Source organism: Spea bombifrons, chromosome 2 (genome assembly GCF_027358695.1).
Source record: "Spea bombifrons isolate aSpeBom1 chromosome 2, aSpeBom1.2.pri, whole genome shotgun sequence".
In the NCBI taxonomy this organism is placed as follows: domain Eukaryota; kingdom Metazoa; phylum Chordata; class Amphibia; order Anura; family Pelobatidae; genus Spea; species Spea bombifrons.
The window spans coordinates 132,157,916-132,287,722 of NC_071088.1; the positions used below are offsets into that span (position 1 = coordinate 132,157,916).

The 129,807-nt window shown below is 39.8% G+C and overlaps 5 protein-coding genes across 5 annotated transcripts in view; 2 read left to right on the plus strand and 3 right to left on the minus strand.

The window, feature by feature from the left end:
- Nucleotides 1–39,518: 39,518 nt before the first annotated feature.
- On the minus strand, nt 39,519–63,742 carry PANX1 (pannexin 1). The gene is made up of 5 exons (XM_053456538.1): nt 63,442–63,742; nt 44,805–44,944; nt 43,344–43,564; nt 41,654–42,318; nt 39,519–39,895 (listed from the first exon to the last, which is right to left on the minus strand). The coding sequence occupies exons 1-5, from the start codon at nt 63,620–63,622 to the stop codon at nt 39,816–39,818; spliced, it is 1,287 nt and encodes a 428-aa protein (XP_053312513.1). The 5' UTR covers nt 63,623–63,742; the 3' UTR covers nt 39,519–39,815.
- Nucleotides 63,743–69,872: 6,130 nt separating this feature from the next.
- On the minus strand, nt 69,873–94,094 carry HEPHL1 (hephaestin like 1). Its single transcript, XM_053456534.1, has 20 exons — nt 93,905–94,094; nt 85,705–85,949; nt 85,035–85,247; nt 84,754–84,930; nt 83,863–84,117; nt 82,909–83,074; nt 80,286–80,425; nt 79,265–79,396; nt 78,511–78,722; nt 77,830–77,977; nt 76,429–76,641; nt 76,047–76,257; nt 75,602–75,741; nt 74,886–75,026; nt 74,115–74,221; nt 72,783–73,005; nt 72,539–72,678; nt 71,424–71,583; nt 70,879–70,908; nt 69,873–70,792 (listed from the first exon to the last, which is right to left on the minus strand). The coding sequence occupies exons 1-20, from the start codon at nt 94,063–94,065 to the stop codon at nt 70,593–70,595; spliced, it is 3,414 nt and encodes a 1,137-aa protein (XP_053312509.1). The 5' UTR covers nt 94,066–94,094; the 3' UTR covers nt 69,873–70,592.
- A 10,284-nt stretch (nt 94,095–104,378) lies between these two features.
- On the plus strand, nt 104,379–113,136 carry LOC128474253 (transmembrane 4 L6 family member 1-like). The gene is made up of 6 exons (XM_053456543.1): nt 104,379–104,531; nt 108,644–108,826; nt 110,778–110,843; nt 111,819–111,964; nt 112,093–112,279; nt 113,015–113,136. Exons 2-6 carry the CDS (start codon nt 108,656–108,658, stop codon nt 113,027–113,029), a joined length of 585 nt encoding a protein of 194 aa, XP_053312518.1. The 5' UTR covers nt 104,379–104,531; nt 108,644–108,655; the 3' UTR covers nt 113,030–113,136.
- Nucleotides 113,137–115,815: 2,679 nt separating this feature from the next.
- Nucleotides 115,816–121,466, plus strand: LOC128473873 (high-affinity choline transporter 1-like). The gene is made up of 8 exons (XM_053456097.1): nt 115,816–115,993; nt 116,204–116,317; nt 117,750–117,905; nt 118,400–118,548; nt 118,798–118,941; nt 119,481–119,634; nt 120,572–120,789; nt 120,939–121,466. The coding sequence occupies exons 1-8, from the start codon at nt 115,816–115,818 to the stop codon at nt 121,464–121,466; spliced, it is 1,641 nt and encodes a 546-aa protein (XP_053312072.1).
- Nucleotides 121,467–125,894: 4,428 nt separating this feature from the next.
- The window catches only part of LOC128474247 (high affinity choline transporter 1-like), an 11,180-nt gene continuing 7,267 nt past the window's right edge, over nt 125,895–129,807 (minus strand). The window contains exons 5-8 of the mRNA XM_053456537.1: nt 129,351–129,494; nt 128,947–129,100; nt 128,161–128,378; nt 125,895–126,749 (exon numbers count right to left, since the gene is read on the minus strand). Of these exons, the coding sequence (XP_053312512.1) occupies nt 126,240–126,749; nt 128,161–128,378; nt 128,947–129,100; nt 129,351–129,494 (1,026 nt within the window). The 3' untranslated portion in view covers nt 125,895–126,239. The remainder of the gene's footprint in view (nt 126,750–128,160; nt 128,379–128,946; nt 129,101–129,350; nt 129,495–129,807) is intronic.

Sequence of the window (129,807 nt, forward strand, 5' to 3'; positions counted from 1 at the left end):
ATTGCCTTTTCCAAGATTAATAAATGTTAGCAATTTCATACCATTAACTTCTGAGATTAAACCCCCGCAGAACTACACTAAATGGCATGAGGGGATTTTGGGTTTATCATAATATGTAATTCGATGTCTCGTCAGAAAACTCTGGGATTATTGAAAGGTTTTTGTGAAAGTTTAAACAAAACTGCTTACAAGAACTTTGACAGATCATCATTTTTGAATTGTAGGAGCATGGATGTAATTACTTGTAGATGTAAATTATAATTTGGGGGGGGGGTTAAATCCATGGAAGTATGTTAGAACCTGACACAAATTCTTGACACAAATTCTGTTACACAAACTCTGATATTACAATGTTTCAACAATGACATTGGCACATATTACAATTGAATCATTGTTTCTCTCAATTGTACTGGTAAAATTGGAGTTTTAACCAAAATCCATCTGTTTATATAAACCATAAACCAAGGCTTTTTTCTTAACTCTATTCTCACCAATACAGAGTATGTATGTATATGTATGTATGTATATATATATATTATTTATTTTTTTTTTTAAAAAAAACGTTGAGTTTAGTATTTAGTATTAATTGTTGGGGGAATATGTTGGGAGAGTAGGAAAACACATTTAGTAAAGAAAGGGTTAAGGGTTCAGAGAATGGCTGTTAAATGCAGGCCCATTAAGCCATTTTAGCCACTAATTGTTGGCTTCTTTTTTTATAGAAAGCTTAAGTGCGCCGGGAGGCCAGAATAATGAAGACAGATCTGCTAAGGGAGACATTTAGAGAGAGAGTAAATGAGAGTGTGAGAGAATGTGATTAACCCCTTAAGGGCAATAGGCGGTCCCTAAACCCACTGAAAACAATGCATTTTGAGCCCGTACATGTACGGGCTTTGTCATTAAGGGGTTAAAAGTGTGAAAGAGCATGAGAAGGTGAGCGTAAGTGGAAAAAAACACCCTTGTTTTTTCATCGTTTTCGTTCGTTTTGTTGGGGTCCCTTCTCATTTCCAGAGATTCATACAAATTGATGAACTTTGCATATTTTGTTCAAATTTAAATTTGTACAAATCCGTATCCACGAGTCTAGTCTCCAATACACACATGTTGCTTATTTAAAACTATAAGCACTTACTTTTATTTCGGGATTTGTGAGCTGTAGGATTGCAAAAAAATGGGCTCTTCTCTTTAAGCAGGTCTGACTCGCTACTTATACTGTCACGGTGCCCCTTCAAAGAAATTCACAACATCATTCGGAAATCTTTCGCATAGCAAGTACATTCTGTACCATAGTTTGGAAAATAAAAGAAACGAAGAAGAAACTGAACACCTTGTGTGTTTTCTCCTTGTCAGGATCGACAGCTCGTGAAAGTGCTTTTCCATTAGGAAATGAAGCATTTTCTCATGTTTGGCACAAAAGGCGGTTTGAACAAATTGTTGAAATCAATGTTTTATGCAGGCAGCTGGCATACAGAGTAATGTAGATGTAAATGTGTCTGAATAAGGCTAAATTGTTGTCATTTTGAAAATTCTCCAGTTATCATAGTTAATTAAAGATACCATTCTATCAATTATATTTCCAGAATAGTTAAAGAAGCAATCCTAACTTGCCATTCACTGTCTATGCACGGTTTTAGCCTTTTATATAGTTAATTCGTTTTGGTCTTGTTTTATATTCAGGATACTCATCACACCTGACTAATGCATTAATCTAAGTGCAGCATCAAAGCACAATAACCACATTTAAGACTATGACCTAACATTTCTCGTCATTTGAGTCTTTTTATGCATTTAAAGGGTTTTAGCGCTCTCTTCCAAGCTATACTTGTTGAGTTTCTTAGTCTTTCCTGATAATTTTTATCATATAAACCACTTAAAATGTAGCAGCCCTTTTCTATATGTTTTAGGAGATGGTGTCTATAGAACTGTACACAATATGTAGGTGAGGTCTTATCTTGCTGGTAGAGTAGCCCTAATTCTACATCTTTCACATATTCCACTGTATCCTAAGTGCGTTATTTCACATTTATCAACATTGAACTGCAGCTGTCACATTGTCAACCATACTTAACATTTACTTTAACCATTAGCAACCAGGAATGTCTACCCTGTTGCTGACATTTGTATTATAAACACACCTTACCTTTTGAGACTTTTTGGAATATTTCTAATAAATAATTGTAAATAATGGTCCAGATTTCTATGGGAATTACTGTTGCCTGACCCAGATAATGAGAGATTCCCTTACGAAAAAATTACTGCAGTTTTTTCTGAAGTAATACTGCTATTTTTTGGACATGAAAAAACTGCAATACTGCACTTTTACTGCAGTATTACTGCACATTTACTGCACTTTTACTGCATTTGTACTTCACTGTACTGCAGTTTTACTGCAGTTATGTTTGTATGGAAGTACAAATGCAATAAAGCTGCGGTACATTGAAGTACAACTGTAGGTTTGCAATATAAAAAAAAAGTGCAGTAAATGTGCAGTAAAACTGCAGTACAGTGAAGTACAAATGCAGTAAAACTGCAGTAAATGTGCAGTAATACTGCAGTAAAAGTGCAGTATTGTAGTTTTTTCATGTCCAAAAAACCGCAGTATTACTTCAGAAAAAACTGCAGTAATTTTTTGTAAGGGCTGGACCTGAATTTCAGACAGCAATCCAAATCATCCCAATGGTGTGCACTGGCCAATCAAGTTCATCCACACAAATCTTGACAAACCATTTTATGTGGACCTTGCTCTTATCTAAATGGTTGCCACAAAGTTGGAAACAAAGTCAACTAGAATGGTTATATATGCCTTAGCATTAAGATGTCCTTGCACCGGTACTAAGCGCCCTTACTCAAACCATTAAAAATAGTCCCAGACTATTTTTCTTCCTCCACCACTACTCTAAAGGAAGAGCAATTTACAACTACTCCAGCCTTGGGCAGCTACACCATTTCATGAAGCTCACAGGGCCCCCAAGGGCAGTTTCGAACTTGGTAGCAAGTGTTGAGAAGACCAGCAATTGTTACATGCCATGTGCTTCTGCGCTAACTTTCGTGTGAGCTGTTTGTTTCCTATCCAAAACTAAAATGTGACCGGAGCAACTCTCACAAGGTAGAAATTGTGCAAACTGAATTGTTGGAAAATGGGCATCCTAAGATGATGCCACGTCGAAAATGCCTGAGATGTGCAGGATTTTAACCGTATCATTTATTTCATCAGTACATCAGTACATTGTGAATCCTGGCTTGGCCAGCTAGTGTATAAATACACCTGGTCAAAGAGGACTATTTATAAAGGATGATCTGTTACAATTTCAGTGAGTCCATGTGATAGGAACAAGTGAACCATTTCACAGATGAGCTGTGTATATGAAGTATGGAGTTATATCTATCTTGTTTTTAAACAAGTTTTTACCTTAGGCCATATGCTGTCTTCAATAAATAACCTGAGAAAACACAGCACCTAATACACAGATAGAAAGCAGTTGATTTAATGTGAGTAATTTAATGTATCTGTAAAAGCGGAATTAAATCTGCCCTTTTGTGGTGGTTCACCGGGAAGCCATGTCTAGTTGTACACAGAGAAGCGGACGAAGAAAGAAGACTTTTTGGAGAAGCTGATGAAGAAAAAGGACAAAAGAATGAGAAGATGCAAGAGAGGAAGCAGAGCTGCGTTGCAAGGAGACCGGGACACGGAAACGGTCAAAGAGAAGGTAGGGAGACATTCAGAGACCTTTGGGGAGTGAATGAGAATCCACTTATTAGAGTGTCTATATCCTTTTGACAGTGTACTTTATTTTATCTCTCTCTTTCCCTCTCTTCCTTCCTGTCAGGGTCCTGGTTTGAGACCCCAACGGAGTCACTCACCTGAGTACCCGCTAACCATGGGTGCCGGGTCCAACTTCCTTTCCCTTTCTTCATTCCTTTCTTTCCTTTTTTCCTTTCCTCCCCCTCTTCCTTCCTTTCCTCCCTTGCTTCCTTCTCTTCTCCCTTTTCTGCCTTTCTTTCTTTCTCTATGAGTTATGTAAACAATATGCCATTTCATCAAACCAAAACATGTATCTACATAACTTAATTTTCTATACACGTTGTGAATTTTAGGGTTGTACATCATACTTACGGTCACCAATATAATAATTAATCCACACTAAACCTTAACCGTGTATGCGGGGCAGCTCTTCTCACTAAACCAGAACTTTGATATGTATATTATATTTACATATTCTAAAAATATGGTATATTCTGTTTTTAATGTTACATTTCCCTTGACGTGATTAATTATGATTAATATGTTTTTTTTAACACAAGTTCGCTTCAGCTGGAATACTGCACAATTTGTCACTCTGTTTTTCCCCCAAGAGCCTGTGCTTTACTATAATAGACGTAAACCCAGCGTTCAATCGTTACCAGCTCCTTATGCCATTCTAGCATACATATTCTTCTTAGGTATAAGTTTGATCTGAAAAGTTTAAAGAAGCAAAACAAAATTGTTGTCATAATGTACACAAATTGTGATTTTGACCATAATTATTTTTTTAAAAAAGCACTTTATTTAGCAATACATTAAGGGGGAAATATTTAAGCTTAATACGTTACGCTGGAGTTAATAATTGTTAATAAAGACCTAGAGTGGATAGTTGATGGGGGGGGCAGGTTGGAAAATAAAAGGAAATAAAAACAAAATATCTTTCTCAATCATAGCTTGAATTAATTAAATTAATATTCAGATTTTGGGGGGTCGTCTTATAATCAGGGTCATCTTATAATCGAGCAAATACGGTATGTTCCTAACAACACTGCAATGGATTCCAAGTAACATATACTATTATAAAGACATTATAAGACATCATAAAAACATATATTTCTGGCACATTCTCCCTTTAAAAGCCAAGCATGTTAGTTCTCCTATGTGTATTCTGGATTTGTGCATTAAGTAAACAATACAGATATTTGACTGCAAATGAAGTACAACAATGAGCTGTGTAAATCATTAGAAAATAGCTTTCAATCCAAAGGATTAGTGTGTAGATTTACAAGATTTTTCCATTAACTAGACTTTTCAAATAGCAAGCCGAAACATCAAAACATGGGAAGGAAATATTATTTATCCATGTAAGTGCAGGAGCTGAGTAACAAACTAAAGGATTAGATAATTTGGGGGTATTAGCCTCAATTACAACTTTGCTCAAAATACTGTATACGTAATTGTATAGCATCTAGACGTGACAAAGATATCCGTACGGTGAGAATGTGCGTATTAATCTGCGGATCCTACTCATGACCTCTTTCCTAGGTAACGTGTGAGATGTCTAGAAGGTCACTTAAATAACTGTAACTGTAGCAAGGCCATTGGTCTGGCTTCCTAGGGGGAAATGTGTCCCAGCTAGGATGTCCTGGATTGCCTGGGACAGTCCCGCAATGGGACTTTAAGTCCCGTGTCCCATGCAGCCTCAATCCAATGCATTGCCCCGGAATGAGAAGTCTGAGCGAAGGAGGTCTCAGCCAATCAGGAGAGACTTGTCAACTCTCCTGATTGCCTGAGAGTTCAGAATAGAGGACTGCATTGGGAGGCGGGTCCCGCGGTCTTTCTGGGGCTGCGGGCGGGAGCGGACGGTCAGGCACTGTACCTGCGGGTCCTGGTAATCCCGCGCAGTACCACAAGGATGCCTTCTCGCTGCTCCATTACAGTGTCTCCTATCTTGCTCCGCCCATGAACAAGGCAGAGTCACGTGATGTGACGTCACTTCCTGTGACTCAGGCTTGTTCCTGGGCGGAGCAAGAGAAGAGACGCTGTGAGGGAACAACTCGAGGGCAGCCTTTCAGGACTGCGCGGGAAATCAGGTAAGGAGGCGGGCGTGATTGGCCACAAATGTGGCGGGAGCGGAACACCCACATTGCGGGAGCGGACGGGAGCGGGATTCAAAACAGCGGAAGCGGGCGGGAGCGGGATTCAAAAAGCCGTCCCGCGCAGGGCTCTAGTTCAGAAGTCCCTCCTTCACACCAAGCTCAGTGTAAGCTGCAGCCAGCACCAGGTATGTGTGTTTGACTGTGTGTATGTGACTTGTGTTTGTCTGTTTGTGTGACTTGTGTTTGTCTGCTTATGTGACTGTGTTTGTCTGCTTGTGTGACTGTGTTTGCTTGTGTGACTGTGTTTGTTTGACTGTGTGTGTGTAATATCTGGTAATAGAGGAGTTAATTCTCTGAATCTGCTCATGCCTGATAATAGAGGGGTTAACACTCTGGATCTACAATTATATATTCCTAATATTTAATATATAATAGCATATATGAATCAATGTGTATGTAATATATATATATATATATATATATATTATAAAATGTATTTATTGTTTAGGTGACGGTGTGTATGTGTGAATCAGTGTGTATGTGAGATATAAATAATATGATATAAAATGTATTTATGTGTATGTGACAGTGTGTATGTGTGAATCAGTGTGTATGTGAGATATAAATAATATGATATAAAATGTATTTATGTGTAGGTGACAGTGTGTATGTGTGTATCAGTATCAATATATTTTATGTGTGTGTGATGGTGTGTGCGTATGTGTGTGTAGTCTCATCCGCTTCATAGTGTGTCCCTTAATGGCAGAAATAAAATGTGGTCACCCTAGTCCCGGCGTCAGCACTCAAAGGCTCAAACGGAAGGTCTTTAACATAATTACACAGATTGGCAAACAAAAAAATCACAGACTAGTAGTCTGCTAAAAGTTGTAAAGGTTATATTTCTTCTTCAAACTCTCCAAGAAGCTTAATTTTAAAATTGTTATAGTAATAATTAGAATATTTGAGTTGTACACTTTGAAAATGAATGGCAGAAAAGCTACACAGGTATTAAATGGAATAAAATCCCACTTATTTTCTTGATTATAATTTCTTCTTGTCCTGCCAACCATTTAAAAATGATCAGTGAATCATTCTCAGAACAAAAACTAAGAATTATAGAATGATTAAGATAAAATGAAAGTATTGGCTCACTCAGATAAAGACTATGCAAAAGCCCTGATTACACAAGACACCTATTTTGTGAAAGCACTTAATGAAGCTCATTTAACACAAATTGTGTATACTTCTAAAAAAGCATTGGATTTAATCATACAAAAAAAATCTTTGATTATGTAAATTAAGTATCAAAGGTAGCTGTAGAGCCTGAACCGTGAAAGAATAGCTCATTACATAACTATTATGAAAGTAACAAAACAGAGCAGGGACTCTTTCTTGATGCCCGCGGGGGCCAGCATGGCCAGAGTGGGCCCTGACTGGGCTCCTGAGTTGGGCCAGGCTTTTTTGGCACCAGTTTTGGTAACTTGGGGGTGGGGTTTAGGGGAAGATTACCTTACCTTGTGTTGTTTGTCCCGCCCGCCCTCCCTGTTTATTGGGGTATTTTGAGGTATTTGTATTATGTTGGGGGTACTTATGCTGTCATAGCCGGGTGGGTAGCTTACCAGGCATCTCGGGGGGGGGGGTGAATGCTCTGGGGGAGGGCATTTGATGGGAGGTTCCCGGTAGGTGGTGCTGGGAGCCTCAGGTTTGGGCATCTTGGTATGCCCGTCCCTGTGTGGTGGTTCCTAGTTTGCCTGGTAGGCTTTATGGTCTTTGTTAATTATTTATGTTTATGGATGTTATTTATTATATTTATGTGTTCATTTGGTAGTCTTTGCCCTGTTAACGCAACAAGGTGTTGGGCCTAAGGGTGCGTGGCATTGACTTAGTTAATAATCAACCCAAGTTTCATGTGTCTGTCGTTATTGGGTTAAAGTAAATTGGGTGGGGGGCCTGGCCCGGAGACCGAGGGTACTTTAGTCATTCTGTGGACACCATTAATGAATCACCTATGTGGAAGGTAGGGTTTTCAACCCTAAGGTTTGGTCAGAACCTATAAAGGCTTTAAATTGCTCAGTGGGTTAAAATGCAGTGCAGTGCCACTGATTCAGCTCTCTGGTACCCAATATATATAATTATATATATATATATATATATATATATATATTATATGTAAAATTAGAAAGGAACTCACCAATATAAGGGTACTTTATTACAGTGACGGGCTAAACAATATACGGTCATATAGTGAGATGGCATCCGAATGTTTATGGCTCAGATGCAGTCGTGTGAAAAAGAAAGTACACCCTCTTTAAATTCTATTGTTTTAAACATCAGGACAGAATAACAATCATCTGTCTCTTAGCAGGTCTAAAACGTAGATAAATACAACCTCACAAGAACAACAACACATGACATATTACACTGTCATTATTTATTCAACAAAAATAAAGCCAACATGTCTAGCATCTTGGGCTGGATGCCTGTGACATACATACATGTAAAAAAACATTGTTTTTTTTAAGGAAGGCATGGTAGATCATGCTGTGCGAACAGATTACACGGTCAACATTATGACTTTGCAATAAAAGGTTTTCATCCAGGCGATGGAATACACAGTGCATGCAAAAGATAGACATCTTACCTAGTTGTTAAAAAGTCGTTTTATCATTTGGCTATTAGCTTTTTATATATATATATAAACACATTCTCTTTGACGTTTTATCCATATAATGTATAACATAACAGATGTACGGAGGTTTCAACACAGAGAATGCATTTTGTCATTTTACTGCAATCTACAGAAACATGATTTTTTTTTTGTGATTGCTCCAAATCCAACACTTCTTCCCGTAATTGCTCCAGTTTTGCTTGGATAAACATGGCACCTGGATACCTATCATTTTCTTGGTCTTGTCCACTCCACTCTGATCACAATCCTAGACAATGCAGTATAAAATAAATCAGCTGTGTTAAAGAACAATGTCAAGTACTTGATTATCAGGACTGCCTGAATCTGCCATTTGCCGTTAACCTATCCTCGTTACTACTCTGTACACTACTGTACACTCAGCGACTACGGAACCCAGAAGTCATCGGTTACTTACCTCCACGCTTTCAAGGCTTGGTTGACCTGGAGGGGAGCAAGGGGAAGGTAGAGCTGGGTTGCGGACGTGGGAATAACTGTGCACAAGGGTGTGACTGGCATCTATTACACCAGAAGTAGGACAGAAAGTTGGTTCCAACCACCACTCCATGCACCTGGACACCCCGATACAAAAGAATGTATGAGTCCTTTAATGTGTTCTTACCAAACGAAAATAAATAAAGCACTTACCCGACACAGCCCTGCCTGCCCTCTACCTCTATGGGCCAAGTATTCTTGCCACTGATTGGCTGCTTGAAGCAGCCAATCAGTGGCAGTAAACTGCTCCCATTGAGTTCAATGGCAAGAACTGTCAGACCATGGTCGGAGAGGACATCTGCAGCAACAGGGCTGCAACTTCTAGGTCCAGTGTGTTATCGTATTCTGTTATGATGAATGCTCATTAAAGGATTCTTTAATGGGAGAGTTAGGGACATTAAACTGACTCACCCCAGTGAACTTATGTACATTGCCTGCGTAAGTAAAACTATACAGGGTAGGAGAAGAGCGAGACTAAAGTCTTATTTTTAAAACTTCAGTTAAAAATGACTCCATTTCTAAGCCACCGGAAACTTTGGAAAATGGACTGTAATGTGAATTTACAAAATAAACGCATAGTTAAGAGATGTCCCTGTTGTTAAGTATTACTCGGTGTTGTCTTTAATAAGTCATAGAGGTAGGTCATTGAAGCCTCATGGGATATAATTTAAAGCAAATCACGATGAATTTAAGGCTTTATGTAGCTATTTTTGTTTTATTCATTTTTTTTATTTCATCATACTGCTTATTTTATAGACTCGTGAAGTGGCAGCAGACCAGCCATATGATGGCTCCAGGTGTGTAACACTACCTTCTTCTCTTTGCTAGGCAATGCGTGGCTGCGCCAGCGGCAGAAGAAAACGTTTTATTTAATCTCGCTCGTATGGCTCTTTGACGTCTGCTACTATCACTAAGAGGGAAGTAAGAGGATTAGCGGCTGTTCTTACGGAAAGATGGAGTTATTTTACGAGTGTAAGGTTTACGAGAAACCCTTGACATTTAAAATTATTCATTTTTAAACAAACTATAAGAATTATATCACTACCAATGACTTGTTTGGTCTAATCCTTGGCATAACCCAATAAATACATCTATTTTTAATACAAGTCTTCTAAATTGTGGCTCAGGCCTGGACTGGCCATCTGGCACACCGATGGGGCGCTATGTTATATACTACTGTCCATTGTACAGCGATATGGAATATGATGGCACTATATAAAGCAATAAATAATAATAATTTATAATAATAAGTTTAAATATTGGAGATGGTCACATTAAATGGCCATGGTGCACCTTAATACATTATTTAGCAGTATCTGCTTCTATAATAATACAGCCCACCCACCGTCAGAGTAAGAACCCAGCAAAATTTGGAACATTGCATCCGAATGTTAGAGAAATGAAATGATTAATGCCTTACATTATTAAATACGATTCAATGTCACATTAGAGAAATCATGTGAAATAATTAAAGGCTGTTCCCATTTATTAAATGAGACATAATGTACTAGTAAATGTCAGTGACCCCATGTCAGCGTCAATATTGATAGAGATGGAAGGGGTCTTCATGCATCTGTTATGACACAGATATTGTGATATTTTAACTCAATTAAGACGTCGTATTACAACCTTCAGCTAGTTTCATTTTTTTTTTCCTTTCCCTGCTAGTGTTCTTGCATTTTGATTTTAAATTATCTTACGCTGACACATTATTTGAATTTCTGCTGCTAAATCCAGGCTGCGTTGCCCCCCGGTAAAAGTAAATAAATATATAAAGCTTCTTCTCTTTGCAGCTAAGTCAAATTTATTCCGCTCGCCCTAACGTGATAATTATTTTAATGGCGTCTGCGCACATTTCAGCTACTCATATCGTCACAGCAGGAGACATTATCCAATCTAGATCAATAACATGGATTTTCTTCTCACACGGGGGCAAAGATGGATATAACAAGATAAAGAGATACATACTTGGGGACCAAGTACTTGTGATATTTTATGAGGCATCCTAGGTGGAAGTCCTAAAAATCTGAGCCCTGAATACAGAGACAACTTTCTTGTTATACTGAGATCATTACTTGTTGAAAATGCGTGGATTTGGTACAGTCAGAGCATACTAAATAATATCCCTATGCAAATGTTGTTATTGCTTGGATGAATTTTGTTATTACTTGCTGGGAGCTGCAAAGCCTATCTCCACCACGTAAGCAACAACAACACCAACTCCCACCACATGCCAAAGGTCCATCAAGATGTGGTGGACGCTCCAGGGACACCAATAGAGTCGATGTTTCCTGGTGAGAGAGGTGAAGTGAAGGCTTGCTTGTCGGGGTCCTGTCGGGGCACGGATTAAGTGCCCTAAAATATAAAATGTAATGTAAATAGCCACTTTATGCAGGATCATTTATAGGATCTTGTATTAAAGGTACATCTGAAATATATTAAGCATTTTTGGCAAATTGTATGAATTATAATAGCACGTTTGTATAGGGAAGATGATTGAAGGTTATATACAATCATTCAAATCTTCAAGTCGCGAGTCCTCAGAAGATACGATACAGAAACCTTTAGGCTAGGTTTCCACTTGGGTTTTTTTAGCTAAAAACGCCTATAAAAACGCCAATAGCGCCACCTGGCGTTTTTTTGTGAAAAACGCATGCAGCCAGATGTTAGCTGTAATTCAATGGGAAATCGCAAAATGCCATTTCCACTTGGCGTTTTTCTGTTTGGCGTTTTTTCAGTCCTCTTTGGCGTTTTTCTGCTTTTTTGGGCTCTGTGGCAGTTTTTCAAAACTGCAGCATGTTGACACTCTGGCGTTTTTTGCAAGAAATCTTGGCTTTTTTTCTCCAATAGAAGTCTATGGGAGAGAAAAAACGCCATGAAAAAGCCATGTGGGTTTATTGCCTTGGCGTTTTTTATGGCGTTTTTTCCACAGTTACAATGCAGAGGATGGACCCAGTATCTGTGTGTCCTACGAGAAATAGGCTGAAAACAAACAGTTTCACACAAAACAAAGTCCTGGACTGGTTCATATTGAATTTTACACCATTTGGAACAAACATGCCATTACAAACAAACATACGCGACCGGATCCTGCGTGCCAAAAGCAACAGCAAACAATTTGCACCATCATTTGGGGCCAATCTTCCCAGAGGAGCAGACATTCGGAATAAAGCATGCCTTACAAACCACAGAAAAGAGACAAAAGGGCCTACCAAGTAAATGACATCAGGAGAGGGCAGATACTTGTCATTTATCCTAATCCCTTTTAGCTGGGTGAAACTTCTAACTTGTAAAGGCTGGAAAAACTGCCTAAGGTCAAAAAAAGCAATTTCCACAGAAAGGCTAAAACGCCAGAAAAAACTCCAGAAAAAACGCCAAAACGCAGGTAAATGCAGTGGCAGTTTTCTTGGCAGTTTTCCTGGCGTTTTTCATCAAGAAAAAAACGCCGGACAAAAACCCAAGTGGAAACCTAGCCTTAATTAAGTCATATGCCAAAAATCCAAAAAGCCATCTGTCTTTTCTACAGAGCTGAATCCCTGGAAATGAGCAATAATGGTGGCAAAAGTGCCTACCAGATGTATTTTCCAAGATAACAAATGATAGGGATGTATTTTACAGAGTCTCATTACATAGTCATGAAAAGTGACTTATAAAATATTAAGTGTATAAATTAAAAATGCCTACACAAGTCAATGTGCTCAACTAAAACACCTAAAATAGGTAAAATTTTAAGTAAAACAATTCCTAGCACTTAGATTTGATAGTATACTTTAAAACACCATGCATTCATGGAAATTTATCTTTTTAGTTAAATATATATATATATATATATATTGGGTATAAAAGGTAAAGAAGATGAGAGCAATCAAGAAAATAATATTTGTGTCTAGTGATGCCAAAATGTCTCATTCTATTTGGCTTTCTCATCAATTAACCCATAATGCATGGAGGTAGCATTCTGTGCCCTGGCCAATGCTGATTCCAATTTGCTTGGTCCAGATAGGTTGAATCTCCACAAACTTATTTTTTCTCTTTATCCCTTTCCCGTTCTCTTAAATATAGCGCTCTATAACACAATACACAATAATAATCATTATTATTATTATTATTAATGCTGGTTCAATTTTCCTCCTCTTTTATTCTGTTTTTTTTTTTATTCTTTTTATATTCTGTTTTTTTTTTATCCTGTTTTATCCTTACTCAATGCATGTTGACTATGTGCTCAGTTCAAGTGCTAAGGCAGGACGTCAAGCATGAATGCCACTTTGTTAATTCGCAGTTCTCCCAATCTGTTTATATCCATACACTAAACATATTTTTGAAAAAGATGATCTATATTTATTGTATTTCTGTATTAGAAGTTTTTGTACAATTCCCGACTGTTTATAACTTTACAAATTAGAAAGTAGTTTGTCAAGATAGATTTTAAACAAATTTGCTTATACTCATTTTGGGGATTTTTCTCTTTTTTTTTTGCATTTCACTTTTATTCAGAGTGTTTTATTCATTTCTCTTCACGCTGCGTAAACACTGGATTTTCTTTTTTTTACTTAACATTTTTGATGGATTCTGTTAGTAAGTTAAGCAAGTCTCTTCTCCCTGCTTGACATAAAAGAAAAAAATACATCTTATAGCAAAGACTGCAATTCTTTTTTAAACATCTTGCCCATTTTATTAGTTTTTTTTATTCTATTGATTTTTATTTTTTTATTGAAGTTTATGCTCAAGGGCCAATACATTGTTTAATATGTATTCTTTACTGAGGTTATAATTAACTACATTGAGACCATATCTGGTTACTTGCTGGCACTCGAAGCACCCGCATAGCAGTAAATCCAACGCTTGATTCGATAGTCGCGGCTCTTAATCAAATAAAAGATGCAAAATCATTACTTTTGCTGATAGATTGCATTGACTACAAATCAGCTTTTGGTTACAGAGTTTGATCCCACACGCGTTTCATGTAGCAAGGCATTTGCTGCTACATGGTAAGTTTAAGAATTCTATAAGAACGAAGGCAATAGCTGGGGCAATACATATCTCGAATCTTAGTTTGTTGGGGGGTTTTTGGCCCGATATTTATTTTTGAAAAAACAAAATTTACAACCATACAATAAGTTGCAATCTCTCCAGTTGAGTTAATGCAAAGAAGAATTGAAATCGTATAATTCCATCTCTTTGCTCAAATAATAATAAATAATACATTTTTTAAAAAAAAAACACTTTTTTAAAAATCATATTGCAAATATGGGCACATCGTGAAGCTTTTGAACGTTTTACGGCAACGCAGAATCCTGTGAACATGGGACAGCATTTCTGGCTCAATAACGATAATAGCTAAAAAGTTCTGGGGCTTGGTGCGCTAAAAGCCTGACTGCTCTATACCATAAAAAAAACTTTAAACAAAATAGTAAAGGAAAAAAAAGGAAAAAAGAAATGAAAACGAATGAAAAGATTAACCGAAAGTATTAAATAAAGTGTAGGGTTTCAGAAAACATATAAAATATAAAAAAACCAAGCATGTGGAGTATCACGGTACTTGGGAGATGTTGCTGAACATAAACAAAAAAATCTCGCATATTTATATTTTACAGCTAATATTTTAAGTAATTAATGACAAATATGGTCCTGAGAGATACACTAGGGGTTAACCTTAACAAATTAACACTTAAATGCTAGAATGTCTCTAAAAGTTTACATTAAATTATTATAATTAAGAGGCCATAGAGGAATAAATAAGCTCAAAGTATAAACTAGAATGATACTATCTAACTGCCTTACCAATCCTATATATAATCCTCAACCCCAGGTTTTATGTCGCGGGGAACCAGGGGCGAGAGTCTAATCATTATGCCCTATTTAATTTCTAGATTCTAAAGCTACGTTTTAGAAATTAAATTCCTGCAGGGCAACTAAACGTAAAGCATCTAAAGTAAGTGGCAAATTACAACGCCCGGGGGATTTTGCTGAAAATATTTTTTTTTTTTGCCAGCAGCAGCAATGGGACCTATTCTGTTAAATAAATCAATGTTTTTAAATTTTTTTAAAGGGTAAATGTTGTGTTGTATGAAGACGATGGAAGCCCCACTTATCCTTAACCAAAAACAAGCGAGAACCCTTGGTCCCGAAGGGGTTAATATCCACAGATTTTAGGATAGTCAAGAAAAAAAATGATCAGTCGCAGAAAAAAAAAAAATTCTACTTATAGATCATATTTAAAATGTTTCTACAACTATATCCTAACGGTGTTATTATTAACCCTTAAGTACCAGCCAGATGAATAAGTGCAATTTGTCATTAATTGCAGGGAACTCGGAAGGTTAATACATCTTCCCAAGAGTATATATGTATATCGTCGGCAATAAAAGGCTGCTTGTCATGTGGTTGTCATCTGATGATTACAAAGCACAGCGCTTAGCCCGTCCCGTATAACTTAATGGACATTCCGCTTTATTCCGGTTATGAACTATCACTGATTGGAGTGCTTTGATTGCAGAGAGAAATCTATGTGACATGTATGGTTCACGTGTAAAGCCAGCTATCTATAATACTCTAACAATAGGAAATTGCACTGCTGCCTACACGATAATACTCTAAAATCAAACATGGTTTGTAGAAAAGACAGCGGATGAAACGGAACGCAGAGTGAAAAGAGAAAGAACATTGGCTGCTAATGCCAATGATTGTATATTGTATGGGGGAAAGCGCCTGAAAGTTCTGTTAACCCCTTAAGGACAATGGGCGGTCCCTAAACCCATTGAAAACAATGCATTTTGTCATTAAGGGGTACCCAGTCTACTGGTTGAGACGCATGGAGGTGTGGAGCGGAGGGAAACGACTCCTGTGCAGGTGTCAAACTTTTGCTATGCAGTCATATAAACCAGAATACATATTACCTTTCATTGCCATAAAGGTCGGCTATTACAATTACTTGGTAGTCCTAATTAATCCTGTTTGAGTGAGTGACTTTATCATCCATCCAAGTCCATAAAGCGGAAAGATGATGAGAGACTTGAGTAGATCCATTGGGGAATATTCACATTAGTGAAATGCAGCTAGTTTAGAAACATGAGCCAATCACCAAGGCGCGTTTTAAATCCCCTCAACACCACAAGATCTCAGCAGACCCAGACTGACCGTCTGGCACACTTGGCCAATACCCGGTGGGTCGCTGGATATGTCCGCCCATACGCTACGTGAGCGTGCAGCAGCGTATATCAACCCTAAAGTGCCATGGCTGCCCAGCTATCGCCAGTCTAGCTCTGGTCTACAGGAATGGACTACTTGGCCTATATCATTTAAAGGACATTCTTATTGTCACTTTCTGAGGAACGGGACAATACAAGCTAAAAGAAAAGCCATGAGGGTAGAAAACTTGAGCAAATTTATGTGTCAGTATTAACTTTGACCGAAATGTGTAATCGGGAGCGACGCCAGATACGAGTTTAGTTCCATGCTTCTTACACCTAGCTTTTGTGCCTTAGCCAAAGCATAGATTGACCTGGGAATTAATGGAAGCATATATATATATATATATATATATATATATATGAACAGGCTCCTAGAAAATATATATAATAACACACCTTGACTGCAAATATAGCTCAATAGACTGAAGGTATAGAAATACAGCTTTGTCCGTATGTTATCTGAAAATACCCTCATTACCATTTAATTAAAATTCATCCAGGATTCACTAACTAGAATGTATTGTGCAGAAAACGCTTTATCCGTCCTGCACGCATTCGCACATTAACTCTTTGATTACTAGAAAGGATGTGAAATGATGTTGTACATAAATCCAGCATGTAAAATATAAAACATTTGCTACCATGGACCTTCATAACTTACCATGAAGTCAACGAGCTAACGCTACAACTTCCCTACCAATTCTCCCTTTAGTGAATAAAACCCTGTAGCAGGATCACAAGTTGTACATTTCAAGTGAATCTTATAAAGTGGATAAGAATTGAACAAGTACTGAAAGTTTTGCATTTTAGAAATAACACCGGGCGTGTTAAAGACATTCACTTACTTTTTAGATTAGAAAAGGTTAATTAAACATTTGCGTCCAAAATATTACCGTATACAGTCCTGCTGAATTATTTCATTAGTCAGAGTGTCTGACTTGTTCAGATTAAGTCATTGTATTGTTCGCCACAGGCAGTATGATGAGGAGTCAGGGTGTTTGTCTAGTTCATTAGGCTAAGATGATGAAGCTAGAACACATGCGTGACAAATACACAGCTGTCTGAAAATATCGTAGACTAAAGACATCAAGAAGCATCTGCCGGTGTGAACCAGAAGACCTACAATCAAGAACCGTTGATTTGCAGAAAGCTGGAATGAGTTACAAAGTAAATATTCAGCAGTCCAGTTAGACAAATTGTTTATAAATGGAGATGATTTAGTATTGTGGCTACTCTCCCTAGAAGCCCAGCCAAGATGACTCCAAGGGCACAACGCAGAATGCTCAATGAGATAAAAAAAGAACTATGAAATAACAGCTAAAGGCTTGTTCAGAGATCTTGAGTCTACCATATGCAAAACATTGAACATGCATGGAGCCGATGGGAAGACACCATGGAGAAAGCCTCTGCTCTCCAAAAAATATTACTGAAAGCTGGAAGTTTGCCAAAGAGCACCTTGACACTCCACTCCACCATTGGGAAAATGGTTTGTGTGTACTGATGAAACATAGTAACATAGTAACATAGTAACATAGTTCATAAGGTTGAAAAAAGACCAAAGTCCATCAAGTTCAACCTATATACATATTGTGTCCCTACCGTGTTGATCCAGAGGAAGGCAAAAAACCCTTATGAAGCAGATGCCAATTGCCCCATACCAGGGGGAAAATTCCTTCCCGACTCCAAATATGGCAATCAGAATAAATCCCTGGATCAACGTTCTGTCCCTATTAATCTAATATCCATAACTTGTAATATTATTGCTTTCAAGAAACACGTCCAGGCTCCTTTTAAACTCTTTTATTGAGTTTACCATTACCACTTCCTCTGGCAGAGAGTTCCATAGTCTCACCGCTCTTACTGTAAAGAACCCCCGTCTGTGCTGGTGTAGAAACCTTCTTTCCTCCAGCCGTAGAGGATGTCCCCTTGTTATAGATACAGTCCTGGGTATAAATAGGTCCTGGAAGTGATCTCTGTACTGCCCCCTTATATATTTATACATAGTTATTAAGTCCCCCCTAAGCCGTCTTTTTTCCAAACTAAATAACCCTAATTCTGATAATCTTTCTGGGTACTGCAGTCCTTCCATTCCCCTTATTACTCTGGTTGCCCGTCTTTGAACCCTCTCCAGCTCCACTATATCTTTCTTGTACACTGGTGCCCAGTACTGTACACAGTATTCCATGTGTGGTCTGACTAGTGACTTGTACAATGGTAGAATTATTTCCTTGTCCTGGGCATCCATGCCCCTTTTGATGCACCCCATGATTTTATTTGCCTTAGCAGCAGCTGCCCGACACTGGTCGCTACAGGTAAATTTACTGTTAACCAAGACTCCTAAGTCCTTTTCCATGTCAGTCGTCCCCAGTGTTTTCCCATTTAATACATATTCCCAGCCTGGATTTTTCTTCCCCATGTGCATAACCTTACATTTATCTGTGTTGAACCTCATCTGCCACATCCCAGCCCAAGCCTCCAACCTATGCAGATCCATTTGTAATCGTGCACTGTCCTCTATTGTGTTAACCACGTTACAGAGCTTAGTATCGTCTGCAAAGATTGATACTTTACTATACAATCCCTCTACAAGGTCATTAATAAATATATTAAAAAGAATAGGACCCAAAACTGACCCCTGTGGTACCCCACTAGTAACAGTCACCCACTCAGAGTATGTACCATTAATAACCACCCTCTGTTTTCTATCACTGAGCCAGTTACTTACCCACATACACACATTCTCCCCCAGCCCAAGCATTCTCATTTTATGTACCAGCCTTTTATGTGGCACCGTATCAAATGCTTTGGAAAAATCAAGATATACGACATCCAGCGATTCACCCCGATCCAGTCTTGAGCTCACCTCCTCATAAAAGCTGATCAGGTTAGTTTGACAGGACCGATCCCTTGTAAACCCAATGCTGATATGGAGTCATACATTTATTTTCATTGAGATACTCCAAAATAGCATCTCTTAGGAAACCCTCAAACAGTTTACATACAACAGAAGTTAAACTAACAGGCCTATAATTCCCCGGGTCACTTTTTGTCCCCTTTTTGAATATTGGCACAACATTTGCTATGCGCCAGTCCTGGGGAACAGACCCGGTCACTATAGAGTCCTTGAATATTAGAAATAGGGGTCTGTCTATTACATTACTTAACTCCCTTAGAACGCGGGGGTGAATGCCATCTGGACCTGGTGATTTGTCTATTTTGATTTTTTTTAGGCGGCACTGCACTTCTTCCTGGGTTAGACAGGCGACATGTACTGGGGCATTTATCTCATCCTGCTGTATATTACCTGGCATTTCATTTTCCTCTGTGAATACAGCAGAGAAGAATATATTTAATAGATTCGCTTTTTCCTGATCCCCGTCTATAACTTCTCCCTCATTACTTTTTAAGGGGCCGACGCTTTCATTTTTAACCTTTTTACTATTTATATAGTTAAAGAACATTTTGGGGTTTGTTTTACTCTCTTTGGCAATGAGTCTTTCTGTCGCCACTTTTGCTGCTTTTATCTGATTTTTACATATTTTATTTTTTTCCCGATAGCTTCTTAGTGCTTCCTCACTGCCTTCCTGTTTTAGTAGCTTAAATGCCTTTTTTTGCCATTTATTGCCACCTTTACATTTTTATTTATCCACATTGGTTTTCTCTTGCTCCTGACACTTTTATTCCCATACGGTATGTACTTTTCACAGTGAGAATTTAAGATATTTTTAAAAATCTCCCATTTAGTATCTGTGCTTTTGTTTTTGAGGACATTTTCCCAATTTACAGTGTTAAGGGCTTCTCTTAGTTGATCAAACTTTGCCTTCCTAAAGTTCATAGTTCTTGTGGCTCCTCTAAGAGTTCCCTTATTGAACGACAAGTTATAATGTATTATTCAAACAACGGTTGAATTCTTTGGGAAGAACACGGAGCGCTTATGGAGTAAAAAGAACACCTCATACCGACATGAAGACATCACTGGAAAAACAATGGAAAATTGTGCGTTTTCAACTATGCTCGTCTTTAATAAATGATACCATCAACAAAAAAATGCATAATAAACAAATCAAGTACGTCTTAAGAGCTAATTAAAATATATACCCTGCGGGGCTATTTGCAAATCTTACCCTAGCCTTACAAATACCTCATTAAATCTTTCTTAACAATAGAATAGAATGATCTCAGCCCATTTGAGACTCATGGGTTTTACGAGATTTACAGTATAAAATTATACTCTTTTACAAGAGTATGAGAAAAACGTAATAAAATACTAGATTAGGGGGGTTAAGACCTTTTATGAATAATATTAAAAAACAATTCTGAATCGAGCCAACATCCCAAGACAATAACACGGAGCTACTAACGGACTGCAGGTAGCCGGTCGGTAAAAATAACTCGTGCTCCCAATTTATTTGGTCATTTAAAGGAAATTCCTTCCACACTGGGTATTATTTTTTTTAAAAAATTAGTACAAAATTAAATTACAAAAAGTAACAAGTGGATTCTTTATTAAGCTAAACAATGTGAAAATGTAGAAGGCAAAAACAAGAGAAGTTATATTGTTGTCCAAATTTAGTTTAGTTTTCATAATCATAATGTTATTGCCAGATAAATTGTAAATTTATAAAGTTTTTTTATATTTTTGGTCAGTTTTGTCTTAGTGAATCTGTAACTTTGACTTAACCCCCTTAATGACAAAGCCCGTACATGTACAGGCTCAAAATGCAGTGTTTTCAATGGGTTTAGGGACCGCCCATTGTCCTTAAGGGGTTAAATTCTATGTAACTCTGTTTAAATTCAAATAAGCGATATGTATAAAAAAAAATCCTAAAGTCCTATTCTGAGCGTCTGCGTGATTATTTATCCCCTATTGTTATGTTGCTCATTGTTATTCATTGGTTCGGGCAGCCTTAATAATTATTGTGGCGGATAGGAGAGATCAAGACAGGAAATTAATTAGAAAATGCTGGTCCTGCCACTCTTCGACACACATCAAAGCTTCTTTCATGAACCAAATGATTGCCAAAATAATGACACTGATGCACGAAAAAGGGTATCCATTAATTATCTCCATTAATTAATTCGATTTGCTAGTGTTGTATAAATCAGGTATACTTTCTGTTGACATACAACGGACTTAGCCTGAGTCTTTAAGTATAATTGAAGTGACGTATAGCAATAAAAGGCATGTTTCCAATATGTACCAACATAAAAATGTAAAACTCCAATTCACAATTTATTGTCTACCAAAGATGGTCACTAAAACAAAAGGTTTTATATGATTTAATGGCGACATTGGCCTATTCATCGATCTGGTATTGTAGGTGCTTCAAGGGCCTTAACATGTCAAGGGAGAATTAACACTATATGCAGCACTTGTTCTTTTATCACTCAAGGCAGTAAATTTTTTTTTGACAGCTATACAGTTTCTCATGGCAGACCATAAACTAAAGAAGCAGACGTGCAAATGGGCCAAAAAGATTTGCACAAATTTTTCGGTCACTTTTGGTCCATTTCTTTTTGGTAATAAATCTCCTTTCCTCCTAATTCGGTTTGGCCAAAAATTCGGGGGGTGGGGGGGATTTTTTTTATTTTGGAACAAAATTAATTGCCCTGTGCCCACATTCTCCCTCTCTCACTGACTCTCTTACACTCTCATTCTCGTTCACTCTCTCTCACATGCTCTAAATGATTCCCTGCTGACCACTTCCACTTCTGCCAACCACTTACGCATCTTCTCTTCTCTCTTATGCCTTCAACCGGCTATCTTCAATCTTCTGCCTTAACCCTGCAGGAACTACCGCCACAATGGTGGCTTGCAATCAGGCCCGGACTATTTAACATCCTCCATGTTAAATAAAGTTTTTGTTAACTTTACTTAACATGGAGGATGTTAAAGTTAAAAAACCCCAGATGTTTTAATTTAAGCCCTGTGCGGCCGCAGACTCCTAAGGCCGGCCCTGGTGGGGGCTTCCCGGCCCCTTAGAGTGGCGGACCCGGTCGCAGTTGCGGCGGGCTTAAGGGGCCCTGCGTTAATGCGGCCGTAGAGGCCGCATAGGCCCAGTCCTGACTGGGCCTATTTTAAGGTAGGGGCCTGGAGCTGCAGCTCCATCAGCCCCTAAGTCAATCCGGCCCTGCCGTGGGCCCGGTCGCAGTTGCTGCTTGCTCCGGCAGCAAGGTAAGTAGGGTGAGGGAGGGGGGGTGTATTGAGAAGTGGGGAAGGGGGTACATAGTAAAAAGGGGGGACATAGAAGGGGCAGATAAGATGGGGAGAAGGGGTAGTGTGAATGCGTATGAGAATGAATGAATGAATGAATGAATAAATGTGTAGATGAATTGTGTGAATGCGTATGACAATTAATGAATAAATGTGTGGATGAATTGCTTGAATGATTTGTGAGACTGCATTAATGAATGTGTTAATGATTTGTGTGAATGAGTGAGTAAATGCAAAGATGGTACATGAAGGGTGGGCTTTAACAATAAATAAATAAAAATGGGTTGCTCTGGCTTAAATGCCCGGGCCTATTTTTTGTCCCAGTCCGGGCCTGCTTGCAATGCAATGCAATTGCAATGCTGCAATTGGGGGAGAGGATGTCACCGAAAGTGCCATAATTTTGCTCGGACTCGGGACGACAATTGAGAGCTAGGCATTCTCCAAGATCTGTGCCTGAACACAGATGCTCTACTGGGTGAATGGGTAAAAATTCCAACAGAAACATTTCAAAATCTTGTGGAAATCCCTCCCAGAAGAGTGGAAGCAGAAGAATCTGGCATCAACTACATATTAATGTCTATGTATTTAGAATGGGATGTCATAAATGTCCCTGATGGTGTAATGGTCAGGTGTCCCAATACTTATATATATATATATATATATATATACACACACAGTATATATGGTACTTTCAGATGTACGACTCTATATACTTGGCTCTGCAGTTCGTGTTTGTGTCCTGAGTTCTTCTCTGTATTCTTTGTATAAGAAATAGGAATAAACTTAATCAAGACTAAAAGGACTGGATGTAAGAGTAATTATCTTGCCCTATGCTGTGCGGGAGGCTGTGTCTAAAACAGCAGGCATGTGTAAATAGATAAGCAGAGCCTCACTGGGGGGAAAAATTAGCTCTGGAAATAATTAAATATTCAGGTATTTAATTATTTCCAGAGTTGTTTTTATATATACTGCCTCCCTAATTTGCATATTGTTGTTTCATTATTTTTTATACTACACATAATTGTGGCACCCCTATAATAAACACATCGATTCCTATATAAAGACTTTGACTCCACTCACTTTGACCATACAGCCCGACATCATCCCCATAAGAAACAGAAGAGGCAATATATTAAAAAATATATAATTTACTATAACCTCCAATATATATTTTTAATCGACAACCGCTTAATAAGACAGAAGCTTATATGGACTACCCTGCCACATTCACACAAACTCAGAGTGACCAAAACAGGAAAAAAAAGTATTGTGAAAAGAGGGGATTTAGCAGTCAAATACCTCTTGACCAAATGTTTGAAAGCCACCAGTATTCTGTATATCAGGTTTTCAGGTCTAAATGATCTTAGCTGTGCTTGGAGGGTAAGAAGTTGGGCCAAAAAAGACCAAAGGTGCTCCTCAGTCCAAATGAGTAGTTTAGTAAATAGTACCAGTTCGCTTCTGAAAATCGACTGCATAACCTCTCAATTTATGTAGTCAGCGTCCCGCATCAAATGTAAGGACCGTGTACAAAGTTGGTTTATTATTTGCCCTTCAGTTGTGTGAACAGACATCAAAGAGTGAAATTCTAGTGGAACCAGGGGAGGGCTGGCAGCCTAAGGCCTGGGGGGGGCAAGTCAAGTGAAGTGGCCCGTTGTGCCACGAATCAGCCCACCATACATGCCCATCTTTTCCTGAACGCATATTCATTATAAAAATACAAATATGATTCAAATGTGGTCCAACATAAGTAAATTTAATAGCAACAATGGATGGTAAGAAAAAAAAAAAGCAAAACCTAATGTCCCCCTGATGCTCAGCCAGTTAAATGCCCCCCATGATACTGGCTGAGGATTATGGGAAGTATAGTACACAGCAGCAGGGAAATTGTAAAGGCTAATATGAGTACCCTACCAGGATCACACCTTAAAGTGGGCTGATCGTTTTTAGTTTTTAACGAACACAAAAAATTTTTATATAGCTTGTACAAAAATAAATTGGTTTACTAACCTTCTACTTCCACTTTTGGGGGGTTTCGTCTAGACCTCCATCCCCTGGTAGCAACAGACTGTTTTCTATGTATACAGGATGTCAGTGACACGACATCCGGTGCTCCAGCAGTCTGAGTGCGAGGGGGCGGAGCTTTCACCCCTCACGCTGCTCCCATCACTATGCAGCCATCAGACTGCTGGAAAACTTATCTAAACGGCCGCTGGGTGCTGATGCCACCGGCCGGAGCTACTTTAATCCTTTTTTTATTTATTTAATATGCCGGATCGGCTTGCCATATTAAAAATAAATAAATAAATAAAGTATTAAAGTAGCGCCGGCCGGCAGCATCAGCACGCAGTGGCTGTTTAGAGTTCCAGCAGTCTGATGGCCGCATAGTGATGGGAGCAGCGTGAGGGGTGAAAGGTGAGTGCGAGGGGGCGGAGCTTTCACCCCTCACGCTGCTCCCATCACTTGGCGGCCATCGCATACGGCCGCTGGGTGCTGATGCCACCGGCCGGCACTGCTTTAATACTTTTTTTTCTCCATTTAATAGCCGATCCGGCTTGCCATATTGAATTTTTAAAAAAGTATTAAAGTAGCGCCGGCCGGGGGCATCAGCATCCCGACACAGCCCACCCCTGAGTGGAACCCTACTAGTGATGGTGATCATGCCATTGTTGATCCTTCTATTAGCAAGTCGTATTGTTTTATTTATTGTATACTGTGTATATTTGTGTGCATGTGATCATTTATATATGTATATGTATATTCTGTATATTATATATTCATGGCAACACTGCTAATTTGCATAGACAACACAGAATTATTTATGAGCCATGGCGTCAAAGGCATAGGAGCCCAGCGGGCTATATGTTACTCATGCTTAATACCGCTGTAGCTTCTCACTCATTACATTAATCTGGAAGCCCACTCCGGCCCCATTACTATTAATACATATCCTTAGCTTAGCAACTATATTAAACAATATCACTGATAAAAGCATGTTTTACTACCCCCTCAACACCCTAATGGATTATAAGGTCGCAAGGACAGGACCCTGTTCCCCTTCTGTCGCAGTAACTCAACGTATTTTAATGTTATTGTAACATTTTTATATTTTATCAATTTTAATATAACACTCTCTCTATTGTAATAGATCTATGGAATCCGCTGGCGCTCTAGAAATCTAATGTAATCTCAAAATATTAAAGTGAACCCGTACCAAAATGTCCAGTATGTGACGAGATGGGCTCCTAATAACGGGACATTTCCCAGTGTTATGGGGATAAGGAATCAAAATGCGACAAACCTTGCGTCCGGATTGCCATACGTGTATTTTATTTTCCCCGCATTATTGGTTATAATTCGTTTTGCGTTCTTATAATGAATTTAAGTGAATTTAAGGTCTTAGACTCTGTTCTCCTGTTTTATGGTAACCTTGAATAGGAATGTAACTTGAAATAAAAAAAGAATGTACTTTTTGTGGATCTGCTTTTTGACCGGTCATTGCGATCCTTTGTCGGGGGAGGCATTGTTGCGTATGGATTATTGCTTAATGGAATTTGTAGTCTGCGTTGTTCGCTCGTGTCCTATAGTGTCAGGTCGCTGAGCTGAAGTCTCATTTTTTTAATTTCACACCAGCGTAACAAAAGATTTCTCAAGAGAGTGTAATATTACTGAATAAAGAAAAAATGTTGGTGCGCTAAGCTAGTCACAGGCTCAAATAATACAAATGTGTAATACGAGGCCTACCAAACAGGTGTAAGCATGCTGCAAGAAACAGTGTATTGGCTGTACAATGTATACAAAAAGCAAAAACTGCAGCGCTGAAAAGATCCACTAGAGAAGAGGACAGAGGTATTTGAGTCCCCCAATGACCAGGTTTTCTCATACAAAAGTAATTTTTATGTAATTACATAAGTAAAATCAGGCAAAAGTATTGCAGTGGAGTTAAGACGCTCACATGCTTGGGTGGGCAGATTAAGGAAAAATATGATGCCAACGAGCAACAGGTATATATAAGCAGTAAATACATATACAGGATTTATATAATGATGCTAATGATTGATTGACATAGGAGCAGTAACTTTATATGCAATGATTAATGCTAATAGAAATATCTCAATGATGTATATGATGTCAATGAGCAATAAATGCATAACTTTTGTATATGATGCCAGTGAGCCACCTTTGCTCCCAAACAGCTTGCCAGTGCCATCCTTATGCCCAAAACAGCTTACCAGTGGCACTTGTCCTCCCATCTGCTTGCCAGTGCTATTCTCATCTTCCAAACAGCATGTCTGTCAGAACTTACCACATCCTTGAGGACTTGAAAAGGCTTGAAGAGCCCTGAAGAGCAGCTCCTCATTGTGAGGTAACCAGGAAGTCCTTCCCACGAGGGTCTGCCTGCTACACTCACAGAATCAGGGCTATGGAGGACTCTGTGGGCACAGAGATCCAGATGCTGAAGCTATCCCAGGCTTAATACATATTGTAGTCCATTTTGCATGGACTCTAGCGCATACTACTGCACTCAAATTGGTGCAGTCACTTCACAACGGATTCCTGCTGAACATGTGCAAGACGTTTGCATCTTTATTCTTCCTGGTTTCAGTAGAGGCAGCCAGTAGAGGACAGAAGTCGCATTTTTCTAATTCCAATAAGATCTTAAGCTGCAATATACATGCAGTAATAATAATAAGAAAGGCTCACCCATTTAACCCTTAAACGAGAGCATCAATGCACATTTTTCCTAGGTTTGCAGCTAGTAAGTAAGTAAGCAGAGACGCTTGCCTATGATCACTTGTACTCACCAATGCTTGGCGGCAGCAAAGGCATGACATTTAGCCATATTTAAAAATAAAGAAGAAGAAATTAGCAGTGCTCAAATATGAATTTACAAAAACATACTTTCAATAAACATCAGGATTGAATCCTGTATTTTTGCCACATAAAAAGGTGAGTTCATACATTGTTACTAAACCAAGATAATATGGTTGGTGCTTTGGACAAAAGGCTCATGTTTATTGAGAGTATCTGTTTTTAGGTTGGAGTTTTTGAGTGCTGTTAATTTGTTCTTTAGTTTTGGGGACTAAAATGTTCCTTTAAATCAAGAAATGTAATTAATCTTTGGCCTTAAGATGAACACTGCTAGGATCAAGGAACAAAAACCGGAGACATCGATTTCAGCTGGAAGGCTGTTCCCTGAAAACAGCAACATTTGGTCACCACGGGTTGGAAGGCCGAAGAAGAAATGTCTACAATGCTTTTTATATATGTAAGTTCTTGAATATGCATTATGTAAAATTATGCAAATTAAAGTACATCATTTAAAGTAAGTATCCCTTTAACCAGTTCTACGCACAGTAGCATCTATCAGAGCGTTTAACTAGCTCAATAATTACCATGACCGGTAAGTAAGCCATTCTCCTGTAAGACATAAAAGGATAACCAATTACAAGAAATTAAAGAAATGGTTCCCAATAAAAAAAAAAAAAATCAAGCCTGCACAGTCATTACATTAAAATCCTATTGACTCACTGAACTTCCTGCACGCCAGCTGGCAGCATATTATCTGCCAAAGAACGTCTCCTAATGCAGAATCTAACCGCTTTAATTTACTTTAGAAGAAAAGCCGGAGCCATATTAGCAGTTATAGCTAATACATCTTCTTGAGATTTGTAGAAGCTGGATGTTGACTATGTGCGTAGACCAGGGACATTCAGCAGGTAGCTGCTGAGACAACTAGAACTCTCATGATCCTTATCCAGACACAGGCATACTAATTTAGAAATAATGGCCCCAATTCAATGGACTTCGTGAAACAAAAAACTGCATTAAGCAGACGCTAAATCTAGATGGCATTCTAAAAACATCATGTTCCGCAGTGCGCCACTGATCTACGGATCGGTTAGGGAGATCAGCGATAATATTTTATATGTCACAGTTAGTGTGTCATTCATGTAACAACTGTGGACCTTTCACAGTTACGCTACCGGGCTTCTTACTGGACTTACACCTTCATGACTAGGCTTTGTGTGGCAGTCAGAACATAGCAAGAGAGGTGGTGTAATGGGGATTTATGTCAGAAGAAAGACAGATGGTTGCTCTCTTTAGGTGTGACCATGAAGAAGAGATTCCCTTTTGCAAGAAAAAAAAAGGTTTACTTGTGATAGGGGGTTAAAAAGTTGGAAAGGTATAGAACGTGAAGGGTGGAGACGGGGAAAGATGTTTCTGCAACACTGCTACCCACATGTTTTTAGCCAGAACTGACCACACGGTGACCCCAAAAATATAGAAGGTCTTCTCTACAAATATGAGTTAATGTCAGTGGTCAGTGGCTTTCAGGGACCAGATAAGAAGAATAGCGTCGGTCTCCCCATGAATGCATTGTGTACGGTTTTGGAAGGAATTGTAATAAAAAAAATGAAAATTAACTGGTTTCTTCAAGTATATTGGCTAATTGAAAATACATTCAAGTTATTTTAAGAACGTTTTCAGCACCAGATTATTTTATTATACAGCTATGACAAAAAGCGGTGATGATGACCACTTGCAGATCAACAGAAAAGCAATAAAAAAAAAAAAAAGATCAGACAGAGGCAGCAAATACAGAGATAATCCATCAGGATGAGGGTGAGTAAGTGTAACCGTAAGTGTAAATCAAGGATATTGAAACGTTCTCTCTCTTTCATACATACACAATGGTTTTCAAGGCCTGTTGAAATTTGCCGTTTTTATCATATAAAAGTTTGGTGGCGTTTTTTATCCAATATACTATTCATAACATTTCTGTGTAATAAGCTTTTTAAAGTAGGGGATATTTTTTGACTAGGATAAGATCTAACCCTCACAGCCAAGTATATGTTTGTTATAAATATTGCCGTACATACAGACCATGAGAAGATTTTACTGAATCCTTGAGTTTTAACGGATCTTTGAGTTTAATAGGTTTTGAATTTTTTTTTTCAATAATTTTTTGCAAAAGGTAATGTCTAAAGAGATGATGAGCAATTTCCCTGAGAAATCTGTTTTTCCACCTTGAATTAAAAAGGACGTATTGGGGCCGGATTAATAGTGGAGCACATGGATCAGTTGCTTCTGGCCCCAGTGCTATGAGAAGCCCGTACCTCTCATCCCTTTCACTAATCTGCGGTCTGATTGGGTCTTACAATGTGGCCCCATTACAGCACTGGCATTGATGCTCCTTTGCTGGCACTTTGTACCAGGAAGTGATGTCATTTCCAGGCATGCAGCACAGTAAGGGAGTGTCTGGCCAAGACAGATGTCCTGGAGGCAAGCAGTGGATCTGATAAGTACCTCTGCTCTAGAGCCCCAAGTGCCTTAATCTTGCCTTGGTTGACATAACTAACAACTGTATCAGTTAATGCACAAGTGTCTTGATTTTGTGGGTCTGGTCCAACAATGCAGACGTCTTCTCTTACCTCACCTACTGTGAACCGGAATATCCTGGCAAATAGTTAAAATTCTGGCAAAAGATTTAAAATATTACCATTTGAAATACCCTGGGGTGTCTAGTTTTCCAAAATATATGGTTTAATGGGAGTAAATTAAATTAGCTGGCTTCAAAAATGTCCCAAAAAGGACATGGGAGCAGTTTGACCAGATGTCAAAATTCCACACTAAAATATGCACACCTCCCAAATGTGGTCTTTTAGCCCCCAAACAACTACAACATGGGTGGTGTCACTGTACTCAGGGGATGTTGCTGAACAGATATTGGGGTGTTGTTTGACAGTGACTTACACCAGAAGCTGTAAATTCATACCTTAAATACAATGTGTGTGAAAAAAATACTACCACAAACTTTCACAATTTGATAAAACAGGGAGATTTTTTAATATTATCTGGTGATTTATAGCAATATTTAAAACAATGTGACAAGAAAAATATTGACAAGATAAAGCATTAAGTACTGACCCCACTAAGCTGGAATTTTGTAATAAGTGGTGTGCTTAGTGCCAAGGTAAATTGGTACTAGTCGTGACAGATTAATTTATTCCAAAACTCCATATCTAATGACCTATGGCTTACCATTATTATAACAACTGATATAAAAATACAACTCAAAAGCATATAAAACATTTATTGAAAATAATATACTAAAAATATATATACATGTTCAAACATATTGTTTCAAGGCTATATTTCAAGTATAACTTAACATTTTTAAACTTAATACATTAAAGCTACTTAACACCATCATGACTGATGATGTGAAAAGTAAGCCACAAAAAATGGTCCCATGCAAGGGTGCAGCTAGAAACCACAGGGCCCTGGTGCAAACAATTCCCTGGGGCCCACCACCTTCAACAGCTAGTGTGTACCTCCTTTGCCCCTTTCCAACATACATTCTGGCACACATGTAAACACACACAAATTACACATACTTACTCATACACACTAACACACACTGCATCTACACATACACTCCTAGACATCCATGCTCACACACAATTCTATGCTCAAAATTAGGTCACCCTAGTGAGTATGTCTGTGTGTTGGCTTATGATAGGAGTCAAAATCTAGAAAAGTTAATATTGTGTTGTGTAGTGTAACATTCTGAGGTATTACAAAAAAGAGGGTATTTAGAGGGGAGTAAAAAAGGGAAACAAAGACTTGGAACCAAAACAGGACACTAGTTTTCCGTTAACATTAGGCATTCAAAATGCTGTTTTTACACGTATCATGATGTTCAGCCAACTAAATGGATTACTGAGAATCACAAGATTCTTCAGCAGCTGCAGTGCCAATCAATGATATAAAACTAACCATTGACACTCCGGTTGTGTTCCCTTTCCATACCAGACTGTCTGAGAGTTGTGCTGGATTATTAACTAACCCAAGCTGCGAAACATGTTTGAAATAAAACGACCTTACAGCTACCAGAGTGAAGGGGAGAAGAGAGTAGACCAAATCACTCTGACAGCAAATGGGTACACAGAATTATAAAAAAAGCCCTTTTGCTGGCTACCAGGTTTTTTTTCTGCCTCTGTGTCTAGTTACCCTATTCTAGCAACCCTGTGACATAATTGACTGTTACACATGGTTGAATGGCAGCATGTGTGTTCTCCTTACTACTGAAGAGTAAACCTGTAATCAGGATCAATTAAAAAATTGCTTCACTATTTCAGTTTCTTGCTCGTTTGGCAAGTAGGATTCTAACAGTTGAGCCTTGTTACCAACACTGGCCCTGCTAGAAGAAAATCAGGCTTGGTTACGTTAAGAAAAAATAATATTAGGAAAAACTAATGTCTATTTTATAAATGGCTTAATGTTTTTTGTTTTTGTTTTCTTCTTTGAAGCGTGTATCACATTGATAATTACGGTTATATGGGAAGCCTTTTTTCTGTGGTGCAGTTACTTACCACCAACATTGGACGTCTATTGTTTTTAAACATTTACACAAGATTTAGATTGCAGACGGAAGTAAAAGCATTGATCAGTACATTGATCAGGCAACCAAATATGGTTGCTTGCTACCATTTTACAAAGTGGTATGTTTATGTTTAAAAGAGATTCCAAAATGTGAAAAGAAAAACTAACTAGTTGCAGACTGATCAGCAGCTTCTCTGTAAAATTTTTTTAGGGAAAAATAAAACTACTCCCTGCCTGTAAGCAGGAAAATGGTGGATTAACAGGCAGTCGAAAGATCAGACATTATAAATGTCACAGGTGTCCCCTCCACTTGTCAATCCCCCACTTTATAAGAAAGAAGAATTAAAACAAATTATAGAAAACAGCAAATTAGCTTTTGTGGACTACCACTACTGACCCTCAATTTCGGCATATATTGAGATATATTAAAAACCCATTTTTATATCATGTTATTTGCAGCATGTCTTGCCTCATGCCAGGCCTTTAAATGTAATTTTTCCCAGGTTAAGTATAAAAGGTTGTTATGTAAATCTAATCTGTGACAATTAACCTGGTTAATAGGGTCTACCAAAATGAAAATCACCCTGGCACACAACAAGTTAATGATTTTGGTTTAATGATGCTGATATTATTATGCATTGACTTATGATATCATCAGATTTTTACCAGCATCAGAACAAATCTGCACCGCTAATTAGCCACATCAATAATTCATCTGTGTCAGTGCGGCAATAAGTATGATTCAATAGCCGTTATTATGTTACTAATGATATATTTGTCAAATCTTCAAAGTCTTATTTCAATTAACCAGAGAAGCTCAGCCGAATTTTAAGTTTAATAAAAAGGTTTGCCGCAGTACACCGTCCTGATTAGATTTTTCAGACAGTACCGATATAACTGCCCATTCTATTAGACACGTTTTATATTGTGTTAACCCCTCAAAGAGGGGCAATAAGATTATCTCAGAGGCATAAGTGAAGCAAACAATTATACTCAGTTGTTCCTTTACTTAGCCCATGGTCTCCACAGGGCACAGACATCCTTAACTAATCTGTAATGTCTGGATGACTGGCGGGCTACTTGTAAAACTGCACATATTGTAGTCTCCTTTATCATACTGTAAACTCAGACGGGTTTAGTACATATGTTAACCCGATTTTAATAGACAAGTTCCTCACAGCCTTTTCTCATCACAGACATAATTTACTTGGGGCACAGTGGACACTATATAACCAAAGTATCTGGACACCAAACCATTACAACTATATGAGCTTGTTGGACATCCCAATATGATATCGTTGGCATTAATAGGGCCCCTTAGTGGCTAGAACAGTCTCCACTTTTCTGGGAAAAACACAAAAATTCTGGAACGTTTGCCCATTTAGCCATAAGAGCATTTGCGAGTCTAGACATTGATGTTGGATGAGACGACCTGACTTGGCGTTTCAGCTCATCTCAAAGGAGTTCAGTGGGGTTGAGGTCGGGGCTCTGTGCAGAACACTCAAGTTCCTCCATATTAAACGCATCATGACGTTATGGACCTTGCTTTGTGCACAGGGGCAGAGTCATGCAGGAATAGGAAAGGGCCTTCCCTAAACCGCTGCCACAAAGCTACAGTCTAAAATGTCTTTGTATGCTGTATCATATTTGTATTGCCCTTCATTAGAACTAAGGGACCCAAACCCAGAACGGTAACATCCTACGGCCGTGCTAGGTTTAATGTCACTAAGATCTTCAGTGTGACTCCTTCCGCTGCCAATGTTTGTCTATGGAGATGGCTTGATTTTATACCCCTATCAATGGATGTGGCTGAAACACCTAAACTCAATAGTTAGAAGGGGTATCCACATATACTTGGTTATACAGTGTATCTAAATCACCTTTTCATTTCCCGTTTTTCTCTACATTGATAAAACACGGTACAATAAGCAGCCAATCAGGATGAGGTAGTCGGCTGCATGATGGGGGAAAACCTTTTAAGCAGACGGGACAGGAACGCACATATACTTTATGCAAATATCTTAAACCGTTTTTATTAACTACACACACTTTTGATTAGTGTCGAGTTTAATTTATCGCAATTCTGTACAACATTCTGAAATCTCACTGGCCTGTAATTGCCGGGCTGATGTTTTGATCCCTTTTTAAGTTTGAGCACAGTCTACGTTACGCCAGTCTATCTATACCTGAACTGAAATTATCTGTAAAGATCAAAAACAATGGTCTGGCCAGAATTAGGTTTAGCTCCTTAAGTACCCCTAGGTCTATACCATCTTGTCCTGGCCTGGGCTCTTGTCTGCCTTAACAGTATTTAATTGTTTAAGCACTTTTCTTGTGTCAGCCATGTCTGTAATGGTTCTGTAAAAACATGGGCTCAGCCATCAATCCTTCCTTGGTATAAAACCGAAAAAAAATATTTAAGATATTCCTCTATGGTGGAATAATTTATTTATTTATTTATTTATTTTTTTACAAACAAAAAAAGTTGTGTTTGGACAGAACACACAAAAAAGGCTCCAATAAACTTTACCAACTTTATTGGAATTCACATTTATCACATTCAGCAAACAGGTTAACATTCAAGTTTAGACGTATGAAAAAGAACATCCTAAAAATATTTACAGTATTTACAAACCAGTCATAAAAAAAGAAAGATAGTCAAGTTTCAAGAATGCAGTTTTGTATATTTGTATACTGACAAAAAAACCATATAACTGTAAACTAATTCCTGTTACACTAAAATACCGTATACAGAATGCAAGCTGTCAATTAATATTCCTGAGAAAATAAGACTCCAATGACTAAAATTAATAAGAATTTAAACTGATTTGACAGCGTTAAGTGTTTAAGAAGAGCAGACATGGGGCTGAGAGAGATAGCATGGCCGCTCAGCAACTAATAAGAGGATCAAAAAATTGAAGAAGCTGAAAATAAAAGCTTACATTTACCATGTAAAGACCACCAAATCATTTTAACTCCCATTTGTCATTTTCACATTTTAAACTTTACCAAGAACAATACATTTTAAAGTAACACAATCCAACTAATATCTTAAATATGTCACAATATTTGCAAAAAAAAAAGACATGCCCCCCCCCACCCCAAACATTTCAGATGCACAAAACCAGGATACCTTCATTGGCTAGAGAGTAATTAGAGGTGGACAGCTCATCGAGGCGGTCTTCTGATTCCCCCATTTCCTTACGGCACAGCATGGCGGCTCGAATGGCGGCTTGGTTCTGTGCAACTTAAATCAGGACAGCTGGGAAGCACGCAACCAGCTTGTAAACCGCTAAATGTTACATTCATAAAATAGGTGCAGCTAAACATCGTGGTAACGGTCATTCAAAGAGATTCTGGGGCAAGCTGCCACCACAGCAGATAAAACACCTGGAACGATGCAACCTACACATTCAAAACACAAAATGGAAGCACATATACCGTATTGGCTCGATTATAGGCCGCACCCTAAAAGTTAGAAAAAATACACATTACTGGAATAGTAAAACCGTATTCTACCAAACATTTGTGGTATCTATTATGCAGTTAGCCTACATATATCACATACAAACAGAAAACCAATAGCCATTTTAATGCACCTTACTTATAGATATGCCACTCTGCTCCCAAGATATGCCGCCACTCTGACTACCCCGCCCAGACTTACTAATATTTTTAAACAAATAATGTATAGAAAGTGTTTTTGTAAGGCTCATGTGCTAACCAGAAAAACAATAGATTGTAAGCTTGCAAGAACAGAGCCCCCCGTACCAGCTCCCGTTCATCTTATAGTCCAATTGTATCATTTCAGTTTTAGCGTTATTCCCCATTTTTAATCCCCTCTATAGCAGCGCTATTCCAGTCTAATGTAACACTCCCTATTGCAAATACCCATTCGTTATCACTAGGTATTAAAACTGAAATATTGGCACAAGAAATCAGAGTGGCGTCTATCAGACTATAAATGGTTGTGATGGGTAGTTTCTGGTGAAAAATCTATTTAAATTGCACTCTGATCAAGACTCTCACATACTGCACAGGGTGCTCGATATCCCAATATTGAAGTACCACGGGTGACAGCGCTGCCCTACGGTAACATAGAAACAGAACTTGACGGCAGACCTGACTGAAACCGTAATCAGTCCTTAGTCTCGTCTAAGATCCATGATAGCCATGTGGCTGTTCCAGTAGTTGGCAAGTAGTTTCTTGCTATCCTTTCAGTATAACAGACCTTTTCACACAGCAAGGGGTTAATATGACTATGGCCATATACTTTAACTTGACACAAAGAAATTGCTACAAGCAAGCTATACTTGATTGACTAAAGGTTGCCTAACTCAGCTTAAATCTCACACAGGGTATCTAACGCAGAACTTGGAGATATATTATTTGCCGATACGCGTCTATCGCTATGAATACATTAAACAAATAAATACGCGAAGGCTCAGAGCGCAGATTAATGTTCTACTGCATGCAGTTAATTATCAGGTTGCTAGGCAAGCACATTAAAGGGAATCACGAAATAATACGGAAGGGTTTATGCAACGCTACGTTGTCTCGCCAAGGCGCCGAAACAGCATATGCCGAATCACTGTGTATATTAAATCCAAACGCAAGGATTTTTCACTTAATAAATCCATTAACCGCCCTTGGCTGCCAGATGGACCGGAGTTACGTCACCTTCTAGAGTCTGTTACTGTATCCTTTTCCACACAATAAGTTAAAATATTAAGAGCGCCCTTGGGGCTTACTCACTAAACTGTGAGCTGAAGTGTACCGAGCCGAACCTAGCTTAGCGATTGGTTTCTCCTGCACAAAAACAATTAAAGATCATTTTCTACTCTCTGCTTTTTATCGCCAATTATTTACAAAAGATCGAGTCGGACCTACGAAAGAGTCCTTTGTGCAGACACGAGGAGATATTGAAAGCGCTCAGTGTTATGGGACAGGCAGGGTAGGGACGGCGGCAAATTAAATTAATTATAATTATATTAAAGGACATTAAGAGTACTTTAATATGTGTTCTCTAAAATAAATGAAGGGATATAAAACACGATAAGGAGAGGCTGCAGCATAAAATCCACGGAGGTTTCCACAAAAAAAAAAAAATAATTAAATTAAAAAGAAGGGACATCTCAGCTATCGTATGTATTAAAATGCATACAATGGGTAAAGTGCCCCTTTATGGATAATGCTGGATGAATAAAGTGTTATTCAAACTAGTTTTAAAAGAGACACAAGCTTGACCATCGACAGCCTTAAAGCGGCGCTGTCCACTACCAATACACAAACTACGGCGTGAAGACGTTTGAGAAACCTGTAAAAGCTTTCCAACCAGGCATTGAAAATGCTCTCGTTATTCCGATCATCTATAACATGAAGACGCACCATGCCTGATTGAAGATAAAATGTTTGTTAAAGTAGCCTTCTAGTGATACACAAACTAAGCATGCAGATATTCTTTACTTCTAACCTCCTACTGAAGAATTAGGTCTTCCTACAGCTAACGCGAATACACCGATAAAAGTTAAAGCGCTCCTTAAATGGAGTTTTAAGGCTCTGCCTTTCAGTTTAAGCTTTTTTACTAATATTTGAAAATATACATTTTTGATGATGGCCAAACGGGCAGGTGCTGCTACGCCTACGTAAAATGGTAATTGGTCGGAATCCTATAATTAAATGAATCTGAGAGATTATTTATCCGTGTGTTATCCAGTAGAAAATTACAGCATGTAGCCATTAATAGTGTAGTAAGCATTGATGAGATGCAACGGTTAATCTTATATTAGCCTACAAATTGCAGCACTATGCAAGAAATTTTTTTCCAGTACTAGGAAACTTAACCACAGAAAAATCTTTCCTAAAGTCTATTTTTTTTTTCTTTTGGAGAATTCTAACGGTTAAACGAAAACCTAGTGCCTAAAATACTACAAAAATAGCCCCGATAGACATGCTAATAATATACAATTGTCCGGTTTACTGAATGCTCGAAATCTAGAGCTAAAGAAACAGCATGTCCATCGCTGTATAAAACTCCATCCTGTTGCTTCTGGCCTATCAGCCCCCCCGCTCCCCCAAGGAGTGCCATTTTAGCACAAAAAGCCTTCCAACACTTAAACGCAAAAGAAAATTGAGATTTCACACATGCATTTCAATTACCGCTATATCCGAAGCTGACCGGGTCCTGGCGACGCCGGCAGGCATGCATTTATTTTGTGCAGACCCCGAGCGCCGCGGGCTGAGAAGCGAAATAACCTGTTTTCAGGTAATTGTTACATTCAATAGCTTATAATACACGGGATTATCAGAACGGTTATTGCCAATCGGCTTATTCGCTACAAACTAAATTGACTCCGACAGGCTCGCGTTTTTAGTAGCACTTGACTAATTTAATGAATTTGTAAAAACACACAAATTACAGCAATTTGCGTTTCTCTGGCTATTCGACAGCTGAAGGGCTGCAGATCCCAACCGTTCTCGCAGGGAAGGATTCGCACTTTCACTCCCGAAAGCTAGACGGTATCTCGATTCTATCAACCGAAGCCAAAATGCTTTCCATCCCTGCTTCAAAAGAAGCCATAAGCTATTTTTTAAGGTACGGTGGTATAGAATACGACGAAGAGTTAATCTCCAGAAAATGGTATTTCTGGAACAGTCAGGAAAGGGTGTTTCTGGAGTAGTCCCTACAAAATGAATGCATAATTCAGAGTGGTCATTTTTAAACAAATGTGCAGTAACAGTAATAGAAACCGATAGAAAATACCCTTTTTTATGCAGAAAACATGATTTCAAAAATGTAGTAGCTAAAAAATTGCATTTTACCCACATGCGGTCACCAACATGAAGATGGAAGTCTTAGCACTAAAACATGCGATCCAAACGTGAAGCATTTTGAGTATTTCTATGAAAGCGGTTTATCAAAATGAGTAATTATTTTTGGTAAGGGTATAAAAAAAATAAGGCGGCACCAGTTCATTAAAAAAGACCAGATTATTAAAAAGAATGCATAGACGGAGAGCACTGAAAGCACTTTTTGCAGCCGGATCATCTTTTTATCTTATTTTAAATACTACAAATAAACAGCAGCTCTCGCCCGGCAACTAAAATGCCTCGATCGCAAAATATACTAAAGAAACACGTAAAAAAACACAAAGATTCACAATTTACATTAAGGTGCGGTTCCATGACCGATTCCTCAGGACTTCATCCTACCTTTAGAAAAGCTTTGCCGTATGCTTGCGTTCTGTACTAAAAAAAAGTTTGTTCATTGTGCCCATGCATTATACAGACACCATAGTAAACATTAGTGAACACTACTAGATGTGTACAAGTACCTTGTCTGGGAAACATTATTAACCCCTTAAGGACAATGGGCCTAAACCCATTGAAAACAATGCACGGGCTTTGTCATTAAGGGGTTAAATGTTACATTTGTATAGTTTGAGCTGATGAGAAAGCATTAATGCAAAACACTCATGATAGTTACAATGACAGCACACGGCAGAATATATGGCTTCTTCGCAGAGGGCAGCTCCTGTAAGATATCATTCGGCACAAACCCTACCGCAAGAATGAGAAGCTCGAACCCATCAACGGTCATGCATTCATTCGCACACACTGCCGTTCGAAAAAGTCTGGGGTCACTTAGACACTTTTTTTTGGGGGGGGGGACTGTGTTAATGTTGTAAATGACTATTGTAGCTGGAAACTGCTAATTTTTTATAAATATATTTACAGGCGTACAGAAGGCCTTTATCGCTCCAGTGTTCCAATGGCACGTTGCGTTTGGAGATCCAAGCTTAAGGTTAAAAGGCTAAAACTGATGGTTAGAAAACCCGTTAGCAATTTTGTTCCAGCCAGAAATATCCATGTAAGTCGCTAAGTGACCCCAAACTTTTGAACAGTGGCGTACATTTTTCGAACGTGGCCTCTCTCAGGTTGGGAAGACGTGACACTGTCGGGCGCCGTCCTTTTATTTGCCGCACATTTCAAAGGCTTCCCACGATCAGCACGATGAATCCAACAGTCGCTGTCGAACCTTCTGGTCCTCATTTGAGGTTTTCCCACCATCATTTGCGGACAGATCTGTTGCAAATAAACAGAGATAAACTGGATGTAAGTTACACATTTTCTGGACGCAGAGCTTTCATGCTCGAAATCTGAAACTAAAATTGTTTTAGCCCCTGTGTGGTTTAACGGGCTTGATGAGAATAAAAGAAATCAAATTACATCTCAGGATACAACTAGCTGTGAAATATATAGTCTACAAGAAGACAATTAATGCACAGATTAAAAACATGAAGTACTCAAGAGTCACATGGGGTCATTTCAATACCTGCGTATTAAGATATATTTTCTGTGCAGGACTTCTAATTTAGTCTTCTCAATAGAGTCATTAAGACTCTGCGAAGGCATCATCCTGCTGGCATTACCGTTTACTTCTTGGAACATTTACAATACCAAAGAGCCCATAGGAGGTTTGTGATGCTTGTCACATATCTCGGGTCTCTTCCAATATATGAGGGAGACATTTGGTGCTGTCACAGCCTCAACGGCTGCCAAGAGGGCTTTAACGGCCTTAAAATGTACGCTCTCCGGTGAATCTGATCCAAACAACATAAGCCTGGGGCATCTTAACTTTTAGTCTTAATCATAAGTATCTATTTTATAGAGGGCTGAGAGCCTATTCAGAAACAAAGTGAAAAAATTATATAATATATAATATGGCTTCATATTAACAAGTTAGGAAATGAACAGCCAGAAGATTGAAATAACGTCCACGGTCTCAAAAAGTCAGCAATAGTGTAAGAGGAATATGGTGTCAAAATAAGTTAAATTACCCTCAGGTATTAAAATCTAACTTTGGGATAATGTATTCGCAAAAACTGAAAACAACTCCTTCTTGTGGTAAATGTTATAATTCAACTGAATAGTTTGTTCAATGTCCCACATAAAACTTTTGGAGTTGTGAAAGGTTCAGACAATTTGAGGTGGGATTTCCTTGCCGACTTCTACATTACAAGATGACCAACAGCAACTGACCATAATATGGGGAAGTAATACTACCCACATAGTTGGAAGCATGGCATTGTCCAAAATGTCTAGGCATTTATACCCCCTTCACCATACCAAGACATCTTGGACAATGCTCTGCTTCCAACTTTGTGGAGACAGTTTGGGGAAGACCCTTTTCTATTCCAGCGTGACTGCGCCCAGCGCACAAAGCAAGCTCCATATAGACATGGTTGGATGAGTTTGGGGTGGAAGAACTTAACCGGCCGCACAGAGTCCGGACCTCAGCCCCATTAAAAACTTTTGGGATGAACTGGAATAGAGACTGTGAGCCGGGCGTCTCGTCCAACATCAGTGCTTGACCTCACAAATACTCTACTGGATGAATGGGCAAAAAATCCCACGGAAACACTCCAAAATCTTGCTGAAAACCTTCCCAGAAGAGTGGAAGCTAGAATACTATCTCATAAAAGCTGGTACAATGGTCACGTGTCCCAATACTTTTGTCCATAGTGTATGTACACTGTGGAACTTCCAAGGAGTAGGCTACACAAAGCGCGCCCCATCTGGGAATGCGGTTTCGCGCAGGAAGCGGGTTTATCCACGTGTAGCCACCAAAAGTAGGCACAGAATATTTTGTAGTGGGAAGGGAGTCGGTGGGGAAAAGGTGAGGCCAACCACCACTTCCCTACTTAGAGATTGAAGAATCTGACTGAGCCTCAGGGAAGCACTAGGTATGTAAATGCATGTTTTAATTGCCCATACACAGAACTTCTAGTGTTTTCTTCCTCACATGATAATCACACATGCCCTTTTAAAATAGGCTCTTACCCTTAAGTTCAATCGTCTTCTTTTCAGCGTCTGCAGTTGGTGCCGTTCCGGTTTTGAACGCCGCTACTTTTCCATCCACGGTATCAGTTTTCACGGTTCCTAAAGTGGTTAACAGTTGCATGGTATCGAACACCTCGCCACTGCCTTTAATATTTTCCAACACCCTCAGGCATTTGTACGACTTGAGCTCACTTATGTTTTCATCCAGAAAAAGCATAAAGAGGCCCAGGTCATCGTAACTTTTCGAAGGTGCCTGCTGGACGCTAAAGGTTGGCAGAATCTCGTACACTTTGAGCACGTTCGTTCTCTTCCTAAACGGGACGAGCATGGCGTAGACTACAAACGGCATCATAATGACATAGACAATGAGGTTGATATAACTGAGCAGCTTGAAAACCCCAACAGCGATAAGTTTACACTGGATCAGCGACGGCAGCGTGGTGTCATTCTTTAAAATTCCGGTGCGGATGTTGCAGCTGAACTCGTCTGTCAGAGAGAAAAGGCTGATGTAGTAGCCCAAGTAGATGCAGGCCAGCAGAATAATGATTAGAGTCAGAGATCGGCAGATGAGGTACTTCACGATTAGGTTTAGAGAATTTTTCTTGGTTTTGAGATACTGCTCCACAAACGGATATTTGAAGTGGCTTTCGGAAATCTCCCATGCGCTAAAAAAAAGAAAAAAAAAAAAAAAAAGGGAAATGTCATTTTAAAAAAAAAAAAAAACAAAAAAAAAAACACACAAAATCAAACAATTCTTTATGGGATGGCTTTTGTCATAGAACAGCATAGAACTGATGTCTCTCGTGCTACATTACTGCATTGGAGTTCATGTCTCAAACATTGTAAACGCTAAAAAATATAAAACTTTAAAAAGTTATGTAAGATTTTACCAAGGAGATGAGCAGATCACATATTACAGGATGACACCCTTTAAACTGTGAGCTTTTACCGACACGGTTTCAAATTGTGTAAATGGATATATAAAGGCTACGCACGCCAGGTGTATCGGGAATCCTATCAGTTTAACCTTTTAGTTTGGTGTCGTGTGAATTAAGCCATTTACTGCACCGGATGGCTACATTTTTATCTGTAGTCCTCAGTTAACTTTTATATCTTAAATCGAACAACTAGGGAATATAAACACGCATTGGATAGATATATATAGCTCTAGAGTCTAAGACAAAACCAAGGACTAATTAAGGTCTGAAGACAGACCGCATGGGCTGAAATGGTTATTGGCCATCAAATATGACATTTCAATGTCTATTTAACTTAAGTGGCTGCTGCTAGCAGAGGAATATCTAAGAAAATTAAACAAATGGTGTACAAATTGCTCTTGACTAGGAACAGTATGTTTATTATGACATGTGGCTTAATGATAAAGGTCATGAACATCCCTGGGAACTCTCTGAGTTTGACCCGTTGCCTCCAGGTAAAGCTCTGCTTCGATTTGTTTTACTCTGGGCATGAAGTAGCGTTTGGTCACTCCGTGCCCACTTATTCCCTACTCTCACCTACTCAAGGCAGTTTGGCCCTAGCTTGGCCCATTCACCAAGCTCTTCTCCCAGGCGGAGAACATCTTTGGGAGCCTGCCTAAAATATAAGCTTGTTTTCTTTTGGATAACAAAACATGTACCTGTATCCTATTAGGAAACGTAGAAGGCTTCATCGCTACAGAACAGAAACTCACCTCTGCGCCACGTTTTCATTGATGGCGGGGGAGCCGGCCCCGTCCCTTCTGTCCGAACTGTAGAAGCTATTGGCAGCTTTGATAGCTCGGTTGTAAGATTTATCAAGCTCCTCCATAATAAACTTCAGGTCTGAGCAGAGATGAGGTGCGGCGGTGAAACGCCAGAATAAGGATGGGAGATACAGTAGGATGGCCACCAGAAGAAGAATGTATGGGAAAAACTGGGGAGGAAAACAGAATCATTTTCAAATGATGATTTACTCGTTTAAAAAGAAGGGAAAGAGAGGAATACATAATCAAGGTCATCTTCTTTAATCCTACTAAAAAGACCCGTTTTTGTGCTTCTATACATACACACATTTCAAATAAACCTGTTATTTTTTATAGTTGGTAAATCCTCTTCAAAAATGATCTAAAATATATTTATATCTACACACAGCACTCCGATCCATCCATCATATTTTCGTTCTACAGCAGCCTAACCAATGCCTCAAAACCATGCCCTTTACGCACACAACAGATTGATTGGAAATCTTCTTGAAGTCGCCCCCCGTGTCAAAAAACAACCATATGGGAGAGAAAGATCAGACTCCTATTAACCCCTTGAGAAGAAAAAGTTAATGTGAACGGCGACATGCCTAAAACACATCAACGGTAAGGGAGAGAACATGACCACAACACATTAACGTTAAGGGAATGCACACGGCGCTGTACACGACGCATAAACAGGACATAAGCAGTGCGTCACATAGCCATTTCGCCTTTATATATATATATTTATATATATTATAAACTACAAGCAAAAGGACACAAAAGGACTTAATGAATGCATTCTTCCTGGAGCTCTTTTACTGTAGATACACTGATTGCTATATGTGGAATTGCAAACAACAATAAAGCTTCAGGCAGCGGCCCAAACCAGTCTAGGGGGCAGCTGCCCCCCTGCTAGGACTCCCTTGATGGGTTTTTCAGCTTTGGAGATTGTGCTCAATAAAAGGATTTAACCTTTTTACACATACATTCACTCCAGGATATGGATGTCCTGCTCTGTAATTATCATAAAAATGCATCAAGCTGTGGCATTCTTCAATATTGTAATAATCTTCCAACAATTCACACCAGTTACAATCCTCAGTTGATTAAAGTTTTTAGAGACAGTTCCAATTTAAAAGGTTATTTGCAAAAAGTACAACCCGTTCCCCCCTACACCCAAGGATTAAATTAGCTTTTTAGAATGATTTTCCTTTGAACATCTTGGCTGCTGCCAGGGAACCAATCAAATAAAAGAAGAGCGTCAATGATTAGGGCCACTTCAGAAGGTACTAAAGGTAGACACTGCCATCTAGTGTAAAGTCTGTGCACTGCACCACAAACACCATACTGGCTCTTGAAAACTCCTTCATGCCTATTACAATAATCCAATAAGCGTGATACAAATAGCATCGTATCAATCATTCTTACCTTGTGAAGCCACAGAGGGATGTTGCCAGAGTCACTGTGTGAAAGGTGTTTTTGCTGTACAGCGGCCCAACAGAAAGAGTCCACGTACGCGGCTTGTCGCCATGAAAAGGAACTTGGAGCAAAGCAGCTTATTTGTGCACCTGGGAGAAAAAAACATTAACTACACGTCAGTGATTAGCGAACCAATCCTGCATCTCCTTCATACAAGACATCAAATTATACTAAAGTTGGATTTATACACCCATATTACGTCATTACACATTCCCCAAGCTGCAAACGGGGAAAACGTTTTTACATATTACCTATGTGCCCCTTCATCTTATTCAATTAATGTTTTATTTTTTATTTTTTTAGATGTAATGTAAGGAATTTTAAAGTTATCCTGACCAAGGACTGATTAACGTCTGAGTCTTTACATAAAAACTGGGCAGACTAAATTCTTATCTGCCGACAAATCCTATCTTTTTAATTAGAGCCATCACTAACTGCAGAAGGCATACACTGGAGATCTATTTTGTGGTTGCGCACCATTTTTCACCGGTAATTTACAAGTATATGAAATGTTGTACAGGTCTAGCCATTTTCCTCATTGCCATCTCACTCTCAGTTACACAGTACTGTCATGCGAGAGTTAAAACCAGAATCGTACCCATCAATTGTGTTATTACTGTCTTTTGTCAATAAGGGCTTAACAAATCTGAGAAATTAGGAGCCAGCTTAATTTTTTTCAGGAGCCAGAAAGGGGAAAATCCATCGTGATCAATATAAAACGGCACAAATCTTAGGAGTTAGACTGAAAAATCTAGGGGCCGCGACTACCTGGCTTCTGGGTTTGTCAAGTCATTTAGATTTACATTTGTTAAGTTTTGGCACATAGCCCAAAGATGTAGCCAATGCAATTTAAATCATTTTTTTAATCAAATTACGCCGCATTGCATTGGAATCCCAACGGACTGTCTGCACCGTTCTAGTAGATGGCACATGGACCACGCACTAGAAGTTGTTTGTCACGGTGTGGTTCCTCTAAAGATTTTACGGTAAGTAACGGAGCAAAGCATTAAACATGATGAGACGGCATAGCTGAAAGCTTCATACAGAGTGGATATAAAAAGTCTACACACCCCTGTTAAAATCCCAGGTTCTTGTGATGTTAAAGAATGAGACAAAGATAAGTCATGTCAGACCTTTTCCCACCTTTAATGTGACATATAAAGTGAGAAATTCAATTGCAAAACAAACTGAAATCTTTGAGGGGGGGATAAAATCCCCATAACCTGGTTGCGTAAGTGTGCACACCCTCTCATAACTGGGGCTGTGGCTGTGTTCAGAATTAACCAATCACATTCAAACTCATGTTAAAAGTAATTTCACACCTGCCATCATTTAAAGTGACTGATTAATCAAAAATAAAGTTCAGCTGTTCTAGATATCAGTCAGGAGAAGGGTACAAATAATTTCCAAAGCATTAGATATACCATGGAACACAGTGGAGACAGTCATCATCAAGTGGAGAAAATATGGCACAACAGAGACATTACCAAGAACTGGACGTCCCCCCAAATTTGATGAAAAGACAAGAAGAAAAGTGGTCAGGGAGGCTTACAGGAGGCCGACTGCAACATTAAAGGAACTGCAGGAACTTCTGGCAGGTACTGGCTGTGTGCTACACGTGACAATCTCCCGTATTCTTCATATGATTGGGCTATGGGGTAGGGTGGCAAGACGGAAGACTTTTCTTACAAAGAAAAACATCCCAGCCCGGCTGAAGTTTGCAAAAACAACATCAAGTTCCCCAAAAGCACGTAGAAAATGTGTTATGGTCTGATGAAACCAAGGTTGATTTTTTTGGGCCATAGTTCCAAAAGGTATGTTTGGCGCAAAAACAACGCTGCACATCACCCAAAGTACACTGTACCCACAGTGAAGGACGGTGGCGGCAGCATCATGCTTCAGGGCTGTTTTTCGTCAGCTGGAGCCGGGGCCTTGGTCAGGGTGGAGGGAATTATTAACAGTTCCAAATACCAGCAATTTAGGCACCAAACCTTCAGGCGTCTGTTAGGAAGATGAAGATGAAGTTCACCTTTCAGTACGACAACGACCCGAAGCACACATCTAAATCCACAAAAGCATGGCTTCACCAGAAGATGACGTTTTGGAATGGCCCAGCCACAGCCCAGACCTGAATCCAATTGAACAGCTGTGGGGTGATCTGAAGAGGGCTGTGCACAGGAGATGTCCTCGCAATCTGACAGATTTGGAGCGCTTTTGCAAAGAAGAATGGGCAAATATTGCCACATCAAGATGTGCCATGCTAACAGACTCCTACCCAAAAAGAATGCTCTAATAAAACCAAAAGGTGCTTCAACAAAAGTATTAGTTTAAGGGTGTACACACGTATGCAACCAGGTTATTGTGAGGTTCCCCCCCACACACACAAAGATTTCAGCTTATTTTGCAATTTAATTGTTCACATTATAGGTCACATTAAAGGTGGAAAAAGTTCTGTCTCATTTTTTAACATCACAAGAACCTGGCATTTTAACAGGGGTGTGTAGACATTTTATATCCGCTGTAGATCACACAAAATAAAGTTATAATGGGAAAAAAACAAACAAGTGACACTCATTAACCCCTTAATGACAAAGCCCATACATGTACGGGCTCAAAATGCATTGTTTTCAATGCCCATTGTCCTTAAGGGGTTAAACCTAAGATTTAGGACTATTGTAATAGTGCTACGGAATGAGCTTTGGCTCTAGAAATACATGTAATTTAACAGGCTGGTTCAAAGTCCTAGTCCGACAATTTCCGCACACATTCTTATTGACGCAACACTGACCTCTAGTGGGCAACTGCTTTAATAACAGCAATAACTTGTCATTTAGGATATTAATTGCTTTTATTTATATAGCACCAACAATTTCCGGGGCACTTCATACATTTAAAGCAGGCCCGGACTGGCCATCGGGCACACCGGGCATTTGCCCGGTGGGCCGGGCCACGGCAGGGCCGCATTGACTTTAGGGGCTGATGGAGCTGCAGCTCCAGGCCCCTAACCTACCTACGGCCGCAGTAACGCAGGGCATAAGGGGCACCTGCCCCTTAAGCCCGCCGCAACTGCGACCGGGTCCGCCACTCTAAGGGGCCGGGAAGTCCCCACCAAGGCCGGCCTTACGGGTCTGCGGCCGCACAGGGTTTAAATAAAAACATCGGGGTTTTTTTAACTTTATTTAACATCCTCCATGTTAAATAAAGTTGTTTTTTTAACTTTATTTAACATGGAGGATGTTAAATAAAGTTGAAAAAAAAAACCCGATGTTTTAATTTAAACCCTGTGCGGCCGCAGACCCCTAAGGCCGGCCCTGGTGGGGGCTTCCCGGCCTCTTAGAGCGGGGCGCCACACTCCAGGGGGCGCGACGGGGGGCGGTCCGTACCGGGTGCCGCTCATCAGGGGCTGCCAACTTGCGGCACCCGGCACTCCTCCAGAGACGGACAGTAATGTCCGCCGCTGGAGGAGCAGGCTCGCAAGGGAGCGGTATCGGAGGTCTTTAACAGACCTCCGGTTCCCTTGAGTGAGTTTAAGCCGGGTTCAACCCGGCTTAAACTCACTCAAGGGAGCCGGAGGTCTGTTAAAGACCTCCGATACCGCTCCCTTGTGATCTGCACGACAACAGCTGTTGTGCGCCGGGGTTTGCTGTCAGATCCCGGCGCACAACACTGAAGCCGCGCCCACCGACCCGGTGACCCGGAAGAAGACAGAGAAGACAGAAGAACTGAAGAAGAGGAGCGAAGAGGAGGAAAAGGAGCTGTAAGGAGAAAAGAGGAAAGGTAGGAAAACATTCAGTGAGAGTGGATTGGTATATATGTGTGGATTGGTGTATATGTGTGTGGATTGGTATATATGTGTGGTTTGGTATATATGTGTGGTTTGGTATATATGTGTGGATTAGTATATATGTGTTGATTAGTATATATGTGTGGATTGGTGTATATGTGTGGATTAGTGTATATATGTGTGGATTGGTATATATGTGTGGATTAGTGTATATATGTGTGGATTGGTATATATGTGTGGATTGGTATATATGTGTGGATTGGTGTATATGTGTGGATTGGTATATATGTGTGGATTGGTGTATGTGTGGATTGGTATATGTGTGGATTGGTATATGTGTGGATTGGTATACGTGTGGATTGGTATACGTGTGGATTGGTATACGTGTGGATTGGTATACGTGTGGATTGGTATACGTGTGGATTGGTATACGTGTGGATTGGTATACGTGTGGATTGGTAAGTGTGTGAGAGTGATGGGTGTTATGCTGTACCATTTCCAATGTCTTTTTCATGATCTAATTATGCTCTAAAAGTACATCATAACTCCCATCACTCTATACTGTTCCATACAGTGGCAGAGCTGGGAGGCAGAGGCCTTGCACCCCCACCACAGGACTCCTGAAAGGTAAGTGAACTTTAAAGAGGGAGAGGGTAGATAGTTAGGAGGGGGTAGTTGCGGCAGGCTTAAGGGGCTCTGCGTTAATGCGGCCATATAGGACCAGTCAGTCCAGTCCTGACTGGACCTATTTTAAGGTGGGGGCCTGGAGCTGCAGCTCCATCAGCCCCTAAGTCAATCCTGCCCTGGCACAGGCGCGGTCGCAGTTGCTGCTTGCTCCGGCAACAAGGTAAGTAGGGTGAGGGAAGGGGGTGCAGTGAGAAGGGGCAGAGGGGGGTTAGATAGTGAGAAAGGGGGAGAGGGGATAGATAGAGGCGGTACATATTGAGAAGTGGGGAAGGGGGTTACATAGTGAAAAGGGGGAACATAGTGAGAAGGGGCAGATAAGATGAAGAGAGGGGCTAGTGTGAATGCGTATGAGAATGAATGAATAAATGTGTGGATGAATTGTGTGAATGCGTATGACAATGAATTCATGTGAGGATGAATTGCTTGAATGATTTGTGAGACTGCATTAATGAATGTGTTAATGATTTGTGTGAATGATTAAATGCAAAGATGGTACGGGTGGGCTTTAACAATAAATAAATAAATAAATATGGGCTGCTCAGGCTTAAATGCCCGGGCCTATTTTTTGTCCCAGTCCGGGCCTGATTTAAAGGGTCAGAGAAAACTAGAACTGACAGACCAATACAAACCGATACATTAGGGAAAGAGGTCACCACTCCCAACTTACATTCTAGAGGAAATGGGGTGAAGAGAAACATACGGTATGGAGAAAGCTGGAGTGATGGTGCTATTGGTGGATGTGGGTGTTAATGGGAGATTAATGTTCTATGTAAATAGGTTGTATGGCTTCTCTGAAGTGGGTTTTGAGGTTTTACTTGAGGGTGGAAGCTAGAGGTTTGGTCGAACAAAGTTCCAGATGAGGCAGTGATAGTGAAGTCTTTTAAACCGAAATGGAAGAGGTGATAAGCAAAGAGGAGACATTTAGCCCCTGTGAAGAAGGTAAAGATCAATAAGATGAGTATTTTGTTACAGTGTAGTGAAGCAGAAGATGAGGTAGGAAGAGAAGCCTTACAGCAGCATTTTGGATAGACTGCAGAGAGAGTCTAATGCCAGAGAGAAAAAATTATGCAATTGTCAAGAAGAGAGTTGCAATAGTCAAGGTGGAAAATGAAAAGGGAAGAAACCAGGGTTGTGGCTTCCTGGATGAGGAGAGGGTGGATGCCAGAGATGTTTGGGTTTTTTTTTTTTTTAGATGCAAGCAAAAGGATCTTGAGAGGGACTGAATGTGAGAGATGGAGAGAGTTGATGATTAAAATGTTGGTGCGCTAAACTAGTTCCAGGCTTAAATAATACAAATGTGTAAAATGAGGCCTACCAAACAGGTGTGAGCATGCTGCAAATACAACGTCTGATGACCCCAAGGCATCGGACCTGGATAAGTAGGAGAGAGTCGTCTGATATGTTCGCTTTGGTGTTTTTCGAATTCTTTCAGGTAAAGAACAGCTATTTCTGTTTCTGCGGCAATTGAAGGACAGCAGGCATTCCATTTAGGAACACCTCGCTGGAAAACATTTTAATTAGCCACTTGTAATTATTGCAATTAGTCTGTAAGGGATAATGTACCAGCTTTAATGCATTTTTTTTTTTCTTATAAATAAAAATGCTGTAAACTTTTTTTACACTGACAATTGTTATGCCATCCAATGCTTATCTTGGCTACCATTGAGCAGATTTAAAGGTGAATTGTGCCGTCGCTCCTTTCACCATAACTTCTGTATTTATGAATTCACCTGCTTACAGATTGTTCTTTTTTCATTCCGTATTATTTTGGAGATATTTGGTTTCTGTTAGATATATATGAGCTGGCGGAACTTGTATATCAGTTTCCAGTCCTGGTGTTGAATGCTTCTCCTCACCCCACCTTTATACAGGCCGACAGTAACCCAATTGGTGGCAAAACCATAACGGGGAGGAAAAAAAATCAGAGGTCCAGAGGACAAGTCAAGATGACTCCTTCCATGGAAGGTTTCTCAAACAAATCTATGCTTTTTAGAAATCATAATAAAGAACTGAACTATAAAATGTAATATTTTGGATAGCTAACCCACTTTGGGTATTAGCAAAGTGTCTATATCCCCATAACATTGGATTTTTGTTTAAACAGCTATGTTATTTTAAACTACACTTTTTATATATTTTTATTTATTGTGAGATATTTAACAAATATTACAATTACAGAACTAATTCTAAATAAAAAATAGATAGTTTTAGTCCTCTTTGTCAATGTAAAAACCAAACTGAAAGGCAGTTGTTTACCGTAAAGGGTCAGAAACGCTAATGGAAACAGTACAAAATAGAGCAGAAATTGCTATTATGCAAAGCAGAACAATGGTGGGTTTTATAAGCTAAGTGACTGAATTTACTAAACAGAAAAAGGCTTTCAGCGTGAAAATGGATTCAAGAATCTCTGAATGCATTCATTTAAAGCTACGATGTCGCTCAGAGGTCTAATCATGTTCTTGCACAAAACCTTGTTTATAGTCACGATCTCCGTTCAATGCCTCTGACGTGATGATAGTTAGCAAGAAAATCAATTTTTTACATAAATGGAAAAGTTGTTTGATAAAATAAAAAGTTTTATGTTTTGTACATTTTACTACAAGTAATTTCTCTCTTATCTCTCCGTGGAGGCCAACATATGATGCCCATGTGGGTCAGAAGGACACAGGCTCTTCAGATGTTGACTAATTACATTACATTTATATAGCCCCAGCAGATTCTCTAGCGCTGTTACAAGCCGTGGAATAAGTTAAAAATCACACACAATAACAAAATGAGAAGGGGCCCTGTTCTTGTGAGCTTACAATCTAGTGGGTGGTTGATGAGGAAGTGAAACCGTAGAAGAGGGCCGCTTGGAAGGGGGTGAGCTGGTTGAGTCGGGATGATCGGTAGAGGTTGTTGGTAATTCAGATGGCTTGATTATGATGGTTGAGAGTGTTAGGAAGAAAGGTTGTAGGCTTCTCAAAAAGTGGGTTTTCACTTTTTTGAGAAGCCTATAGAGGACAGTTCGGGGTGTGTTTGGATAGGAAGGTAGATATATAGGGGTTCAGGAGTTGTTAAGGGCTCTGTAGGTCAGGGTTAGAAGTTTGAATTTGAATCTTAAGCAGCAGCTGCTTTCTTGGGTCAACAAAACTCAAAGTTTCTTTATATGCAGCAGTTTAGAAAACACAGCAGAACTAGAAAAATTATACATGGTTATACATGGCTGATGCATCTTTGTGGACTATACCTCACTACAGTAGCATACCTAGCGGGTGGCCCGCCCCGGGTGCCTCTCATCAGGAGGGTGCCACCAACGCTAGAGGAGCAGGCTCGGTTGGGGAGATCAAGGATCTCCCTCTAACCGGCTTAAAGTCAATCAAGGGAGCGGGAGGTCTGTTAATGCAGACCGCCGATCCTGCTCACTTGCGGCACGCGCGGCAACTGATGCTGTGCGTCGGGATTTACTGTCATATCCAGATGCACAACAGTGAAGCCAAGCCCACCGTGTCCTGCCCTGTACTGCACCGGAAGGAGATGAAGAGTTTATTTTTTTGTCCAATTTTGGTGTGTTAACCACAATTTTATTAAAAGTAACACACCAAAATTGGACAGAAAAATTCAACACACACACACACACAAAACTATATACTAAGCCAGACATTAAAGTGGTAGGCCTACACCAGATCAATGTCTGGCTCAATGTATAGCGATAGGGATTACGCTGTACCACCGTCAATGTGTGCCACAGTATATAGTGATAAGTGTTATGCTGTACCCCCATCAATGTTTGCCTCAGTATATAGTGATAGGTGTTTTGCTGTACCACAGTCAGTGCGTACCTCAGTATATAATAAGTTATCCTGTACCACTGTCAATGTCTGCCTCAGTATATAACAATAACAGTTATGCTGTAACACCGTCAATGTCTGCCTCAGCATATAATGATCCGGTACCCCTGTCAACACTTGCCTAACAATAGAAGCTATGCAGTTTTAAAGTCTCTCTAGGTACGCCCCTGCCTCATGACCTTTAGTCACAATGATGTGTGTGATGGGAGTTGTAGCTTAAAAGCTGTTGAACTCGTTATTGCATTTACTTAGCATAATTATAGAATTTAACCCCTGCTTATGTGTGCCTACCTTGCTATATATTGTGCGGTCATCTACATGGGCTTTGTATCTTGATCACGTTTAGAGAAGGTTGAGGCCTTTTAATAAAATTTAGTTTCCATTACTTGTACAATTTAGTTTAGCATTTATGGCAATGTATTAAAGTCAAGAAGCTGGAACACGACTCTCCCGCAAACTCCTCCTTTAGTGAATAAGCCCATCTAGATGATGGGGCCAAAATAACACAACAAGAACACAACCAGCTAATTATGATCAGCAAAAACTAGATGTCCAGAAGAAAACAGCATAATACTTTTAATCTAAACAGAGGCCAACATGAGCTGGGCTATAGCTTTCCATCTTGGTAGCTGTAAAAAATGGGGTTAACGTTGCTGCAATCCTAAAGAAAATGTCAATACTAGTTATTTAAATACAAAATATATATTAATTTTCCATTTCTACCTGGAAAAATTCAAAGTACATTTAAAATGTAAAATCAATTCTTCTAAGTGGTCATACATGGATATTTAATGCGGAAATAAAATCATTATTTAATACTTTATTTTATATTTTCCTGTTCGTTGCATTTAAATGTTATATTACAGACTAAAGGACAAGAAAAAAAATTCCACATTCCAAAATTACGGAAACTTATTTTGAAAGGGGAAACTTTCTTGCAATTATTTTGATATACTGTTTTGGCTAAGCTGGAACGTTTTTACATCTAGTTTGTCCGTTTACATCAATGAGCGGTCATACATCCCTTTTTTTTTTTTTATTAATAAGGATTTTACGAATGTTGCAACAAAGTGCTGTATAGCCTCCATCCCTGATGTCCACTGGCATAAACATTGCTGGGTAGGGTTCATGTGTAAATTGCGACCTTCCTAACTGACCAGGTTCCTTCGCTACAACTAAATGAAAGAATAGCGGTCAGGTCTGTCAGGCTAGGTTTCCACTTGGGTTTTTGTCCGGCGTTTTTTTCTTGATGAAAAACGCCAGGAAAACTGCCAAGAAAACTGCCACTGCATTTACCTGCGTTTTGGCGTTTTTTCTGGCGTTTTAGCCTTTCTGTGGAAATTGCTTTTTTTGACCTTAGGCAGTTTTTCCAGCCTTTACAAGTTAGAAGTTTCACCCAGCTAAAAGGGATTAGGATAAATGGCAAGTATCTGCCCTCTCCTGCTGTCATTTACTTGGTAGACCCTTTTGTCTCTTTTCTGTGGTTTGTAAGGCATGCTTTATTCCGAATGTCTGCTCCTCTGGGAAGATTGGCCCCAAATGATGGTGCAAATTGTTTGCTGTTGCTTTTGGCACGCAGGATCCGGTCGCGTATGTTTGTTTGTAATGGCATGTTTGTTCCAAATGGTGTAAAATTCAATATGAACCAGTCCAGGACTTTGTTTTGTGTGAAACTGTTTGTTTTCAGCCTATTTCTCGTAGGACACACAGATACTGGGTCCATCCTCTGCATTGTAACTGTGGAAAAAACGCCATAAAAAACGCCAAGGCAATAAACCCACATGGCTTTTTCATGGCGTTTTTTCTCTCCCATAGACTTCTATTGGAGAAAAACGCCAAGATTTCCTTGCAAAAAACGCCAGAGTGTCAACATGCTGCGATTTTGAAAAACTGCCACAGAGCCCAAAAAAGCAGAAAAACGCCAAAGAGGACTGAAAAAACCCCAAACAGAAAAACGCCAAGTGGAAATGGCATTTTGCGATTTCCTATTGAAGAACAGCTAACATCTGGCTGCAGCCGTTTTTCCACTAAAAAAACGCCAGGTGGCGCTATTGGCGTTTTTATGGGCGTTTTTAGCAAAAAAAAAAAAAAACAAATGGAAACCTAGCCTCACAGTGTTACTCGGAGCTACACAACAGAACGTATTCTTTATTTATTCTGAAACCGAAAATAAAATCGTTGTTCCAAGAACCACTGGCATACAATCAATGCCAATGCAGAAATGTCCATAATGCACATGCCTCGCTATTAAGCCTCCATCCAACAGTGTTTTTTTTTTTGGTTTTTTTTTTGTAGACAGAATCAACGCTGCAATACTTTAAATGGTATCTCAAACACCCACCAAAAATTGCGTTACAATAAACAGCAGTCATTTTGTTGCATTTACGTCACAGCTACTCTCGTGTAGGTTTCAATACGCAGTATATACCGTATGTATTACAAATCTTCCTGTATATACCATGGAAATAGCCATTTTAATTCCTCCTTCTGAGGGTTCACATGATTATTTCCCCACATTAAGTTATCAACCAACCTACTAAGTTGCTATATCCAGTATCTTTGTTCAATAGCACAACATAAGTAAAAAAAGGGTCATCACCGAATTTGTTTTAATTCATTTTCTTAAACCCAAGCTACATTATGCAGCTCGACCAGCGAGTCCTTCTGTTCCGTCTTGAAGTAAAGCCCATCCTCTCTATTTGTAAATCCCGCACACAAAGCACATCATTAATCTGCAATTAAAAGTTGTAAAAATAGATTTGATGGCGTTACATTCTATTAATACATTGGGTTGAAACTGGAATGCTAGGGGAGGTGATCATACTTCACATAACTCCTACATGGGTGTCTTGGGCACGAACTCTTACATTATAACAAGTGACTAATTCTAATTAATAGCTTGCAGAATTTAGACTATGAGAGAAGGTGATTATATAAAGAAGGCGTTTCTTCAAAGCCACTAATTATGTTTTACATAATGATGGAAGAGAAACTAACTTCTGGCCAATGACGCTTCTTAGTTCTATTATACAGTCCTAGTATGATTTTTATTACCAAATGAAGAAAACCATCACCGTTATGGTTGCAAAGTTTAAAGCACATTTATTGCACTGATGGCTTCGTTCTTTCTTGCGGGAGAAAGTATCCAGGGTTGGTCCTTCAAAAAATACATACTAAATACAAGTGTCGCAGAAGTGGAGGATAGGTGGGGATGGGCGGCAATCAAAAGTACAATTGCACCGATGGTATAAATCGTTTTGGAGATTGTTTTCCTGAAAGCTACAGTACAGCTACAGAACCAGCGCTCACACCATAAAAAGTGGAAGATCCAGAGTTTTTATATGTTTGTAATTAGTCGCTCCATAGGAAAGGCAGAAGTTGGGAAATTTAACGCCTTCCACATTTTGTTCTTCTGTGTCCTGCCTCACTTTATGCCCAGTCTGTTACCTGCTACCTTTATAAATTACTCCCCGTGATGCAAAATCTTTGTTTGCCACAACCCAGCTAATAACGTGTTTTTATCATCCCCACAAAAATCACAAGTACGCTGCGCTGAGCCAGCAGACTGTATAGAATTTAGGAGACATCACTTTCCGTTATGAAGGACCCTTCCCAGAGAGCATATTCGCAAAGAATATCTTAATGGACTTTATATAAAGCATTTCCAAATCAGTTGCGATTTCTTGAAGACACCGGACTGATTGTCTCTATGCATTAGGCAGGGCCTGGTCTTTTTCCTCCAGAGAAATTAATCAGAAAAAACCCTTTATAATCCACGGTGAATTTGGGTTGTTAAAATCACAACTATCTTGCCAACGCTTGGTTTAGTGAATAAACCACAAATGTCAAAAAAGTCTACCCCCAATATCAGTTTTGGCAGCACAATGTATTAATCAAAATCCTCCCTCTTAGCAAATTGCCCCAGCATATATCGAGTTTTCTACTCATCTGGATTGATGCCATGAGAATTGTTACTTACGAGGCATGGAGGTATTCGGTGAGTTATGTAAACACGTTTCGGAAGCGTTTCTTACTCTATGCCAGGTTCCGAAACTAGCGGTAACAATGAAAATAATTGGAAAGGTCACATCTAAGGCAAACGGCTCATCTCAACGGGTGTACTATCGTTTGGATGCGTGCCAGGGAGTTCACGCCTGTGTTACACCTAACGCAACAAAGCAAGCCGCGCATGCTTTAGCCCTACTGATTGCAGTGCCCTATGTGTGGGGGTTAAGGAGAACAGCCACTGATAAGATACAGGTCACAGCGGTTTAAGGTAGTCACAAATTAGTATAGCCAGTGTGAGAAGAATTTGTAGGGTTAGGGGGAGTGAGGGAGATAAAGGAAAACAATTAACAATATCTATCTATAGACAAACCAAGTGAGGTCTGTTAAACGGGGATAACGCATACATTAAAATAGGGTTTATACACCAATCAGCCATAACATGTGCGATGATGAATTCCATTCATTTAGTTATTGTTTCAGAGCTATATTTAAATATTTTGAGAATCCATTGACAAGAATTCATAGCAGCCATTAATTCCATCCTGATGCGGTATGCAGCTGCTTAGTGAATCTACATCCATGGTTGTTAAAATTGTTTTGGCAGATAGTTTTCTTGATCTGACTCAGTTTGTTGAGAAAGCCAAGGGGATAAAAGGTTTTAGGGAGTTGTCTATCATGCCAGAGAACGTTCAGTTAGTGTATCCATACCTGTTATTATTGGTCTGCCTGGGTTCCCTGGTTGGTGGATTTTTGGAAGCGAGTAGAAGGTCACCACGGCAGGCCTGGATGGTGTAAGCATTTGTATATCTGGTTGGACGGTCTTTGGAAAGGTCTTAATGATGTGGAGTTGTGCGACATATTCCTTGGTGGGATAAGTATTTTTAAAGCTCTTACATATAATAATTGCGTAGATTAAGTACATTGTCAGATAAATTAAAGGAACTTCCCAGATCACCGGTCATATTCTGGCATTACAAAATGCGAGCAGTAGTAAGTGTGTATTGATGTGTTCTAACATGAAGCAGCATGCAAAAAATGCTACTTTACATGCCTGTAGTGACCGCACGCAAACCTTTACAGACAACAGATATAAACCCCGAGGCATCAGGGAGAGGAAAACAAATACTATTGAAGCCGGAGTAAATACATTAGCGAAACAGTGATTAAGCTCTACTTATCTCCATGCCCCGGTATATCTAGTCCTACGTTAAAGATGTAATAGACACAGCCCAGTAATATTATTTTATATAGCGCCATCAAGTTCCATAGCGCACACACTCTCTGTACAGACTTACACCAATCAGACAGGAGGTAGGAGATGGTGGGGATAGGATTCAGTGGTCTCAAAAAATCCAATACGCAGGATGAGGGCGCCCTGTTTTTAAACTAAAAAGGATGTTTGTTCGAGATTTCATATGTATCGGAAAGGCTAATATCTTGCTGCCTTTTATAAGATATAAATTGTATGTCTTCATTCAATAAGTGCCATGGCTCCATCCTAATGAACATTTAATGCGTGTCATGCACAGCGTTTGTTGTGAACACAGGCTCTTGTTTTCTATGAGTCACGAGCTACTTATTTGGTTCTGGAGGCGATAAGGGGATGAGTGAGATTATCCAGTGAATTAAGGTCTCTCCCCGCAGAGTTACGTTTACACGCCAGTACATAGTCTCTCATAGGACTCTGTATTTTGTCAACAAGCATAACGCCGGTGGAGCAGACATGAGACGTAAAAATACATTCTAAAAAAAAAAAAAATTCCACTTTTGAGATAACTCGGCATTTATCAGATCCTGATTTATGTATGTTTTACTTGTATAACTCCAAAGCTATCAATATGTTTCTCTCTGTAGAGAACGGAAACAGTGGTTTATGCATAAAAGAACGATCTTAACATCAAGCGACCAACGGACCGGCCCAATCAGCAGGTATATTAGTACATTAGGATGTCGTTTTCATGTATTAAGCCTTCCCTGGACGCTTCTTCATACTGCCGATGCCAGCAAAGTAACCAAACATCTATTTTTTTTTTTTGCTGCCACTAAACGTCAAGCATAAAAAGTACAAAAAAAATAAAATATTCCGAAACATTGTCATTTACCCTCGAGGACAACAATCAAGGCACCACAGGCCACAACGCGGATAATCCTTTTTCAACAAATATTTTGTAGCGCAACTTTTCTACCCTTTTCGCAGGTATCGCGTATGAGATTTCAGAGGCAGCAAACGCAGTTGCCATTTCACCAAGACCACAATGCAACAGCTGCTATGATTCTTAGAGACGCTCATTCACAAAATGCTTAGGGGTAGCTGATGAAACAAAATACATGTTGCTGGTGATGAAGGATAAGCCTGGAAGAAAGACGACAAGAGGACAGTCTTAAGATAGAGGGGCAAAGGTTTAAAAGTATTATTAGGAAATGTTACTTTACCGAAAGGGTAGTGGATGCATGGAATAGCCTTCTAGCAGAAGTGGTAGAGATTAATACATTGAAGACAAGCATGGGATATGGCAAAGCTAGCAATAGGTGAAGGCCAAGGACAAAGGAAAGTATTCAGAGGTTGGGCCGAATGGTTCTTATCAGCTGTCCCTTTCTATGTTTCTAAGGATTAGGGGGAAAAAAAAAAACACTGTTGATCCCTGCACAAAGTAACACTACATAAGCTAGAATTCCATTTAATCATATTTATTACATATTTCATTACTACACAAAGGATTATTACTTTTGTATTTACATATCGCCATCATATTCCATAGCGCTGTACAATATTTAGTCTCAGTACACTGCAGGTTAAAGGTCACGAAAACTGTATACAGGAGCAAAGGTATGGGTACAGCACTGTAATTTATTGTAATCCAATTGCATACATTTAACGAGCATTAGAAGCTGTCAGATAAGATACGGTAGCCAAAATTTGGCAAAAACATTTAGGGGAAAGTTTTATGGACATTACGTAATAAATGATTTCCCTTCTCTATGGGACAGAGAAGGGAGCGCGATGCATTAAAACACCCGACCGTGAAGAACAAGACTATCGCACCTCATTAAGAGGGAGTTCTTTCATTTATATATTAAATATTATAATTTTACGATAAGGAATGAAATCAAAGCAGAGTTTCAATAAAAGAATCAGACCGTCAATGCCCCAATTCCCGTTCTATTCTGCCAATGCCCCAATTCCCGTTCTATTCTGTCAATGCCCCAATTCCCGCTCTATTCTGTCAATGCCCCAATTCCCGTTCTATTCTGTCAATGCCCCAATTCCCGTTCTATTCTGCCAATGCCCCAATTCCCGTTCTATTCTGCCAATGCCCCAATTCCCGTTCTATTCTGCCAATGCCCCAATTCCCGTTCTATTCTGCCAATGCCCCAATTCCCGTTCTATTCTGCCAATGCCCCAATTCCCGTTCTATTCTGCCAATGCCCCAATTCCCGTTCTATTCTGCCAATGCCCCAATTCCCGTTCTATTCTGCCAATGCCCCAATTCCCGTTCTATTCTGTCATGCCCTATAGCTTGGGTAGCAGAATAGATATAAAAGGAAGCTGCTTTCCTACAACTTATTTCTACTAATGCTTTTAATTCATGGTTAGCGGATTCAGAGGGTAAAAACAAAGCTTTTTTTTTTTCTTTGCCGTATCACAAACGGGCAGTTTTATTATATGCCGTATAAGAGAATCTGCACAAGTCATTTAGAAAACATAGAATTTGAAGGCAGATCCAAACCACCCGGTCCCTGATTTTCAAAAAGCAAGGACTCAAACCTTAATTATTCCATGCATGCTTATAATTCTTCACTGTATTAGCTGCTACCAGTTTTTCTGGAAGGCTTCGCTGTTGATCTACTACCCTCTAAGTAAAGTAAAACTTCCTTACATCTAACAGTTTTAATTATGCATTATCTTAAAAATCTCAGCTCTTCGTGTATTAACTTAAAATATCAGAGTTGGCGGGAGATTCAGCTGCCTTGCTTCACTATTCACTATGAAGAGCCAACACCGTCAGGGTTCTCAAGCGGTATGAAATCTCACAAAATTTAACAATATATCATACATGATCGGCCAAGCAGCAGATGCTTACTGGGGTTGGCCGTTCATAATGTATAGCGAAGTCACGGAGCGGAAACCACAACTCTCATGAAAACTTCTGCCAATGCTTCGCTTGGGTGAATAGACTCTAGACATCGATTTTACCAACGCACAGGACACTAGTCCCGCATTGTGTGTGTGCGTGTGTCCGAATTTAATCCCCAGCAATGTGTAAACCCTTAACCCAGTAACTATCATATTATCACAATGTTCAGGTTATCGTGTGTGACCACGATGACCAGCAATGTGATGAGAAGTCTGGCTCATGTTCTCCAGTCCCTCATTCTGACACACACATTTGTGGATGTCCAGCAACAGACTGTTCATACATTTTGGTAGAACATGATGGCAGGTCGGCCCCCATACGGCCCACCTAGTCTGCCAGTTCTTCTTGCTGGAAAGACCTTTTGGTCATTGGTCTTGTCTTAGATTCAGAAGCCATATGCCTACCCCACGAGTCTTTAAATTCTCTCACTGCATTAACACTTCTGCCGGGGGTCTTGTTGGCTAGACCAAGCATCCTCTCAGGCATGGAGAATAAATTACTTGGTAAGAATACTCCATATCGTTAGGCGTATTATTACAGCTCTCAGCAGTAGCCATACACGGCCGGGTATTTCAGTGTAATCTATTGATCTGAGAGATGGTCTTATTGATCGGTAACCACTTAAAGGTGCTGTTCTGCCTACTCTGCGAAATTCATCACTTTTGTTACTAAACGCAGTAGGAGAAACATAATTCGTCACATGGTGGGATTTCCAAGCATTTTGCCGAAATTTGATGGAGTAAAATTTTAACTCATTGGTAATTTCTGCCCGGAAAACTTCATAGTAACATGACACAAAAGCAGGGACTGACAGGCCGTTGCCATTAAAACTTTTTAATACCCCTCACGGCCTGGTTAACAAGCTTTTATTACATAACCAATAAAATGCGAAATGGTATATTGGTTAACCACGCAATGCACGTGCTGATGGTCACCTGTCATACTACTCCTTTGGACAGGCCCACATGAGTACATTGAAAGGTTATAAACTTTTGACAGTTGTACAGATTGTTACACTCCATCCTCAAAGATTTCTTTAGTTAGCACCTTGAGCAGAGGACGTCCAGCAAGCTGCATTATTTCGGTTCTCAGAGATACTAACCGATACACTACGCAGATCCGCTCCATTACGTGGCTGCGCAACGCATGCTTTTTGACGCCGTATTATTCCCCGTCTAACCTACACCAGCTGACACCCAACATTATATATCCCTGTATTATGTCACCATCCCGACGTGTGGTACAACGATCACACCTGTGGTGTTACCCTGTGAATATATTGTGACATTGCTGTACTATTGTCAGTCACTTTGTTATGTTTGTTACATTACACACACGTGGCAGATTCTGTGTTCCTAACACTTTTTTCCATTATGTTATATTGTTTGGTACTTTGGTATATGACACACACAGCAAATCCCAAATTCCCATTACGTTCACTTACATTGTCAATTTGTTACATGACACACACACGGCAGATCCTGTGTTCTGTTCCCGTTACTATTTGGGGGTGTATCACATTATTGCATATTTTATATGTTAAGGCACTTTGATACATGACACACAGAAGATAACGCTTTCGCTTTACTTTTTGCACATTGTCATGCACTTTGTTGCATGACACACATGAAATAGGAGATTCTGTGTCCCTATAACTTTTGTGAGTCCATTATTACATTATGTTATATTGTCAGGCACGTTGTTACATGACACACATGGTAGATCCTGTGTTCAGATTACTTTTTTATTACATTATTGCATATTGTCAGATACTTTGTTACATTACATACATAGCAGATACAGTGTTAACCTTACTGTTTCAGGGCGTATCACATTATTGTATATATTAATGCACTTGACACACACGGCACATCACACTTTCTCTTTACTTTTTTGTGAGTCCATTATTACATGTTATATTGTCATGCATGTTGTTACATGACACATGTGGCAGACCCTGTATTCCCACTACTTTTTGTGTTATTACATTATTGCATATTGTCAGGCACTCTGTTACATGACAGACATGATCCCAGCTGCACTGATTTACCGCCTAGTGAAGGTGTGCACGGAGGGGAGGAGTCAGTCCCGTTATTGTTACCCTACGAATTGCCCCTAGAACCCGGGGGTACCCCACTCACCCATGGTGATCTCCTGTGCGAAGGCCAGTGATATGAGCAGCAGGGGCAGCCCCACGGCGATACAGGACACGATCTTGTCCACTGCCAGCTCCAGCCGCAGCCCTTTGTACTTAGACTCGGGCGGTTCCTTGAGTAGGAAGTCTGAGAAGACATACTCGGTGGCGATGTGGGCGATAGCCATGACTGGTAAAACGGCGGCTCAAGGGGCCGCCAGCGGGAGAGACCTGAATCAGTCACCTGCAGCTCCCGGCTCCCTCATACTGAGGCGGCCCGCGTGTGTCTGCACACAAAACCGGAGTGCGCACGCACAGAATGAGGGGGGCGAGGCCTCTAGCGCGCGTCTTGCGGCGGGAGCGCGCGCTTCATTCTGGTGAGTGGGGTTTGGTTATTTGCCTCATGCACTTGCTTAGGAGACCGTGTCTGGCGCTGACCCCGTCGTATTATTCTTCGTTATTAGAACTATTTTTTTATTGCCACCCCCTGCAATAAACTCAAAATGTGCTGGGGCCCACTTTCTCTGTAGAAGGCCATACCTATTTTTGATAGTTAAATGTCAACTTTAGAATAAAGTGACCAGATTTTTAAAATTAAATCCGGGGACATTTTTTTTAAGTGGCAAATAGTAAAAAAAAAAAAAAACATGATAAACATATTTTCTTCAAACTCTATATATGCAGTGTATTTGGTATGTGTTTTTGATGTGATTATATGATATATACGTTATTTCTCACATTTTGTCCATGAGATTAAAAAAAATACTCTGTAGAATATTTTGGGCAGGGCTGGATTAAGAACACCGTGGGCCTGGCGCTGAGGATTTTGGTGGCCTTTTTATGGAATTAATAGAATCTTTATGCCTCTGCATCCATGTGTACTGGATAAAAATGACATCAGTGCTCATCAGATAATATAGGATAGAATCTTCTGTGATTGGGAGTACATTTAATGCCACTAATCCTTTTTAATAAAATATGCAGATTGAAATAAGAGTAAATAACAAAACCTTTACTTTTCCTCTCACTGGTTTCTCGGCCTAGAAGGTTTTGTCCTCTGAAACATAGAAAGAGAAAGTGACAGCAGATAAGAACCATTCAGCCGGTACAGTCTGCCCAACCTCTGAATGCTTTCCTTAGTATCTGGCCTTTTCCTATATCTATCTTAGCTATTACATGCATCCACTATCCTTTCCGTAAAGTACCGTATTGGCCCAATTATAGGCCGCACCCTAAAAGTTTTGTGCTTTTTTAAAGAAAAATTTATTTTTAATGAAAAATACACATTAGTGGAATGGTAAAGCAGTATTTTACCTAATGCAAAGCAATACATGTATTTTAACATTTTTGGTATCTATTATGCAATTAGTCGGCATAGGTTATATATAAACAGAAATTTGAAAAACCAATAGCCATTTTAAGGTCCTCCCCCTTAATTCATAAGGCCACCCTCCCCAGACTTACCAATCCACTTCCAGACTCCCTGGTGTCTAGCGGGGCTGGCCAGTGGACGTCTGCACGATGCATTAAAACGCCAGTTTCCACAGTTCTGACCATTTTTCCAGTTTACCTAAATCATTTGCCATTTGGTTTATCCCTCCAGGAACATCAATCCTGTTGCACATTTTTGTGTCATCAGCAAAAAGACATACCTTTCCATCAAGAATTTCTAAAATCTAAAACTTTTCTTTTTTGTGTGGTGCGACTCAGTCACTGTTCGTATATTAAACCACACAGACTGATGATCACTAGAGCCCAAACTTTCATCTACAGAAATATCTGTTAACATATCTCCATTTGTGAACACTAAATCCAATATGGCCTCCTTACAGGTTGCAGTTCACATCAGGGAGATTAAAATCACCTCATCCCCCTCCTGCTGCCTTTCTCATGTAGCGCATGGCGCAGGTAGTATCTCTGAGAACAATTTGACTCACAGAAACAAGTGAGGAGGTCCTGCGCAAACAAGCTTACAAAATGTATCTATGATAATGTAGTTATCTGTCCCTCTTCTCAAGTTTATTGCTTATCCTGTTATAATGATAATAGTTAAATTTTTTATGATTTAATATTTCCTTCTGTCGTTATAGCGACATGGCGCCAGAAGTTACATTAGCAAAAGTGGATTGGTGCGGCATACATAACATCAGCATTCTGATTTGTAATAGATTGTAAGCTTGTGTGCCGGCCTTCTTTACCAATGTATCGGTTCGTCTGTCGGTTCTAGTTTTGTCAGACCCTTTAAATGTAAGAAGCGCTGCAGAAATTGTTGGCGCTATGTAAATAACACCTAATAATAAAAAAAAAGATTCAAATGTGGCCTAAAAGGAATTTCTCCTATTTCACCTCCCTCTTTCTTCTCTTGTAGCCGTTCTTCAGTGTGTGCTAGCCTCCTTCCGAAACCAAGCACTAACCCGCCCTATGTTCATTTTATTTATACATCCCCTTCTGCATCCTGAAGCCACTTACCCCGAATTACTGTTACAATTACACACAGCATTGTGTAAATTGTTGGTGCGTAATAAATAGATAATAATAACCTGGCCAACATCTTTTCCTGGAATAATAGTGACTTCTTGCTATCCTAATTTCAATGGAAATCCCCTTCACATATGATGTGATCACGGGGACCTATCCTTGATATCAATTGTCTTGTAAAAGCAAGATCTAAATGTTGTAGGGCCTCTGATTGACCATACACCTATTCCCTTTATGTGGGGGCCCCATTGAAATTATAGACAACTCTGACTGCATGTGATATCCTAAAGGCATAGCTTATAAATAGAGGCACTAACCAGCAGTAATCAAGCATAGTGGTGTTATGTTGCCTTGAAAACAGGCTAAGTTGTCATGCCAGGTATAGGTATTGGGGTACATATCTTATGGAAGGTCCAGTGTTCACCTGATGGGCAAAACACAGCACATGGAACACAGACAGGAGTCAACAACCAGAGCAGGACAGGCAGAACAGCAGGGCTCGGGAAAGTAATCAAGACTCAAGAGAGGTGGTAAACAGGGTCGGGCATACCAGAGAAGGACTCAGGTACCCAAGGATAAGGCAGGAAAGATCCAATGGCGACGGTACACCAGAATAAGTCAAACTCGTGGTCAAGGCATGACAAGAAACCGGAAACCAGCCATTAGCAAGTGAGACCAGAGTGACGGGGACCCATATGGGGGACAAATATGTGCAAAGCAATGCGATATTGGTGATAAAAAGCGGCCCTGGAACTTTAAGGATAGTGGGAACTAAGCAGTGCGTGTGGCTACACATTATGTTTTTATACTCTTGCAATATGTGGCTACAAATATCCAGCTGTTGTCCGTACTCTGCAGGGCCCAATCTGCCACTTGAACGGCAGTAAGGGGGGTAAGTATGGGATGTTACTGGCCAGCAGCCCTCCGGGATTTTGCTCAGTGTGCAAGATGGTGAATGCAGACCTCCAAATTTTACACACTTTCTGCTAATTCAGAATTATTATTTTTTTTAACGTATCTTTAGAGTAAATTCTTGGGAGTTGCTAATTCCTCAAAGCACACAGAAAGTCAAACCTTGTCATTCTCTTTAGAAAGGTGGGACTGTCCGAGGCCCTAATGAAATATGTGACTGCAACCAGAAAATCCAGTAAGATGCCATTCCTTGTGAGCTGTGTCGCTCAAGAGAAAAACACCTGGGCATTTTTTGTGTAGTAAGACTGTAATTTATTCATCATACTCCTCATATTTCTATATATTTATTCCTAAATGCTTTGCTTTATTGACACATTTGGGGGTTAGTGTATTAAGAAAAGGAGGGAGTCTGCCCTGAAATGTTTGCAGATACAGGATTGAGCATCACAGACATGGAATAAAGGTCGGCTGCACCAATTTATCTGGGACTTTCATGTTGATGTTCTCTCTTGAGGTTTATTGCCTCTAGCTATCCCATGGGTTATTTCCTATGGCGCATACCCCCCAAATATGTCAGATGTCCAAATCAGGACACCAGTGTTGAGAGTGTGGATAGGGACAGGGAGTAGTAGTACCTGCCTACCTTACCTAAAGAGCCACCTTGCAGCGCTTGCATCATGTGGGAGCTACAGTGTCAGTCTCTGCTGCGGCAATGGGGCCACTGGTTTTGTGAATACCAAGACACTTGGGATGCATGATTCTGTATTCTCGCAAATTCCATTTGTGAATAACAAACCTCTACACCCTATCTGGGTTCTCAGTATCTCCTGATTTTTACTATGAAGCTGGGAAGTTGCTGCTGTCTTTCACTTTGTTTTGGCCCTAGTAAAAGTAACCTCTGGAAACAACCTATTGAGCTCCATTATTTAGTCTCGGTTGTACAGAGGCATTGTTATGTAGTTTAAGTCTTTAAATATCCCCAATATAGCTCATAAGACTTAAGTGCAAACTTTATCTTTTTTTATCCATAAACCCTATCCGGATATAATGTACAGAGGTAGGTTTCCCACAGGTAACTGATTTACATGTAATTCCTAATGTTTTACAAGCACCTCACCGTGGCCATTACTTCAGTGGCTATAGCCTCAGGTGGATCAAGTATGCGTCAGATATAAAAACAAAATTGGGGTAGGAGAAAATAGGTAAGGAAGGAGCGCATTAAGACGGAAGGTTGGTTGGAGCTACAACATGACAGTTTAGTGTCCCGTGGAGCCTCACTAACAATGCCTATATAAGTACTTTGTAAGTACAAATGCATCCCTCACCCTAGTAAAGTAAGTATAAGTACATAGATTTGGTGGAAGCTGCAGCTCCAGCGCAATATCTCCTTCCTAAATCAGTGGGGGCACTTTCTGCACATGCACATAGAGGGGCCTAGTTGAGCCAGAGCTAGAGATCGTTCATGTATTCAGCCAAACACATCTCCTGCAAGCTAAGAGGCATGAAGTGGTCCCTTTAAGCAAAAACTGCGTACCTTAGACATTCTAATTACTAATTTAAAATAAGAGGTGGAGTTGAGGCTTTACCAGCCTTGTTAAAGAAGAAGAAATATAAAAAAAAAAACAGGTTTTTGTTCTTTATTTATACTCTGTATTTTATATATTTTTTTAAAAAAATATTAGTGTTCCTAAAATGTATGTTTTTATTTAAACACCATAGCTGCAAAAAGCCAATGTAAGTCAACAGCCGTTTCAATGTACAATTTTACACGTCTTTGAAAATCTAAAAAACAAAATATCAATGAGACAAATATAAAGAGTTCTTCCTGTAAAAATAGTGAAAAGAAAAACATAGAATTCACGGTAAAAAAAAAAAGAACCATTCGGCGCATCAAGTAAGACCGATTTTCTACCCATTGTACATACTGCACGGTTTCATTTAGTAAGGTCACCACCAGCTTAAAAGCCTTGATTGTTAACGAGTGGTTAAATATCTACGGTAATAAAGTCCACCCAAAAGATTACTACAATGATTAAATCTCAAGACTGAAACAGAACCACAGAAGGAGTGCAGTACCCTATTAAAACATAACTTTTAATGATTTATATTAAAAAGTAACTTGGAAAAGAGAAAAATAAAATCACACACATGGATCATATATATCTATATATATATCTATATATATATATATATATATATATATATATAATATAATTTTGAGCATATTCATGTTCATCTTGAGATTCTCCATACTTTTCAGGTCGCTCAAAGAAATATATAAATCAGAGAGGTTCCTCCTTCCCTTAGAGCTACGGTAGACTTCTTTCTTAATTAAATAACCTCTTATAACGCATTTATAAGCAGCCCATACATTACCAAGACTAGTATCCTCAACCAATAAATGCAAGAAGAAACAAAAACTGTCTGCGCTTCTCACCCTAATAAAGTTGGCAACAAATATATAAACATAATATAAATGAGAGGTTTTGGTTATATGAATTGGCCAAAGCATAATTAAGCTCACCCGCCACGTCAAGGCACACTCTCAATAGGGTGAGAACCTACTCTCACCTCCTACATAGTGGGCACACAAAGCAGTTTATACGGCTACCAAAACCTTATTAATGTGTTGGGGGAGGTGCAATTAAACCTCCTCCCTATTAACCCCTGGACAGCAAGCTGCAACCAGACTGATGAGGAGCCAACAACCTCAAATATGTGCAAACAGGGAAAAGAAAAAATGTCGGTGCGCTAAGCTAGTCTCAGGCTCAAATAATACAAATGTGTAATACGAGGCCTACCAAACAGGTGTAAGCATGCTGCAAGAAACAGTTATATTATGTTTATATATATATATAACATTTATATTATGTTTATATATTTGTTGCCAACTTTATTAGGGTAAGAAGCGCAGACAGTTTTTGTTTTTTGTATACATTGTACAGCCAATACACTGTTTCTTGCAGCATGCTTACACCTGTTTGGTAGACCTCGTATTACACATTTGTATTATTTGAGCCTGTGACGAGCTTAGCGCACCGACACTTTTTCTTTTCCCTCAATAAATGCAAGAGTTTCTTTGCAGTTCAGCATTGACTTATTAATCCTCCACGGACGGGAACTTAAGCAATATTTTTTTTATTATTTCAAGGCAGACTGGGTCATGGTCAGACCAAGCTACATTTCTAATCCATCATAAGATACATCTTAAGCAATGCCTGCTCACTGTAGCCTTTGTGTATTACTTTGGGTGATATATACCAAAAAGTAGTAGTATTCCATGACAAAATTCTATTTCTCTTATTGGCCATGATGTTGGTGACAACTCGTGTAATATGTCTGATAATTTCAAGTATATGTATTGTCGCAGTTTGCGCACATGCTATGCTAATTTTGTTCAATGTTTTTTATATGTAATAATGTGTCAAGTGTTGAATAAATATTTAAAAGATAAAAAAAAAACGATCTGTTTGGCATTTCTTCCCTGCTTATTTTTTAGGGTAAAACCTTTTTCTTTAATGGTTTAATATACCAGTTTCCTTATGACTAATAACATTCTTATCGCTCATTTGAGGTAATGCGTCGATGTAGATTTTTAGTTTTAAAAAATGCCCATTATTGTAAAAACAGAAATGCTTCCAAAAGTATTTCTTACTACTTATGAATATTAACTGTTTTTTATATCGACAAAAAAAAGTCCAGTGGATTTGTGTTCAGACGTAAACATATTGGCAATAAAGTGCGGATGCACATCTCCGAGTCCGAGAATCAAAGATTGTTAATAGGAAGGACTCCGTTATGGATTGTGCTGTATTGAACCCTTTTTCTCGCGCAAGTGAAAAGCGCAAATACGACGGCCAGTAAAACCAAAAGCAAAGCTCCAATAACCAAGAGTGAGATTAGAGCTATTTGTGCTTCCGAAACCGATATGACTCCGCCGAAAAATGGGACTCCGGTGGGGCTATAATCTGCAAAGCAAACAAAAGAACAAAACCGTAAAAACTATGATAAAAGGTATGCTTACAGACTATGACACTACATACTGAACGCTTACCATTTTTTTCTGTAGGGACGGGCAACTCCTCTGTGAACAAAAAAAGAACAATCAAGAGTTTAATCATTTCTCATTGTTTTATAAAATTGCATAGAGCGCTTGCAGCGGCAGCCGCTTGTTCTCCAACAGAAAACTAAACATCAATGAAAAAATAATAGAGTAAGGTAAAGCGTTTAATGCGTTACCGGAAGTTACAGTTCACAACCATTCAGAACTTTATCATTTTAACTTCTCAACATGTTTAACAGACTTTAGTGATTTTATTTTACTCGGCCACCCCACCCCCACATCACCTACATGTATGTTTTTTTCGATTCTGTTGTTGAATGTCGTTAAGACAGGTATACGTTTTCATCTGCAGAAAGGACCTCAGAGGTCCCAATAGCTTATGTTAATCTAAAATCTACCTCCCCGAAACAAAAGGTATAAACAATGACGAAAAAGACAATGAAAAAGACCGTTCAACAGAAATAGGAGAACTTGAAACTGGACTATTTCCCAGCACCAACAGTTTTGTATTTAACACCTACTCTGGTTCTTCTTACCTGGTTTGTACACAGTGAAGGTGGTTTCCATGCCAGCATGAATGTGGTCGGACACATGGCAATGTAATAACCAGGTACCGGGGTTCCCAGCTATTAATTCAATGGTCTGAAACGTCCCAGGGAAGAGATCAAAGACGTCTGCTCTGTGCTCCTTGTCTTTCTGTAACACACAAAATACAGGGCGGCTCTGTTTAACACTTGGTCATTCATCAAGAAGATTTCAGGAATCGTGTTTTAAACATAGCATGAGGCATTAAAACATACAAAAAACTAATGCCCCGTACAGCCTGACAACGGACAATACTTATTAAAAGGAACATTTGTGTTTGTAGATAACCACATGTAGGTTACAATATGCCGGCAGTTATCGCAGCGTTTCAAGTGTAAATTTTAGTCAAATTGTTGCTGCCTTTTGCAAAAAATCTCAATTTCTGCTTTATGTATAAGAAGTCCAAAGAAATTCTAGTAAAATGGTGCATTTTTTAGAAAAAAAATATCAATAAAGAGCAATGGATGTTATCCAGCATAACGCCTCGACAAAGAACATAAATCAACATTTTCTTGATTTATATAATGCCATCATATTCCGCAGCGATGTACAATAGACAAGGAGGGTTTTTTAATGGAGAAACGTTAGGGAAGAAGTTGTGGTGCCAAAGGCTTCGGCTAATGTATTTAGAGTCTAGGGGAAAATTCTTTACAGCCTTTCAGGAGGGGTGGTTGAAGTTAATGCGTGAAAGCATTCTACATTAAGGGAACAATTCACCAACAATACATCCTAGACATTACACAAGACAACGGCGTGGAAGAGTTGGCTGAAAAGCTTATTGGACGTACTGAATGATTCTTACTTACCATTTACAGTAAATGTAGTTTTTCTATAATAAAATGGTTTACAATACACATCTATCTCATCGATTTACGGGATGTTTGTAAATAATTCATTGCTGGAGGGGATGCTGTCATACTGAAATTCCCTGTGTGCTTTGTGTGACAGCGGCAATTTCACAAAGTGGTTAAGCAGGTTCTACCCTACAGAAAGATCTACGTCATGACTGTCTATGTATAGGGTGTACGGCCACACATTAGCAGCACAGAACGCTGTTTTAACCAACCTTATACAGAAAGCTCTGAGCGTGAAAATGCACCGTATGCACGTCTACTTCATTTCCAAGGCCAATCAGGTACCAGTTGGTTTTTTCTCCTTGGATCATGTTCAGTCCATGAAGGTTCCCGTAGATCTTCCCATTTATTGCTGGGGAAAGAACAAAAGCAAAGTATAACGCATTCTAATTTTTTATTAAACTTCAATTCATAAATTGTCATAAATTATTATTTATTTTACTGGTTTTCAGTTACCATGAATTTTGTTGCTTTCTTCAAATTCTTCCGTTCTGTTCACTTCACTGGGATTTTTCTGCACATACTTTTCGATGTTCGAATCCAAGTACCAGGACATATTTTCATCAAACACCAGGAACAGTAACGCAAATTCACGAGTAACATCCTTCCTGAAGCCCTGGCTATCCAGCACTCCTTTTCTGCACGTTAATAAGGGTCCCACCAGACCACTGTAGAGATCCTAAGACGTAAAAGGAGAATTTCCTTTGTAAATCGCGGATGAATGTCTCCGGATATACTTAATCTTTCCATGTCTAACAATTCATGTAAATTTGCTTTTCATGGTAACTAAAAACAATTACACATACAAGCAAAATCACAAAAGATAGGTAGATTAACCCCTTCAATCCCAGGGGTTTTTGGTACCTCAAAGCCCAGAGCAATTTTGCCATTTTTGGGGTATGTCGGTTTAGCGATTATTCTCTTTTCCTGTGAATAGTGTACCCATGTAAACTATATATTGCTTTTTCAAGGAGAGATAGAGCTTTCGTTTGATACCATAGCTGGATGATTAGCTGAAAATTTAGAATGAGAAATTTAGTGAAAACTAGCGAAGATTAGAAAAATAAACTAATTTTTTTTTACATTTTCCCTCTGAATCCTCACAAAATTAGGTAAAGTGATGGAAAATCCCCTCCAAGTTTATCAATTCAGGTGTCCTGATTTCAGAAATACCTAATTTATATAGATTTTCCAGACTTTCCCAGCACCAGGGAGCATACTATAAGGTGTACAATTTTGTATAATTTTTCAACATGGAATCCTCCTCCACTCTGTCCAAAGAATTTAATAAAAAACAGGACAAAAGAAGAGAAAATGTACTATATTATCCCGATGTGTAAACAAAAAGGGTCTATTCACTAAAAGAGAGTTATCAGTTGTGGTTTTAACTCCTTGACTACCCTATACACGATGATATTATGAAGGTCCAACCCCAGTGAACTTTTGCTGTAGGTTTTTCAAGGTCTTATTACACATCAAACTATGCATTATACAGGGCAACCATAACCCTCCTGCAGACTCTCCCTTTAGTGAATAAACCCCATCTTGAAACCAAACTGGAAGATTGGTTGGTAATAACATTTTAAAGGAGTTTTATTGAACAATTCTGTTATTAATCTCCCTGCCTCTGCGATTGGTTGTTCCAGCTCAGAATGCATCAAGGGGACACCTAGCTGCTTTTTGGACGTACGTTGGACACTGAAAACTCCAGCGCATATTCTGTCCTTCTGATTCAAACATTTTGTGTTTCCATTGGGGTTTTTTTAAGTTTAATTTTTTGATGTTTACCTTGACAACATTTTCTTTGGAAAAATAGGCCCATGTCAGACAATCTGGGTCATTGTCTCCTGGTCCCGACCTCTCGGGGACATTCCATCTGTAAGTCTTTGTTCCTCCTGTAAAGAATATAAATAGCTGTAGGTTCTTCCAAAAAAATAAAATGAAGACTATTTAACATATAAACCTTGATTTTAACATAATATTTTTATATTTGTCATGAATATCAATAGCAAATCAATATATCGTTTGTGATGCGCTTTCTGCAGGCTTTGAAGTGGCCTCTGCACCGCGCAGCCCTTTTCATTGCTTTATTGGGGTTTGATTGATGATGGGACAACTTCATGGACATCGATAAGTATTTATATAACCTGAGTAATGCTTTTACAACCAGGAAAACAAATATTTATTTATTTCCTGTGGTTATATACACATTGCTGTGCTGATTAGGGCTTTAAAACACTGTTATACCCTCCCACCTACCACACATTCTGAGGTCCTTGTCCTTCAAAAGAAGTACACCATGGAAGGTTAATGCAGACCCTCATCCATGGACTTTTCATGAATTCACCCAGGGCCGGTATAAGGCACTCTGCTGCCTGGTATCTGAGCCCAATCTCCTAGACAAACACCCTGACTCCTTATGATACTGCCTGTGCTAGACAATAGAATGGCTCAGTCTCCATCACTCAGCTGGACGCTCTGACTACTTCAAGTCTATAGAGGAATGGACTTCATGCTAACCTACATATTATCTACATATTTCTTTCTCTAGCTGCTTACCAGGTTGTGTTGCCTGAATACCATTTCCTCCACCAAGATCCACAGCCACTACACCATGCGCGTATATGGAGTAAGGTCGAGAGGCTTTATTTTTAAAGACAATCAGAATGCTGTCTCCAACCTCGGCTCGAATGAAAGGGCCTGTAGGAGAAAAATCACAGCACTGTCCATGCAGCAGAAAATCACCAGAAACAAATCATGGTACATTAAATCATGAAAACCTTGAGGTAGCTGCCAATGCGCTTCAGGATTCAATTTAAAATCCCGACTTCTTCATAGCGATTCCCCTACTTACATCTCCTCACTCATTTTTCACCTGCCCTCCACTCCTGTTTCCACTTCCCATGCAAGCTTTCTCAAGGACTGCCCCATCCTCTGGAATTGCCTTTTCTTGGTCTATCGGACTCTCCCCGTTTATTTGGTCCTTAAAAAAAATCCCTTAAGACCCAATTCTTTAGGGAAGTCTATCAGGTTAACTCCCTTCCTCCCATCTACCTCTAGCTCACCTTTCCCAATCTCTCTCCTGCAGAAGGACTGCACTTAAATCCAGCGATATTATGAATTATTCATCTAGTGGTGACTCTGGGTTATTCTCACATGGTAAGTCTATCACAACGAATGGCACTGTTACCTTCTGTGTTATATCCCCCATTGTACAGCTCTGTGGAGTATGATGGCGCTTTATAAATCGATCAAGTACTAATAATTATTTTTACCTAATATTTCTAGATGTTCTTCTTCTGGAGTTCTCTTCTTCTGTACTAAAAACTGCCCATCTATGTATTCTCTGTAAACAACTTTCTGGTAAACGGACCCAATGCGATCTTCCTCGTTACTGACAAAAATATGACCAGGGCTACAAAGCAAGAGATAAGTACATTACATTAACCCCTTAAGGACAATGGGCGGTCCCAAAACCCATTGAAAACAATGCATTTTGAGCCCGTACATGTACGGGCTTTGTCATTAAGGGGTTAAATAAAAGTAATTTTGGTACAAACAGAACTATTTTATTTTGCCCGGGTCTATGTTTCAGATACAACGGAAGGAATTCAATAAGCCGTTGATAACCTTTGTTTTGCCTTAAACCAAAAACATGCCCCTGCTATTTTAGATATATCACGTATCACTTATGATAGCCTTGCCAGACCCATCACGTACCTCTCGTGTTCCTGTCCGCTGGCATTATGCTTCTCAAGCTCCCAAGCTCTGTCTGGAGAATAATCCCATTCCACCTCTTCTGCCGCAATATAGTAAGTTCTTATGGTTCCATACTGCCTCTCCGCTGTACGACCGCACTGCGAGACACTGTACGTGTGTTTCATGCCATTAACGTTGTGATCCACTGTTTGGCAACCCACTTCAAACACGCCTTAATAAAGGTAAAAAAATAAATAAATGGAACATTCTTATCATTTTTGGTTCAGACAGTCTAAGGAAAAATATGTCTAAAAGTCGCTGCAAGTATTTAAATGTTTCCATCACATCTCCCTCTCTACTATTCCATACATATTGTTCATATGATGTTTGCTCTTGTTCATACCTGCTATGTCTGGCTGCATGTATGCAGTAATCGTTGTATGAGGAAAGAGATTAATGGTGTCTCTAGTTATTCCTCCCATGTCAAGCGTATTCCCTTCAAAATAAATGCCATGTATGTCAATCTCTGTGCCCAATCCCAACAAATGCCAGGATATATTGTCCATCTGGCACATCTCCAGGCCCGGCAGGTTTCCAAACATGTATCCGTTCACAGCTTAAAGGAAAAAAAACAAACTTTAGGTTAGAATATTTTTCAATATTTTAAATACATAGTAACGATAATTAATTAACTAAACTTCTTCTTCTTTCTTCGTATCTAGATCCAGCCGGATTCGATTTCTGGCCTGCTTTTTCCATCACTACATAATAGCCACAAAATGACCTAGTGTAATCAGATTAACAAACAAATATACAGGTGACAGGCGGATACATTATTTATATAATATATATATATATATATATATATATATATATTATTTTTTTATATGAATTGCACAATTTAGGAAACTGGGTTTCTTAGAGAACCACTTGGAGCCAAACTAGGAGAGCTTGAAACCCGCACTAAATTCAGGTGGACCATTGCAAAAAATTCAAATAGGGCAAATTTGACCCATGGCAGGTTTAGGACTGGCCCTCGGTTAAGCGGATAAAGCATCCTATTTCACTTTCCCCATAACCTCTAGAATGTACACTTGTTTCTGTAAGCAAAAAAAAAAAGAACAATATATTTCATAATATAACACACATTAATATATTATAATAGTATATGAACATATGAATTTGTCTGTTTTGTGTTGTAATGATCACAGATGTACAGCAGAGGGCGCTAAAGTTTTACAAAGGCTTTGATTTAACTACCAAGCATTAAAATGTAATATTATTATTATTACTACTATTATTATTACTACTACTATTATTATCTTTTATTTATATAGTGTCAGCAATTTCTGCAGCGCTTCTTACAATCCGTACGTTCAAAGGGCCTGAAAAAACTAGAACCGTCGGACTAATACATTAGGTACAGAGGGCCCTGTTTGCAAACTTACAATTATAACTGAGAATTTTAAAAAATAGATGAAAAGTTTACACGGCCATCAATACAGGATACTCAAATGCGCTGCCCACCAGGGTACACTTCTGCCGCTAACAAAACAAAGGGCTCGTTGTCTGTAATCAGTGGATATGATCACAGACCTTGAAAAGTCTATTCTCTGTAAGGGGGCACATTGTACAGACCAGTTAGTACAATTACTACATGCGCAGTGAAATCATAGTCTGTGTCAATCTGCATTAACCATGAAACAATCTAATTGTATGTTATAAAATTTAGAATGTTGTGAATGTTCCGTTTCTGTTTTTTCGACCTAAAATGTAAAAATATAAACGACCTGCGTACTCATACCGTGCATTTTATTTGATTCCTGGAAGCCTTCATCGTCGGTGTCAATCGGTGTGTTTCCAGAAACCATCTCAATATTTTTATCCAGATACCAGCTCAAATTTTCATCAAAGACAGTAAAAAGCAGGTAAAATTCTCTGTCTATGTGTACCTGAACCAATCGAAAAGAAAACAAAGATTTGCACGCGTAGATTTCTGCATTTTGGGGAAAGATGTGTTACCTTTACATCAAATAACTAATACTATCTGTAGCTTGGCATATGGCATAAAAAGGGGGGCTATCCTTGGAGGTGCCAGGTTCTCTTTCAGGGGAGAAAGATAAAAATCACCCTGGGGTCTATTCACTAAAACACTTTCCAGTTGAGTTAATGGATAACGCGCTGGCATGCTACAATTCACGCTTTCACCAGTATATGCCTTGCTTGTGAGTTAATCTCACATTGAAGCTCCAGTCAGGTCCATGGCAGGTCCTCAAGATCAACTGCATAAATGTCATAAATGTTATAAACGCCATTAAAGTATAAGACTCTAACGTACTACTTGTCTGCACTTTCTGGGTTATAGAATGTAGAGGTCATAGACTTTTCTCTTTTTCATGTCTGTAAGATATTAAGCTTTTCACATGGACGAAGGAATATTACCCCCTGGCTGCAGCTGGATCACAGCCGCTTCTTGGTGACGTACCTGTGTGTTATAATCATTCAGGGAACCTCTTTTGCAAACCAGGAGAGGACCCACAAGACCAGAGTTTGTATCCTTTACCGGATCCACCGCTGAATAGTAAAGGTAAGTGAGACAATTCGGGTCGCTCGGTGTTGGTTGATAGTTCTCAGGGATTTTCCATGAATAGGTGTAGGTGCTGCCAGGTGCCACATGAGATCCACCTTTCACTGAACCTTCATCAAAAAGAAGATACTAGAATTAAAATATCAGATACTGATAAAAACTGAAACTGAAAGAACAAAATAAGGTCGCAACAGTGTTTCTGCAAGATATAGCCAAGGATGATCGGAGTTTCAGTAGAATAACTCAATATGCAATAAATAACATTGTGGAAACGTGTTTTTTCCAGCAGAATTCTCTTCCTGCGTCAAACTATTTTAGGGCTTGGGCGCTAAATCTGTCCAAAGGGCAAAAATCCAATTATGAAAAAGGATTACAATGATACTTAGAGAGACACTTCGATGTGCCAGGGAGCGCTCTGATCCCTAGCGGGAGCATTCGAACCATCGCTGGCGCTGACGGGTGGTAAATATATAACGTGCCATGAGATGTATACAGGCAAAAACATCTCCTTTAGCTGGGGGTGGGAGGGGGGAATGCATTAAAGTGCATAGGATGGCTATAGTGTCCCTTCAAACCAAACTACACAATTGCCATCAAGAAACGCTACAATGTTCTTTTACTGAATGGCTGGCTATCTAAACACGCGACCTACCATCCGCATATCCTGCGCCTTCTGAATCTTTGTCATAAGCTACTCCGTGAGCCATGATGCTGTACGGTCTGTCTGCTCTGTTAGCAAAAACAACCACGACTGTATCGCCGACTTCAGCTTTAATCACTGGACCTGCAACACGGAAGAGAAACGTTCTGATTGGCGTCATTCTTGTTGGACACTGTTTGTCCCTATTTGTGAACTGTCATGATTTGCCCCTGAGGGTCAGGGGTTGTACCCTAATGTATATCTACACAACCGTTCAAAAGTTTGGGGTCATTTAGAAATGTCCTTGGTTTTTCGGAGAAAAGCACATCTTGTCCATTAAAATAACATGAAATGGATCAGAAATCCAGCACAGACGGGGTTAATGTTGTAAATTATTATTGTAGCTGGAAATGGCTGATTGTTAATGGAATATCTTCATAGGCGTACAGAGGCCCTTTATCACTCCCATCACTCCTGTGTTCCAATGGCCATTTATCACTCCCATCACTCCTGTGTTCCAATAGCCCTTTATCACTCCCATCACTCCTGTGTTCCAATGGCCCTTTATCACTCCCATCACTCCTGTGTTCCAATGGCCCTTTATCACTCCCATCACTCCTGTGTTCCAATGGCCCTTTATCACTCCCATCACTCCTGTGTTCCAATGGTCCTTTATCACTCCCATCACTCCTGTGTTCCAATGGCCCTTTATCACTCCCATCACTCCTGTGTTCCAATGGCCATTTATCACTCCCATCACTCCTGTGTTTGAATGGCCCTTTATAACTTCCATCACTCCTGTGTTCCAATGGCACATTGTGTTCACCGATCCATGTTTAATTTTTAGAGGCTAATTTATCATTCGAAAACACTTTTGCAATTATGTCACAGCCAGAAATGTCATTGTTTTGCATGGAAACAGCTAAGAGACCCCAAACTTTTGAAGGGTTGTTTATGTTGCAAGATCCTTTGTTACAAACGGAACCCAACTCTGAATATGTTATCCTGAGACCCTAAGGTTTCTGTCTCATACCAAGTATCCCGAGATGCTTCTCAGACTCGGAACGTTCCTTCTTCGCACTGAACGATTCGTCGGTGTACTCCGTGTACTGAACCTTCCAGTAAGTGCCTCCAATTCTCTCACTGTCTTTTGTAAAATATGTCGCAGAGTAACTAAAAAGAAAAACACGCATTTTATAGCTAAGACAATTAAAATGTCCGTTTATCAGCCTTCCCCGGGAAAACATATACAGAATGTTGGATTCTTTAATGGCAATAAAATAAATCTCTGATTTTATCTATTTTTCCCACTGTAACCTATGCAAGGATTGATCGATTTATCTCCGTTAGTTCAGCCTCTTCAAGAGCAACTGCAAGGGGTCCAAAGCAAAAGGTATAATTTGACGCCATATTCATAAAAGGAAAAATCTTATTCATACCTTGTCCTCTAAGGAGCCTCTTAGCCCAATGGGTGCCTTAAGCAGCTGCTTCATTTCCCACCGAGCCTATTGTGAAACCCACCAACATTTTAGCAGAACACACCTTCAAAGTGTGGATGGAAGGCATGGTGAGCGGACGAGTTTACTATTGAAGAAGAATATTGACATTGTAGCCCATAGCCCTGTTTCAATAAGTTGCATGGAAGCTATGGTTGAAGTCATGGGTTCTATGGTTGAAGTCATGGGAGCTATGGTTGAAGTCATGGCAGCTATGGTTGAAGTCATGGCAGCTATGGTTGAAGTCATGGGTTCTATGGTTGAAGTCATGGCAGCTATGGTTGAAGTCATGGGAGCTATGGTTGAAGTCATGGCAGCTATGGTTGAAGTCATGGCAGCTATGGTTGAAGTCATGGCAGCTATGGTTGAAGTCATGGGAGCTATGGTTGAAGTCATGGGAGCTATGGTTGAAGTCACGGCAGCTATGGTTGAAGTCATGGGAGCTATGGTTGAAGTTGTCATAGTGTAGAAGCAGGCCAGGGCAGAGGGACACCGCTCTGCAAAGATTGTGACAATTGTGTGGTATATGAACACTATGAATGTCAGAGGAAACTACCAAGGACAGGGGCTGGAGAAGCTCAAATAGTTGTTACATCCAAACATAGAGGCACCGAGGTATTTGAAGGGAAACTATTTTCCATAATGACCTTTTAACTCGTATCTGCTCTCGGTTAATGTGCTTTGAAAAAAAGGGATAAAAGTTGCTCCAATTCATATTAGAAGCTAACATGAGAATTAATAGTACGTCCACACATCATAAATGACCCAATAATACTATATAATAGTTTAAAGATAATTAAATACCAGTATGTGTCAGAACAAAAACATACTAGGAAGAGAAATGCCCTCTGGGCCTAGAGCAAGAAAGGGACAGAAGAGAAATATAGCCAAATACACAGAAAGACACGCAAGACACCTCAATATTAACACTTTAAAGTCACTTGGAATTTACTCCCCAAGATAATGCAGTTTATATAAGATCATTTACAACATTATATTTTGAATGGTCTTTCCCCCCTAGACAGGTTAATGGAAAGTTACTTATAATATAAAGGCAGTTAAACATTTCATAGTTAATGGGTTATATTATTTTTTTTATCATAATAGCTCATGTTGAAACATGTTTACCGAGAATGTCTTAATAATGCCCCAAATCAGAAGATTTGGAAGGCAAAAGGACACATAACTTATTATTATTACGGTATTTGTCTTCACTTCACCAAACGGGTTGTATGTGTTATTATTTATTGATTTTTATCGCGCCATTATGTGCTCCAGCGCTGTACAGCGGGCAAACGAGCGAACAGCTTTCCTGGCGGACTAAGAGGGCTCTTTAGGGGAGTGGCTTTGTGAGGGGTGGGACTAACAGTATACACAGGTGGGATTTGTCATGTGGGTGGGGCTAGCCCTAGATGGTTTAAAGCTTTATGGAAGTAGGAGGGGAATAGGGCGGGGGTTGGTCATGCCTAAACACCTCTCCCAACCCCCGAAGACGAAGCGCGGCCACCCGGAGAACCAGAAGCAGGGCTGAAAACTTCGAGGTCTAATCACAGAGCTCCGCTGGAGCAATAAAAAGGTAATTATTACAGGTTGAGTATCTCCGACTACCATACTCTGACACACCATGTTCCTGTTGATGAGGGCAGCCAACAAGTAAGTATAGATGAACAGATCGTTAACCGAAATGATCCCTTATCCAAAATACTTCTGGACCCAAGCATTTCGGATACTGAATACTCAACCCATACTAAAGAGCTTGGGTACTGAGTATAAAACCATTTCAGAGAGTGATGGGTTAATCTGGTACTAAAATATAATTTAAAGACATGTACTGCATGCGTAGGGAATTTAGACGGAAGAATTCCAGCGATGTGACGCTGCAAGGTTTAATGAATGGAGGGACGTCAAAGGCCAACCTGCTATCCGCTGGGTCTATGCATCTGTCTAAACTCAGACTCGAGTCGAGATGCTTAAGTAAAAGAAATGTTATTTATCAAAAGCAGAGCTCTGCAGCCAAGTCATTCTCATAAAAAATGACATTTCTGGTAGAAAGCAATAGGATGTAATCAGCTGTTTATCCTTATTTTCTAAGAAAAAACTTGTGAACACATGCTGGTTGTCAATTATACGGCATGAATGAAATATTTGCAATATATATACCTGTCTGTTTTATTTAGAGCGTCGCCGGTGAATTTGTCGCTGTTCAGCGGGGCGTAATTCCACAGTACCGTTTCAGCAGCAACATAGTATTTCCTCACCGATCCAGGTGTTAAAGGCACAGGATCCTTTTCACAGGCCGCCACGTGGTACAAGCCCATCATTCCCGCTGCAAGCGCCAAGAGGATCATATTAAAGCATAAAATACCCTTTATTATAAGACTGTCAACTTGAGCTATAACAAAAGCACGATGTGAGGTTTTAACACCTGTAATATTTCACGTATGATTTGTACTACTCCTCCTTAAAGGTTTATACGGGGGGGGGCATACGATAGCCGAATGCCCCCTTTCAGCTGAATCCCCCTTATGCATTTTTTCCCTTTTTCTCGGCTTATGTGAGAAATTTAGAGGGCATAATCCGACCTTCCACGGGCATGTGCGGAAAGTGCTGCAGCTTCTCCTAAAGGTAAGAACGTGTCCTGAAAAATGGCAGATGTGGTCACCCAATTACCTATGTAGTTAAGAGGTTAATTTCTTAGTGGTCAGTAACCGTACAAGAACTCTACTATTCATGTTCCAGATATTTTAACAGCTTCATATGACCATAGTCCTGTTGGAGTGCCACGTAGCCTGTCTTTTATTAATAGGTTGTACTTTCAACCTTCATTATTCTAAATATCATTACAACAATGGTAAACAAAGAACAATCTGTAACCCCTGGACTAGTTATCTGCTGTATAAGACAAAGCACATGGTGAAGATATCAGCTCTCGCTAAAATATTAATTACATTGTATTTCACAATTTTAAAACTACAGATCATGACACAGCATAGGAAACACATTTCCAAGACCAAAGGCTAAGCAGGGAACTGTGAAACAATGAATCGCAAATATCTATATATATATAATACAACTTTAAGTTTACATAATATATTTATATATAAGAACTCTTACCTTGAATGTGGTCATTAACCTGGCAGCTCAACATCCATGTTCCAACAGTTGATGGTCTCATTTCTACTGTTACAAATGTAGCCGGAAAAAGGTTGACGACATCAGATCGGTGCCCTTGGTTGGTGACCGTATGACCGTAGAAATACGCTGAATGAATGTCAACTTCATTGCCGATTCCAAATAAGTGCCAAGACACTGCGTCACCCAGGCACATGTCCACGCCTGGTAGGTTTCCAAAAAGGTAGCCATTGATAGCTGAAAGACATGGTGAACATTTAGCGGGACATGTTGATTGATCACAATACCTTTTATATTTTGTATTTTGGGGCCTTAAGACGGTCTAGACAAGTCCAACAAGGAACTGAAGCAGGATTTCTACCCTGACCAGGTCACTTCTGTTTTATGCGTTCTTATGGTGACTGTGAGTGAACCGTAAATGGATAGTAGACACTGGACACGTAGTATGTTTTGGATCACAGTATTACTCCAACCTCTCTGATGAAAATCACCATCTTGCCCCTGCTTGTACTCTGTTGCTGAGTGTTTATTGTGGACCTCTCCTGGCCGCTATGGCATCAGGGTCCCAGTTTCCTAGAAAGGAAGTATTCATTTGATAAAGTTCTAGAGCTACTGGTGCCCATCGTGTCCTTTATATTAAAGTCACCTTTTTCTACAAACTGAATAATAACTGAAACTGAATAATTTTTTCACAATAATGAAAATAAAAATAGTAAAAGCATCAGACCTGCTTCCCCTGGTAAGAAGACAGAAAGCAGAACCCAAGGATGTGGCCAAAATCTGTTACGCAAACGTTATACGCCCTTTCTCTCTAAAGAATAAATATATACAAGTAGTAACCAAAAGGGGGTTCTCTCTGTGAGGACTTCTCACCATGCATTTTATTGCTTTCCTGAAAATCCTCATCGTCCACATCCACAGTCTCTGGTTCTGAGCAATACGTCTGGATGTTCTCCTCAAGATACCAGCTGAGGTTTTCGTCCACAACACTGAACATGAGGAAAAAATCCTTATCAACATCATTTCTATTGGAGGAGGCATCCAGGGTCCCTGGTCGGAGGAATATAATGGTCACATTATTCTCCTTTGAATATGATGGGATGCCTTTAATAATGAACAAAATGTATTTCACTGGTGTTCTAGATTTGTGTTACCTTTTTTGCATGTTAATAATGCACCTATCAATCCACTTGCTATGTCTTTCGGCGCATCAATATGAGAGTGGTAGATCCAAGTCAGACAGTTGGGGTCCTCTGCAGTGGGGGCATGATCCTGTTTCACTATCCAGGTATACTTGTGCTTTCCACCAGGAGGGACGGAATCATCACGTTTGTCCGCCTTCTTAGTTCCATCAGGATACAATGCACCTGGAACAAGACCCACCATTATTTCAGTTCCATTTATAATATTATTTCCTGTATGCAGCTAGTTGACCTCTTTAATTTACCTTATTTAATTGCTGAAATTATTTCTATATTATGTTGTATTGAGGCTAATGACACCAAGTTGGCCCTCATTGCTCCTCCACCATTTTGTCTAACACAACAAACACTGTGTCCCAATTGTGCAACGCAGACAACTGTACAAATGAGCGGGAAAGCAGCAAGTGGAGCCCCTTGCCAACAGGGACCTTGGGGGAAATGCCCATTTATCCCACTATTAATCTGCCCCTGCCAACGAGAAGCTAATACACATATGACTCCCACCAACAAACATACAGTAAGTATAAAAGGGAGATGCGTCGGTTGACTGAGATGGACATATTAACCCATAGCTATTTGTTTATTGTTAGATGGAAGATCATTACTTTTAGGATAGATTTACCTTCGGAATCCTTTTCATAAAACACCCCGTGTGGATGAAGAGTGAAAGGCCGAGAAGCCATATTCTTCAGATGGACAATTATGGTATCTTCCACCTCAGCCTTTATTAGGGGTCCCAGGAACCCAAGCCAAGCTGGCTTTGCTATTTCCTCTGCGTAGGCTGCGTTAGTGAACTCTTTGTATACGGCTTTCTTGTAAACACGTCCAATTCTATCTGTTCCGTTTTCCAAGAATACCGATGCATCTCTTATAAAAAAAAAAAAAAAAGTAGAAACGTTGATGAAAAATAGACCTGTGCAAATGGGCCAAAAAGAATTCGGCGGGAATTTGGAGGACTCTATCCAGAGACAGGGAAGCGTTTGCCAAGGTTAGACAAAATAGAATTTGTGACGGGCTTTTGATTTAACGCCCCAATTGCCCCAATGACTTCTGCAAACCTGGTCACATGTTCATAACTGTCCAATTTTACTGTTCAATACACTAAGTAAAACCATATAATAAATGTTTAATAACTGTCATTTTATTATTCTGTATTGTTCAGGTAGCTCTTGTAAGGAGAGCAGATAAAACAAAAATTGTCCATTACATTTACACCAAATACCTACAAACAATTACGCTGACAAATAAAAAGAACAGACCATAGGTAGTTTTATTAAATCTGTGACAGTTCCCATTTAGAGGGGGAGACCCACAGAAAATATCCAGGGCTAATTACAGTAATATAGGTTAGCATTGATCGTTATCTCATTGAAAAAAAATGTATAGTTTTTATATACTGAGATTATTTATAAAAATACATATAAAGTTTGAAAACGTAAAAAAGAAATTACGTTGTTACGCTAAATAAGAGGGGAGGAAATTATGATTGAGAACAAGATAGGAAAAGTGCAAAAACACCAAAAACATTGTTTAAAAATAAACAAAAACAGCTTTGGTTATTAAGGGGTTAAAGAACTGCCCCTTTGCCTTGAGATTGGGACAAAACCCCATGAATGGTAATCCTATGACAAAATGTTGCAAGGGTTAAACAACCTCAAAAATACTTTTTCGACAGACACTTTGAGGATAATGAGAATAAAGGTGAAATAAAATAAGTAAATCAGTGAGTACGCAGCCCTGATTTGGAAGACATTAGGAATTTTTTTAATTCTAATTTCCACAACATGTATTTTTTCCAGTTTATGACACATAGTCGTCATCTGGTTGAACTTTGGGCAAGAGCTTCTTTCACTTCCTTACAAGATTACGGAATCCGCCAAGATTCTAGAGATCACAGTTTGTAAAATATGCGGTGCATTCTGAATGAGCTCTAAAGGTTGTTTGGCAGACAGCTAACGTCGGTTGAAGAGTATTTACCGTTTTCCGTGCCAGAGAGATATCGAAGACATCAAAACACCGGTGTTTATTTTAGCTGTTTTGTTGAGACTTTTACAACTGGCTTATATCAAAGTGCACGTTACAATCAGACTGCAGCGATAAGACGTTCTCAAAGAAAACAGAGAGGGTCTGTCCCTATGGGTCCCATGTACGACATTTTAAGGCTAGGTTTCGACTTGGGTTTTTGTCCGGCGTTTTTTTCTTGATGAAAAACGCCAGGAAAACTGCCAAGAAAACTGCCACTGCATTTACCTGCGTTTTGGCGTTTTTTCTGCAGTTTTTTCTGGCGTTTTAGCCTTTCTGTGGAAATTGCTTTTTTTGACCTTAGGCAGTTTTTCCAGCCTTTACAAGTTAGAAGTTTCACCCAGCTAAAAGGGATTAGGATAAATGGCAAGTATCTGCCCTCTCCTGATGTCATTTACTTGGTAGACCCTTTTGTCTCTTTTCTGTGGTTTGTAAGGCATGCTTTATTCCGAATGTCTGCTCCTCTGGGAAGATTGGCCCCAAATGATGGTGCAAATTGTTTGCTGTTGCTTTTGGCACGCAGGATCCGGTCGCGTATGTTTGTTTGTAATGGCATGTTTGTTCCAAATGGTGTAAAATTCCATATGAACCAGTCCAGGACTTTGTTTTGTGTGAAACTGTTTGTTTTCAGCCTATTTCTCGTAGGACACACAGATACTGGGTCCATCCTCTGCATTGTAACTGTGGAAAAAACGCCATAAAAAACGCCAAGGCAATAAACCCACATGGCTTTTTCATGGCGTTTTTTCTCTCCCATAGACTTCTATTGGAGAAAAAAAGCCAAGATTTCTTGCAAAAAACGCCAGAGTGTGAACATGCTGCGATTCTGAAAAACTGCCACAGAGCCCAAAAAAGCAGAAAAACGCCAAAGAGGACTGAAAAAACGCCAGACAGAAAAACGCCAAGTGGAAATGGCATTTTGCGATTTCCTATTGAATTACAGCTAACATCTGGCTGCTGCCGTTTTTCACAAAAAAAACGCCAGGTGGCGCTATTGGCGTTTTTATAGGCGTTTTTAGCAAAAAAAAACCCAAATGGAAACCAAGCCTAAAGGCCCTTTCATTTCTCGAATCATGCCTCGTTCAGAATGTTGTCAGGGAATGGATATTTGTCATGTGACTGATAGAATGGTTCCTTAGAACCTGAAAAAAAGCCTTTTTTATGTAACTGGAAAATATAAAGCAAACATATAAGAGAATTTCCAGCACTCGAGGGCCCTTAGACATGTGCCTAGTGTGCCTAATCAGTCACTGGACCCCTGCCCTAATTCTCAGCAAAAGCTGGTTGATATGCGAGTCCACATTTAAGCGAGGCAAAGGCAGATGATTCCACAACTTTTTACCAAACATTATTGTGGTAATAAAAAGGGGTCTAATACCAGTTCAGTTATCTTTGCATTAGAGCTCTGTATTTCTACTAAACTCGTGCAAATGGACCAAAAAAATTTTGGCGGAAATTTGGAGGGCTCTATCCAGGAAGCGGTTGCCAGAACATGACATCATGTCTGCCAGCGCATGTTCTTGGCTATAGAAGTTTTGAAAGACAAAAAGGAGGAATATAAATCATGTAACCTACTCAATCCTTCCTGCCAAGGTTAGACAAAATAGAATTTGTGACGGGCTTTTGATTTAACGCTCCAGTTGCCCCAATGGCTTCTGCAAACCCAGTCACATGTTCATACCTCCCAACTGTCCAATTTTACTGTTCAATACACTGAGTAAACCCATATAATCAATGTTTAATAACTCTCATTTTATTATTCTGTATTGTTGAGGTAGCTCTTGTAAGTGACAGGAGAGGAGATAATAAGAAAATTCATAAAGTTTGAAAATAAAGGCCTACTTGTCCTGAAAAAAATATATGATTTCTGTTGTTACACTAAATAAGAGGGGAGGAAATTATGATTGAAAACAAGATAGGAAGAGTGCAAAAAAAAACCCATTTAAAAATAGTTTAAAAAATAGAAAAAAAACAGCTTTGGTTATTAAGGGGTTAAACATGCAATTAATTGAGTAACCGATAACAAAAGCACTAAATAGAAGCGTATGAGTCATCTCTAGGATCCGCCCCTTTGCCTTGAGCTGAATGGTAATCCTATGACAAAATGTTGCAAGGGTTAAACAACCTCAAAAACTACTTTTTCGACAGACACTTTGAGGATAATGAGAATAAAGGTGAAATAAAATAAGTAAATCAGTGAGTAGGCAGCCCTGAATTGGAAGACATTAGGAATTTTTTAATTCTAATTTCCAGTTTATGACACATAGATGTCATCTGGTTGAGCTTTGGGCAACAGCTTCTTTCACTTTCACTTCCTTACAAGATTACGGAATCCGCCAAGATTCTAGAGATAATAGTTTGTAAAATATACCATTTTCCGTGCCAGAGAGATATCGAAGACATCAAAACACCGGTGTTTATTTTAGCCGTTTTGTTGAGACTTTTACAACTGGCTTATATCAAAGTGCACGTTACAATCAGACTGCGGCGATAAGACGTTCTCAAAGAAAACAGAGAGGATCTGTCCCTATGGGTCCCATGTACGACATTTTAAAGGCCCTTTCATTTCTCTAACCATGCCTCATTCAGAATGTTATCAGGGAATGCATATTTGTCATGTGACACTGATAGAATGGTTCCTTAGAACCTGAAGAAGGGGTCTAATACCAGTTCAGTTATCTTTAATTTATTCACCTGTATGACAGATAAATGGGTGGCGGGGCATTTGGTGGCGGGGCATTTTGAAAGAATACAAGGTGAGCGGTCAGCTGGTTATGCCAGAGGAATATTTCGCTTCTTCTCTTATACTTTGTGCTCAGGGACCATTGAAGCTATTGCTGACCCCGAACGATATCTTGGGTTTAAGCTCTTTTGCCCTTTGGATGAGGTAATGTTTCCTGAAGATAGCATTAAGTTCACACAGTTAGGATTACGGGGAAAGAGTAATAAAACTGAGTTTAATGATTATCATATCATGTGCTTGTGAATACCTAAAGAAAAGGATGCCTGCTCACTGAACTAAAGATGTTATGCACTAAACTGGGAGTTTGTAGGTGAGCTAAACTTTTCAACTCGCTGACAGACATATGCATTATGAAGAGTCACCCCCATGAGCTTCTCCTACAATAAGTAGTAAGATGGCCGGCATGTAATCTGTAATAGTAAAATCTATGGGTTGAGTATAAAGAATTAACTATGCAAATCACAGGGTCAACGCATGTAGAGATAGCTCTCTGGGATAAGTGATGAAGTATACTGAAGTCCGTGAGATAAGTTGTTCAGCTCACATGCAAATGTCCGCTTTAGTGTACATATACCTTTTGGCCAGGATTTGAAATGTCCGTACGAGCAACTCTATTGGTCACCGGCAGGGGCCTCCTCTGCCATCAGCCAATGAAGTGCACCTGTACTTCATTGGTTGATGGCAGACGAGCCCCCTGCTGGCGACCAATAGAGTGGCTTGTACAGACTTTTAAAATCCTGGTGCCGCAACTTGGCCGGGAGAGACCACTGGTCTCCCCGCTCCAAGAGTTAAAGGGCCGAGAAATTACCAATAGAGTCACTTGTACGGACCTTTAACACTTGGAGCGGGGAGACCATGGTCTCCCCATTACAAGTTCCGCCATAAGGAGTTAAAGGGCCGTGCAAGAGAGTCTATTGGTCGCTTCCACGACCCGTTAACTCCTGACGGGGAACTTGGCCTGTATCTCCGCTCCAAGAGTTAAAGGTCTTTAACTCCTGACGGCAAACCTACGGATTTCCGCTCCTGTTATGTACGCAGCATTGCAGGGGTCAACGGGAGCGGAAATCCGTAGGTTTGCCAACAGGAGTTAAAGAGCGACTTTATTGGTCGCCGGCACGGGCCACCTTTAGCATCTACCAATTAGTATAAGCATTTTACTGTATGTGTGTAAGTATGTAGGAGGAACTTGAGAGACGTCTTGCAGGGGCCCCTACATTTTGAGCCCTAATCATCAGAATATACAAAAACTGAGTTTTCAGGAGGGCTGACAATTTGAACTCTTTTACATCACCATGCATTATAGTTGGCCAAATTCACATAGCTTCTACTGCACAAAGGACTAAACCAACCCATGTAATGGGCACCCTGTGTCTGGCATTACAAAACCCTTGAAAGGGACACCCGAACGCTGGCATGTCCTTATAGGAGTTGCTTACTAGTGTTAACCCCTATTAGGCTCCCAGTTTACAGAGTACTTTCCTCCATCGGACTAATTTGTTGTTACCTGAAACCAAAACTGTCACTCGACATGCTAGTGCCTTCAACGTTATTTGTGCTTTTGTCCAATTTTAGTCCCTGTACAAAGAGAAGAAAATTTTTTTCTGGATTCACAAGATTTTTTTAAAAAATAGGTAAAAGGTGAACTAACAGGTGAGCTGTGGTTAAGTCACGAACCTAAAACACATTGATGCTCCTTTACTGCTCTTCACGTGGAGGCCGTGCCCAGATGTTGTGTTTGCTCCACTAATCCCTGTCTTTATACTTTACAATCAGTGTTTAATTTTTAATCTGTTGTGTTCCTCGCCTGGCAGCTGCATGACTACAGCAGTCATGTAGTACCTCTAAATCCACTATGCACATGACCCATTTTCTGCTCGGGAACTTGGACGGGACCTGCTCACACCACTGGAATATTAGGCTGGTGTTCCAGAGCTTGGAAGACAGGTTGGCCAAGGACCTCTCTAGCACTAAGTTTATTTGTAACAAGTTATTTTCCTTTAAACAATAATTTTTTTTGTGTGTAATTTGTTTACCATTACACAGTAAATTCTGGTGAAATTTCCTTTGAATACAATGTCATCCTATTCTCCTAAAAGCAGATCCTACTGCGTCTTCCAGTCGCATGCCATGCACTCAAGAGTGGAATTCCAGATCTCCGGTTGCAGCCCACCCTTCTGATACACCGCATTCCTCGAACCAACAGTGAGATTTAAAATCTGGAAATCATTTCTTTAGACAAGAGACCAGGGAAAATAAAAACATCATTCGAAAGTGAGAGATTCCATAGCCAAGAACATGCCTGAAACCATTCGGGATCTCCAGCAGAGCACCCCCCCCCCCCCACACCTTAATATAATCTGCTTCTAATTAAAGAGTTCTACGTTTTAAAAAGATTTTATTTCTTATTATTAAACATAATTATTAAACATAAACTTATTAAACACAAGAGCTAATAAATAATACAAGCTCAGTGTTTAGAGGGAACCATTCACCTATACATTGTGCTAGCCACCTTGCTGCCAAATCTATAGGTGAAAATATATATAATTCATATATTCATGTATATATAATTTAAATTCTGTGTTACATATACATTTAATTTAGAATTTATTGATTACCATTCCATAGATTTTATGGGTTTGTTTTTATCTCTCGTCAGTCTGCGCGTGGCTGTTGCTGGACTACAATAACCATGTTTATCTGGCTGTAGAGGTTGGGAGTAATACTCATGAAATGCTGTATTTATTTTCATATTTATTATTAATATAATAATCCTAGCAAAGTGCTTTTAGGAAGATAGTGGTCAAGGTAGGCAAATATATGTCCACCATAAAATGCCCCGGGAAGAAAAAAAAACCCGAGCTGATGATGTAATAAGTTAAGTAACTGTGAGGTCATGTATATAATAGTTTCTGCAGGGATTGTATAAAATACAGCATGCAGAATTGGGGGGGAAGTGAAATGTAATGAAATACAGATGGATCAACATTACTTCACATTTTCATTCCCAGAAAAGTCTCAATAAGAGGTGATGTCATTCACACGGGGGGGGGGGGATAATTGCATGATCTCTGTCTGGACGTATAAATACATGTAAATATATATATATATATATATATAATGTTTGTATGCAATTAACAATGTAACAACATAGATTGTAAGCTCATGCGCCAGGCCCTCATAAGCCCCCCATTCCTGCCAGGAACTTTTGGTTGCCATAAGGCTAGTTGGCGGCTCGCGGGCCGGGCTCTCATCTCCCGATGTGTCTGTACGTATTAATGTATATTTGTTATGTGTGTTAACTGCCCCATTTAAACTGTACAGCGCTGCGGAATTTATTGGCACTTAATAAATAAAAGATAATAATAAATAATAACATTTTTATTGACCAGACATAGAGCACGTCCTTAAATTAACCAAAAGTGGTCACAATAAGCTGATTCCATATTTTAGAGATCGTTTTTCTGGCTAGTTAAAAGGTATTTCTTGGATTATTTAACTTCTGTCAACCATGATTTGTAACAAACAAGATTTAGCACTAGCACAGTAAATATGTAACATATTCTACCCCAAACGAAATCATTTACAATTCCGCATGTAATCGAGACACATTAGCGGCCTGGCTTTTATGTAACAGGATTATTTCGTAGCGTGTAGGAGCAGAATGAAACTTGTAAAGACTCTTATTAATCAGTCCTCGGTCTTGTCTTCGATTCAGGATAGCTTTATGCCTTTCCTGTGCATTGTTAAATTCCCTCAATATAGTCTCTACCACCTCTGCTGGCAGGCTATTCCACTTTTTAACCATCCTTACAGTAAAGTAACTTTACATTACATCATTGAACCTCTAGTTTTAGATTATGATCTCTTGTTCTAACATCTCTCCTCCTTTGAAATAAACTTCCCTCCTGTACTTTATTAAATCCCTTTAAGTATTGAAACGTTTCTATCCGGACATATAGGGATCTCTCCTGGTATATCCTGAAAACCCTTCACCATTTGAGTCGCCCGCTTCCAGCTTCAGCAAACTTTCTGACAGCTATTAATGTGCACTCACCCATCCTCCGATATGCCGAGCTGCGTGATGGCATTTTGCCCCGTTGGTGCATAGTCCCAGGGCTCCTCCACTATCCCGATGTAATAGGTTCTTGTGCGGGATTCCGCTGGTTGAAATCCAGCCCAGAGGCTGAGAACGCACAGGCAGTAATAAGGAGGCATCTGGAAGTCTGCCGGCTTGCTTAGCAGCGTACGAGAAAGGCTTACCAGCTCTGCCAAGCCGCAGCGCAAGCTGTCTAAGGAACAAAGGAGAGCTCCTCCCTGACTCCAGTTCTGGGCTGGACGCTTGGGGAATTGTGCAAGCTGAGAACAAGCAGTGTCAGTGAGACCTGTTGCTATGGAGACAGGAATGGAGCCATTCTCCAAAAAAAAAAAGTTAATCTGTGCTATTTTTGTTCCTCAAGGTTGTTTGTGTTTACTTGCCAAACACATACAAACAGCCATAATGAGCGCTTGCGGCCATATAGTCTAGAAAGAATTATTTGCAGTGTTCAAGAATCTGACAGTTATCTGTCGCACTTCCAAACCCAACTAAATAAACCGACCAGGGTTTTAAAATAAATGTTTAATGATTTATTTATAGGCAAACCTGCACCGAGAATATGCTGGGTTTGGTGGAATGTAGAAGGAATGTAAATCCGTAATATCACTGTCATCGGATTCAGTGTCACACTGCGCACCCTTCTGGCCAAAAGTGGAACAGCAGCTAAAAAGGTCCACTTGCCCTATTGCCTCTCCTGTACACCATCTTTTTCTGTTGTGTTTATTTTTTTTGTTTGCTTCAAAGACGTTCCAAATAAGACCATGATATACGATGTCATTTTGTGTTTGCGATCGCCTACGTTCAAGCAAGGAGGTGGTAATCACCAATATGGTAACCATGATTCCATTCCTGCCATTTAGATGAATTTCTGTTTTCATGAATAGATCAAATTGCATCCAGACCTGGCCTACTGATGGGGTTGTTGCTTAGTAGGTAGAGCATTGTTAAAAAAATAAACAGAAGGGGGAGCGCACTGTAAAAACCCCAAAAACCATACACATTCAGATTCCGGGGTGCTGCTGAAATGACCAATGTGTACATACAACAGTGCAAGAGATCGGCCCACAGCCAGGAGACGCTATCTAAAAGCACCTATATAAAGGGATAAATATTTAGGATTCCGTCACACTATATGGCCATATATTGCTTACCCCCCACTACGTTAAAGCACGTTCGGATTTCTTTTTATAAATAAAAATTTTATTGAGCTTCCAATAAAAAGAAGAGAAAAAAGGAAACGATGGCAGCGATGAAGATACCATACGTCCAAACATCAGTAGTCACGCTTACAAGCAGTGTACATAAGATGTACGTGTAAATAATATCAGGGGTGAGCACATAAATAAGTGAAGCCATGCCTCAGGGCCGAGTCCCCTGTGTTGCTGTCCTAAGGTTCTTACACGTACCGGTACCCTCCTGTGCCACCGATACCGGTAGAGGGGAAAAAAACGGAAAAGGGCTAAAAAGAAGAGGTGAAACGAGAGAAAAAAGAAGAGAATATAAAAGAGACCCAACCTACTTAGAGAGAAGGGGAGCGGGAAGGCAAAGGTCCCCAGGTCCCAACCTCCATTGAGCTGCCTAGTTCACTATCCCCTTAAAGTCTTCAGATCGCGCCAACTGATCTATGTTGCATTCCCACAGGATTGTTAAGCCACAAAAATTTATATTAGGGCCAATAATAATTCCCTGAAATCAAAAATATGCCCTTTTGGACAACGGAGTCATTAGTACATTTCATCATTTGTATGTCATGTGCTCATCATTACAATTGGCATTAACCCCTCATCCAGCTTTATCAACAGATCCCGCGGTAACAATGAGCTATATGATGACTACATACTTACTGAGCCACACAATGACAGAATATATACAGAAGTTCGGGGCAGGCCTCCCCGCTGTGTCCTCTTCACATAAGGTGTCCAGATGTTCTTTTTAACGACGCAAAATAAAAACTAGCCAAGAAAAAAAAATTAAGATAATCCATCTTTGCCAGTCTATGGGGGCCATTCAATGTAGGATGTAATGCAACTCACTAACACTGGGGACCACTGTTGCCCCCTCCCGCACAGCCATAGGGTGGAAATGGATTACTTTATTTTTTTGTGAAAATGCTTTTTCTTGCATCTGGCTTTTTTATATTAGATTTTGCACGTCCTCTATTCTCTGGATCGATGGCTTTGTAGATCATCGTTGGATGGCTCTTGAAAATGTAAAGATATTTTTTCCCCTACAGGTTTTCATCAGTATACCCCCTGGTAAATTTAATTACCCCCAACTTCTTGAGGTTGAGAATGAGGGTGATAGAGGGTCAGAGGACCCCCATTTTTTAGTCTGTTAGCCTAATATACTAGACAAACTGATTCCTTATCATACTGCCTTGCAGTAAATAATAGAATGGCTCAGTTTTAATCTTCCAGTGGACCATTGGAGAAATGAAAGTCTATGGAGGAAAGGACCTCATTAGTATAGAAATTAACAATGGATTTAGCTTGGTTTACCCAGAATTCATAGAACTGCTGACAGTTCTAAAATAGAAAAACTTTAATTAAGCGCTCAACATTTCAGTTGGTCACTTTAGTTTGGGGTCTTGGTTTTAGGTGTTTTTTGTATAAAATTTAAACTTGTCTGGTGGTCCAGTGTATTCTTAGGGTTCTGTCCATGTGCAGTACATACATCTGCAGCTCCCACATTGACTCCTTTTGGTCTACTGAACTATATGATGTCATATCATGACAGATCACAAGGTGGCCATGTGAGAGCTGTTGTTAAGAGGTTGGGGGTATAAAAGCACTGGCATAAATCCTTTTACAGCAGGGGATCCCTTTACTTTACCCTCCACCCTTGGAAAGTGGGACTACAGAGAGACAGCATGGAACAGTGCTGCAAAATGGGACAAGTAAAAAGCATGTCCTTATTTTATACAGCACTATGGTGTTCTCAGGGACTTCCACTTTGAAGACTGTTGCCGTACCAAAGCAGAGCAGCTGGAAGTGGAGAAAAAACATTTGTACGAGGCAAAGCTAAATATAGAAAATGTCATGTATTCCCAACTGCATGTCTCAAAGAAAGATCTGACACATGAGATCCATATCGCTTTGGTATACCGAAACATGAGAATCCTAAACGTGTTCAACAATAAATAAACCCTCACTTTCACCTTTGTTATAGGATGTAAGCCAAGTGTTAATCTTCCCTGCAGATCCTCTTGTGTAACGCCCACCCGAAAACTCATGAATTAAGAGGATTACATCATCTATCAAACATACGAGTCATAGTTAGGATGTTTAGCTACTTAACGTGTTTTACTTGGCCAGTGGAGAAAGTTAGAACATTCTCCTGGGGGAAGTTATGGGGAATTCCCAGAGTCTTAGGAAAGGCTCTGTATCATTTACCGTTATGTCTGCCCCAAACATTCCCCTTCTCTTACAAACTATTTACTGTGTAGTATTTAGCAAGAACATTTTTTGTAAATCAAGACTGAGAACAGATTAAACGTTACACCAGTCTATTATATTTAAAATGCTAAACCAAACGACAAATAGTGCTACACGCAAGGCCGGATTAAGGCACTGGAGACCGCAAATTCGCAAATTTAAGCACTTGATTTAGTCTAATAAAAGCGTGCTTGGAATGAGCTGAACTAAGAATGGACAAAATTCTAATCTCTCTACCTGGCGTCTTTTTTAACTCCCATCACAAAAGCATACCTCCCAACAGGTTCATTTTTCATGGGACAGTTACAATGTTGATCTCCCCAGACTATCTCAGGGAGTCATATAATGAATTTAGGTCTTTGCTATTGCAGTACAAACTTCCAGGATGTTTTTGAATGATATTCTCACTTTAAGTGAAATCCACAGAGAAATAATGATAAATATTATTTAATAATTTGTATAGGGCCAATATATATGGCACGGTTATGAAATAGGCCGCATCCTCGGCCTCGAGTAGTTGCCCTCAGCGGCGTGCTTAAACAGCCTGATGTCCTCATTGGCTCGAATGCTTGTTATGGTGGAATTGGGGTCTCTGGTAGTACTGCTCTGTAGGAGGTGGCATCCTGCAATTAGTGGGAGGAGCCTTCTACTTACAGCCGTATATAAACCCTGCTCTCCCTTCAGTCTGAGTCTGTGCTTGAGTGTTGCCAACCGTTTCCCTCATGTCCTGGCTACAGTTTGCTACCCTTACTTGAACCTGCCTGCCCTCACTTGACCTTCCGGATTTCAACCTTTGGACGGCTACCTGGACTCTCCTCTCTTCATGACCTCGGTTTGTTAACCCTTCATAAACCTGCCTTGACTCTCTGGACCGATTATAAACTGTTTAGTGTTTGGACAGCCTGCTTCTGGATGTCTAAACCCAGTCCTTACAATGGGTTAAATGAATAATATTACTAGACATACAGTAAGGAGTGAGTCTTTGAAAGGTGAGGCAGGGGTAGGTCAACCTGTCAAATCATAGGCTTCGCTTAAGAAATAGGCCTTAATGGATTCTGAGAAGGACTAGAGACAAGGGATAAGCTGGCGTAGGGCATTCCCAATGATAGGGCCGCTCTTGAGAACATGTTTCCACTGCTCCACAGTCCAGTGGGGGCGTGCTTTACACCACTCGATCCGACGCTTGGCATTGTACTTGGTGATGTGAGGCTCGCATGCAGCTGCTTGGCCGTGGAAACCCAATCCATGAAGCTCCCGCCGCATAGTTTTTGTGCCGATATTAATGCCAGTGGAAGTTTGGATCTCTTCAGCTATGGAATCAGCAGAGCGTTGGCAACTTTTGCGCACCATGAGCCTCAGGGCTCGGTGACTTTACGTTGTCTTCAGATTAGTGGCTGAGTTGCTGCTGTTCCTAAATGCTTCCACTTTCCAATAATACCATTTACAGTTGACCGTGGTGAGGCAGCACTATTATGCTTGCATGGATGTCTGTTTTATTTATATATACTCTGACTGGGGTCCAACAGACTTTATGGAGTACTTACACTGTTTGTATGATAGTGGTGCCTTTGTGCCAAACAAGGTACAAGGCTTTAATGCAAGCCAAACGGAGCAGCTGCTTTTGGTCCAGGATTAACATAGGGTCCCGCAATCGCTGTCCATTGATCCTCCTAAAAGCCAGTACCCAGCATTGTACCCAGGCGATGGAGGATCAAGCTTGTACGACTGAGGGTAGGTTTGTTCAGGTCCCCGTTATTATTAAAAACAATTCCTGGCCTGAAATGATCTCTGAAATTGTGAATAACATACGTCTTGATTCATAAAATCCCTTATTTGAAATGTGGACACCAGATGGCAGTGTTTTTCTGTAGTCCTCACAATCTTTAAAATTGAAAAAGTTGGAGACTTCTTTTTATGGCTGGACCATCTATTTATATGTGAATCTGTGATAACGGAAGGTTTAAATTATGAAAACCTCAATGTGGAGGCATGGAGACCTCCCATGTCCCTCTTGCCTCATATCCCATGACCAGTGAAAAAAAAAGGTTAAACCCAGAATCAGTCTTTTGGTGGGGATACTAAACCAGACCACTCTCTACTCTCTACCTGTGATGTGGAATGTGTATACCAGTTGGCACTGCCACTACATGGACGTATATAAACGTGCTCCTGTGCAGCAAGAAGAATATTACAATGCACATGTTAAGATGGTTAGAGAATAAAGACTGAGCACCATGCCTTCCCGAATGGTAATTCTGCTTTTCATTCACAACGGATTCTTGCTTGTATGGATGTTGAGGGGGAAGCATGATGGGGCAATGACCTACCTACCTAAATGGACAGCAGTTTTAAACAATTCCTTCTGTGGATGCAAGGAGAATAACAATGGCTCCTGCAGCCCCTGTGGGGCAAGGTACCCCAGTTCTTAAGGGCTCCCCAAGGCTTCTTGGTACCAAAATAGGCCTTTTACAATTGGCCCTAATCTCTCGTTAATGATCTTTGTAATGTTTTAATGCTGAGCAAAGTGACATGAGAATATGTGCACACACATGAGCACCAGTTTCACAGGTTTCATAACATATTCCAAGACACAGCCATTTTTATCCAAACCAGAATACATACATGGGGTTGGTTCCTCAACAAAGCTTACAAGGGTTCCCCATGTTTTTTTGTTATGCCACTGCATGTAGGACCACTTTCTTGGGCCCAGGCCTGGGCTAACATTGAGCTGATTTAACATGCCATCCATTCATGGGATGGGACAGACAAAAAATCTACTTGGAACCTGGCCATCTTTAAATTAATCCACCATAGCGTTAATGGTGGACCCTGCCCAATGGCCACCTAACAAACCAACCCTTATCTGTTATCAACATAGGGTCTTAATGCTGTTCATCTGCTATTAGGAAGCTTCCTGAGCGTTCCATAGAGCTGTGTTCCTCTGAACCGTAAGCCAACGTTATTGTGTCTGTTTTATTTCAGTGTAATAAAATACAATGGAACAGCTAATTAAATCTAATATATTTTTTTTGTGTACACTGCTGTGTTCTGGTGGAATTCCCGGTAGCCTCTAATCATTTGATCTACGGATAAAGGAGGCTTCTTTTTCAACGATATTAATTACCCTTACGTGTCTTTTCCTGGAATTTGTGGTACACTTAGTATTCTTTGGTTAGCAAAATAAATTTAATCCCTGTTCTGTTCTGGCATAATCCATTATGTCCAGTTACTCACAGTGGAATTTAGTAGTATGTAAAGATTATCTTCTGTAATCATTATGATGTAACAGATAATTTTCTTCTAATCTCTGAGCACGCTTCTGTACATTTCTACTTTCTTAAAAAAAAAAAAAAAACAGCGTAGTCCTTAAAATTGTATTTTGTGGCATAGATTAGGTCTTGTACAAGATGGAAATCAAAGGGCACCTTTAAACTGTAATAGAAACTCATTGTTTAGAAGGTCCTTATTTTGACTGATGGTGGATGAGGGTAAGTAGATAAAACCGGTTCAATAAAATGGTTTCAAGAATCTTTGAATGAACGTGGAAACGATGGTTCTGACAATAGGTTGCCAAACACACTGTATGACCTGCGTACAGAAAAGGCTCCCGGCAACCCACTATCTGCATTGTCCACCACCTCCAGTCCTGCGTTGGCACTGTAGCTTAGCTGTTAGGGACCAGGGACCAGGAACCAGACGGACACAAAACGTAAAATGCAATCACCTTTATTGTAATGACAATAGTGAACAAAGCCAAATCGTGATCCAAAAGCATATACCAAAAGACAAGCCGGGGTCAGGAACCAAGACAGATACTCAGACAAGCCGGGGTCAGGAATACAGAGATCAGCGAAGTCAGGAACAAGCCAGGAATCAGGAGCCGGGATGGACGTCAGAGAAAGCCAGGTCATACACAGGAATTCAGGAACACAGGAACACAGCAATAGCACTTGCAGCCGGAAACAACACAAGGGCAAGGAGGAAGTGAAGTTTAGCTGCTTAAATAGCCAAAAGGGGCTGGCTGTGGGCTGGACAATGGGCTGAGTCACAGGAGTGACAGGAGTGTAGCCATGGCAACCCAGCCAGGCTGTATAGCCTCCAGCAATGCAGCAGAAAAGCAGCTAGACCATAACATTAGCGTATTCAGTGCATGTACTGTCCTGAGTGAGTTATTACAGCAGCCCACCCCAAGCATCAGACAGAACCAATGCTGAGGTGAAAACATTCTCCATCAGGCCCTCCTCTGCACACGGCTCAGTATTTGCACTCGGCCCACCTCAGCCAAGTAGGGGGTCACTATTGTAGCCTGTGAGGAAGATGGTAAACATGAGCGGTTCAATGAGTTCTGGAACCGGCTGCATATCAGATCTAGGTGCAAATAGTGGCCGTGGAGGTCTCTGTCATGTCCCAATGGAGAGTAAAACACCACACATAAAACCCCACCCAAAATACAAGTGCCCCAAATCTGTGTCCAAGCTCCACAGTCTTTAGAGTCTCTGGTAAATGGGGAAACGTGGAACTCTGTACCAGGGGGAAGAATTAGTCCCAATGGACTCCCTGTACCCACCTCCCCAACAACAGAACACCTTCCAAGGCCAGGGCCCATAGTCTGTAAGGAGGAGGCTTTCTGTGACACGCACCTTGAACCAAGGCTACGTATATCTTACATGGGAGTCTTCAATAAGAAGAGTGGGCATGTGTCCCCTTTCCCCCATCAGTTCTATGAAAAGGCCACCCAAGGACTTAGGAGGTCCCTGCAGGATCTGCCCATAACCAGAGCCATTCCTTTCTTCTAGCAGTCTTTTTATCTGAGAAAAATGGTGTCTTTATGGATCCCTATTCCAAGCACTTTGCTACCCACTTAGGGTTAAACTGGTAAAAATAAATAGATTGTACAGTGGCTATCTTTATGCTAGAAGTAGTTTATCTCTGTGTTCATTCTGTCTGATAAAACTGCTTGCAATCCATTATTTGTCATTAATTTAAATAATTACAACTCCCAAATGTATCTCTTTCCTCTTCGAACATCCATCTTCAGAACGTGTGCTGGATGTGAGTTCATGAGTAATGTGTATGGAAACAGCAGAAAATGGGTTGTGAATAATTTATTGTAAATAAAATAAATCTAGCTTCATGTTAATGCCTTATTGAATTATACCACCGTAAAATGAAGGTACCTTCTCACGCAAGTCATCCAATGTGGTATGTCTCATAACGTGTGTTCGCTCCCCCCAATTCTGGGTTATACGTAGGTGAAGTGGGCCAGACCCTAAAACAACAAATGTATTCACATAATCAAAATGTGAATAGAAAACGGACGGACGAGTAGGAGAGCACTTCTGCCAAAATGGACACAGCATCAAAGATCTGAGGGTCACTATATTATCGGGGAATTTCCAGATCCAGGGAGAGAGAGAGAGAGATGGAAATACAAACTCATGACAAAATTTGACACCCTTAACTCAGGCCTGAATCATCATAAAGCATTTATGTCACACTATTCACAAAACCAGTCTTACACATATCAACACATATGCATTTCCTTTTAATAACACTACACAAATACAGGGGCGTTGCTTGTTCTCCAAATGATCTGTGTCTAGAGCCCATAGCAGATTTGATAGCAGTGGAGTCCGCTTTGGGAGTTGTCGTTTTGCACACTGCACATATACACATACATAAACACACAGACATACTTGCAACACATTTATTTATTAATAAAATTTCCGATTTCCTTATTTCTAGCAACCTCTGAGACATATGCAAACAAGTCTCTCTGCTTTAGACATCCCATTTTAACTCCATAGTATGTGCATTAGGACATGACCCAACACTCCTTCTTCTCTTTATCTCCCCTTTCTAGCTCTCCCCTTTCTGTTTGTCTATTCCCTTTCTTTTTCTCTCTTTGTTCTCTTTATTTTCCAAACTTTCTCTATCTCTCCCCCCTCCTCTTTCCCTTTATCTCTCCTCTTCGTCCTCTCTTCCTTTTCTTCGCAACCTCTCTCTTTTATCCCTCCCCCTTTCTTTTATCCTCTGTTCTCATTATAGCTCCTCTTTTAATTTATCAGAGCTCTTCCATTTCTCTTTATCTCTCCGTTTTCTCTCTACTGCTCTATATCTCATCCCCCATCTTTCCCTTCCTCTTCCTATAACTCACATATGCACCAGCACACATTTGTACACACACACTCTCACAGTCATGCCAACACACATCCACACATACTAACACCCACATACACAGCCATGCTCACACACACTCACACATCCATTCTCACACACTCGTACACATCCATACTTAACAAACTTACACATGCACATGTAATCTCACTCGCCTTTCCACACCCATGCTTACACAAATATATACATACATGCTCGCACACACATGCACATGCTTGTACATACACATTCATGCACATACACATCCATTCTCACACATACACATCCATGCTTATAAACACACATACACATCCAAGCTAACAAACATACACATCCATGCTCACACACATGTGTTCTCTCGCACACATACATGCTTACATACATGCTCACACATACATACACATACATGCTCACACACATACACAAAAATACCCTCTCCCTCCTGACCCCTGCTTGAGCAGCCTCACATTTAACAACGGGATCACGTGACATATGTGTATGTGTACATATGAGTATGTGTACATATGTGTGTGTGCATGTTTATATGTTTGAGAAATAATGTAATAAAAAGAATGTGTACAAATAGTGATAAACAGAAGTATAGGCCAGGAGGATGCCCAATAGACCGCAGCCTTGCAATCCCCCCCAGGCAAGCGGCTGCCAGCCATCCCATGTTAGTCACCATTAGAAGTATCATTGCAGTTTTATTTATCCAAAAATGACATCAGCCTTCCGGGTTAATCAATAAACTCAGAGAACACTGACCAGGAGAACAGTGTGGCATTCATTGCTTAGATAATCAATAACACAGGTAAGTGATATCTCCGCGCCCGAGCATCAGGTTCAGGGTCCTTCCAAATTCTTTTCTGGCAAATCACAGTTTTTGCCTCCTGCTGCTGCGCTACGGGAACCACAAAGCCGCTCTTCACACAATCAATGGTATAAAGGACAATCGTCTCATAAATCAGGGTTTTCTGCTGTTATTGGCTCTTCAGGTAAGAGGTTGTTTTATTTCCTATGACATTAAAAGAGCTTTGGCAACAATAAATAATATAACATTAGGAAGATCATTTATAGCGGTGCTATTAGAAAGTAAATGTAATAGATTTGATTCTATTTATCTGTTGCTGGGGTCAGATATACGAACAGAATTCTTTAAGGAAATGCTCTATTAGATGATTTGTTGATTTGATGTTTTTTACATTGCACTTATTCCCATAAATGATCTAAAAAATATATACTTCCAAAGACAGATTGTCCTGCATTTATGTCTATATAATCAGTGTTTATGATAACTACGAGGAAAATGTAACACTCAGTAAATTAAATTACTCTGAGACTAGTCAATTAGTAAGCCATTTAATAGCTCATGAGGAACATTCAAATTAGCATCTCACTAGTCGTGGCAACCAAATGGTTCTAACACCAGTTTTTGTTAAAATACTAAATACACTCATTAAATATACCATTCAATCAATAAAGGTATTGTGTTAGCATGCTAGCCATAGAAAGAGAGAGAGGAATCTTTCAAGACTATCTAGGTATCTTCTTCAGGCACCAGGAGACCTAGATAGTCTCGAGAGCTTGCAATCTATTATACGTCAGTTATAATATAATACGTCAGTTTGGAATATAAATAAGTCATCTCCACAATGTGTGATCTTAAGCAGTAGTATAGCTCAAAACACTGTGCCCTCCGCAAGCCTTGCTGAGGGGGCACTCCTCCCAATGTATGGATCATGTTTTACTCTTAAGAGTTGTGTTTCGGGTCATGTCTCTGCACATTAGTGTAGTTGGAACTCAGTTGTGTTTAGTTATATTAAGGAGCAAATCAACGCAAAGTTCACTTGAGCGAAGCTCACTTACTAGTATCCTCCTTTATGACTCAATGAGTTGTGCTGATTTGAGTCCACTTTGCCTTTGAGTGTTGCTCACCTCAAGCAAACAACCCCTTTTAAATTCAGCAGGGAACCCATCGCTACAACTGGGCAGGACCCTTGAGCTAGACTTAATAAATACCTATATTCTTAAGAAAATAAAAACTTAATAAATTAAAATCTAATTAAAAATCAATTGTATCAATGTTTCATGCGCAGCCCTTTTTTTTTTCTGTAGACTAATATCTGGTTATAATTTAACAAAGGTATGGTAACTAAGGGTGCATTGTATACACGGACTGACAAAGTGAGCACTCACGGTAATATGTTCGTTGTTTAATTAAGGAAAAGCAATGCTGTTTGATCATTGGCGTGTCTTTTGTTCATACAGCGTAACCAAGCAATGCATCGATCGCTGATCACCATGAACACCATGGTTAAATAATGTCTGCGATGTATTTCCATTATGGGCTACTGTACACCGGGACATACTGTAGTCTATAAACTGTAACCGCTAACTCTAATAACCAGTAAGGACCCTCATTCAATGTTTAGGAATACCATAAAACAGCAGCTATAATACACACACATGTACGAAACACGCTTAATTTAAAACTACAATTTTAGGAAAACTTTACATAAAGGTCATGTCCACTTGGGAACCCTCCCAGATTGACCCAGGGTCTCCGAGTGAGGAGCTGTTTCCCCGGGTCTCTGGGTCAGTTTTTTCTTTCTCGTGTGTGGGGGGTGGGGTGGCATTTGCCATGTCCACTCCCTACCCACGACCTATCCTGATCTCCTTACATAGGGCTCCCTGCCCCACACATGACTAGCCCGGGTCCTTTCTATCTTCACCCCTTGCTTATTTTGTGTAGAACCTGCATAGCACCAGGTGTGAGTGGAGGGTGAGATGTGTGACTGTCCTCACGCAGATGTGCACCTCTCCGCCCTTATGGGGTCATGTAATGTTGCGTGATGTTTGCGTGACCTTGTACACAGTGCTATTTGGCTACCAGCAGCAAGCTATAGGTGAACCTAAGCAACTAAGTGCACTTTGGTTACAGGGGTACCTACGCACCCGTCTCAGTGTTAGACTAATAATACACAACTATTATTGAATGTCTCTATATTTTAACTCATTCTTATTGTCACAGGGATCAGTGAAGTAGAGTTTCTATTCTTATCACAAAGTCACTATATATATAAAAGAGTTAATGGACTGGCACAAAACACCTGACCTTTAATACCACTGCATCTGAAATACAGATTTCGCAGCAGGGATCTGTATGCAAAGTTCCGGACTATCTGTCTCCTTTCACATCACTATTCTGTCATTAGATATGAATAAACGTCCCATAACATCACCGCCAAATGTAAGGTCCATGTGACAGAGTCCTTTAACACATGATTAATGCTTTTATTGCTGTTAAATGTCTCATGTAGTCAGCCACCAGTATTATTTTATTTTTGGTGAACGGTTTTAAAGCCATTGAGCTTTAAGGTAGAAGATGCTTGTGTCTGGGGCCACCAAAGGCCACCTTGGCTCAAGTTGTTGCTCCTTTGGTTAAGAAGGTGGCGCAGTAAGCCCAGCACATACAGGCACATTTGGAAAGACAGTGATGTCTTAAAAATACCCCTTCTACCCTTTTCAGTCAATGTGGTAAGAGGCCTGATCATGCAATATATCCTGAGCCTAACAGCCAGTCACAGCCGTGACACACGTCTCTAACACAGCAGCACTTGGCAGGTTGTCATGCCATTGCTATTTAATGTTCTGCTAAAAGAGCCATTTATCCTTTAAAAGTAATAAAGCCTCATTAAGCCTTGATTACCTTATCCACCTGCCTTTCTAAGACAGTATACGGCTTCACGTTAAGTGCACTCATAAACCGAGCCGGCACCGGAGCTGATTGGTGGCAAGTGTATCACATGGCAGGAGATGTATTCGGCCAGACGCATCTTCTGCGCGGCAAATGGCTGGGGAACGGAGAAAAGGGTATATGTATTAAGTAAGATTCTGCAGAATCTACCCCATGCATTAGCAATAGGGAAACAGGAAAGGCACCACTGAGCTCTTATACGTAATAAAGTGCATATGATGTATAAATATTACCATATGGGCATATGATGTATATACATATTCACATATCCAACCATCACCACTAGACGAGCAAGAGATATGTTAATGCACAGCTATATAATGCTACCAGGTAGGACGTTTCCTACATGGATTGGCTGTAAACCTGACGGTATATTCTGCTGCGGGAGGTGTGAAGCCTGTCAATATATCAAACCCTCCCACCCAGAAAAAAAGTAATCCTCGTTCCTAAAATGTAACTTTTATTAGCATAACAACAGTGCTGTAGCCCTATCTACGGCATCATCAGTGGATTTTAATATGAATCCAGCAGACTATGAAAAACTTTAAATAAACCGCACCAAAGCCCATCCCTCAAGATGGCAGCACCCAGTGGAACGTAAAAGAGTTGTCTAAACCATCCGGGGACCTCTGAGCTCCCCCTGTAGATTGATTACAGGTACTGCAATCAAACATGAAGATCAGTTTATATTTGTTATATAATTTAATATAATTAAATAAGAAATAATTATTTTTTTAAAATATAAGGAAAATAAATTTTAAAACAGTTAAAAAATAAATAAAAAATTAGTCAAATTTTTTAAATAATGCTCCAGTGATGTCATCATGACATCATAAGGGGACCATCTGGTTCCAAAAGAATTTATAAAACGTCAAAAAAAATGTAAAAAACAGTCCAAAATTTGGCGGTGTGTCTTCCCCAAAATCCTGGCATAGAAAGAGTTAAAATGCCCGTATTTAAAATACCCTGGGGTGTCTAATTTTCAGAAATAGTTTGATGGGGTAATTTGAATTAGCTAACTTCAAAGATGTCCCAATAGGACATGGGCACATGATGACCAGATTTCAAAATTCCACATTGAAAAACTGAATTGTGCATGTCCCAAAATTGACCTTTTAGCCCCCAAACAATCCTCAATCCCATGCATGAGTGGCATCCCTGTAATCATAATTTCAGAGAGTCAGGAAACATCTAATCATTACAGATTATGAAAAAGTCAACTGAGAAACTCTCCATTCACCCTGAGACTGGAATAAATACTGGAATCAGAGGTAAAAAAAAAACAAAAAACTATAGTTTCTTGCGTATGACAAAAAAAATACTTTTTAAATTGTTCTTTTTATTTTGCAGTTCCCAAGGACAATGTGTACAGGCAAATGTGCAAAATTCATTGGGGTGGTTCTCTTTCCCCTCGGCATATGTGCCATCATTTCAAATCTTCTTCTGTACTTCCCAAATGGACAGATTCTGGAGACTGAACAGATAACGGATTTTGTGTGGTTTTTTCATGGCATTGTTGGAGCAGGGTTATTGGTAAGGATGATTTAATAATGTTATAATATGATATATTACAATTCAGACAGACAAAAAAGGAATCCTTTGCAACCCGACACAATATAAGGCAAAATGTATCTTTACACAACCCAAAAAATGAAATACCCATGGCTTAATCATCTAATATTACTCTTTTCTTTTGGTGTTTTTTTTAACTCACCCCAGCGATGAGAACCTCATCGAGAACAGCGAGATCCACAGATATCTCATACTTACTAGCGTTCTGCAAATATTAGTAGTGCAGCCCAGTTTTGCCGGTCCCTGGCCATCCACATCATGAATCAGCTGGGTATAGTGGCCAATGGAAGGCAAGCGGCCATAAGCGACCCTAACATGATTTAAGACCCAATGATATGGTGTCCCAAAACATTTGCAATAAAAAAACTGTAATATTTATATTTTATGGGACACACTTTTCAAAACATGTTAGGCTGAGTTGTGTAATATTCTCAGGATTAGAGTTTAGAGGCATTATCAATAATTTGTCAAAATTATATAAAAATGCGTAATATAAATGGGAAGTTAACTAAAAGTGACCCATAAACTTGTGATCTGCCTAAAGCACATGACACTAGAGAACAGAATTAACAATATGAACAAAATTCTTTGTCAGTCTTGGCAACATGTCCCTTCTCAAGGAACTTTCCCTTACTAAGCTTTTGTTGTTGTTTTCTCAGTGTTAAACTTTTCCAGCATGTTCTCATCATACAGGATGGTTGAAATAATCCTGAAACACACGCCTTACCCTCTGTTTTGTTACTGAGGGTGATTTCCATACCAGGGAACTTTCTAAGTGAGCTGACTCAAAGATTCTTGAAATATATTAACATTTTAATGTATATTAACATTTTAATAGCCCACCATAAGATTTTATGTAGTGACTTGACAAATGTGGTAGTCAAATGACTCTAATGGCATATAAACATTTACTCATAACTAGTAAAAGGGCCAGTTGGGTGCCATATATATGATATACGGTATTTTGATGGCGCTATATAAAACAATAAATAATAATAATAATATCACAGAAGTGTTGAATAGGAAGAAGTCAGCCCCAGACTGTATGACCATAAGAAACACCCCCTTCACCATGAGACCCTAAGATTTGGGCGAAAACCCAGAAACTCATGGTCAAACCCTGAGAGATCGCACAGAACGATGATTCAAACCCATTTTACACTGCAGTTCCATGGTTGCAGATTTTTCATTGGAACAAGAGATCTTGGCTGGACATAATCAGAGAATGAGTTGGCTTAATTCAAATTATTTGCCTGAAGTTCTTGTTTAACTAACGTGAACTTCACTGGAGAGTGCAGATACAGATCGTCAAGTTCCAGACAATTCCTTTGTTTTGCAGCACTTAACCTGGACCAGGACAGGTGGGAAAATATCTCAATGGAGCCTTCCAGTACCAATTTTCACCTAGGCTAACTAGGGCAATCGGCCTTCCTTGTACATGACAGCTCTCAATGGACCAGTTGTGGAGATCAGAGATCTTCCATGAAACCAGCCCAGTTAGACTGCAGAGATGTCTGTAGACCCCATAGTACCTTTTTTGTGCAACTTAATGCATGGCACAAAAAGAACTTGGAGAAGATCTTTCCACATGGTTGGTCCAGGTGGTGGCTGGGGAAGCTTCCTTGGGTCAGAAATTGGCTAGCCCCCCCTCTCCTCTGGGTGGCTGGGGAAGATTCCTTGGGTCAGAAATTGGTTAGCATGCACCCCCCCTCTCCTCTGGAGCTTATTATATACCTACCCTTGTGAAAAGTCTAGAATTTTCATATACTGGGGCTAATCCAAGATGCATAACTGACCAAACCAATTTACAGTCATAGGGATAGAGACCTAGAATGCCTAACACACACACACATTTGGGTGGGAACAGCTGATTTTGCTACACCTGTTCTAAGGTATTTTCTTTTTAATACAGGTATTCCTAACAGCATTTATGATGCTAGGTGCAGGAGGAGAAGGGTGCTGTGCAAATAGATGTGGGGTAAGATCACATGATTATCTGATTTTACTGCAACTATATTTAGCCAAAATACTCATATTACATTAGTGTTACGTCTGCTGACATGTAGGTTAACCCACTCATGTTCAATATTCAAAAGTAAGTGTTCAGTGACTTTGTAGATTTAATCATATTAACTGCTTAGAATTTTGCTCTATAAAGCTACATCTATAGGGCCAACAAGAGAACTGTGTGAAAGTGTCCATCAGAATTAACGATGACCCTAAATAGGTGGCGTAACTGCTTGGAACTTAGCACTGAAAGTTCCAAGTAGACTTGGGCGCTCATCGTGTTCGTCTACGTGGGGGGAAAAATCTTCGTATTCCTCGAATATTCACCCGTTCCTTCGGTTCGGTTCAGGTGAATATTCGTGTACATCCTTCGTGTTAATTTTTTTTCTTATTTTGTTGTAGAAGGGGTTAATACAGGGTTAACATGGTACGCACTACACAGCAGCTTTGGCGCCAGGATTTTAAATGTCCGTACGAGCAACATTGGTCGCCGGCAGGGGCCTCCTCTGCCATCAACCAAGAGGTACTTCATTGGTTGATGGCAGACGAGCCCCCTGCTGGCGACCAATAGAGTAGCTCGTACAGACTTTTAAAATCCTGGTGCCGCAACTTGGCCAGGAGAGACCACTGGTCTCCCCGCACCAATAGTCGCTTGTATGGACCTTTAACTCTTGGTCTCCCCAGGCCAAGTTGCGCCATCAGGAGTTAAAGACCTGTGAGAGTGAGTCTATTGGTCGCCTGCAGGGGCCTCCTCTGGCATCAACCAATGCCAATTGCACTCCTGATGGGGAACTAAGCCTGTCTCCCCGCTCCAAGAGTTAAATTCGCCTGAATACAAATGCACAAGTCTAATTAACAGTGATTTTGAACAGATGTTCTACTGCGGGTGTTTTTGCTTTTGACTTGCAGACCAATTAAGATGCATTTGTTTCTCATCTATCCACAGATGTTGATGTCTGTTCTTCTGGCTGCTCTGGGTTCTGTCGGCGGAGCTTACTGTGTAGTCATCTCCGCAATGGGGTTGGTTAAAGGACCTCTTTGTGACACAGGCGATGGAGTATATATCTACCCCTTCAGAAATGACACTCAAGAGTGCGTCTACTTATTACAAGTCTGGGATCACACCGTTTGGTGTAAATTAAGTCAAACTTTGTGGTTTGGGAACTATAAGCGACATGTATTAACAGAGCCATCTCTTGCTTTTCTCTTCTACTCTGTAGGGATAACTACTTATTCAAACCGGACACTTGGAGCATTTGTAAGGAACCTGAGAATATAGTGGTCTGGAACATTGTCCTCTTCTCTATTCTTCTGGGTATCGGTGCTATCGAAGCGCTGTTGTGCCTCATTCAGATGATTAATGGACTAATTGGATTTATATGCGGCACTTGCATGAGAAAAAGAAAGGTCGGTAAATTTCAGTGTTAACCGATGTGCACTTAGCATTTGGTACTTCAATAACAATATAACACGGTTTAAAGTGAATCTCTTAGCATTGTTGGAGGTGCTTCTTGTTGTCATTATTGTAGTTTTTATTGCACACCACTGGCACAACTACAGGGGCCCATGCCTCTAGGGGGCCCGGTGCGGCCCCTGGGACCCCTTCATCCTGTCTCCTCGTACCGGTTCAAAATTGCTTAGAAAGGGCCCTTCCGACCTGGGTGTGGTACGGGTCCTTTCTAAACTATTTTGAACCGGCACGGGGAGACAGGAGCATATCAGTGGTCACATGACCCTGCGGTGAAACCGAGGCTGGTGAGAGGAGTGGTGAGAGGTAAGCGGGGGGCAGGATATATGTATATGTGTTTGTGTATATATATGTGTAATTCTGTGTGTGCATGGATGTGTATGTGTGAGCATGGAGGTGTACTTGTGTGTGTGTGAGCATGGATGTGTACTTGTGTAAGTGGGGTGAGATGGAGTGTGTATTAGTGAGTGTGTGTAATTTGTCTAAGTGTGTTTGAATATGTTGTATATTGGAAGGAGGGCAAGGGACAAAGAAGGCACAGACCAGCTGTGTGGGGGCAATGTTGGCACAGACTAGCTGTTGAAGTTGGGGGGCCGAGGCATTTTTTCGCACCAGGGCCCCGTGGTTTCTAGTTATGCCCCTGTTGCACACTATATATTTTCTTTTTCTTTCAGACTGGAGTTGCCTAATTATCAGAACGCTTTACCCGTCAGTTCAAGAGAAGAAGCCCAAATGCTGTTTTTATAAGTAGTCTAGTAATCAGTTTTCATTGGTGATTTAATAACTTCCACGGGAATACAGGGCCTCTGCTTCATCTGTGAATGCTGATGTTTGTCTTCCTATGACTTTTCTGAAGGCCTCCTGGAGCATATTCATCAAGTCCTTCTTTCATCCATATTATTGAGACTTTCACTAGTAAAAACCCTATTTAATCTAAATTAGGCTACCTAGAGGAAGCTGTGTCAGCCAAAGATGGGAGTAAATCATCGGATTTGTAGTTGAAGAGCATTAGAGTTACATGTTTGATAATCTCTTCTAAACATTACAGTTTTCAAGGTATACAGTAAAATGAATCAATAAATCAATCATTTCTTTTTAAAATTAGAAGGTATTTATGGGATTAATTAAACACAGCGGAGTAAACTCAATGCCGAAGATAAATATATCGCAAGTAATTGAATAGCAATTCCCATATTGATCGGAATGGGAAAAACAGACATATTTTCAATAACTGAGATAAATGATCATTGTTATCTTATCTATTTTTACAATATAATGTACTATTTTTCTTATTGTATACAAGGATTGCTATTCAGTTACTTTCTCTCCAGACTGAATTTAATCAAATTGATTTATAGGATGTTTTTGTCTTCTACCCAAGGACTTCAGTTCTATATTTAATATATTGTGGATTATATTTTAACTCTTTGATTCTAGCATTTTTAATGATGCTCTCACAGAAGCTGACTCGTATAAAGTAGTGCAGGAGTTTTATTCCCATTTCAGGAAGATTATACCTCTATGGCCAAAAAAAATCATAGTAGACTACTTATTTTTTAAAGGTAACAAACATATTTTATACAAAACACCTATGTAGTATATTACTGCTTGCCTTACAAGAGTATTCCACTAGTGAGTAACAATGACCCTGAACAGGCGAGTGGCCACAAGAATCTATCCTTGGCACCATGTTTCAGCTATTGCTAAGAATGTGTCTTGAGATAATTCTGGACCCACAGGATAACAAATCGAAAACATCAATGCTTAATAGGAACCCTTCAGAGCTTCCAATGCTCCGCAGAGCTCATTCCGAGGTCCGTGAGACCATTGATGGTCTTCTAGAAATGTCAGCATTATTGGGCACTGGCTGGATATAGAAATTCTAAATTAGCTTTTGTGAGATTATTTTAATGAGACATAAGTCTAGAGGCCGTGTAGTCCGTTATAAGGGAGCTCTGTGGGGCGTCCAATGCTCTGGGGGCTGCCGATAATGTGGCTAGTAAGCAAGTTATGGAAACTTCCAATGCAACGTGCAAAGCAATGTCTTTTATATATATATATCAATACATATTATCATATGTAACATTGTGATATGATTAATTACGCAATAAATTACATTTTTTTTCCAACAATGAACTTTTCTTTGTGTATTAATTTCTTATCAGAAACCAATAGAACCTGATTTTTTACCAGATCATGTAGTGCGCCTAACTTTTTAACTATAGCGTATAAGATAACCCCTTTCCTACTTTTAGGACAGCGGTTCCCAAACCAGTCCTCACTAAGCTCACTAAGTGTTTAGTAATTACCACATACCCATGTCTGAGCTGCAACAGCTTACCACAAGGAAAGCAGTGAGGGCAATCGGGGGAAATAATCCCCCCCCCACATCAAAAGAAAAAGAAACATTTAAAGAGACGCAAGTGATGTCACCATTACATCATCAGGGGTGCCCCCAATTACAAGAGAGCTCTCTTATGTTTACAAAGACCCCAAGAGGATATCTAGTTATGTCGCAATGCAATAAACACAAAAATGTTAAAAAGTAAAAATTAAAACATTTAAACTCTAAGGTCCCGTCCCATAAAAACATAAAATTCAGTATGTAAGGGAGCTTTTTAGCTCTCTGAAACAAAAACATCTATGCATGTGGAACATTAGTATATCCAGGGACAAAAGTGTATTTCGTTTTCCCACTTCTCTAGGCCCAGGGCTATGCGCCCACTCCTGTCCTCCAAGGTCGCCATCTTTAAAGCATGGGAATGTTACTAAAAATATTTTTTTCCCATCCTGTGAAAAAGATTAAGTTATTTTTTTTTATATTTTTGGTCATTAACGGGGTTAACCCTTGAAACACTAGTCACGGCATTTACTTCATTGGCAAATAAACAAAACGACAGAGAGAAGGGCAAGTTGCAGCTCAGAGGGGTCTAGGGTGGGCTTCGAGTGGCCCTGAGCTGATGGAAGGTACCACCAGCATATCTTCCTCCATGTTACGGACCAAGTGCAATACAGAGGGATGCGGTGGACTGATAGTTTGCCATGAGAATTAGAAACCCTGGGTTCAAGCCACCAATAGGCCATTGGACTTTAATAATATAATACAATATAATAGGTTGTTACTTATGCTGTAGTGGGGTGAACTTGTTCATTTTATTTAGTGGCATGCATTATAAGAAATTTCTCTCCTTATTACATGGCCTCAATATACCAACAGTAAATATGTTGTGTTAAATATACTTTATTCCTTTAAAGACTTTTTGGATAGTTTCTTTTAGTAAAAAAAAATAAGTTTTATTGCCAGTAATATTTCAACATTTTTCATCAGTTAATGCCCTGCAGCATTTATTTCATAAGAACAAGCTGATTTGGCACATTTATCAAAAAAAGAAGAACACATGTATGATCATAAGACAAGCACGTTACAAACACACTGGAGCCTGGCCTTAAAGTTCTTAGTCCTGCTGGATTTGAGATGGCTCTCAACATCCCCGGTCTTATCTCCATAATACTTTTCTACATATTAACTCTAGCCATCGGCATATGGGCAGGATGGAGGACCAAAAGGCTACGGAAGGATGGAAATCAGACGGAAGTTGCCATAGTGGGGGGCAGAAGGATGAATATGTTCCTTGGTTTTTTCACCATGACTGGTAAGGTCCATTAATAACATTAATAATAATAATGTATAAAATAGGCAATGACATTCATAAATATACATAATCTGAAAACAAAATAGTTACTAAGTAGCAAATAATTAAAACTAAATAACTCATTTCATTGTTAGGTGCTTCTACACCCTTTAGGTTTCTGTTACTTCATTAGCAACAACAAATGTAACGCTACTTCTTCTTCTTCTTTAGCAACTTGGGTCGGCGGAGGCTATGTTAATGGAACGGCTGAAATAATCTACCTTCCAGGAAGGGGGCTGATATGGCTTCAAGCCCCGCTAGGATATGCATTAGGACTTTCATTAGGTAAAACATTCATCCAGTGGGAATATGGAGAGATTGGGGAATTTCTTTAATTTATAAATACATAAAGGTCAAATCTTGGGGGTGCCTTACAAAAGTACATTTTGTCCATTAAAATAACATGAAATGGATCAGAAATCCAGTGCAGACGGGGTTAATGTTGTAAAGGACTATTGTAGCTAGAAACAACTGATTTTTAATGGAATCTCTTCCATTAGAAGAGATCCTTTATCACTCCCATCACTCCTGTGTTCCAATGGCCCTTTATCACTCCCATCACTCCTGTGTTCCAATGGCCCTTTATCACTCCCATCACTCCTGTGTTCCAATGGCCCTTTATCACTCCCATCACTCCTGTGTTCCAATGGCCCTTTATCACTCCCATCACTCCTGTGTTCCAATGGCCCTTTATCACTCCCATCACTCCTGTGTTCGCTGATGCAAGTTTAAGTTTAAAAGGATAATTGATGGTTAGAGAACCCTTTTGATATTATGTTACAGCCAGAAATGTCCTTGTTTCCGATAAAAACAGCAGAGTGACCCCAAACATATGAAGTCGTTAATTTGTAAAACAGATTACCGAGTGAGCTGTGATATAAACTCTGGGTGAAATGAATTAATAATAACACCTATTTGACGATGCATGTACTACTCGATTGATTTTAACAGTTTTTGCCTTAGTTTTCATGTAACTCAAAAGCAGGCACTGATAGGATGTTGCCATGGTAACAAAAAAAGTTTCCGAATTTTTTTATTTTCATGTGATTCATATCGCACCTGAACATATTTTACCACCAGGAAACACTATGCAGATTTGACTTATTTAATTATTTATTTTTATGATACGATCCCAGTTATTCCCTTAGCAAGTAAAATTCCCTGGAACTTGACAATTCAAAGACAAAACTTCTTATCTCCGTATTTGTTGTTAAAAGGAATATATTTGTGCTTTTTGCTTTAATTTGAAGAATTTTGTTAATATTTGCTTGTTAATATTTATTTATTTTCTTAAAAATATTATTTTCTTTAAAAAAAATATTTTCTATATTAATATCTGATTATTAAGATCATTATTTGTTTTAGAAAAACCAGATACATTTTTTAAAACACACCGCCCCGCTGCTAAGTTGCTGATTGCTGTTGATTGGCTCGGGCAGCTTTGATAAGGGTCAAGAAGGAGAAGGGAGAGAACATGAGGACAGGGAGTTGATAATATTCTAGTTGTGCCAAATTGACACACGTATCTCGACTTTCCGCATGTAATTTTTGACACTAAGTATCACCCAAATAATGACATGCCTTGACCTACAATAAATTGCTGTTAATTTTAATGGTTTTGGTAAAACTTGGAGCTGTGAACACAGTTCCTCTATAATGCCTTCACAGTCATTAAAACCAGAACTACTGACTGAATCCTGTCGATTGTTACAAACAGGTTCTCTATTCTTTGTTACTCCAATGAGATCCAAAAAGTATCTGACAATGATGGACCCTTTTCAGGAATCCTACGGAAACATCATGACTGGTTTTCTCTTCATCCCCGCGCTGATAGGAGATATTTTCTGGTTTGCTGCCATTCTATCTTCTCTGGGTAAGTAAATACCGGTATTTCAGATTATTTCACCATGGTAGGACTTGAGAAAGCTCTCAGGCATAGCGTCAGGTTCTAGTCATCAGAAAGAGGGTCCGGAAGAAGTCCGGCTTTCTGCTGGTTGAGATGGGAAAAAATCCTTGGTTAAAATTCTCCCTAGAACTACCTAATAGGACAATGCCAACTACTTAGACCGGTAATAATTATAGGTGAAGGACTGGTATTGGAGAAAATGTCCCCCTGGGCTACTACTTTAAGTATTTTAAAGTATTTTATGTGGTTTTTCATTGATCTTTCCTTAATTGGATTTCTTTATCGTCTCGTTCTGTAAATATATTTGGACAGGAGCTGGGAGCGAATGTTGACTGTGTTTTGTGAATAATTGGTTTGGGGCTTTATTAATGGACTTGCCGCTGCGGCTGAATGTTGCCAGCCTTCCCCTGTTCTTTCTGTAGATTGTAGTTAATACTTTGTATGTTTCCCTAATTTAACAGCATCAGCGGTGAGCGTCATCATGGATATCCAGAATTACCTGTCCATATTATTGTCTGCCGGCATCATTATTACATACACCTTATTCGGAGGTCTGTATTCCGTAGCATACACAGATGTGATACAGCTTCTCTTTATAATACTTGGCTTGGTAAGTATGGTTTTTCCCAGACGTATACTGTATATATATATATATACATATATATATATATGTGTGTGTGTGTATGTATACCTGACCTCCATTACCAGTATGTTTTAATGTATATGTGAGATTTGGTTATCAGGACCCCCTTTAAGCCAGTTCATTGTTACAGAATGATTGTCTGATTTAATAATGCCATGTAAGCTGGTCCAGCTACAGGTATCAAATATGTTTAATATTAATATGTTTTGTCCGTAGTGCCTTTGTGTACCCTTTGCTATGCTGAACTCAGCCACTCAAAGTATCTTCTACACCGCAACCCAAAAAGTCTTCCAAACTCCATGGATCGGAAAAATGGACACGCAGTACATGGGAGTGTGGTTAGATGATATGTTGTACATTGTGAGTTTATTGTGTAATTAATGTCTAAAACAAATGCGCATACACACACAAGAACAACTACAGTACGTTCGCTACATTAACTTACATTATTTTTTATGGTGAGTCTTCATGGGATGAACAACGATAATTTCTGTTTGTGAACCAGAAACTGATCTTTAAAGCAAAAGCTTAAAAACCTGGACTTCAGGCTCTGCTAGGCATAAAAGAACTTAAAGCTCTGTTCTCTGTTCAAAAAAATGGGGAAAAAATAAAAGATTTATAGATAAGGAATAATCACAAAAAATGCAGAAAATTAGGGAAAGATTATACTTTAAATAGGCAGAGCCAAGAAAAAATGATTGAGACCCTCTGTTTTCTCTAGGTCAAGCCTACAAAATTTCATTTAGTGCGTAAATGGTGTCAACCTTGCATTACCTTACTTATCTGAATCAAAATAGTTGAAGGCATAACAATTTAATACGTATATATATTCTAGTCTTTTCATACCATTAATTTATTCAATATAATTATAACATTTAATAGATTTCCTAATGTTCCAGAGTCTTGGGAGCATTCCTTGGCAGATTTATTTTCAGAGGGTCCTCTCTGCCTCTACAACAACTCAAGCCAAAGTGACATCCTTACTCAGCGCAGTTCTCACCATGCTCCTGGCTATACCGTCCGTTTTGGTCGGAGCTGTAGCAGTTTCAACAGGTAATTAATTATATAGATGTTATTTTTAACGGCTAAGATACAAGGCATTGTGAGCAGTCTTCTTTTGGCAGTGCTGGCTCCTTGTGCGCACACGCATGGGCAGGCACTAGAAGTTGTGTTCATGCTCTTCCAATTCATTCCATCCCACCCCAAGAACAGGGTAGATGAATGAACCTCTCCTTCCAAGAAACGCTAGCCTACTAGACAGGATTACATGGAGGGTTGGGGTGACAAGGGGGAACCTGGAGGCTCTTCAGATTATTTTTTTAATAGTGGGGGAACCATGTTAAAAATTCAGAAGACTTCCTTTAAAACCCACAGGGCATACTGCTGTATATACACTACATATAAATTTATATAGTTATATAGTGCCATAGTAGCTTTGTATTCCAAGATTATTCCTATAAGACCAGGCTTTGCAGATTGAATAGCAAGCAGAAGAAGAAAGATCTGCTCATCAACAATGGTGGCAAAATGCTCACAGACACTTGGCTGGTCCATGATACCGTATCTACATGTGTCAGAGTTTAATACAACAATTGAATTATTCATGGGAAAGGCTTAAGACAACACCAAGGACCTGATACATTCAGCTGAAACAAATAGCCACACAATACTTTTTATCTGTCGGCAAATATGTATATGGGGGCATGCACTCAAATGTCCGTCACAAAATCTGGTGCTCATCTGCTAAATAGTTAACAGGACTTAAGCGGGATAAGCATCGGCAGTACCTGGCCCTTTGGCTAAAAAGCTATTTTCACAGCTTGAGTAGGTGGTTATTGTCAGATATACGCTTTTATTAGCTGTATTCAGGCTGTGGTCAATATGTGCATCCTATTAACACATATGATGTTGTTCTGAGTTGAATTATACAAATCATTAAAAAGGATCCCAAAGTCATAAGGCTCATTTATCTCATTCTCCCTCTGCTTAGACTGGAATCAGACCAGCTATGGTCTACCCACACCGTATGAAAGAGATGAGGCCGGTATGATATTGCCTATTGTGCTCCAGCATCTGTGTCCTTCTTATGCGTCAGTGGCTGGCCTCGGAGCTGTCGCAGCCGCTGTAATGTCTTCGGCAGACTCAACTCTTCTGTCATCCAGCTCTCTGTTTGGTTATAACATCTATAAAAGAATCATAAGAAAACAGGTAAACCTTCTGTCAATGCAGCACAGAACTGGCCTTGGAACTGAGCAGATTTCATTTTTAGTGTTATTTAGGACATGTTACTTAAAAAATCAGCTGATTATGTATCACATACACCATAATAAAATAATAATGTCACTTTATCTATACAGGCTTCAGAAAAAGAAGTCATGGTGATCATGAGGTTGTCTACTGTTGTTCTTGGATCCATTGGGGCTGGCATGGCTTTCCTTTCCAACTCGGTGTATGACTTGTGGTTCACATGCGGGGAGTTGGTATACACTCTTGTTTTTCCCCAGCTGGTTTGTGTCCTGTTTATACCTAGAACTAACACTTATGGATCAGCTGCCGCTTTCTTACTTGGACTGGTATTAAGGCTTCTGGGAGGCGTGGATTCACTGAAAGTCCCACCGGTCATCCATTACCCGTGGTGCACCCTCATCGAGGGCGTCTACATCCAACTCTTTCCGGTCAAAACATTCACAATGCTGACCACACTGCTTACTCTTGTTGTGGTGTCTTACACATCAGAGGTTTTGTTTAAAAAGTCTTTCCTACCAGCACGCTGGGATATTTGCAACATCATAAATGCCAAGGACGCTCTCCCAAAACCATCTACAGAAGTAGAACTTTTGCAGATAACTAACAGGAACCTCCATCAACCTAATGCCCACGACTGACCATCTTACTTCTTTTCAACTTTTCTTGATACTGCATCGTCTGTTATTCAACTGATTGCATGTCGGCAGAATTTCAATCAGATTATGTTTTTTTGGTACATTCTGGGCTTTTGGCCATAGTTTCTGAGGACCATGTGTCTTTGACTTTGAGAATGTAACCACCCGATGTCACTGTTATAGTTTTTTTGCAATTATAAGACCAAAATAATAATTTTAAGAACCACCAAAATAAAGTCACTCATTAAACCAATGGGTTCATCCAACCTTAGCATATATTTCTATTAAAAATGTGGCTTTTGTATATTAGAAGCCTGTAAATTCTTTCTAAAGTTAACACATACACTATTGTCCAAAAGATTTGGATCGCTTAGAAATTTCCTTGTTTTTGACAAAAAAGCTTATTCTGTCCACTAAAATAACATGAAATGGATCAGAAATAAATGACTATTGTAGCTGATTTTTATTGGAATCTCTTCATCGCGTACAATGGCCATTTATCCAGGGGCATACCTAGAGTATTTGGCACCTGGGGCGGATCCTGCATGTGGCATCCCCCCACACACACATACACACACACTTTAAAACTGCATAGTTTCTATCATAATATACTGGTGCAGGCATTGACGGTGATACAGCATAACTGTTATCATTATATACTGAGGCAGACATTTATGAAGGTACAGCATAACTGTTATTATATACTGAGACAAACATTGATGGTGGTACAGCATAACTTATCATTATATACTGAGGCACGCACTGATGGTGGTACAGCATAACTGTTATCAACTTATCATTATATACTGAGGCAGACATTAACGGTGGTACAGCATAACATCTATCACTATATACTGAGGCACACATTGACGGTGGTACAGTGTAACATCTATCACAAAACATTGAGCCAGACATTGACAATAATGCAGCATAACCCCTATCACTATATATTGAGCCAAATATTGATGTGGTGTAGGCATACCACCTCAGTGTCTGACTTAGTATATAATAGGTATACACCTAAATAAAAATTCTGGACTGACACCAAAACCGAAAATTCAGCATTCACTTAAATAACAATATATATATATGATTGTTAACAGCAATCACACTCCTATCATGACCAGGTTCTAGCATGTACTGGTTGCGTGGGCATGGTAGGAGTGTGATTGCTGTTAACAATCATATATACCGTATTTGCTCGATTATAAGATGACCCTGATTATAAGACGACCCCCCAAAATCTAAATATTAATTTAGGAAAAAAAGAAAAAGCCTGAATATGAGACTACCCTATAGGAAAAAAGTTTTACTAGTAAATATTAATTCATGTAAACTATTTTTTCATATTTAATAAAAGCTATGATTGAGAAAAATATTTTTTGTTTTTATTTCCTTTTATTTGCCAACCTGCCCCCCCCAGTTATGCACATCTGCCCCCAGGCTTGCCACTCTGCCCCCAGAAATGCCTTATCCCCCCCTATTTGCCACTCTGTCCTATGATGTGCCTTTTAACCCTCTATATGCCACTGTACCCCATAATATGCCTTTTAACCCCCTATATGCCCCTCTGCCCCATGATATGCCTTATACCCCTATATGCCACGTTGTGTTCGCTGATACAAGTTTAATTTTAAAAGGCTAATTGATAATCAGAAAGCCCTTTTGCAAAATATGTTACAGACAGAAATGTCCTTGTTTTCAACAAGAATAGCTTAGTGACCTCAAACGTTTGTATGGTACCGTAGGTAGTTTTAATTATTTAATTTAATTTATTTTTTTTTATTTAAATGGCACCATCGTACACTGCAGTGCTGTACCACAGGTAATAGTTAGTACATAACATTTGTGACTTAAAATATTATCGTATTAGCCCAAGAGAAAATTCTATGCTGGCCAAAAAAAGTTATCAACTTTCAATATAGACACAAACAAAAAGTGAGGCACGCGCTACTCAAACTATCTTACACTAACCCAAGAACCAGAAAAATACACTTCTATAATATCCATTTCTACTGTAATTGTCCTTTTAATGTGTTCCTAAATAATGAATAGGAACACAGAAATGCAAAATTTGACAGCAACCATTCGGCCCGTCTAGTCTGCCCATTTGTCCAACCATGTGCCTATCCCATGCGTGTTTACATTCCCTCACTGTTTTAACCTCTACCACTACTGCAGGGAGGCTGCTCCACTTATTTACCACTCTCTCAGTAAAGTAAAACTTCTTTACATTGCATGTACGCCTCTCACCCCCTAGTTTTAGACTGTTACTTTATCATTTTTCCTGTTTTCTAATAAACTTCCGCCCTTTTATCCTTTTATGCATGTAAATGTCGGCTTTGGGACCGAAATACCCAATTTCCAAATTAATGGACTGCCATTAATCAGCATTTTCTGGTCATTGACCATAATTTAAATGGCAGTTACGTGGAAAGGCTTAAAATGGTTGCGAATTCGGTTGTGCCAAATTTCTTATTTTCCGTTGTTTATTTTCATTAACAATGAATTCTGCAGTAATAAAAGCTGAATCGTAGATTTAAGGATTATGGAGATGCTAATGAAGTCCAGTTTATCTAATGGAGTCAATTCCCTCATCAATCCGTGGGGCTCTCTGAGGGATTGAGACTAAGACATTCTATGCTATTCTATTGTTCACTACAAGGCAGTACGATACTGAGTTTGTCTATTATTTTTGGATAAAAAAGCAGTCACAAAACACACACACCGATCAGCCGTAACATTATGGCCACCTGCCTAATATTATGTAGGTCCACCTTTTGCCGCCAAAACAGCCCTGACCCGTCGAGCGATGGACTCCACTAGGTGTGCTGTCATATCCGGTACCAAGACGTTAGAAGCAGATCCTTGAAGTCCTGTAAATTGCAATGTGCGGCCTCTATTGATGCGTCCCGATGCCGCGTGTTCTCCAGATAAGCGAGAGTGGAATGAGGGAGGAGGAGAGAAGGAGAAAAGAAGGCAACGAGAGAAGAAAGGGAGACAGAAATAGGAGTTGAGCAGGGGAGAGGGGGGGAGTGGATTACTGGCCTCATGATGGACACGCACACTAGATTTGTATCTATATTGATTTTTAGTTTATATTATGCCAATGCACTCACAAAGGCTTGCACTCCAGTTAGGGTGACCACAGAGCGCATGTTTTACGGGATATTTCCCCGTATATTTTTCTCATGTTGCTTGTACGGGACAGGTAAAGTGCTGTCCTACAGTGTGTGAGATGTATAGCTCAGTAAATGCCATTAGTCTATACATCCTATACACTGCAGAGCAGAACCCTTGGAAATGAAGCAGTGCACACCTGTGGAGGAAAAAGATGATCACTTACCTTGTCAGGGTCCATCTTATTAGATCTCCTAGAACTCTTGTGGAAGCCAGTTCTAGAACTGAATGGCGGTGAATATCACACGCATGTACTTTCACAAGCAGTAAATGTGTTTGGCCAGAGGGATTCTACAGAGCTGCTTCATGCATTTATAAGGGAGAGAAAACAGTAGTTTAAAGGGGGTGATCAGCTAAACAATACATACGATGGCCGGAGTGTCCATATCAAAACTACTCTACCACAGTTCCACTTTGGTGGTAGAAAAGTGAGGTAGGGGGATAATACAGTGAGGGAATTGAAACATGCGTGTGATAGGCATCCCATCAATGGTCCATTAAGGTCTGCGCTTTACAGCAAGAATAATTATCTGATTGTTTAATAGAACCGGTTCACGCAAAGTTTTTGTACACTGTTTCCTTCTGTCTTCTTCTAGGACACTGCTGACATTATTCAGCCCAGAGGGCCAGTCCAGCCATGTGGCCCAGTAACAAAGCAGCAGAAGACATTATGCACTGCTCATTTGTGCCCAGTCATGTCCTAAACACATTTATAGAAAGAGAACAGGTCTGCCATTACCATTACCACCATTAGTTGTAAAGGGGACTGGCTGTCCTAGGTGGCCTGCTTGGGAATACAAAGTCTTCAACCACTAATTAGAGGGGGCTTGGAGACGACACTATGGGGAAGGAGGCCTCAGCCAATCATATGAGACTCCTCAACTCTCCTGATTGGCTGAGAGTTCAGAAGCCTCTCCTGATTGGCTTAGTCCATCCACATGGAGCTCAGGGTAAGCATCAGTCACCACCAAGCAAGTGTGTGTGTTATTTATGTGTATGTGATTGTGTATGTCTGTTTGTGTGAGACTGCTCATGTCTGGTAATGGAGGGGGTTAACTGCCCAAGACTGCTCATGTCTGGTAATGGAGGGGGTTAACTGCCCAAGACTGCTCGCGTCTTTTAATGACTGTATGTATATTATAATATAAATATATTATTAAATCCGTTTGGGGGGGGCACTTGGTTTTACATGACCACTGCTTCTGTATCTGGATGGGTCTATGCAAATCCACAGATCTAGGCATGATATCAGAATTTTATTTAAAAAAAAAAAAAAAAACAACTTTATACATTTTAATGCAAGATCAGGTACCATAATCTATACCGAGAGCAGCCAACAGAAAAACTCTGCTATACAGTAGAAATACAACTCACACGATGCATTGGCAGACTCCTTGCCTTTGTTGATGTTGTCTACTAAACATTATGTAGCAGTAACTGGAGAGATATCTGTGAGGTCTCTCTGCTTTATATATTTACACAACTCAACTCTTTCTACTTTTAATCTTTTCTAGAAAATTAAATCAGAAATATGTATTTTTTCCAGCATAATAATTGCATTTTTTCTATTTTTTTGGTGGTAAACGATAATTTGTTTCAATCGCTTGTATGTTCTCTGTTTTGTTGTAGATTTTCCAGCTCATGATGCAGTTGGTGACATGCTTCTTCTCTGAATACATTGCATACATCCCACTTCAACGGCAATCCTCCTTTCTTAAACAAAACCCGTGCCAAATACGATACGGCCACGATAGTAATCAAGCTAACCAACATAGTGAATGTTTTGAACGGGAATAGCTGGACGTAGACACCATCTACCAAAGTGCATCCCGGGTAATGCAAACCGGGAGGAATCTTTAGGGTATTTTCTCCTCCCAGGAGCCTTAATATAAAGCCAAGGACAAAGCCCGCTGCCGAGCCATACACGTTGGTGCCCGAGATGAAAAGAGCACAACACAACTGTGGAAATAAGAGGGAGAACACCAGCTCTCCACTGAGGAACCATAAATCATACACAGATTTTGACAGGAAGGCTAGACCCATGCCAACAGATCCAAGGATGACCATGGAGAGTCGCATCACCCAGAGAACCTCCGTCTCAGAGGCCTGAATAAAGGAAAAAGAAAGACGATAACATGCGCAGCCGTGAAAGATTAAATAGTTCATTGGCCCTGTGCCTTTTAATGGTTCTCTTATTGCCGAGCTGTCAACGGGACACACAAAGTATTCAATCCAGTTCTATGGGTAATTTTTTTTCCCTTGGCCATGTAATTTAATTATCATGCAAAATGATGTCTGTCTTCAAAATGTGGCATATTGGCCAATACATTTCATCTATACATTGCGTAAACCATTTCGCTAGCAAACGTATTAGTAAAAATATATTCTTACTAAAGGTGTTGCATTGTATTCTGCTATCGACAGTGTAAAAAGACAAACTACAAATATGGCTGCCAGGTTGCCACTGAATTCTGAGATAAAAGGGAGAGGACTGCGGGTGTGCTCTAAAATCTTCACGTGATTAGAAATGTATTCTACCTAAATATGATGTCATACACTCACTGGCCACTTTATTAGGTACACCTGTTCAAACTGCTTATTAACACAAATAGCTAATCAGCCAATCACACGGCAGCAACTAGATGCATTTAGGGATGTAGATGCGGTCAAGACAACTTGCTGAGGTTCAAACCGAGCATCAGAATGGGGAAGAAAGGGGATTTAAGTGGCTTTGGACATGGCATGTTGGTTGTTGGTGCCAGGCGGTCTGGAGTATTTCAGAAACTGCTGATCTGCTGGGATTTTCACGCAAAACCATCTCAGATGCAGAGAATGTTCCGGAAAAGAGAAAATATCCAGTGAGCGGCAGTTGTGTGGACGACAATGTCTTGGGGTCAGGGGAGAATGGGCTGACTGGTTCGAGATGACAGAAAGGCAACAGTAACTCAAATAACCTCTCGTTACAACCAAGGTATGCAGAATACCATCTCTGAACGCAAAACACATCGAACCTTGAAGCAGATGGGCTACAGCAGCAGAAGACCCCACCGGGTGCCACTCCTGCCAGCTAAGAACAGGGAACTGAGGCTACAATTCACACAGAATCACCAAAATTGGACAATGGAAGACTGGAAGAACGTTGCCTGGTCTATGAGTCTGGATTCCAGCTGTGACATTCAGATGGCAGGGTGAGAGTTTGGCGTAAACAACATGAAAGCATGTATCCATCCTGCCTTGTATCAACAGTCCATATGGACCAAAATCCCTGAGGAATGTTTCCAGCACCTTGTAGAAAGTATGTCACAAAGAATGAAGGCAGTTCTGAAGGCAAAAGGGGGTCCAACCCGGTACTAGCAAGGCGTACCTAATAAAGTGGCCAGTGAGTGTACGTGCAGTGGATCGTGACCAAATTGTTTATTTTAACAATTAATTTGCTTGAAAATAAACTAGCCTTTAAATACAAAACGAGGACCTCCAAGGTTTAGAGAGACTCTTTAAAAAGAATGGAAAGTCTCACCTTTTTTCTCAGCAGCTTTTTGTATATGTTGTACGCAAACATAGAACTGGCTGATAACAGCGAGGAATCTGCAGAGGACATCACTGCGGCTGCGATAGCCCCGAGTCCTGCCACCGAGATGTATGTAGGACACAGATACTGCAGAACAAGGGGCAATATCATGTTGGACTCCCCTCTCTCATTGGGTGTTGGCAAGCCGTAGGTAGTCTGGTTCCAATCTATCAGGGTAAGGAAACATTAACAGAGGGACATGTTACAATGCAGGCGCGGTGGGTGATCTGCGGAGATAAACATCCTGTAGGAGATGTATCGAAACCTTGTTGTGTGAGAGCTACAAACAATATATTGTAGAAAAAAAGTTCATGGAATTCCATAATGGGGAAAAAATGTTGAAGATGATACTTTTATTGGTTGACTTAGGTCTCTTCTTTAGGGAAGTCGAGCAGCGAAGTTTGTACATTTTGAGGCTCTCAGCCAATTGGCCGCACTGGGACCTGGACCTTCTCAAAGTTTTTTGAGGTGGGAAATCCAGCTGAAGTAAATTACAAGCTGAGAAGAAAGAAAGCCCCACACGGTTTGTGTCAAACAGGTCTGTCTTGACAAACAAAGTAAACACTAGAAGGATGTTCCTCAGACCGTTTGGCAGAGGAGGAACTTATACTTCTCTCAGTTCAGCTCAGACTCACATTACGTCCCTTATTTCAAACCTCTAATCCAATTTTGTTGAGGCTCTCTTGGTATTAAGGTGAGCAAAACTTTTATGAAGTTGAACAGTCCAGACATTACCTGTGGAGGCGGCAACTGCACCAATGACAACTGATGGAACGGCCATCACAGCACACAGAAGCCCCGACAAACAGGAGCTGACCGTGGCTTGTTTAGAAGTAGAGGCAGCCAGAATTCTCTGAAAATATGTTTGCCATGCAATGCCTCCCAGGCCCTGAAATAACAAAATGTCTGCAATCAATCCCCAGCCAAGAGTCAAGGTCATTGGAGAGGGTTGATAATCATAATAGAAAAGTCCAGTTTTCCAATGCAACACAGTCCATCCCAACCTACCTTTGATGCCCTCAGATTGGTATGAGGTGTGTGTGTATCTCACTAACCCCTGTGTTATATTTTTAACACATACAACAGTGTAACAAAATGCAATGGAGCTAATCACAATTCATAGACACACCACAACTTACCAAGTATACCAGATCATCCAGCCATCTCGCAATATATCTTGGCTCTATGGTACCAGTCCACGGAACTTGGTATAATTCATTCACTGCCGTGTAAGCAATGTTTTCGCTTGCTGAATTTACAAGAGCAAATGGTACACAAATCCACTACGTTTGAAAAAAAATACAAAATATTAGTATATCATTTAAGATTAAGTAACCTATAGAAAAAGATTTCTGTGTAATGTCCTCTCTTCTATCCAATCGTTCGGAAACCTGAAGTGCGATTCTGCTGAACTTAACATCTTTGTAGTGAAACACAAGAGAACAAACAGAACTTCTGTTATCATTGAATGCTCAAGCCTTTCCCAGTAATGATTATTTAACCATGTAAAATTTAGTTTTATTCACGATTTTGACCTGAAAAAAAATCATGTGACACAAAAGCAGCCACTGATATTCTTACTGGTTTGGGTCCCTA

Bases quoted from the DNA above. Each gene is read 5' to 3' on its own strand.
- PANX1 (XM_053456538.1), bottom strand. From the start codon at position 63,622: ATGGCTATCGCCCACATCGCCACCGAGTATGTCTTCTCAGACTTCCTA. The intron at 42,319-43,343 runs GTGAGTTTCTGT...TCTTTTTTTTAG, and splicing joins AATGAAAACGTGGCGCAGAG to CGCATGGGAGATTTCCGAAA. The intron at 39,896-41,653 runs GTAAGAGCCTAT...TATTTGCAACAG, and splicing joins GAAGACGATTGAACTTAAGG to ATCTGTCCGCAAATGATGGT.
- HEPHL1 (XM_053456534.1), bottom strand. From the start codon at position 94,065: ATGCCTCCTTATTACTGCCTGTGCGTTCTCAGCCTCTGGGCTGGATTT. The intron at 84,118-84,753 runs GTGAGAAGTCCT...CATGTCTTTCAG, and splicing joins GGAAAGCAATAAAATGCATG to CTATCAATGGCTACCTTTTT. The intron at 76,258-76,428 runs GTATGAACAAGA...ACCTTTATTAAG, and splicing joins CATGCAGCCAGACATAGCAG to GCGTGTTTGAAGTGGGTTGC.
- LOC128474253 (XM_053456543.1), top strand. From the start codon at position 108,656: ATGTGTACAGGCAAATGTGCAAAATTCATTGGGGTGGTTCTCTTTCCC. The intron at 108,827-110,777 runs GTAAGGATGATT...TTTTTAATACAG, and splicing joins TTGTTGGAGCAGGGTTATTG to GTATTCCTAACAGCATTTAT. The intron at 110,844-111,818 runs GTAAGATCACAT...ATCTATCCACAG, and splicing joins GCTGTGCAAATAGATGTGGG to ATGTTGATGTCTGTTCTTCT.
- LOC128473873 (XM_053456097.1), top strand. From the start codon at position 115,816: ATGGCTCTCAACATCCCCGGTCTTATCTCCATAATACTTTTCTACATA. The intron at 116,318-117,749 runs GTAAAACATTCA...TGTTACAAACAG, and splicing joins TGCATTAGGACTTTCATTAG to GTTCTCTATTCTTTGTTACT. The intron at 118,942-119,480 runs GTGAGTTTATTG...CTAATGTTCCAG, and splicing joins TAGATGATATGTTGTACATT to AGTCTTGGGAGCATTCCTTG.